General features: G+C 36.3%; 1 protein-coding gene and 1 pseudogene across 2 annotated transcripts; both read right to left on the reverse strand.

Moving 5' to 3' along the window:
- Nucleotides 1–416: 416 nt before the first annotated feature.
- On the reverse strand, nucleotides 417–83,871 carry ANKS6 (ankyrin repeat and sterile alpha motif domain containing 6). 2 transcript variants are annotated; one of them, XM_074196721.1, is made up of 16 exons: nucleotides 83,537–83,871; nucleotides 53,249–53,751; nucleotides 45,610–45,654; nucleotides 44,560–44,764; nucleotides 41,848–41,954; nucleotides 40,650–40,798; nucleotides 36,163–36,361; nucleotides 33,800–33,849; nucleotides 30,404–30,607; nucleotides 28,662–28,815; nucleotides 24,821–24,990; nucleotides 21,550–21,733; nucleotides 20,270–20,337; nucleotides 8,471–8,587; nucleotides 6,147–6,243; nucleotides 417–5,571 (listed from the first exon to the last, which is right to left on the reverse strand). In XM_074196721.1, the coding sequence occupies exons 1-16, from the start codon at nucleotides 83,866–83,868 to the stop codon at nucleotides 5,522–5,524; spliced, it is 2,634 nt and encodes an 877-aa protein (XP_074052822.1). In that variant the 5' UTR covers nucleotides 83,869–83,871; the 3' UTR covers nucleotides 417–5,521. The 2 variants fall into 2 exon arrangements, with proteins under 2 accessions (XP_074052822.1, XP_074052821.1); XM_074196720.1 differs by lacking the exon at nucleotides 83,537–83,871 and adding an exon at nucleotides 67,150–67,587 and having other exon boundaries at nucleotides 418–5,571.
- LOC141495421 (ubiquitin-conjugating enzyme E2 D3 pseudogene) lies at nucleotides 11,326–13,868 on the reverse strand (annotated as a pseudogene).
- Nucleotides 83,872–103,026: the final 19,155 nt, after the last annotated feature.

Below are 103,026 nucleotides of genomic sequence, written 5' to 3' on the forward strand. Positions count from 1 at the left end.
AGAAGCTGCTTCGGTCCTTCCTTTTCCTCGCGAGACCGGATCCAGATTACAGTCTGAGGGGCTGGGCAACCACGTGGGTCTCCCAGGCCCGGCCCCGCCCCGCCCTTCCTCGGGCTCCGGCCTCGGCACCCGGGGAGGCACGGGCCTACCTGGGGCACCAAAGCACAGGTTCTCCTTGAGCGCCCGCAGGCCTTGGCGCCCTTTGGCAGGCGGCCACGCTTGGGGACCGGGCTCAGGTGGAGCGGCGGCGGCAGGGCCAGGGCCCGATTCGTCCCACCCGCTCACTTGTGGCTCCTGTGAATGGAACTTCCGGGAGGAGCCTTGCTGGCCCCCGGGACTGGCACAGACTGCCCTCGCCCTCCCGTGTGTGGAGCTTGGCGGGACCAGGCCTCCACCCTCCTTCCCTTTCTTTTCTCACTTCTCTACCAGTTTTCCCCACAGAGCCATAGTTGCTAAATCCCACACAAATTGGAGACCCAGTGATGGAGGGATAGTAGGGTAGTTCTGTCCCCTCCAGGGTCCTGCCCGAATGAGGGTGAGGATGCTGGCTATGGGTGACAATTTGTGTGGGACGAATGCCGCTTAAATGAATTTCAGAGATCTCTCAAGGTATGAAGAGAAAACCATTCATTTCTCAAACGCATCTCAACGACAGAGATTGAGGCAAGAGCAAAAGGCCCCAGAATCACATTTATCCTAACTCGACCCCCCACCCCACTGACCCATCCTCATCAATGAGCAATGTGGTCTTCACAATCTAGACTAGCAATTTAAGGGAAAGAGTTTATCCCTTCAGCCCCAGGAATTGAATGGACATCCCGACTTTAACAGATAAAGTGGGGTCAGTTGACTCTTTGTCAGGGGAAGAGGGGCACATAGTTAACTTTTCCAATTTTTAATATTCTACTGAAGAAATCTCAGACTTTATCCCCCTCACTTTTAATGCTTTCCCCTATTGGCATATAAAGTAGAGGGTATATAGATTTGTTTATTTGCAAGGGTATCCCTGGTGCTCAATATTTCAAATATGATGAACCCTTAAATGATTTCTTTCTCTTGCCTAAATCCTACAAAGTAAATAGAGACATTGTGAAGGACCCTCAAATTCCATCAATGTGCTTCTACTAGACTCTTCAGTATCAGATTCACCTAGAAGTCTCCTTTTTTCCTCAAGGGTTAGTCTATAATGGAGAGAGATTTTCCTTTCCCCAGAGATTTCATGGCTATTTCATAAAATATTAGTCTGGAAACAATTTTAAATCATCTAGTTAGTTACCCTCTACCACCCTTTATAGATGATGAGACAGAGGTGCACCTGCTTGCTTATGGAAGAGGTGGAAAGAGGAGAGGATAGGTAGTTTTGTAGGGTAGAATTGTATGATTTTCTAGTTATTCAGGTTGTTGAATGTTGTAGAGCTAGGGTCATCTTGCTCTGGGATTTAGCAACTATGGCTCTGGATGTGTGGTCCCCTTTGGTCGGACTTGCAGTCACCTCTACCCTTTTGTTTCCTGCTGACAATAATTTAACAATGACAACTTGTACTTTGCTCATGTTCAGCCTAATCTCACTTCCTCATTCCTGTGATTTCTAGGTTAAACAGTTTAGACAATATGTGAAGTCAGCAAATAGAACAGTCCCTGCGCTGCCAAAAGAATTTCTCCTCAACTGATTTAGAGAAGTTGTAGCTCAAAATCCTTCTAGAGTCTTGGAAAAGCAGGGCACAATTCCAGGATTGGATTTTCTTTACTGTGACTATGGCTTCCTCATAGCCTGGAGATGGGTGCTCAGATGACATTAAATGTCATAATTTGTAGCCAATATATCTTCTTTGAACCAAGTCAGTTTAGCAAACATTTATTAAATACTCATTATGTTCAATTCACAGGACTGAAAGCTGTGGACACATAGATGAAAAAAATTGACAGTCCTTGCTCTTAAACTTATTTGGAAATGTGGAATATGACATGTAAAAATGTAACATTTGTAGAGATAAACAGAAAACAAGAGTGATATGGGTATGTTAGCCAAGTGGCCTTTCACATAAATAATTCAAGGAGATGTCTAAATGCAGTTTGCCATTCATTCTGGATTCCAACAAGAAGGAAACAAGTATGAAGTCTATTCTTTCTATCAACTATCAAAGTTTGAAGAGATCTCAGGAGTGTTGTAGTTCGTGAAAAGGAGTCCCACCTCCCTTATCCCTAACAAGTGGTCACAGCTATCTTCTACCTGAAGCCCTCCAAAAAATTTTGGGAATTTGCTGCTTCCCAAAGCAGCTCGTATTATTTATGTTCTTTCTTGGATTGAGCTAAATTCTTTCTTTCAGCAACCTCCTAGTTTTACATTATGAGTGCTCAGAACAAACTAAATCCCTTTCCCATATGACACCATTTCAGGTACAAGTAATACTTTCTCCATTTTATAGATGAAGAAATAGAGGTTCTAAGGAATGAAGTGGCTTGTTCAATATCATAATAAGAGGCAGAGGAGAGATGCTAAATCATATTTTCTGACTCAAAATTTAGTATTTGTTACATCATTGTGAGTCATGTAAAAGTTTGCCTTTAATCCTATATTTCTTGATTTAAAAAAAATTGGTTTATCAGCCTCTAATTGGAGCTTGTAAGTCTAAAAGTTAAACTCTGGCTTTTTATCTCCAGAGATTCTGTCTCTTTGAAGTTCGACTTCTTTCCCTATTTGCTTAAGCAAGTTTGGCCTTCACAGTTATGTAAAACAATAAGAGATAAAGAAAGCAGGAAATTGGTCTGTTTATCTCAGAATAGGAGACAAAGTCCTGCTACTAATTGGATCCTTGTTAATTATGATTTAGAACAGTTCTTATGGATGAGTTAGAGAATCATAAAACAAATAAATGATATTTTTTATTACAATATGTAATCTTACTGCCAAAACTTTTATGACTCTTTGTGTGACTTCTATAAAGATTTTTCCATATATGTTTTCCATCTTTAAGTTAGAGGCAAAATCTAAGAGAATAAAAGCTTCATGTATAAATTATAATTTTCTTTTGCTTTATTTTCCATATAAGAATTAAAGTTTACAGTACCTTCCCACTTATGTATGCAAGTCAAATATCTAATATTTAAGTTTAGGGAGGAAAACATTCTGTAATTTGAGCAACCCAGTCAAAGATTACTCAAGGGTATCTCAGAATACTTTGGAATGAGTGTGGAAGGAGAAAAGGAAGAGAAAGGATATCCTCTATTTTTTCTCTTATGTTCTGCTGCCATGAGAAAACTCAATATGTGAACTTTTGATTTTCTCTTTCTACATTATTTTTTAGAAATCTTATCCATTGCCATATGACTTTATTAAAAAAAATCATCTCTACTCTGACACTTAAATCTAATTTCAGTACTGAATGCTCACTGGATTCCTGCCTTGAATTTCCAACTGTCTATAGGTCCATTCCACTTGGAAACCTTGTCATCTCCAACTTATATATCCAGAACTGAAGTTTACTTTGTATGAACTTTACTATTTACAATTTACCCGGATGTTTAGAAAACTACACATTACTACTGATAACTGAACTCACTTAGACTGAACACATTTACTATGTGTTTTGGACACAGCAAGCAGTTAATAAAATGCTTTTTTTCATTCATTCCCCACTACCATTTTTCTGTGCCATTACCATTTCCTCAGCATTCAGGCTTGAAATCTTTGAATCATCTTTGATGAAAAACTCTTCTAAATTCTTTAAATTATTCAATAATCTTAATTCCTCTTAAAAAAAATAAACAATCCTCACTCTCCAGGAGCTTGGGGTAGAAATGGATAGATTGGTAGATAATTAAGACCTTAATGATCTCTCCAATTCTCTGAATTCTAGAGGCAATTTTCAAGTTAGTCATTTACACACATGGGCTGTGTGACCCCAGGTAAGACACTTCACAGCTCAATACTCCTGTCCAGTAGTCAAACTCAAGTAGATAATGATTGTACATTGTGACCTGTAGGTCCCATGTCAACTGAGAAAAATCACATTATTAACATGTTCTACTGTATTTTTATTTATTCTGTTAAATATTTTCCAATTATATTTTAATCTTGTTCTAGCAGCACTTTGAAAACCACATATTAACATTATGATCTATTGTATTTTATTTATTCTGTTAGATATTTCACAATTAGATTTTTGATTTGGTTCCAGTGGCACTTGAGAGTATTTGACACTTTTGCTCTAGACAACTTCCTAAGATTAATTTGCAGAGAAAGAGCTGACAGTGACTAATAGAAAGAGGTTCCTCACCTGGAGTCTCAATACAAATAAAATCATGGGTCCAGCCCCTACCCCAACTTTACATAGTCTTTACTCAATATATATTCTCTTCATACTCTTCACTTCTTTATGTGTTAGCCTTTTTTCCTTCCACATAGCTTGAGGAGAGGTGCTGAAGCAGGGCACAGGGAAATGGTCATATTGGACTTGAAAGTCATGCCCTTTGGGACAGGAAAGACTGATGGATAGACTGCCACCCAAGTGCAATGAGTGCTGTTTTAGTTACTCCTTGTGGGGCTACCCCTGTGGCATATGTATTGGAGAATACCTGGAGCCACTCCCCAAGCACTATCCTTGTCTACCTAACATGGAAATGTATTTAAGAGCAAATTCTTCTGGAGTGGAGCTCTTTTTCCTCTCTTTTCTTCTTTGCGGGATGGCCACTGTCTTTCTTTAAGCTAGAACCATCTGCTCCCCACCTGGAGCTGGAGCAATATGGCCTCAACTCCATGTGGCCAGCTTTATGTTGGGCTAAACTTTTCTTCTCTCCTCTCCTGAGTTCCCTACAATTTCCTTCTGTCTTTTTTTCCTCTTAAGTTCTTTCCTATTTGCTTCCTGGCTTGTAACTAAATTCTTTTCTAGTTCTATGTTGCTCTGTGAACATTTCAGGCTTGTAAAATAAAATAAAATCCTGAGCAATTACACCTCCAGGACTAGTCATGAATTTTTAATTTTCAAAGAACTCTCATCTTTATGGCAATACCACCAATTTTCCCTTCATCAGAACCATCTTCCACAGTTTCTGGCAAATACTAAGTGCTTGATAAATGATTATTTACTTCAAATTACATATGGTTTCTCAGTGTAACTGTATGTCTACTGATCCTTTGTTCAAACCTTTAAGCCTATTGGTAGTTAATAATGGGTGCTTAATTTTGTTATGAATGACCCAGTATTCTTCTGAAGTTATTTTAATTTATGAAAATCACTTTCTCCCATTACTTGCTTTCTTCTTTTTTGGCTTTATCTTTGGGAGATATTCTTTTGGTCTCAGAAAGAAACAAAGGCTCTTCTTGAAGTTTCTTCTTTCTATCCATGCAGCAAGGAAAAGGGAGAATTCTTTTTAAATAGTTGGTTTAGCTGTTGCTGTTCCCTTTTGGCTGAATGTATGGAATTTTAGCAGCATTAGAAGCAGAGTTTGGCTACCTTTGGAAAAATAGTGATCTGTATAATGACAACCAATTTCCCAAGCTTTAGGGACATCAATGCTGATGCTACCTCTTGTTTGAAGCTGGTTCTTCTTGTCTTATCCAACATGTGGTAGCTACAGATGGGAGAGAGAGAAAAAGAAGGACATTTTAAAATTCATAAAAATATGACATTACAGAGATATTATCTAAAATAAGGTAGCTGGTTTGTTTCTTGAGTTTTTAATATGTATATATATATATGCATATATATTTTTAAATACATATATATATGCATATATATTTTTAAATACATATATATATATGCATATATATAAATAATTAAATGTTTATATAGGTGCTGTTTTTGCTGTTGCTACTGGTTTGTTTCTTGAGTATACATACACACACACACATATACATATACATATACATATATATATATATGTATATTTATATGAAATCAATGTGCTATTGTTGCCACTGGTTTAGGTAGGTGCTATTGGTGCTGCTGGTTTGTTTCTTGAGTTCAATAACTGCCCCTCCATGATTATTCTAATTTCACAGATGGGAAAACTAAGGCACATATTAGTTAAGTTCACACAGCTGGTAATTATCTGAGAACAAATTCAAACCTGGGTTTTCCTATCTACTGGATCAGCTAGCCACCAACAAATCCTGTCTAATTTAGGAATCACATAAGTATACTTACACTGACAGTTCCCAGGAGATCTAGTATTGCTGGCACTGCTCTCAAAAGAAGAGTGGAAGCTATGAATGGTTTCCTGTAATATTTGCCTCTCACGTCCCTGCAAAGGAAATTAAAAAAAAACACTCAGAATATTAAACTCATACTGGAAAGTCCAAAGGTGTCTTGGGAGAATAGGTTAATAAAGATCAAGAGTATCTGATTTAATAAAAACATAATGAAACAGAGTCTTGTTAGAGAGCTTATGCTTCTGTGCCCAGGATTCTTATCCATACCCATGGATGGATATCACATAAGTAAGCAGTTCTTTTTACTACCACCCAAATACCCTCCTGCTCACTTCCTCCACCCTACCCCATTCCTTTATATTTTCTTTGTTGAGCTTTTTTTTTTACATTCAAATCTCTCCCCTAAAATAATCACCAACCAGTTCACCTTTCTTTCACTTTAAAATGTGAAAGCAATGAGGTAGGAATTTCCCTAAGCACTGTTCCAAGTAATTTTCCAAAGTTCTGTTATGGCCTAATCATCCCTAGAAGGGTTAATGATTAAAAAAAAAATTTTTTTTATGGATTTCTTTTTATATCTTCTCTATTTTTTGCAGTTTCTTTCCCATTCCTCTCTTATTAGTAGGCGTCCCTTATAATGAATAATTTTTTTTAAAGAAAATGAAGAGAAAATATTCAACAAAGCCAATAAACCTATCAAAAATGACATAAATAACATACTCCATTTTTTAGATCCTACCCTTTTGAAAGGGGATGGGGTAGATAGCTGGGAGGCTGGGTTATTTTTTATGGTAGTTTTTATAATTATATATATGTATATAAATATATATTATAATAAAGGGCCACCAGTGGATTCGGCCCTTTGTAAGGGTAGGGGATAGGGAGGATGGGGAAGGAAGATGTCTTTGGATTGTTCTTTATAATTTCAAAACACCCAGTTTCAGTTGTTTTGTTGTTGTTTCCATATAAATTGTCATAGTCATTGTCATTGTGCATATTGTTTTCCTGGCTCTGTTTATATTTTGTTTTATCAGTTCATTCTAAGTCCAAACTTCTTTGTATTTATTATGTTCATTGCTTCTTACAGCACAGTAATATTCTCTGACATTCATGAACTCCAATTTATTTAGCAGATATGTAATCTTACAGGCATCTCCTTTCTCACTTCAAAAAGTGCAGCTACAAATATTTTGGTCTTCATGGAAACTTTCTTTTTGCCAATGACCTCAGAGTATATACTGAGTAGTGAAATTAATAGGTATGAACATTTTAGATACTTTATTTGCATAATTCCAAACTGTTTTCCAAAAATGGTTGTGCCAATTCACAACTCCACAAACAGCACTTTAATGTGTCTCTCTTTTCCCTGACAGAGATTATTCTCATCCTGTTTTCATCTTTGCCAATTTTTGAAAGTTTTTTAAATTTGCTTACCTCTTATTATTTATGTTTTGGATAATTTTCTCATATGATTGTTAACAGTCTGTGATTCTTTTTTTTGGAAAATTGTTTGTGCATATTCCTCGGTTATTTTGGAGAAGATAATAATATCTGCTTCCGAGCACCCAATACTGATTATAAGGAATGCCTGAATGATGTGGAAAACTTGAGAAGACAAGACAAAGTCATGACTGCCAACTTCCCACAGACAGAAATATTTAATTAAAAAATTATTGTCTTCTATTTGCAGAACCTTTTTCTAGATTTGAGATGGACTGATATGGGAGAAAGAACAGAGAGAAAACCAAAGAAGAGAGGGCCTGACAGTAGCTTGGAAACTCCTGAATTAGAGGAGCAGAAAGAAGTTATACAAAATGATAAGGATAAAGAAGGACCAGTTAGAAAAGTTGGAAGAGAACTAGAAGAATTTTCTATCTCTAAAGACAAGAGAGAAGTAGGATACAGTAGGAAATGGAGGCCAATAGTGTCAAAACACTGCAGCATGGTCAAGAATGACAACTTTTTAAAAATTAGATAAATGATAACATCAGTGTAATTTCAAGAGTGTGGAAGGTGGGTTGTAAGCTCAATTAAAAGAGGCTGAGAAGATTATAGGTAGTGAAGAAGTGGAGTCATTGGGTGAAATCAACTTTTTCAAGACGTTTACCAGTGAAGGATAGGAGGAAAAAGGACAGAAGGATCAAGGGAAGACCTTTTTCAAACTAGGAAGAACTGAAGAAGTTTGGAGGCAGTTGGGAAGGTGTCTGTGGAGAGCTTGAAGCTCACATTGGCTTGTCTCAATTTTACTGTAGTAAGTAAGAGATTATTTGGTTGCATTAAATATTTCCATTTTTGGAGAGAAAAAATTGTGAACAATACCTTGCCAGCATTCAGTTCAGAAATAGCTGCCAAAATCTGCTGCCGGGAACCATCTGTCTTAATACCCAACTCTTTTAAATCACCATCAGTAAGTGTAAGGAACGCTTCCATGTCCACCTACAGAAAGATGAAGTGAGAGATAAGTTATTGAGTCTATTATGAAAGAAACACTCTGGGATTTTTTCATTCAGTTATACACCAGTAAGATTATCAGCAAAGAAGACTTATGATTGCCAGTACCTCATTTCTTTGGACCTTAAAAAACTGAGTAGCAAGAAGGAATAAAGGTTGAAACTATTTCAAACCTGCATTTTTCCCTTGACCTTGTTGCCAAAATATTCTCTTATGCCTCCCCAACTAAATTTTTTCATTGTTGAAATGGCATGGTGACTTTGAATTTAATGAGCTAATAATAACTGTGTATTACATTTTTGAAGACTAATTCAATTTCACAATTTACCTGGTATTGTATAATCAGCAAAAGCCATGAAATTATCAAATGAGATAATATGTATAAAGTGCTTTGGAAATCTTAAAGTACTAGGGGCGGCTAGATAGCACAGTGGATAGAGTCAGGAATACCTGAGTTCAAATCCAGCCTCAGACACTTAATAATTACCTAACTTTGTAGCCTTGGGCAAGCCACTTAACCCCATTTGCCTTGCAAAAAAAAAAAAAAGAAATCTTAAAGTGCTATAGGATGTTAGTCATTATTAAATACATTTTTCCTCATCTCCTTTGGCTCCTGAGATCAGTTCAAATGAATTATTTTTTAAAATTCAAAATTTCTGATTTAGATTTTTAGTGTTCTTATTAAAGTCCTGGAAAATATTTTAAAATTTTTACTGTTTTAAAAGTTTGATATGACATTGTATAAATATTAACAATCCTAAACTATGGTCTCTGAGAGATAAAGTCCCATGAGGGTAGGTAAGATGCCTTTTTTCCTATTTTTTTTTTGTTCCTTACAAGGTCACTAATCAAAATTGTTAACATCCTTGACCTTTCTGTTACATTTAACTCTATTCACTAACCCTTACCAACTCCTGACTCTTGTCTGCTATAATAGCCTCCAATTGACCTTTCTGCCTTGAATGTTTCCCTTCCTCAATTTATCTTTCACATAGCTCTAAAATGAATTTCTTATATGTAAATCTGACCATGTCACTGAATCAAATATAAATTCTTCTGTTGGGCATTTAAAGCCCTTCACAACTTGGTGGCCTATTTGCTATTCATGACACAACATCCCATTCATGTTTCTATGATTCTGCACAGATTTCCCAGCAGTTGGAGTGTGCTCCATCTTCATCATCTCCTCTTAGAATCTCTATTTTCTTTCAAATTCAGCTTACACACCATTCCTATATGATGCCTTTTCCTTATTCCCTTACTTGTTTATGCTTCTCCTTCAATTATTCATATTTATTTTGTGGATATAACATGTATATATCTATGTTTATATGCTGGTTCCCAGACAGAACATAAGCTTCTTGAGGACAGGTACTATTTCAGTTTTTTCTTTGTATTCTCAGTGCCTCAGACAAGTTCTGGTATATTGTAGTTACTTCATAAATATATGTTAATTAGTGATTGAGCATCTCTTTTATTCTTGGTACTCTACTCCCATTTAGTTTCTCTAGGTCTTTCTTAGTTCTCTTGCCACTTTTTCCATCATCTTTACTTGTTCATTTCTTCTCCCAACTAAGTATGGTTGCCCTCTTCCCTTTTCTATACTTTCTCCCTTGACATTCTCATGGTTTAAAAAAATCATTTTTTCCTCTACATATGATTCTCAGATCTCTATCTTAAGTTCCAACCTCTCCTCTGTGTATCAAATATCAGTTCCATATAATAAGACTTAGTATCTAAAAAGCTCTTTTAATAAGTTAATCTCATTTAATCCTGACAACCACCCCGGTGGTATTATTATCCCCATTTCACAGATGAGGAAACTTAGGTTGAAAGGTTAGGTAATTTTTCTAAGACTACACAGCTAAAGATTCAAATTTAGGACTTCTTGACTCCAAGTCCAGCTCATTACCTCCTACCTGACCCCATTTTTCAGCTCATCATTTTCAGTCCTCTATTTTTTTTTTTTTTGGTTTATGCAACTTTATTGAAGAAAAATAAATCAATTACTAGCAGAGCTATTAGTTGATCACTCATCCATTGCCAACTTGCATCATTTATTCAGTGCTATATTAAACAGTGGATTGGAAGATAAATTAACTAATAGCTCCAAGCCTCCTAACAAAAATTTAAATGAAAATTACAAGACCCTCTTTTGGAATACAAGGGGTGTTTGACTTCCAATTTCCATTCTCTGTAGAACAAGAACAGGTCATTCCTTTATTGACATGCATAAAATACATCACATTTTCTGTTCTGCTGATGCTATAAATTCAGTACCAATTCTCCAACCATATCAGTTATGAGCATAAAGTATATCATGAAACCTCAAATCTCTAACAATGGAAGGCTTAAATAAGATGGATGCTGCTACAGTAATGCTGCTTCCTTTGATATGACAATTGAGCATCCATCTCCCTCCCCCTCAGATGGTATCTTCAAGCATCTGTTAGAGAAGTGAGGAATAGTTTTAGTCTCATAACCAAGTTAGAGTGATTGGCCACATAATACACATGCTCCATTTTTTAAAAAAATTCTGAATCTTGGGCAATTGTTCTCTTGTAACTACTTTACAGTTTCTAAAAGCAGTTATTGTCCAAAGCTGGAAGAACTTAAGTCTTCTCAGACGAGCATGTGCATGAATGGAGGGAGGTAAACAAAAAATAAAATTAAAAAAGATGAGGTCTGATAGGGGAGCAGCCAGATAAGAAAATCAAAAAAGGAACAGTAATTTAAAGTTTATTCCAGCTATAATGCAGGTTATTCTGACTTTAAGGTAGCATCACATGGCATACTTCTGAGTCCATTCTCGAGATATTCTGTTGTACTTGTCTCTGTCTGTTTTATAGATCCATGCAATCTCTGGCACTAAGTGGTCATCTGGGTTTGTATCACATAGCAGTGAACAAATGGATAAAAGAACTTTAGAAATAGTTAAAGCAGGAGACCACTTTGATCTTAGAATATCGAGACAAATGCTGCCATTACTGTTAATGTTTGGATGATAAATTCTTGTTGTAAATGCAACCTTAGGTAGTTTGAAGGGGTAGTCTGTAGGGAAATGAATTGTCAAAAAGAATATATCGCCTTGATATGGGCTGTCATTAGGTCCCATAATTGTGGCTTGCCAATGAAACATATCATCCCCATCAGTCCTCTATTTTTAATTTCCACATTTTCAACTATGTGCTAGACATTTTCACATGGATATCCTAAGATACCTCAAATCCAATATGTCCCAAGTCAGACTTATTATCTTCCAGCTTTCATATCTTCCCACTTCCTTATCTTTGTTGGTAGCACCACTAATTCTACAAGTGGCTGAAAATTTTGGAGTTACTTTTGACTATTCCTAGTTTTTTTAAAATTAATTAGCAATTCTTGTTAATTCTGCCTTTGCAACACTGCCTTCCTTTTTTTATTTCCAATGTAACAACTCTAATAATACTAATAATAATACTGTTTACCCAGACTGGTATAAGAATTCCTAATTATTTCCCAACACGATTGTCTCTTCCCTTTCTAATTCAGTCTTACAAAGCAGTGGCCAAGTAATCTTCCTATCTTACAGATCTGATCATATTTCTCTAGTCAAAAATCTTCATGGGCTCCTTTTCACCTATAGGATAATATTTATTTGCTTGACATTGAAAGCCTTCTGAAATGTGATTCCAATTTGCCTCCCTAGTACATACTACTCCCTTCACCCACTCTCCGTATTCCAGGATACATGAGCCATTTAACAATATTAATTTGCCTAAGTTTGTGCATTTGCCCAGGACATCTCCTCATCCCTGGACTGAATTCCCTTCACATGACTACCTATTAAAATCTCTTCCTTTAGCTCCAAAATCAATCTGCCATTCCTCTCAAAGTCTTTTCAGGTTTTTCCCAATGTTGTCATTACTGAGAGGAAATTTCTTGTGCTTTTTTTTTAAATTCTATGTGTGAGTCTTAGAGATGGTAATCCCAGGTATCCAAGGATTGTATTTTCAGAGGGTCCTTCCTGTTTTCTGGTACTGTGTGCATAACCCTGGCCAATGTGAAAGCTCTCTCCTTTCATCTTTAGCAAAGAGCAGTAATGAGAAATATTTCAAGCTGGTGTTCTTAAGGATTTGATAATATCTCTTTGGTCTTGATTTCCATTATGTTAGTGGAAATAGGAAAATACTGTGTCTTTAATGGATGCTGTGAATTGTTTATTGGTCTGAAACATTGAAAAAAAATTCATTAGACAATGTTTACATACCTCACCTGAAGAACCTTTGAAAGTGTAAATAAAAATAAAAATTATATTAAGTTGCTTTAAAACAATATGTATAGCTATAAAGTTGGAGTTGGAATGATTTATATTTGAATATGTACAAAGTCTCTTAAATATTACAATTTTGTGGATTTTTGTGATTCTGTATTTTGCTTTCCTGTTAGGCCACATAAGAAATTGTGTTCTTGCTACTGGTAAAGAGGCCCTCACTGAAATCCAAATTTGAAGGATTTCTTTTTTTTCCCCGTTGTTTGATTTGGGGGGAAGGGTGGTATGGATGATTGGATCTGTGGGAAGAGCTTATTCATCACTGTCATCTATCCTATGAGTTTTCTAAAGGCGCTTATTTTATAGAAGTTTATTAAACATCTCTTTGATATAAAAAAAATCTCTTCCTTTAAAAGTTAGTTGAGATGTCATTTCCTAATCTACCTAGTTAGGAATGAGCCTTCCTTCTCTTACTTGCATTTTTTACATTCTAACTTGTATTACAATTATATATATGACTTATACTTCTGTCCAACTTTAATCTCCTAGAGGGCAGGAAGCTGTCGTATTTTCAACTCTTCCATTTCTAATATCTAGCATAGTAGGCATTTCATTAATGTTTGTTGAACTAGATTGATTTGACTTATGCCTCAGACTTCACACATATCAAGTGCTCAATAAATATTTGTTGAAAACAATACAATATCATACAATCCAACATTTATTAAGTTCCTAGAATGGGCTAATACTTGGCCCTCAGTATAGAGACAAAAGGGGGAAATCTGTGATCACAAATATCTACTGAACTGGAGTTTCAATCCAATGAGATGATTAAGAAAATTTGTCACATCAATTATGGTGGTGGCTAGAATCATGAAAATGATACTCCCATTGCAGCAACCACTTTAGACTTATGAAAGTTAATTAAAATTCTTTTAATTCAGTTATAAATGTGACAACCTTAATTGTTTTCATGTCTCATGATATTATATATAAATTCTGTTACTTGATAGTACTTACCATAATTTCCCCAAAGAAGACAAGAGAGATGAAGACTGTAGAAAGACAGAAGATGAACTTAAACAACAGAAACAATAAAAGAAAGAAGGGCTATGTAGATCAGAGATGTGTATTTTTCTCTAGTTATCAAAATACAACATGACTTTTACACTTTGGAAAATATGTTTTTTTGTTTTGTCTTATTTTGTTTTTTAGCATGAATATTCTTTCCAGAGACAAAGATCATGCCTCCCCTACAATGTCCTATCATCTCCTGTGACTTTCAGTCATATTCTCCCTAGTTTCCTCCATAGAGCAGCTACCAATGGTTACTATAAATAAGTGGATATGAGCACATTATAATCTTTTCATTTCATCAATTAAATGAGAGGTCACATCCATTCCTACTGAAATGACAGGAAAAAAAAATCAGTGGTTACTTAATGCCAGTAAGAATGGTACAAGCCATTTCCCTGAAAGATGACTAAAAATTGGATTAGAAAGCTCCCTCTTAGGGGCAGCTAGGTGGTGTAGTGGATAAAGCACCAGCCCTGGAGTCAGGAGTACCTGGGTTCAAATCTTGTCTCAGACACTTAATAATTACCTAGCTGTGTAGCCTTGGGCAAGCCACTTAACCCCATTTGCCTTGCAAAAAACCAAAAAACCTAAAAAAAACAAAGCTCCCTCTTTCCATCCCTCACCACAGGCTTGATGAAAGAATTAGAGAAGCAAAAACTAGAACTAAAGTGAAAAGCTTTTTCTATTTAAAGTGATTCCTAATATTTGAGTGATTCCTAACATTCCTAATATTATCCTTATATGCTGACATTTATTTGACTTGAATATGTTCTAAGTTGTTTCTCTATGAAAAACATGTATAAATTAACTGAAATCCTCTGCACAACTCTTTATTGATAATGAACTGATTTAGAATAGATGGATACCCTTTTTAAGTTCAGGAGGTTCTATGGCTATCTTGACCACAGAGGATAAGATAATAAAGCACTAGAAGAAAAATACATTGACCAAGCATATGTCCTGTTTATGATGACAATTTCTTTCTTCTTACCTATACAGTGTTTACTATGCTAACATTTGGATTTGTTATGCTATCATACTTTCATATATACACATATGCATATACACATATCTATATATATACTATACATATAAATATAAATGTGTATGTTTGGATTTGTTCTCTAAACTTGTTTAGGTATAGCAAGTAGAGATGGTGAAAGTAGATAAGAGTACCTGACTTGGAGTCAGGAAGATTGATCTTCCTGAGTTCAAATCTGACCTCAAATACTTATTAGATGTGTGAGCCTGGATAAGTCACCTAATCCTATTTGCTTCAGTTTTCTTATCTGTAAAATAAGATGGAGAAGGAAATGACAAACCTCTCCAATATCCATGCCAAGAAAGCCTCAAATGGGGTCACAAAGATTTGGACACGATTGAAGATGACCAAATAACAAATAATCATATAAAAATAATACTACTATATTGTCTCATTAGATTAGTTTAATCTAACATTCAGAAAGTTCTAAGAAATATTCCTTATTACTACAGTCTACACTAGATTATGGTTATAGAATCTACATTCTAAGTTGTACATTTTATAATCCATTTTCATTCAAGTATACAAGCTTATAAAAAGAAATTTTAAATCCTGCTATAAAACTAATATAGTTTAAGCTTTATCTTCCATATTTTCTATATCAATAATTAAATAATAATTGATAAAATTAAGATCATGAAGCATCTTGTAACTCATCAAAAGAATACAGATTTAAGGTGAGGAGTTTGGTCATATAGTCTAATCCCCTTATTTAACAGTTGAGGAAACTGTAGGAAATTATTGATTTGACCCCTTAGCTCCACATGTATAAATGGCAAAACTGTGATTTGAACCCAGATCCTCTGGTTCATAATTCAGCATTCTTCCCATTGTGCCATATTTCCTTTACAAAAAATCTGAAATTATGTTTGTTATAATTTCAGTGTAACATAGATTTTTTTTTATCATATCCTAATAAGTTCAACTCTGCTTATTGGTTGCCTCTTGCTCCAGACCTACAATACTCTCTTGTTCCTCTATCTTAGTTGACCTACTTGGACTTGACTTTTGTCTGCCTCGACCTCCTCTATCTGCTAGTTCCTCCTATTTGCCTGTATTCCCAGTTCTGACTCTGGCGTGGCATAAAGGAGGCATTATTTTCTAGAAGGCAAAGGAGAGAATGATGACCAAGAGAAAAATTATTATAAAATTCTGAAAATGATGTAAAAAGTTATTCAAGTATTTTATTATGCAACCTGCCCCAGGACCTGTCATTATTTAAAAACTCCTTCCTCACCAATAGTTTTCAATTTAGTTTTTCTGGACATACTTTAATAAGAATGTGTGTCTAATTTCATGAGAGTCAGAGAAAAATAAGATCCACTTTATACAAGCAAGCTAACATTTCCAGACTCTGGACATTTTCACTGGCTGTTCCCCATGTCTGGAACCCTCTCATTCCTAGTCTTTACCTGGTTTTCCTGGCTTCCTTCCAGTCTCAACTAAAGTCCACCTTGCTACAAGAAGCCTTCCTAGTCCTCTTTAATCACAGTGCTTTCTCTGTGAGATTATCTCCAATTTTTCCAATCTACATTTTGCTTGCTCATAGTCTACAGGTTGTTTACCTTATTAGATTGGGAATATCTTGAGAGGAGGGGTTGTTTTGCTTTTCTTGGTCTCCTCAACACTTAGCAAAGTGCCTAATAAACAATAAACATATAATAAATGCTTGTTGGCTCAACTTAAGAGCCAACTTTCCTGGTATATAATGTATTTCAATAAATGAAGTAAACCTAATATATTTGACTTCTAATAATTCATATAATATCCTCAAAGAAGATCAATTTATTCACTAGCATTTCCTAACAAGAGATCCAGTTCCATCTTCTTAAAATTTGTCTTAATTTAGATATCAGACCAAATGTTCTCTACCATCCCTTTATGTTAAATATTCTACAATTTTATAAGTATACTTTTAGTGTTGCCAGTTACATTTCTTTTGGTCTTTAACTTTGTTAACTATCAACCCTGAAAGAGCCAAAATTTGACTTTATAATTTTTTTGAACTAGACTGCTTAGAGATATGTTCCTCATAGTAGGAAAACAAAGTACTGTGTACAAGGTGCTGTACTTGGTGCTGATGAGGATACTTTTAGTATCCTAAAGAAGGAGAATCCTGACTCTCAAAAAGCTTATTTTCTAATTTGGAAGATCAGAATTGGATACCTCCCTACCCATACTGTCCATGTGAGAAGATAACCCAACCAGGATGTGAAGGTTAAGTACACAGAACTAGGAGGAGGGAAAGATATGATCATAAATGATATAAAAATATCTCATCCAGCAATGAAAATATAAGGTGCTTGGGAAAATATTGGATAAGAAAGAGGAGCACTTTTTTTTTAAACAATAATTAAGAGAAAGAGGGCCATGGGATTTTTCTGAGACTTTTTTTTAAAGAAAGACAACATAGTTTTAAAAAATAATTTTTGTCCTGATCTTTTGGTGGGAAAAAAGATTACCTAATATCATTATCTGGCAGGGTTTTTTGATTTTTAGTCAATAAAATCCAGAATACAATCTTTAAAAATTTCTAAAATTCTCGCATTGTGGAGACTATTGAAAGTCTCCCAACTGTCTTCCCTACTACCATTCTGTTTGTCTCTCTTCCTCCTTTAACACATCTGGCCTAAGATTGCCCAGATTAATTTTCTTCAAATACCATTTTTATCCGTGGATTCTAGTTTAGTTCTGTCACTAAATAGTTATCAGATATGGAGTATAGCCTTTACCCTCTCAGACTCTCAGGCTTCTGTCCTATAAAACTAAAGCATTTGATGGATTATTTCTCAGGTTTCCATCAGTTCTAAAATTCTGATTCTGTGATCATATTAGTGACTTAAAACCCACCAGGAAGATGATCAATTTGGTCGTAATGGACCATATTTTGGCTCCCAGTGAACCTCATCTCCTATTTCTCCAAATGAACCCTTTGACAGAGTCAAGTTGAAACATTCACTCTGTCCCCTTAGTATACTCTGAGGACATTCCTGCCTAGTTTCTTTGCTTATGGCAATCATAACTCCTAGATTGCCCTCAACTTCTCTATTTATTTACCTGAATCCTATATATTTTTTTAAGATCAAGCTTAACTTCTATCACCTTCATCACTCAAGACTACAATGATCTCTCTCTCCTTTTAATTAATAGCACTAATAATTGTACCAATCATTTCATCCCTCTCATGAACTGTGTATCACCTTAATACCTGCCTACCACAATGCCTGCCCATAGTAAAAGTTCATTAAATGTGCTGATATTTAATTGTTTGATACCACGTCTGCAGGACTATGAAGAAAACCCAGAGACAAGATGACAGTAAGGCAGCAAAAGAAAGGATTTGAAGGTTATATGAAAACAAGAGAGGGAGGGAAAAGGATTGGTTAAAAGTTTTTACACAAAGGTGTATTCTTAATTATCTTTCAAATGCAAAATAATAAGATGGAAAGCTTTTTATATAGTGATAGAGAATGTTTAATGTTTAATTAACTATACTCTCATAAACAAGGGGAAAATTAGTGTAAAGATATATATATATATTATATATATATAATTCTCAAATAAGATATGTATTTCCTTATTCTAAAATCACAAATCCTGGGAATGAATTTTTATTTATTTATTATTTTCTATATTATACAATATATTGTGCTAGGGCCTGAGGAAGCTATAAAGATACTTAGACATAGCTTCTGTTCTCATGGTATTTAAAATTTATAATATACCCCAGTGTTCACATGAAGTACTCCAGGAATGGAGAGAGAACCCAATGAGAGACTTCAGATTTGCATCTCTCTTCTGTCTCATCTTTACTCAGTTTCTCCCTTTGGTGTGATCTGTGACTGGGCTCCAGAGCAACACAACCTATGCAATCATAGGACTACGTAGCTACTCAGAGGAAACATAAATGTACACCACTGGTGCTTCCAGTTGCCTATTCCAGTAATAATAATAATACAGAAATATCCAAACTTGAGGCCACTGCCCTGTGATGCTGTGTTACTCTTAAGGCCTCCCCTAGTCTCTATTGCAATTCCATTTCCTGCACACTCCATCTCTGAAAGCCACTGTTGATTAGGGAATATGGGGAATATACTGTTGTTATTTTCCTGCTCTTTCCCTGCTAAAATTGTCTGTGGTTAAAAACTTCTGGGGTCATATTGGACCCTCTGCCAGGTTCGTGCTCCCACTGCCCAACATAGGAAACACTTGCTACTTTATGTTAACTCAATCTGGTAGGAGATACAACATATATATGAATGCATTATAATTGTCCAATGGCTATAATACACAACAAGATGAGCATAAGAGAAATGTAAAATAGCATGTTAGCAATGAAAAACTTATTAAACATTCATGTTAATTAATATTCACTTGACCCACAGAGACACCATAGAGCTGAGTTAAAAATTCATTTCAGGTCTTAAATTATTCTTTTCTTCTGTAAAACTTCAAACTTAAGATTAGAAATGTTCTAGGTAAAAACTTTAGATGAAGTATTTATTTTGAATTGATCAGGATAAAAATGTATATAGCAATACCCTCATAGTAATTTCTATGGATATGAAGCTTTGGAGAATGAAAGTAGAACACAAGAAATTGACCAATGCTCAAAGAATAGTGCTTCTATATCTCTCTATCTTACCAAACTATTCATCTTTTATATTAATTTTCTTTGATTGAGGTTATTGTGAGAGTTTAGAGTATCTTAGAAGTTGAAAAGGAGAAAACTATTTCTGTCTTCCCATCCTTTGGCAGGGAGGGAGGAAAACAGTTGTTAAAAGACACAAAAATAAATTCAAGAATTAGGAAATAACAAATTAGAAATCCTGACTTTACCATTTGTTTCCTATGAAATATCACAAAAGTCAGTTAATGGCAATGTGCCTATGTAAATCTTAATTAAAAAGAGAAGTTTTTCAATTATCTCATTGGTATTCCAAAAAGATGGAAGTATAGAGAACATCTTAAGTATTCAAATATAGTGATTCAAATTCTGTCATGTGTATCTTATGTAATCCATGTGATTCCTAAGCAAGGGATCCACTTCTTCCAAGAAATAGCTATTATAACAAAATTAAAATATAACAACGGAAAAACAATTCCCTTCGTTTTCTTCCTAATTGAATGATATGTTATAATAAATTTTAATTATCTCCATATAATGCGTGTTATTCATCTTTCCTTCTTTTTCTGTCCTTTTTGCCGACAATATTATTTTACAATATATTAATAGATAATATTCTTAGATGTGTTGTAATGAAAATAAAAAAAATAACATGGATAAAGTCCTTACCTCTTGCTCCTCAAAAATAGGCTGATATTTCTCGAGTGACAATTTTTTAAGGATTCCAGTCAGCTCATCTTAAAGAGGGAAAGATTCAAAATAATATCAATTTCAAATTTTGTAAAAGATATCACACTGTATTTGTACACAAATCTAGTAGCACTATGCTCTAACTTTAACTCTGACCTGTTATTTTAAAGATACCAACTCTAAGAGCAAAAAATTCTAAGAGTTTTCAATACTAAGATAACTTGTTTTTCTTCTAAGAGTATGTTTTAATTATTATGCCTTGCTTATTGTTTGCTGTGAGATAAAGAAAACATTGGAGACATTTTGGCCTCAGCATGAACAAACTGAATTCAGAGACATTACTGAAAGAATTCATATGAAAAGGCTGGACCAAAGTAAAAAAAAAAGATAAAAGGCTATATCTTAAGTGAAATTACAGAATAAATGACCATGTTTGAAGATGGATTTTATAGTTAATCCAGGGGCAGGAAAAGAAAATTGGTAAACATATTATAGGAATACTTGACTCAAGTATTGTCCTTGACCTTGTCCTCAAGGATGTTACTTAGCATTAAAAAGTACAGGAGAAAAGAAAGATTAAAAGATTAGCCCCTAAAGCAGGAGTTTAACCTTTCTTGTGTCATGGACTCCCTGGTCTGATGAAGCCTATGGACCTCTTCCTAGAATAATATTTTATAATGTATATAATACATAGGATTACAAATTGAATTTTAATTCAATTGAAATAGTTATTGACATATTGACTGATGATGATTGATTGATGATGTTTGTCCTTTGTTCTTGAAGAAGACCATGACATCAGGGAGGAGATGCTATGACATACAGGTGACTTGGACTTGAGTGAAGGGTTGCTGAACCTCACTTTTTCCTCCAGAACCATCTTGGTCCAGTGGCTAATATGGAATCAGGATGACATATTGACATATTAAAAAAAAAGATCAAGGCTCCCAGGTTAAGAACCCCTGCTCTAAAGGCAGGGTGAAAGAAAAAGAGAGTAAAAGGAAATGATCCTTGTGTGAGAATTATAATTCAGGGATGTTTTTCAGTTACTGTTAAAAAATTACATCATTGGGGTAAAACACAGAAGCATGTGAACATTCCTTGTAAATATAATGGAGCTCCCACTGATCCTGGACCCTGGACTCATGGAATATACATTTTTAAAAATTCCTAATTTCTTTAACATGATTACACTTAGGTACCTCATACATAAATTTCCCCCTTTCCTGTGTACTCTGATATATTCACCAATCACTTACCATCATCCGTAATAGTTCCACTGCTAGAGCCACCACTCCCCTTAGACTGCCTATGAGAAGAGGAAGAGGAAAGGGAAGACTCTGCATTGTGCCCTTTTGGGGATGGGGATGGGGTAAGTGTTGGTGAGGTGCTTTTGGAGGTAGTTGAAGTTCCAGATAGAGGTCTTTTGCTTGTCTCCATTTTCTGATGGAAAAAATAAAAGTTAAAAATACAATTGGACAAAAACAAAAGGTAAAAAAAAGAAATGAGAATTTATTGAAACACAGGTATGAAAAGGGATCTATCCACCAGGTATTGAACCTGACAATGCATTTTCTAACCAAGGCTATGAGAAGTACTATAGAATGCAAAATTAAGTGTCATAGGGGCCGCTAGGTGGCACAGTGGATAGAGAACTGGCCCTGGAGTCAGGAGTACCTGAGTTCAAATCCGACCTCAGCACTTAATAATTACCTAGCTGTGTGACCTTGGGCAAGCCACTTAACCCCATTGCCTTGCAAAAAAAAAAACCCAAAACCTAAAAAAAAAATTAAGTCATAACTACTTAATAAAACTAGAGGTAGAAAAAAGACCCACTGGGACACAGAGTCAATTTGGTATAGTAGAAAGAGCTCTGGATTTTTAAGTAAGAAGCCTTGGGTTCTACTCTGACTTTGCCTCTTGTGCCATGTGACTTTGGGCAAGTTTATTTATTTTATATAATTTTTATTTTATTATTTTATTTTGTTATTTTTTATAATTTCTTATTGTTATAGTTTAATTTTCTTCTTTGTGTTAAATAAGTGATAAAGGAACAATGATGCAAGTTCTATCTGAATTCCTCTAAACTTTCCATCTACATATTTTCTGTGTATCTTATATGTTCCTTTTTCATAAAAGTTTTGCAACCCCAACACTAGAATGTGAGCTTCTTGAAGACAGGCATTATTTTTGTTTTTTTTTTCTCTGAATTTCCAGCACTGAGAAACCCACCTGGTACAGTTAGCATTTAATTTAGCATTTAAGAACTGCTTGTTGCTTGATTGATGATCTAGTCAAATACCACTTCCTGTTTTCTAATATTAAGCTCATGCTAGTTTTTAACCATTTCAAAAAATAGGAAGACTTTTATAAGTCTTTTTGTTTAAGTTGATTATAAAGAAAATGTAAAAGTTTTTCAAATTTTAAGCTAGTGACTTTAAGAACTTCATTTTCCCCTCATTTTCTCTTCCCTTGCTTCTAAGATACTGCATCTTTTGACCTTTGGAACTCACTTGTATGCATTTATTCTGCTCTTTTTTATTACATTTTTTAAAAACATGGGCCATTTACCCCCCATTAAACTCTACATCAAAAAACAGAAACTGTCTTATTTATTGTTATCATGTAGCACCTAGGACCATGATTAATGTACTAAACAACAAGCACTCCCACATTTTTGAACTGAAATAAAATTAAATTGGAAATGAAATCATTCATTCACTTTATATTTTAAGGGGAAAAAAGTGTGCCTAAACCCAACTATGGAACCATTTAAAAACTATTATTTTGTGTGTTCACCATTATTATAAAATCACTTTCTCTCCAAATGCCTTGGAAGATAGGATTAATTTTCAGTATAAGCATTTATGTGTACTCCAGAAATCAGTAAATATTATAAATCAGGGTTTGATTTATGTTTTTTTGTTTTATTTTTTAGTATGGAGAAAATGTTAATGATGTAGAGACCCAGTTGTTAAACATTTAAGGTTCAACTGCCACCACTGATTTCTCCATTCCAGGTTGCTTAGGAAAACTGCAATAAGTTACAAAATTAATCTGATTTAATTTACAAGTCACTTCACCTGGACACTGACAGTGGCTTGGCCATCCCTCTCTAGAGGACCACTTACCTTCCTCTTCCTCCCACAGAGACAGTTTCAGACTTACATCTCACCCTACCCTATCCCCCACCCTCCCTGGCTTATTTCACTATAACTATTAAAGCCATTTCTCAAGAACTCCCCCAATTACCCTTCACTCTTCAAAAATTTCTCAGCATTTCTCCTCCAATTACCCTTCACTCTTCAAAAATTCCTCCTTATCTCAGCCTCACTCCTCAGTTATACACATAGGTTCTATCTTAGCCAAAGCATATATTACAAATAGTATTAGCCCCATCTTATAGAGGAGGAAACCGAAGGGACTTGCCCAGAGTCACACAGTTGCTGAGGATCAGAGCTATAATTGGAACCCAGTCTTCCTGATTCCAAGTCTCTTACAGCATCCACTAAACCAAACTTGTGTAACTGTTTTCAGAACAGGATCTACATGGGAAGAAGTTGTATCCTCTGGGGGATGTCTGTCCCTTTATACCTAAAGAAACATACAAAGAAAATCCATTTGTCCAGATATTTAGAATTTGAAGAGCACTTTTGTAGCTTGCTCAGTGTCCCAAAGTAAATGGCAGAGCTGGATCAAAAACTCAAGTCTCCTGCCTCCTACTCCATGGGTCTTTCCACTACAGTTCCTTCTCAACAGACTAAGAGAGACTGTCTTTATATAAAGTATTTCCATTTAAAATCCCAGGTAAGAGCCCATGTACTGATAGTTCATCTCTCTGACATGTTTTTAAAAATAAGAATTTTCAACCAGAGCCACCTCCCTTTTTTTCTTAAGTCTAACAAGGTTCCAATATTGTTTTTGATCAGGGATATCAGTTATTATATATTAAGAAAATGGTTCATTTTAAGAATTTTCTCAAATTTGTATTTGGGTGAGTTTTGGTTTTCTTTTAAGCAGGGTATACCTGTGAAAAGATTATCCTATATAAATAACAGAATATAATATCTAATGGTATATTAATATGCAACAGCCTTCATTATGACTTTAGAGCAGAAATAACAGGGCAAAGGTGGGGGAAACTTCCAGGGGCTGAAGTGATAGGAGCAAGTTACTATAATTCAAAGGCTTGTCAGCTTCCTAATCAATCAAGAGTGACAGCATCTATATAAAAAGCAGAGGTGTAAACAGCATGCGTTCATTGATGTTCCATTCCAACTTGAACATGCATGTGCTGGGCCTGATTCTACACGGAGCCAAGGGGAGTGGGTGGCCCTTGGGCTGAGCACACAGATGTGATTTCAGACAATGACCTCACCCAAGGTTTTCACTAACTAAAGGGATTCACTCAGAGTTCAGAGGAATGCCTTGTTTATGTTGAGATTTCTACTCCCCCTGATTCAACATAAATTCAGGTCCTAGGTTAGTATTGGTGAAATTAAGAAGGGGCAGGCATAAGGTAACAAACACCTTTCCACTATGAATGTTGCCCGAAATTGGAGAACTCTGGACATCAGGTAAGGTGGACCCAGGAGCTGTACAGACTGGACTATATTGCTGGCTGGATTTTTGTTCAGATAATCCTGCGGCTTTTTTCCTTTGTGCTGCAATTTGGGACAAAACACTATCTATGCTGCCACCTAAGGAATTATAAAGAAATATATAAAATGGGTACATGTCAGTGGCAATAGCATGTAACTTAATCTCTCCAACCTAATTCAGATTTTATATGATTATTATGGTACAAGGGAAGCAATAAAAATTATTACAAGGAAAGGGGTCCCACCAAATTGAAATGTGCTTTCTCCAGTTATGAATAGTACAATCTTCTGGTAAGCAAGTTGGAATTGTATGATAAGGTAGCTAAAATTTTCATACCCTTTGACCCAGAGATTCTACAAGGTTTATATCAAAGAAGGTCACAGATCATATACAAAAAAATATTGATAGCAGCACTTTCTGTGATAGCTAATACTTAGAAATACAATTCAAACACCCTTCAATAGTCATGTTCTTCCATTGGGATATGATTAAATCAACTATGGCAGGTCATGGAATATTACTGTGCTGTAAGAGACAATGAACATGATGGATACAGAGAAAGATGGAAGGATTATATGGAATGATGCAAAAGGAAGTAGGCTGAGCCAGGAAAACAACATATATATATATATATAGTAATTATACAATGTAGATGAAAAGAACAATCACCACAAAACAATTAAAACATAATGTTGCAAAATTTATAAAATAGAAGTTTGACTTCAAAGGAGAGATATGAAAAACTGAATCCACCTACTCCTTTGCAGAAATGGAGGGTTTCTAGGAAATCATGACTGGCAGAACTTCAGAAAAACCTATAGAGGCTTGCATGATGTAATGCTGGGTGAAATGAGCAGAATCAGAATAACGTTGTATACATTAACATCAACACTGAGTGATGATCAACTATGATGAACTCACTCCATCTGAGCAGTAGAATAATCAAAGACAATTCTAAAGGATTTGTGATGAAAAATATTATCCACATTCAGAGAAGGAACTATAGAGTCTCAACGCAGACCAAAGCTTACTATTTTCAATTTTTAAAATTTATTGTATGTTTTTCCCCATCATGCTTTTTTTGTTCCTTTTTTCTTATTCTTTTACAACATGATTAATATGGAAATATGTTTAACATAGTTTTTTCATGTATAATGTTGCTCTCTGTCGGGGGAGGGAGAAGGGAATGGAGGGAGAGAGAGAAATGTGAAACTGAAAACCTTACACAAATTGTTGACAACTATCTTTGCATGTCATTAGAAAAAATTAATTTAAAAAGGAGTAGAAGATTCATGGGGATAGAATATTGCATGTAAAGTCAAATTTTCTTTGATATATTGATTGATTTCGCTGAGTGTTCCCCCCCCCTTCATCTTTTTCTTTAAAAAAATCCTTTATTTTAAGGGACAGTTATCTGGGAAAGGGGAGGAAATGGGCTACAAAGTAAAAGCTAGATGATATAAAACTAAAAGATATAAACAAGAGAGAGAGAGAAAGAGAGAGAGAGAGAGAGAGAGAGAGAGAGAGAGAGAGAGAGAGAGATACTTCTTTCCTTAAATGACCTGCCCATCAAAACTAGGGCTTTCTGCTCTAGAATAGCAAACCACAAGCAGAATGGTATTTGGAATATTTTGAAAAAAGATTTCTTCTGCCCATCCAAAAGATAGCACCAGCTTACTAGTTATATTTGTCAAACGCTAGCATTCAATTATGAAATAATTAATATCTAACAAATGAGAATCATTTCAAAGGATTTCATTTTACATAGCATTTTGGTACCAATTCTGCCCTAAAACTCAGATGGAATTCCATAAAAGGAATCAAATGAATGCTGAGGAAGCAAATATGAGTCTTGACAAAAGCAAACCACCAACCACATTGGAAAACAGGTAGCAGAAAGACCCAGATCATATAATTACCTACAATCTTGAATGTCTCAAAGCTGTCTCATTTTTTGAGACATTAGCAAAGACTGGGGGGGAAAAAGAGACCCCAGACCTCCTTTTTTAAAATTTTAGCTTTAAAAGAGAATTTTAAATATAATTCTGCTAAGTGAAGTCCAAATGTTTTACTTTCAATATTAAAAAAAAGGAGAAAGGTAGAGTATATACTAGATAGAGGATCAACTTTGGAGTGATAAAATCTTGGATTTAAGTCCTGGCTTGATAAATCCTGTGCAATCATAGACACAGACTGTGTCTACATAGATGAGTTATTTAATATATTAATCCAAACATTATCTACCACATACAAAAGATTATAGATTATTTCAAAGTCTTTAGGGAATACAGAGGAAATAATCAAGGCAAGAGTTATGATGTAACTGGCATAGCTGTCAACAGAACTTCTAATGTTTGCAGCTAAAAAGATTCATCCAACTAGTAAGAAGTGTTTGTTTCTTCTGGAGAGAAAAATAGCAAATTGGAATGGGTCCAGAGAAAAAGCAATGAGAATAGTAAATGAATTCCAAACAACAAACCATGTCATATGAAAATTAATTGAAGAACCCTTGGATATTCAGCTTGGACAAGAGAATACTAAGGGGAAGAGAAGCAAGACATGGATGTTCTTTACAAATCTCTGAAGATCTGGTGAAGGATAAAACTTTTATTTCAAAGGGTAGAGCTAGGAATAATAAGTAGAAGTTATAGGAAGGTAAATATTGCCTTAGTATCAAGAGTATTTAAAACATTTAAATGGAGTAAATTTTCTTAAGTAATAGTGCATTCATGTTGTAACATATCTATAGCAGTTCTTTTGGTAGTGGCAAAGAATTGGAAATTGAGGGGAGGTCCATCAATTGGAGAATGACTGAATAAATGATGGTACATGTATGCTATGGAGTACTATTATACTACAAGAAATCATGAGTAGTCAGACTTTAGAGAAGCATGGAAAGAATTATGTGAACCGATGCTAAGTGAAGTGAGCAGAACCAAGAGATCATTGTACACATTAACAACATTGTGATATTTTCAACTATGATGGACACAAATCTTCTCCACAGTTCAGTAATCAAGGACAACCCTGAGAGATCTGCTATGGACAATGTCATCCACATCCAAAGGGAAAAACCAAGGAGTCTGAATATATACTATGTTCACTTTTTAAAAACTTCTTTTATGTTTTTTCTTTCTCATGATTTTTTTTCTTTCCCTTAGTTCTTTTCACAACACAATTAGTATGGAAAAGTGTTAAACAGGATTGCATATGTACAACTTTTACCAGACTGTTCACGACCATGGGGAGGGGGGAGGGAAGGGAGGGTGGTAGAAAAATGTGGAACTCATAAATTTGCAAATGTATGAATGTTGAAAAACTACCTTGCATATAACTGGAAAAATAAAATAAAATTTCAATTAAAAATGTAGTAGTGTGTTCCCTAGTACTGGAAATGTTCAAGTAAAAGCTGGATAACAATTTGTTAGAGCTATTGTAGAATAGAGAAGTAATCTCTGCATCAGATAAGAGATTAGACTATTCTTTTTCTCTTAAGATTCTACATTTCTCACTGCATACATTTTCAGACCCCACTGATGTGTCAGTCAGTTTTGTTGAACTGTTCTTTTTTCCCTTTTTTAAAAACATTTTGAGTGAAAAAGAGGATGGCTCTTTGGATAGGGAAGCAAGGAGGGATACACCTGAAAATGAATGTAATAAAAAACAAACATGACAAATAAAAAAATCTAAAGATTCTATTTCCATAAAGTTTGAATTTCCATATTTTCCTTTTTCATTTCTTATATAAATTTGAAAACAAAATACATACCTGATCTGTTATGTAGTTCTCCCCCATGTCTGTTAATTCCACCTATGCCACTGGATCCACCAGAAGAATGGGGTGATTGGTTAAAATTTCCTGAATTTGTAGGAGAAGTAGGACTTCTTGTAACAGTTGGAAACTTAACAGGTCTTACAGATGTCTGAAAGAATAATATGTGCAGTTAAGTATATTTACACTTAGTATATTCTCTCTTTCCCCTACCCCATTATTCAAACAGAGATATAAAACTTTTAAATAAGGAAGGAAACCACATTTATTGGAATTATCACAATTGTCTTTCTGTAAATGCTAATCATGAGTGGCGAGCTACAAGATGATCAAGTGTCCAATGAATGATGCTTCTTGTTTGCCTCTATTCACATGAAAAAAACAACTTCATTAACTCCTCACTTTACTTCTCTGAGAATTGGTTAGACATCTTTGAATTTGTAGGCACCTTCCTTACATTCTGTGATTATAGAATAGGAATGATCTATAAAAGACCTAGGGGACATTCATATTTTTATTTCATGAGTTCCCATGACCAACATAGCCAGGCTATTTATGATGAGTCTTTTTATACTTAACTAAACTGACCTTCAAAGAATGGTCCTAATCCATTTCTGGGACCATATTAGAAGCCTTCCTAGCTTGGAACAACTGTGAGGGCTTGTACTCTGCAAGCACAACCTTCAAAAACCAGGGTAACCTCAACATCACCTGGAGGCATCAGAAGTCGGACTGTGTGAAGAACTGTATGAGAGATGTTCCAAAAAGTAAAGAGAGTATTATTTTGAGGATATGAGTGATGAATGCCAAGAAAAAGTCATGGTTCAACTCTATGACCTTGGTTACTGTCCCTAAAGAGGAAAGGAACCTAATCAGAGTGTACTGGAATGAGACAGTCCAAATAACAGCAATTCAATTCAATCCAATAAAAGTTTTAGTAGAGCTCTCATCTAAGCAAGACAACAAGCATAAAAAATGCTTTTGAATCACATCAAATTGAAGTGAACTGAAAGATACCAGGGATACAAGGACAAATGAAAGGATACTTATTCTAAAGGAACTTATATTCCACTGAATATCAATGTACAATAAAGACAATGAAACAATTCAAGCACTGAAGGAGGTCATACACAAAGGGAAGATGTCTTAATCCCTCCATGTTGTCCTCTACTAATTTTATACATATAAATTCCATTGATTTGGTAATGCTTAATATGTTTGCCATCACTTTTAGGACAATCCACAAAAACGAATCAAGCCCTGATTTTTGAAGCATTTGTTGTTTTCCAAGATGTAATTGCCCACAATAAAATTTTAACAAGAGGCTCTCACCAGTCAATGTGAGGTGTCTCCAAATCTAGAAAGACTGAAGAACTCAGATCAATGGAATATTCAACTATGATTCCATAGGAATAATGATTTAGACTGCTGCCCAATTCCTAGACTAGATATGCAGAGTGAGACACACTTGTGGACAATATGGGAATGACTGCATATTTGTTGCATTGGTCTTTGTTTTTCACAGGTTGAGGGGTGAGTGTTTGAGAGAGAGGGCAGATGTATGTTAATTTAAAAAAACTAAATTTAATAAAAAAAATTAAATCAAGTGACATGGCCTGTGGTCACATAGCCATTGAGCAGTGGAGTTATGACTCAAATCCAGGCTTTTGTCTCAAATTTGAATGCTTTTTCCTATGATATCACACTGTAAGATTTGGCTGTAGAACTCCATTACTTACAATGTCAGAATTTCCACTGCCAACAGGATGGTATTTGACAGATCTCTGTGGCAATGTGGTCTTCAGTTGTTCTGTCTGACCATCTCTATTTATCCGAGTCCGATCTGAGTTCCATAGTTCAAAATTTGAAGGTGGTAAGAAAGGAGGAATCACAGCTTTCAGCTTGTCATTCGGGAGTCTAGTAAAGGGAGCACCATTTCTTAACTGAAACAAAAAGAAACAAAACCCTGATTTTAGAAAAGCTACTGACAGTTTCTTTGATTCTAGAGTGAAAAGATATGGATGTGAAGAGACAATGAGAAGGGAAGCTAGGCTGGAGAATATCAAATACTATAAAAGTACTTTATACAGCAATCTCCTTTTGCCTTTATTGCAATTTACCTTTTGAAAGCATTCTGTATGTAACTAATATAGTTTACTTAGAGAATCCAAGAGTCAGTGGAAAAAAACTAACTTAATTTAATTTAAATAACTTAAACAATTAAACAGCATTAAAGTAGAAAGATATAAAATAAATATAACATTCCAAAATGTATGGACACGTGTGTTTCCCCCATTAGATTAGAAAGGCAGCATGTTACAGAGGATACAGTCCTAGACTAGAAGTCAAGAAGACCTGAGTTATTTTGGAAATGTTTTGTATGATTGTCCATAAATAATCTACATCAAATTGTCTGCCTTCTTAAGGAGGGAAGGGAAAGGAGAAAGTAAAAGAATTTGGAACTCAACTTTTTTTTTTTAATAATGTTAAAATATATATGTTTACATGTGATTGAGAAAATTAAATTAAAAGTAACTATAAAGACAACCTAAGTTAAATTCCATTTCATTTACTAGCTGTGTATCTCTGGGCAAGTCCCCTACAATCTTATTTTCTCATTTTTAAAATAGGGGGTTTGACTCTTATGATCTCCACGAGCTCTAACTAATAAATCTATGATACTGAGACTATGATTCTAAGTAATTTGAGGGCCTGACCATGTTGTTTTGTACCCCTTGGCACCTAGTATAGTATCTTGGCACTTAATTTTAATATAATAACAGCAATATTGTTTTAAGGATGTCTTTGATAGAATAAGTTATTTTGACTATTATAAATACCAAAATTAACTATAAAGGATATATAAAGAAAGGTGCTATGCGCATCCAAAGAAAGAATTAATAAACATTAGTAAGTATGGAAAAATTTTACGTATGTATACCTATTTAAATCTATTGGTAACCATCAGAGAAGTGAGATAGGGCAGGAAAAGAAAGAAATTTATATGATAATTTTGTTGTATATTTGAAAGGAATAGCAAGTTGTGTATAGTGGATTTGTTTTATGTGAAACCATTTTGTTAATTGTACTATATTTTGGAAATGCTTGTTTTATTCCATAAATTAAAAATAAGATAGTGTTTTTAAAAAACAGAATTATCATAGAATTGAATACTTAGGTTGTGTTGACACTAAGCCCAAAGGGAAGTTGAAACTCTGTGTAGTATACTATGGCCAGAACACTTCAAAGCATCATTCATATCCAGTGCTTCCCCTGTCCCTCTAGGGCAAACTTGTCATCCTCTCCCTGTCTCTCAACTGGTACAAATTCTCTCCCCAATTTCTACTTATAGGCATCCTTCCCTTCCTTCAAAGCCCAGGCAGGTGATACCTACTCTACATAGCCTCAATGCCTACCATGGTATCTCTCCAGTCAGATATGATCCCTCTCTCCCTGAGTCTCTCAGGTCACTTTGTTTATCCTTTCCCATTGAATTATCATAGGAAATTAAGAGTTGTGTTAGAAACTGAGTTGTCATTCATGTCAACTATAGCAAAATGAGTTGACACTAAAATGTAGACTCTTTACTACTGCACTACTAATGATCTTTATTTTATTATTTTCACAAGGTAATGGGTGAAGTGACTTTCCCAAGCTCACACAGCTAAGCAAATATTAAGAATCTGAGTCCGGATTTGTATTCAGGTCCTCCTAACTCAAGGTCCAGTGCTCTATCCCCTATGCCACTTAGCTGTCCGCTATTGCCTTTTTAACAGTTTACTGCCAAATTTTGGCTGAAATAATTTTTTGCATTTAAACCTGCTCATAATAATGTATTTGTGCACAAATCTCATCATCCCTATAAGACTGGATTCTCCTTAAGGGATAATGATTTTTTCATCCAGTATTCTCAATGCCTGGCCATACATCTTATATACTGTTTTTGCATAAGAATTGGATCTGTGATTTCATTTATATAGGGAATTTTGGGGTGAGGAAAGTCCCTCCTTTACTGCAGGCTGATGCTTTCTCTGCTACTCATTTATCACTTAGAGTTGATTTGTCCAGGACCAAATATATCAAAAATGGAACTTGACTCCAAGTCTTTTTGATTTATGATGCCAACTCTAGTCACCTGCCTTTTATATATAATAGGTGCTTAATAAATGTTGAATTTATTGAGCTGAAAATTAAAATAGTATCCTAACCTTTACTGAAGTCAAATCTACAAATAATCCACAAAACCAAGTAACTTAGAAAATATAAAAATAACCCACCATTTGGGGGTGGAGGAGTTAGAAATCAGTTAGATTCAAAGTAGTAATATAATTTATCTTTTTAAAGATAGCATTTATCTCTTTCATTACATTTCTATTACATTCATTTTAAATTGAGGAAATTGGGGTCAATAAATGTTACAAGCAATAGCTAAAATAATGGAAAGATAAAGTGAGAAAAGTGCTTACTGTATCTATTTTACACTAAGCAAAGTGCTAAAAATACAAAGAAAAGCAAAGAGAAAGACAACCCCCTTTCTCAAGGAGTTTACATTCTAATGGAATGTAAAACACAAAAGGGGAGAGATGCATAGAGGGTGGGAGAGGGTGATAAAAAAGGGGATTGTGAGAAGATAAAGGTTTTCTCTGTGAGGGTATTGTCTTCTAGTCCAAAGAGTCAGATGCCTGGCTGGAAGGAAATGAAGATTGGCCAGCTGGGACTCCTCACAAAGTGGAGACCCCAGGAGGAACTCACCCATAGGAAAAGGGAGCTGGCATGGCAGAGGGAGATTCAAGAGTGAGAAGTTCACTTAGGCAGATGGATGTTTCAGGATAAGAAAGCTGAGGGAGGAATAAAGGACAAAGAGAAAAGAGAAAAAGAGAGATGGGAAAGAAATAGATTGCAAAATGAGTCCTACAAGTGACTTCCCAGGCCATGTGGTAGGAATAAAAGTTTTGAAGCTAAAGGTAAACTGGGAGAAATGACAAGCAGGACAGACTTAGCCACACTAGTTTACCTGCTACTGGGGTCTGCTGCTGACTACCACTGAGAACCTTTTAAGCATCAACCCTTTCTGGTGCTACTTTCCACAACGGAGAAAATTAATGTGAAATACACAATAATTTTAAAATACTTACCATCGTGGTCAATAAAGTGTCTTCTTTTTCTATTCTTGTATTGGTAGGACCTAAAAAGCAAAATAGATACATTCAGAAATTTGATAATCTGTATTTCCCAAGTCATTGATATGAATAAAAATATAAGCTCTGTTTTTTTAATTCTGAAAATATTTGCTCTTAGATTTTAGCTCTTTAATAATATTCAATTTCTTAACTGAAGAAATGCAATTAAAAATTTTAATACATGCTTTTGAAATTTCCATAAGTAAGAAAATGTGGAACTCAAAAACTTGCAAAAGGATGAAGGAAAGGAAACTATTTTTGCATGTAATTGGAAAAAAATAAAAAAAGAATTTAAAAAATGCAATTTCCATAAGCAAACTAGAAACTATAAAATTACATATATAGTGACAGAGTCACCAAGGAACATAGAATCTCAGGGTTAGAAAAAGGGGGCCGAGAGCCCTAGAGTCTTTTGTAAAGCAGTTCTGACATGTGATCATCCAACCTTTGTTTGAACACTTAGAATCCTAAGATTTGGAGCCAGAGGGGATCCCAGAGATGATCAAGTATGAATACCTTCCTCCTCCACATCCCCCACCTAATAGAAGAAGAAACTGATTCTCAGAGAGATTAAGCAACCTGGTAGCAGAAGTAATGGGGGCTGACTCTAAACCTCATCCTAGTCTCTCTAACTACAAATCAAATTAGATCACAGTCACTTCCTAATTGAAACAACCCTTGATCAACTCTTATAGATATTCCTCTCCTGAGCACTTTTCCAAGTTTCCTCTTCCATGCACTGAGGATTCAGGAAACTTGTCCTGAGACTTGATAGCATGAGGCACTCTCTTCACCAATATAGATCCTACCCAGCAATGATTTAATAAATAAGCTAAGTAGTTGACTGAAACATAGAAGTTAAGAGACTTTCCCAGATTCACTTGGCTAGAAGGCAGATTTTTCTGATTGACTCAAAGTCCAAATTTCTCTATCCTATACAATACTTAACAGGTACCAAATTAAAAAAAAACAAACATTTTTTTTTCCTTAATCTTCAGAGCAAGAATGAAAAATATTATAAATATAAAAGAAACTACCTCCCCTCATGAAATGATAAGGGAAAAAAGAACAAATATTTAAATCTCCAGGAAATGGAGCAGGAAAATATTTGTATTTTCTAGGAAAAAACTCATAATTTTACTTTCAATTTTCAATAACTAAGAGATTGAAGAAAGTCCCAGAAACTATAACAAAGTGGATTTTTCCTACATATTAATAAGAAAGTGATAAAATATAATGTCTCTAAATTTCTACTGGCAGATATATTTATTGCTGACATGAAAAGAAGTAGAATAAATATCTTTTTCCCTTAAAAAAAGTGTTTTATGAAAGCCTTGTAAACAATAGCGAGAGATGTAGACTGACATAGCATTTAGGTAGGTTTGAACTTGATTGACTAAATCATGTTATCTGATGGATAATTGTAAATCAGGAGATATATTTCTAGTGGGAGATCCCATGGCTCCATTTTCAGTCTCATTCTATTCAGTATTTTTGTCTAATACATCACTGAAGACATTGATGATTCATTCATCAAGTGTGTATGATATATGTACATCAAGTGTAGATGAAAAAAAAAGTTGGGAGTGATACTTAATACACTAAAAAACAGAATTTTATCCTCAAAGGTTATGATGGATTAGTGTAATGGGTTAAAAGTAAGTCAGATTTCAACAGTAAAAATGTAAAGTATTATCATTGGTTTCTAAAAACCAGCCCCACAAGATGAGAAGAAGTACAAGATCAGAAAATCATGGCTATTAAATCCATAGGAACACCTAGGGGTTTTCACAGAATCACAAAAACTACAAATTGGAAGAGACCTCGAGAATTCATTTAGTCTAACCTATACTTGATCAAAACCTTTCTACGATATTCTGCCTGGAGATTTAAGAATGGGAATCCTGAGACATTGATATCCCAAGTCTTTGGGCAGCTCTAATTTTTGGAAGTTCCCCTGTTTTAAGCCCAAATCTGTCTCTGGAAGCTACTGTTCATAGTTCTGTCCTTTATGATCAACAACAGGTTTGATCATTCCTCTTCAAATACTTGAAAAATAGCTATCTTAGTTCCCTCCAAATCTTCTCTCTGACCCACTTCCTTAAGAAATAGTTCTCTGCTTTGAATAACAGGAATAAGACTTACACTTATTTTTTAAAATTTCCTCTGAATTTGAGTAATGACAGTCACACAGTCTTAGTAATAATTGATTTCAGAACAGTGTGTGTGTGTGTGTGTGTGTGTGTGTGTGTGTGTGTGTGTGTGTGTGTGTGTGTATGGAGAGAGAACAACCTATTCAAATTTTATTTTAACTTTACCAGCCTCCTTGCTTTGGGTAGCAATGTCAGAAATTCCAGAATTTCTTGTCTCATCTTGGGGAGTTGCTTTCATTGTAGAATCCAGGGATGGCTCAGATTCATCAGTGAAAGGCATAGGGTGATTACTGGAAAGTCCCCGATGTAATGTTTGGGTCAACTTGAGCTTTCGAAATCTGTTGGACATTCTATTCCACCACGACTGAGGAAGAGACATCCAATAAAAGTTTGGTTAGGCTACAATCACATTAGCTATATATTCACATGTTTCCTTTGAGCTATTACTTCATTAGAGATAGTAATGTTAAAGATTTGAAATAATACACTTTACATATATTTTTCAATTGATCTTTGCAACAATTCTCTGAGGTAGGCAAAAATGCAAAAATGGAGGGCCAGAAGAATTACCAGACATTCATGATGTAGAATAAAAAAACAGTGAAAACAGGTTTGAATCCCTACTCCACTACATAGTGCCTAGGGAGATGAGCCACATAATGTCTCTGAATCTTATTGTGGTTGTTTAGTCATTTTCAATTGTGTCCCACTCTTTGAAGTATGTTTGGAGTTTTCTTGGCAAAGATACTGAAGTGATTTACTTCTCCAGATTTCCTTCTCCAGATCATTTTACAGATGAGGAAACTGAGGCAAACAGGGTTAAGTGATTTACTCAGGGTCACAGAGATTTGAACTCAGGAACATGACTATTCCTGACTCCAAGCCTAGCACTCTATCCACTGCCATCTAGCTGAACCTCAGTTTCTTCAATGCTTAAAATGAGAGGTTGGTTTAGATGAATTCTAGGGTGTCTAAGATCTCATATTTTCAGTATCACATAGAGACAGAAAGAGCCAGGACTAGAACTAGAATATTTTGTTTTCTTTAAAAAAATCTAAAGAAATGTCGCTCACCTATCTTACATAAACAACAAGCATTTATTAGATGCTTACAGATGTATACAGAATAGTAGGTTAAGGGTTGAATGAAATATAAAGATTAAAAAGTAGTCCCTAACCTCAAGGAGACTACATTTTAGTAGAGATGTAATATATTGAATCTTGATCTGCTACCCAGTATAAGCACAATAATGACAGTAATGAACTGGTGTTCACAATAGTGAATATGGACAATTCAAACTGTAAAATTCCTGCCTTCCTTCAATGATTCACTAAATGAATTAGTTAAGTCTTTTTTGACTACTAAACACAATTTTATTAGCAGTAATTTTTTTAGGTTTTTGCAAGGCAATGGGGTTAAATGACTTGCGCAAGGGCACACAGCTAGGTAATTATTAAGTGTCTGAGGCCAGATTTGAACTTAGGTACTCCTGACTCCAGGGCTGGTGCTCTATCCACTGTCTCACCTAACCCACCTCTAAACACAATTTTAAAATCAAAATCATGGGAGAAAAAAATCCCCTATAGGTAGCAAACATTTTGGAAGATGAAGGTAGTTTGCTTCCACTTAATGAGGTTATGTCCTAGGAGTTTTTCTAGAACAACAGATGGTAAGAGTCATACCTCCTATAATAGTTGGCAAGGACCAGTTTAATCCATTTTTAGAGTCCTAATTTTTGGTTCCCTTTTCCATCTAACAACATAAATGTCTCTTCTCCAAACTCAGCAATCTCTCTTCCTTCTGCAAGTCTTAATATGGACTGTGTCTTCTATCTGGAATATATTCTGCCCAAACCAGCAGACAAATGAAAACTTTATTTTCATATAAAGGATCATTCTGGTGCCACCTTCTACATGATGCCTTCTCTTATTCCCTTATCTATTAGTGAAAGGTCATTTTTTTTATTTCTGTGATAAATGGCCCACAATCAGCATTTCAACTTAATATTACCTATTTATTCCCCCCCCCCCCATTTTTCCTCTCACCATTGTCAAGATGCCCCCCCACTCAGATAACCTATTTGCTCGTCTATATATGTTATAACTTCCCAGGACAATGAAGGCTCCTGTTTTGTTTTTGTATTTCCAGTCCTTTAGCACAATGTCTGACATATAGAAGCTATTTGTTATGTGTTCATTAAATTAATTAAATAGTCTTAATTTTTAAAGCAAAGAAAAATTAGAAAAACAAAAGAAATTATTCATGCCTAATTAGAATATGTGCCTAGGAATGAAAAACTATAACTTTAGGCAAAACTTGTCAGTTTGCAAAAGTTTTCTATCAAGACATGTCATAACGATATGCTCATATTTATTAGATGTTTATTGAAAGCAAGTTTGGACTACCAAATTGGAGTGTGGGCTTTAAATAATCTGTTATAGTATGTAAGAAGTCTCTAGAATCGAAATTCATTTATTAATTTAGTTTCTTTTTTCTGACAAACATCTCTCAGGACATTTGGCTAAATTTTAAGACTACCTTTCAATTTTTAGTCTTGATTTCTTTTTCCTAAATGTCCAATAGTCAGTGTTTCTTCAATTTGATATCTAGCTAGGGCTTTCATTCTCTTCCCTAGTTTTCCTCCTAAAAATAATCACTGTCCCCAGTCCTTTCCTCTTAGAACAATCTTAGGTACTGCTCCTTTTGACCCATTTACACTTTGTTTCATGATTCTTTTTTTGGTCCCTGTAAAGAATAGCACAAATTATTCAGAATTCTCAGGGATATAGAACAGACATAGAGATAGTGTGGTGTTAATATAAAGAACTGGTCTCAAAGTCATGATAACTTACATTCTGGGCAGGTCCCTTAATCTCTCAGTACCCCAAGAAGAGATCTAAAACTAAAAATTACAAGGCAGTTGCCATCTACATTGGCGAAAGGTCTTCCTCAACAAGGGTCAACACCAAAAAATAGAACAGACCTCAATTTGGAAGAAAAAAATCCTTCCTAAACTATGATGGTCCAGATCAGCTAAAAAATATTAAAAGAATTAACTCCTGCTTTTGTGTATGTGAATTATCCACATGTAACTTTTCTGTATTACAAGTCAGCTTCCCTCAAATACCTTGCATGTTCATGGGAAGTTTTGCTAATTGAATATTTTCCTAATGACTGGAGGTACATTTTCAAGTGTCAAAACTTTTTTTTTTAATTTAATCTTTTTTGATGAGAATATTTTGGAAATATATCCCTACAGTCTTGGACTTAGAATAAAAAATCTGGGTTCAGCTCTCAGTTTGCACTTCCTTTGTTCAAAGTCACTTAAACTCTGGAGACCTTAGTTTCTTCATTTGTCATGTGGAATAATCTCTAAGTTTCTCTCTAGCTCTAAATCTATGGTCCTTTGACTTGATTTTAAGTCCTGGTTTAGGCACTAATCATCTGTGCAACCTATAGCAATTTCTTTAACTCTCAGAGTCTCAGTTGCCCCAGTTGGGGTAAAAAATTGTACTACTTGGGGTATCTGGTTGGTGCAGTGGATAGAGCACCAGCCCTGGAGTCAGGAGGATCTGAGTTCAAATCCAGCCTCAGATACTTAATGATTACCTAGCTGTGTGACCTTGGGCAAATCACTTAATCCCATTGCCTTGCAAAAAAATATATAAATATCTGACCTCATTGATTTATTGCAAGGAAAGCACTTTTTACATCATGAAGCACTATGGAAATGTGATGCTATTGTTATTTTGTTATGGGAGAAGTGACTCCCTATCACCTCCAGGACCAAATATAGAATCTTCAGCTTTTAAAGCCTTCATCATTTAGACCCTTTCTACCTTTCCAAGCTGTGGACACATGATTACTTTCCATATCTAGTGACCATCTTGCTATTCTTCAAACAGGACACTCCACTAGGCAGTTTTCCTGATTGCTGCCAAGTCCTAGGATGTTCCCTCTTCTTGGCTTTGCCTCCTATATTTCCTGGCTTCTTTCAAAAATACCACCTTCTACAAGAAGCTTTTCTGGACCCCCTTCATACTAGTGCCTTCCATCTGAATATGTCGTGGTCTATTATATATATCCTGTACATACAAAGTTATTTGTATTTGTATATATTCCTCCAATATTAGACTGGGAGCAGATTGAGGGCAGTTGTTTTTACCTTTCTTTGTATCCCCCATATCTCATGTGCCTGACTCACATAGTAGGTGCTTCACAAATACTTGGTGATGGACTAACCTCTAATTAAGTGAAATTTTATTGAATATAGCTCACATTTCTGCAGGGGACCCTCCACAGATGACTATATAAGTGCTGATTCTCTAATGACCACAGCTTATTACTTGGCTATAATCTATAGAAATGGGGAAAAGGCAAAAGCAGGTCATCAGACTGGGTGGTATGTTGCTTTCAGTTCCTCTAAAAAGATGCAACTGCCTGCTATGGGAAAAAAGTTGCGATTTAAAAGGATTCTTAATGCAAGAAAACAAGCCTAGAGCAACAGTCTACTGGTCACACACATGACTCCTTTCTCTTTTGTTGGGCAATGCATATTTACATCCTGAATAATCGATTTACAGCTAATCACAGCTCCACCATCCATCTATAGGAGGCATATTCCTCACTAATAAGAACGGAAAAAGGCAAACCTTCAATCCACCTCTGTCATCTGGCAACACTGGGACACTCAAGGATTGTCTAATCCTTGAATGCGGCAAAGATGACTGGCTGATTGTCTTATTTTTGTCTTTATTTACTTGCATGCAGACCGATGCCAACAGCCGTACAAGTTCTGTATCTATAAATGCAAAAGAAGACATTTTACCTCTAAACATTATCATTAGTCCAAGACTTATTAGTATGTCCTAGTAAAGGTAGGATTTGAAACTAGGTCCTCTGATTTCTGACCAAGTTCTTTGTACTATATCATACAACTTCTATATCCTAGAAGCTTGTGTTTGTTGAGTTAGGTGCTTGCCCAGGGTCACACAGCTAATAAATCAGAGACAGGATTTGAAGCAGATCTTCCTGACTCCTAGCCAAGAACTCATTTCAGTACAATAGGATGTCACTTGATCAATTAGGTGATTGAAATTAACTTTGAAAATCTTTCCAATTAGCAAAAACATCATTAAAATGTAGTTGCAAATAAAAATGCTTAATTTTTTTATTTTTAATTAAATATTTAGGCATATCTAAAATCTACCATCATCACTCCATACTTGGATTATTGCAATAACCTGATGGTGGGTCAGCCTGGCTCAAATCTCTACCTGCTCCAAACCATCCTCCCTTTTTCCTAAAGCACACATCTGATGTCAATCCCCAACCCCTTACATCCCCAGACCCCTGCTCAGTAAATACCAGTGCCTCCCTATGCTTCCAGGATCAACTATAAAATGCTCTGCTTTGTCATTCAAAGCTCTTTATAACTGGCCCTCCTGCTTTTCCAGTTTTCTTACCCCCACCCCAACACATACTCTTAAATATTCAGTACTAGATTCTCTTCATATGCTCCCCATTCTTGGAATGCACTGCCTCTTCTACTTCCTGGCTTCCTTTGAGTCCCAACTAAAATCCTATTTTCTATAGGAAGCCTACCCCAATCCCTTTCAATCCCAATCCTCGCTTCTGTTTATTTCCTATTTATCCTATTTAGAGCATGTTTTGTAAATAGTTGTTTGAATGCTGTCTGTTCCTTGTCTTTCACCTCTTTTTGCCCCCAATGTTTAGCACAGAGTTGGCATTTAATAAATATTTACTGATTGACTATATCAAAGAAATTAATTTATAATAATTAAACAATGCTGTATTTAATTAAAGGACAACATTTATAAAATAACATACCAGGATCATTCAGGAGCATGACTAGATCAAAAGCTGTATATCCATTTTTTGCCCGAAGAGTAACATCAGTTCCTTGATTTAACAAATATTTAACAACTTCTTTATTCCTATTTAAAACCAGAACAAAACAAAAGTCACATTTGCTAAAAGTAAAAAATAAAGTGATCCTTTCCTGCATCATGAGAGATATAGTAGCAGTCTACTGGAATTCAACACATGGAATGTTTGGAAAGAGCATTCTATATATTATTACTAATTAGCGCAATTAAATAGAAATTTCCAAAGTATCATTTTAGTAAGAGACTTCATCATTTCTATCCAGAACACAGGGGATTTCATATAGTAGGTATTTAATAAATGATTGCTGAGTAAGTGAAACCTTATCACCCTTAAATGGAAGATTTCATATATTATTTAAATCTAATTATACATGGTGCCCCTTTGGTTTGTTCCAATATTCTAATAGATCTATGACCTGATTGCAATGAATATTCTAACAATGCAAAATAGCAATCCACTAATGCCTGACCCACCAACGAAACTCCTTTTATAGTCTGCCACATGAAGGGTCCCCCCATTTGCCTTCCTTTAGTAGTCTTAACTCTTGTGGAGGCACCAGAGGAACAAAAAAATGATCAATTATCCCTCCCACCCAGTAACTAACCAGGTCCTCTTTTTCCTAGTCATACATTCCTCTGATAATAGCCTTGAATGTGCATACTAAAGATAGAAGGGGCCAAGACATTTCCCAATGAATGACAATAGTCAGATCTTTTGACTTTTGTGAGAGATTTCAGGATACCATATGGCCTAGGAATTTCCTCCAGTTCTAAGATATGTTTATGCAGAGATAAGAGCCTTATTGGTCTCCTAGTCTTACATCTCATCCTAATCCAGTCCATCCTCCAGCTATAAAATTGATCTTCCTAAAGCTGATGTGTCACTCACCTCCCCTATTCAATGAATTCCAATTAATTAACCCTGTTACCTCCAGGATCAAATTGACAAGTTGGCTTTTAAAGCCTCTCAGAACCTGGTCCCCTCCTACCTTTTCCAAATTCTTATTTTACAACTTACTCCACAATTTACTTCCAACTTACTTTACAGCTCCATCCCCCTTTTCTTCAGTATATACTCTGTGATCCTCTTTCCTCTTCCACACAGATACCCTAATTCCTGACTGAGAGCATTTGAAGATAAGGACTTCCTTATCTCTGTTTCCTGGTTTCCTTCAAGTGCCAGATAAAATTCTGCTTTTTTTAGGAATACATTCCTGATCCCCCTTAATTCTAGTGCCTGCCCTCTGAGATTTTCCTCTAATATATCCTATCTCTAGTTTGTTTTTCATTGTTTGAATAATGTCTCCTCCAACTCTATTAGATTGTGAGCATCTTTAAGAAAGGATAAGGATTTTTTGTCTTTCTTAGTTTTCTTTATCTCTCTTTAACTCATTGTCTTTCAAATAGTAGACCATTAATATATGCTGTTGAATTGACTATTTGAATGTACCAACTAATCTGTTTCTGGGTGATGGTGAATTACTACCAAAATTGTTCATCTGGCACTTAATTAAAAGTCCCTTAAGATAAAGAATGTTACTACTTCAAATGTGAAAAGACCAATTAAATCACTCACTTATGAACAATTGCCTTATAATACATTTTCTACCAAAAAAAAAATCTTATTCAATAATTGTTTGTGGATATGTAAAAAGTCTGTAATATCTATAAAAAGATAAAAATCTATAGAACAAGTAAGATGTTAAAAATGCTCCATGAAAGAAGGTTTGATAATATAGTGAAAGGCTGTGGGTCATAGAGAATAGAGGTCAGGAAGATCTGGTTCAAGATATATTTCTTTTTTTCTTTTTTTTTTTTTGGATTTTTCAAGGCAATGGGGTTAAGTGGCTTGCCCAAGGCCACACGGCTAGGTAATTATCAAGTGTCTGAGGTGGGATTTGAACTCAGGTACTCCTGATTCCAAGGCCAGTGCTCTATCCACTGAGCCACCTAGCTGTCCCTCAAGATATATTTCTAACTGGGTGATTCTGTAAAAGTCACTTAGGATCCTAAGGTCCCAGGTAGTTCTCTTAGTTGAAAATCTGATGCTCAATTCTCTCTCTCTCTCTCTCTCTCTCTCTCTCTCTCTCTCTCTCTCTCTCACACACACACACACACACACACACACACACACTCACTTTTTCCCAAGATATATGTTTATAATATTTCTTTTTCAGAGGGGAGGGGGGTTTGCAAGGCAATGGGGTTTAAGTGACTCGCCCATGGTCTCACAGCTAGGTAATTATTAACTGTTTGAGGCTGGATTTGAACTCAGGTCTGCTTGACTATGGGACCTGTGCTCTATCCACAAGCACCACTGTTAATAAGATTTCTAACTAGAAAGGGAACTCAGAAATGAGTTATTCAAGTCTTTCATTCTATACATCAAGAAAGTGAGACCTGATGAGATTAAAATAACTCTCCCAAGATCATTATGGAGAATAACAGATTTAGAACTTGAACTCAAGCCCTCTGATTCTGACTCAAGTACTTTCTTAGCCTATAGAATGTTGGCTTCCAATCATGAATACCCTGACATCCCTGAAGAAGATGCCCAAACCTAGGTATCTCTGGTTCAATATGAGGAGCAACTTTTATAGCATTTAACTCTTAAAAAAAGAAAGAGCTGTGATTTCTCACAAAAGAAGTTTACCCATGGTAGGTGGCCTGCATTAGCGCAGTCCATCCATGAACATTATCCTGCTTGTCAACATCCGCATTTCTGTCAACAAGCAGCTGCACAAGAGACAACTGCCCAGTGACAGCGGCTAGCATCAGAGGTGAAGCTCCATCCCCATTAGTGATATTTACTTGGTTGGGATCTTCATCTACAATCTCTTTAACAAGCTGAAAGTTTCCTGAAAATAGAATAATTTTGCATATGAAAGTTAGATATCTGTTAAATTAATAATTTCCAAAACTATAAACATATTTTATATACAGAGTAATAATAATAATAATAATAATAATACCTACTTCCTAGGCTTGCTTTGAAGATAGAGACATTTGTAAACTGCTTTGCAAACCTTAAAGTACTATGTAAATGCTAGTTATTATAATTATTGTAATTTATATTATATATAGAGGAATCCAGGTGGCACAGTGGATGCATGCTCTGGATCTGAGCTCCAATCTAGGCTTAGAAACTTTCTAGTTATGTGACCCTTGGACAAGTCACTTAACCTCTGACTGCTTCACTTTACTTATCTGAGAAGTGCAAATTAGAATAGCACCTATCTCCTAGAGTCATTGGAGGATAAAAGAAATAATTAAAAAATACTTCCTAAAGAAAAAAAAATACTTTCTAACATAATATGCTAGCTATTATTGTTAGCTCTTCTTGTACTACACAAATATAAGCAATTTTCTATTTTTCCATACTTCTTATCTGGATAATCTGCTCATTCATCTATAGTTCTAAAAAATGAAAAGGCCACTATATATTTTTTGCAAAATTAACCTGCTTTTTTTGGTCTGTTGCCCACATTTTTAAAAAGCAATAGTTACTTTAGTCTTCATTTGCTTTACTTTTGCATGAATATGCCACCTTGTGGTAAAAAAAGGGAGCTGAAGTTCTGAACCCAAGCTAATAAATTATAACAAATTATACCTAACAAATATACATCGATTTATCCATGTATTCATACTTTCATACATATGTTTATATAGACATACAATTAAAAGTCTTTATCAAAAGACTTACCCATTTTCAAAGCGTGGAAAATATCAGGTCGTCTTTTCTCTTCATCTGAACAAACAAAACATTTAGACTAAAAAAGTTAAAATCAGAATAATTTAATATAATGGAGAATTCAGAATAGCACCACACAATTTTAAATATAATCTGTTTCTAAAAAAAAGCAACCTTTTCCTTGGTCATATCTAAAGTCTAATTAGTGATTTTATCTGGGGATTAAATTCCCTATTAAAGAAGGTAATTTCAGTGTTTCAGGAGAGTCCTTTTTCTCTAATTAGTAACTAAAGGAGATTTTCTGTTCAGCAGATTCATGTTTTGGGGATGCATGGAGTTCTCCCTAAGAATTTTAAGGTTTTTCTCTCCCAAGGGGAATAGGGAAGGGGTGGCTTAGGCCTGAGGGGGATTTTGATATATTTGGGGGGGATAGAATTCAGTGAATCATACTCATGATTCTGTCTGAAATCTTAAAGGGTCCAGGGCCACCAAGGAGGAAAGCCATTCCTTGGGCTTTTTTCAGTCATATTTTTCCTATTTAAATGATTAGTGTAGCAAGTTATCATGGAAAATCTGAATGTGTGGCTTCTTTAAATGTAGAAGGATCAGTCTTAATCTACTTAGACCCTAGAGAGGATCAAACTTACGGCAGGAGAGTATGAGGGGATAGATATGGGTTTAAAATAAAGATTTTCCTATCTCTACAAAAGTAGAAAAGGATTCCTTGGTGGGTAATGAGTTCCTGGCCAATGATAGTCTTCATAGAGAAACTAGATATATTATAGGTAGAATTCATGCTTTAGGTTGGATGACTTTCTCTATGATTCTGATCCTCTATTAGTCTGTTCCTAGGTGGTATTGTAGATTATAGAATACAAATGATGGCATTGTAGATTATAGAATCTCACAGAAGTTCATATTTGGAAGAGCCCATCTAGACCAACTCAGACAGAAACTCTGCAACATTCCCCTAAAGTAGTTGTCCAACCTTTAGTCCCTTAGGGAGAAAGAACCCATTCCTCATCTCAGCAGTCCATTCCATTCAATTTAGACCAACATTTTTTTTTAAATAGTTTTCCTTACTAAAGCCTCTCCACAATCTCTGTAGGCTCAAATTTAATCCCTCTTGCAGAATGATTCTCAAAATTTTTGGTCTCAGAACCCATTTTCATTCTTATAAACTGAGGATCACAGAGTTACCACAGTTTGGTGCTGTTATTGTTACAGTTCATTCATTTCGGTTGTGTCTGACTTTGTGATCATCTGAAGTTTTTCTGGCAAAGATACTGGAGTGATTTGCCATCTTCTTCAGATATTGATATTACCACCTTAGAAATTAAAATGGAAATTAAAAAATTATTTAAAAATAATAAGCTTATTGTTTAAGAAAAATATCTATATTTTCAAAAATTAAAAAATTAACAAGAAAAATGACATTTTACATATTGTAAAATTTTAAGTGTCTGACAATAGAAGATAGCTAGATTTTCATGATTCTACATTCAAATTGTTGAATAATTTTGAAGTATATGAAGAAAATATATTTTCATACCTAAAGAACTGAGAAAGGGAGGAGTGTTTTAATAGGTCAGTAACAGCTTATTATTTAAGTAGTTCTGATGTGAAGACTAATCTGAAAATGTCTCTGAGTCCATGGACCACATTTTGGGAACCTTTGCTGTAATACATCACAGCCTTTCAAATATTTGAAGACTGCTTAAGACTCTCCTGTCTCCCACCCCTCCAGAGATTTTTCTCTTCTCTGAGTTAAACATCCCTAATTACTTTAGCTTGTTCTCCTCTCCTCCCCTCCCCTCCCCTCCCCTCCCCTCCCCTCCCTCCCCTCCCCTCCCCTCCCCTCCCCTCCTCCCCTCCCCTCCCCTCCCCTCCTCCCTCCCCTCTCCCTCCTCTCCTCTCCTCTCCTCTCCTCTCCTCTCCTCTCCTCTCCTCTCCTCTCCTCTCCTCTCCTCTCCTCTCCTCTCATTTCCAAGGAGGAAACTCTTTTTACTAGTACAGCTTACTAATTACTCTGTAACTGATAGTCTTAGAGAACTATCTGGGTCACTTAAAGGTTGCCAGGGTCATATAATCAATATATGTCAGAATTTGGACCTGACCCCAAATCTTCCAGGCTTCAAAGCTGGCTTTTCATAACATGCTGCCTCTCCCTTCAATTAATTCATTTTATGCTATGACCAGGAAATTCTTCTCTATCTTGGTCATTTTCTTTGTTCACTTTCCTTCTTAGTATCTAGTACTCAGAACTGAGTAAGTACTCCAGATGAAATTTGACCAAAACAGTCAATAGGACCATCATTTCTTTTCACATAGGTCAAAAGTATATTATAAACTGTACAAAATTATATTACTCCATGGATCGGCCATATTGCACTGTCATAACAAGTTTATACTTTTTTTTTTAGTTTTTTTTGCAAGGCAATGGAGTTTAGTGGCTTGCCCAAGGCCACATAGCTAGGTAATTAAGTGTCTAAGGACACATTTGAACTCAGGTATTCCTGACTCCAGGACCGGTGCTCTTAACAATTGTGCCACCTAGACACCCCTGTACTTTATTTAAAAAAAACCCAAAACTTTAGATGAGTTGCTATCTTGCCATACTCTTTCCAACTTATACTTGCAAAGTTTTTTTTTTGAACCCAAGTATAAGGTTATTATGCTTTTGCTCTGTCATCCTTTAACTTTATCCTATCCACTTACCTTTGATCCTCTTCTTTTCCCAAATAGAGTTGCTATTGTTATTTTTTAAGCCTAAAATGCCCTATTTTCTTTAGTTTTCAATAACCTCACTTCATCTGGAGGTTTAACATTCCTTATGATCTTTTCTTGACTCTGCTTTCATATTCATTCTTTTCTATGTCTATTTTAGAAAATATAAAGTTTAATTTTTAATTAAATAAATTTAATTAAAACTTCATTTTGAATGTCTTTCTAAAATCTAAATTAGCTGATAAATTTCCTGGATATAGACAACTCCCATTTCCTTAATAGCAAGATTCACTTTTGCTTGTGTCTTTAGAGTTTTATTCTTGACAGCTTTCCTTCCCTGGAGGGCTTACTTCTATTGGATTTTTAGCTTAATTTGAACCCTCCTAACTACTTTCTGTAGTGGACACAGGACAAAAAAATATTATATTAGCTATTTTGCCAAAAAGATCATAAAATGAAGGGTAGAACCAGTGTTCAGTGTGGATAGGACAGAGATAAACGACCATGTTAAGATTCTCTTATTTTATCAATATGAAGCCTCAATCTGCCAAAAGAATTATATTTGGACTGAAATGGAAAAAAAAAAGAAAAATGATGAATGGGTTGTTGAAATCCAAAACCAAGAAAAAGAGTAAATAAGCACCTAGTTGCCCCTGATGAGTTCAAGTCAGCAAACCCAGAGAAACTGAATTCAAGGACTCTAAAATTTCTGGAGTTACTCATTCTCTTTAACAATTAAAAAGAATTTTACTAATGAACAATTGTAAAGAGTCAACTTCAAAGTTAAAAGGACATTCTACAATCATCAGGTGGTCAGGAAACTCTAGAGAAAGTCCAGACAGGTTAGGAGATCTCAGCAGCCCTTCACAGCAAATAATCAGTAGGTGTTATTTCTCACAAATGGTAAAAAAGCTCATCATTTTTTGGTATAATCCTTCATCCCCCCAAGTCTCTCTCATTCTTCCTGCTGTAGAAAAATACATTACATTTCTTAAAGGGCCAGTCTCATTTATTTGCTGCTAGCTAGGACCATCTAGTATTATGTGAAATTTTGGGGGACTACCCCCCAAAAAAGGGAAAGAAAATTTGAAGGGTTGAAAGAAAAAGGGTAAAGTAAGAAGAATTTCTACCTTCTGTTAGCTTCAAAAGCATACAGGTATAGCAGCTCAAATTTATATATGTGTTAATCAATCTTTTTTAAAAGACTGATAACATTCTCCTGCAAATTCAAGTGGAACAGAGCCCCTTTCCCAACCTTTTAGTGGTTAATTTCCAGATGGTTTAATTTCCTTTTCTGAAACTAAATGGCTTAAAAATCTCTAACCAGGCCAGGCTCCAGATTCCAGACTCCCAACTTGAACTCCAAGATAGAATACCCATTTAATTATTTTATCCCTCAAGGTTGTAGGGATAACCCTGAAGCTGAGCCACTTGCAGTGATAAAGGACAGAGTAGAAAAATGGGGAAAATGCCACAGAACTAAAAGACAGAAATCTTTAGGCTGATGAATTTGGTTTTAATTCCCAGCAAAATTCTAAACCATATAATTAAAAGGGTGGTTAGTGAACATCTAGATAAGGAAGTGGTGATCACAAAGACATAGCAGGACTTCACCAAAACCAGTCCTGCCAGACTAACCTCATTTTCTTCTTTGGCAAGCTAATTAGATGGGCAGATCAGTGAAATTCTATAAATATTATTTACCTAGATTTTAGTAGAGAATTTGGTAGTCTCTCATGTTATAGAAAAGATGGAGACATGTAAGACAGCAAAAGTACAGCAAAGCAGATTTGGTACTATTTTATTTTTATTCAGCAATTCAATAAACATTTATTAAATGCCTACTATGTACATTTGGAGAAGTCATTAATAGTCCCATGTTGATCTGGAAGGAAGACAGTGAAATTCCACAAAAATGGCTTGGTCTTGGTCATGTGCTGTTTAGCATATTTTTGTGAATGAATTGAATAAGGAAAAGATGACATGCATCTCAAATTTGCAGACTGTACTAGAAAAAACAGTTAAAATAATGCCTGCTGGAGTCAGAATATAAAAAAATCTTGGTAGGATGCAGCACTGATCACACAACTGAGAAAAATATGTGAAAGTCTATTATATGGGGGCAGCTAGATGTGACAGTGAATAGATCACCAGCCCTGGAGTCAGGAGAACCTGAGTTCAAATATGAGCTCACACACTTACTTAACCTAGCTGTGTGACCTTGGGCAAGTCACTTAACCCCATTGCCTTGCCAAAAAAAAAGTCTATTATATGGTACAAAAAGACTTCAAGCAAGATGTGAAGTTTGAAGTGGGTTACAAAGGATAGACAGAATTTGGATAGGCAGAGAGAGAAGATTGTTCTGGGTCAGACTATTGTTTTTGTTCAACCAGACTATGGAAAATCTTCAATGCTGCTAAGAGGAATCATTAAAATAGTCTATTTCCTAAAGAATATTGTATACTGTGACAATATTGTCTTAAGGATAAATTTGAGCAAACAAGTCATTTTATCTATTATAAATACGAAATACAAAGGACCTATAAAAGATGCTATCTGCAACCAGAAGAACTAATAAATAGATGTGTAGTTTGGTTTTACAGGGGTGTGTGTGTATGTCTTTTTCTGTGTGTGTGTGTGTGTGTGTGTGTGTGTGTGTGTGTGTGTGTGTATCTCTAAGGGTAGCCATCTCTAGGACAGGAGGGCAGGGAGAGGGAAGCACAAGGGTAAAAAGAGTTGTATGATAACTTTATTACATATTTAAAAGAAAAAGCAAACTATACATAATAGATTTGTAGTTTCATGTGCATTTTTTAAATTCTACTTTGTTGTTAAATTCTATTTTCTTTTTTCCTTTTTTTTTCTTTTTAGTTTTTTTTGGCAAGGCAAATGGGGTTAAGTGGCTTGCCCAAGGCCACACAGCTACATAATTAAGTGTCTGAGACTGGATTTGAACCCAGGTACTCCTGACTCCAAGGCCAGTGTTTCATCCACTGCACCACCTAGCCGCCCCTAAATTCTATTTTCTTAAGCTCAGAATAAAAAAAATATATTTCCCAATTAAACTTCTAAAAATAAACTTTCCATCCTTTTAATATGATATTAGCAGCAATCATTTCTCTCATATTCTTAATAGCCTCACCACAGACTACTTCAATTTATGACTGTAGATTGATTCCATGCTCCAGCATGGAATATCTTCAGGATATCTTCAATTTTCTCAATGAACATTAAAAATTTTGAAAAATCAAATTTTAATTTACTTAAATATAAAAACAAATATATCATGGAGTACTTTTAGGAAAAGTGAGGTATTAGAGGAAGCACAGGCTATAGTGGATATATATATATATATATATGTATATACATACACATATATGTGTTGATGAGTTGCTATTATTATAAAAGAAGATCTGAAAAGTCAGGAAATTATCATGAAGAGAAAAAGAAGAAAAGAAAGGTAGAGAGAAAATTTCCTCCTTTTTTAAAAAACAGTATTCATGTAGAAATCATGGAAATAACCACAATTTTTTTTTCATTCTTTTGTAAAGAAGGAAAATGCAAGTATCCTGAGTGCTCAGGGTTAGTGGGCACAGGAAAGACGAATCTTTCAAGATTAGTCCTCAATAAGAACTTTTCATTAAGACTGTTTTGTGTATCAAGATTGATTAGTGGATTGGTCAAATAGGGCAGTAAAGATTCAGAGTGAATTAAGATCTACGTAAACTGGAAGAAAATCACAGTAGACTGAAGATAAAGAATAGTTAAAGGTTAATCCTAGGTATTTGCATTTCTTGAACTCCTAAATTATATATATATATATATATATATATATATATATATATATATATATATATATCAGATTTTAACTATATCAGCAAATAATTGTTTTGAGGTTTTAATAAAGAGTATTAGTCATAATTTATGGCAAACAGAATTAGTTCAAATATACAACTATAAAACAGGTACCACCATCTATTGTGTGGAAAACTTACTTGAAGTACAAGTATTGTATCTAGAAACTAGTAAATTAAGTAAATTAAATTAAATTAAACTAAACTAAATATTAGCCTTACAGAGAAAAATCTAGAAAATCAGATCTGTAATTAGCTGGGCTGGGTGGGGGGCTGCTGAATGGGGCTTCTTCCTATAATGGCATGCTTCCTCTCCATAGCAACTACCATCTTAGTCCTATGCTGACCTAGACTCTCTGTATGGTGCAGTAGTTGCCCCCTCAGTCTACCATTGCCATGGTATCTCCTTCTTGGAGTCCACTTTTCCCCTAATTCCCTTGGGGGCAAAGACCAAGCTCTCAAAGGGATTGGCTCCTCCTTCTCTCAGAACAACTGCACTCATATTTGGGTTGTTTCATGCCCTCTCTTCCTACCCACCCATAATTGTAGTTGTCTTTGGTCAATTTTTGTTGTTCAGTCATCTCAGTCTTGTCTTGACTCTTTGTCACTCCATTTGGAATTTTCTTGCCAAAGATTCAGGAGTGATTTTCCATTTCTTTCTTTGACTCATTTTACACAGGAGGAAACTGAGATAAATGGAGTTAAGTGACTTGCCCAAGGTCACATAGCTAGTAAATTGAAGGATTCCAACTCATGATAATGAGTCTTACAATGCTCTATTCACTATGCCACCTAGTAAAATATCTCCTAGCTACTGCTATGACTCAAACTCTGACTGCTCATCATCTTGACATCTTCAAGCCTCATCCTGTGATTCTTTCACTACCATGCTATCAACAATCAGACTCCACGCACTGCCCTTAAACAAAAAATAAATGGCAACAAATAAATAAATTAACAAACAAACAAACAAATAAATAAATAAATAGAGATAGATAGATAAATAAAATGGTATTTTTTTTAGCTTTGCAATGAAAAACAAACAAAAAAGATTTGGGGTCTAACCTTACCTGTTTTGGGTCTAACAGTGGTAACTGAATCCAAATAGTCTATCATTTCTTTATGTTTAAAATCAAGTGCAATTTCAAAAGAGGTTTTCTCCAGCACATTGACATGGTCAGGGTTAGCTCCCTTGTCCACCAGCTGTTGAGCCACGCTCACTCTCCCATTCAGGGCTGCCAACATCAGTGGACTCCAGCCCATCGTCTTAACGCTGTAATTGGCATCAGCTCCCCACTCCACTAAGAGGTGGACCACTGCCTCATGTCCATGCTGGGCAGCTATCATCAGGGCAGTGATGTCTGGCAGGTCCCCTTTGTTGCCATCCTCAAGCACACTGTGATTAAAATGGTCATAATTGTCAACGAAGGCTCCTGTTTCCAGTAAGAGCTTAACAGCACTGAGATGACCACCTCTGGATGCCATCGCGAGCACACTTGCCCCCAGTCTGTTCTGCGCATTGATATCTGCCCCGTTTTCCAACAGTATGTGAAGTACATTGATATGTCCAAATCTGTAAGGAGAATAGGGAAACAATTAGAGAATGAACAACTAAATACACTATAATAAGTGTTGAGGAAACAGGCCATTAGTCAAATTATATATTTATGCAATTGTATTGATCTATGTACATCTCTCTCTCTCTCTCTCTCTCTCTCTCTCTTTCCATATATATATATATATATATATATATATATATATATATACACACACATTTTATATATATATATATATATATATACATATATAAAATAAACACATGTAGTGTTGATAACTATAACATTTTGAAACAGACATGTTTTGATTTTATTGGTATAAAAGACAACTGGTTAAAATACTTCCCCTACCAATGGAGATGTCAAATGGTTGGTGATTTTTTGTCTTAGAAGATTGATTGGGGTATTGGACATTAAGTGACCTAACCACTACACATAAGAAATGGGACTTGAGTCTTGACTTTCCTGACTATGGAGCCAATGCTTTATGCAATATATATGAAAGGCTGTGCAGTACAATAAATAGAACCCTAGTCTCAGAGTCCATTAGACTTCAAGTCTCACCTCGATATATGTTGACTATGTGGCAATACCAGCATACTTTAATGTCTATATGTATACAATAGTATAAGAATAATATCTATATTACTCATAGCAAAAGACTCTAATACATTGGGACTCTCCCTTCCCACCACTCTGGAAATGGATGGCAAAGACTAGCATTGATGACTAAGTTAATCCCTAAACATATTAACCACACAGTGGTATTTCATGATCATATAAGTATCTATGAATACAAACATACATGATTCCTTCCATCCCTTTTCATTATTTTCCTAGGCAAACTTCCACTTTCTCCAAAACATTTTCCAGATTAACTCTTCCTGGATTTTAATTTTCCATTAATTCCAACAACCTCTACCTTTTATATATTTATATGTAGATAAATTAAATACATTGGTTGCAGAGTACTAGTGGGCCATGTTACAAAGGAAGGAGAAATAAAGTGGTAGCTATCTGAATGGACTTAAAATGTGAAAGGGAACACAGGAAAAACACAGGTAAAGTAGATGCACACAATTTATAGGTTGTAAATTTTATTATGGCAGAACAGTTGTTGAGCTATATCGCTGTTAAAAATTCCCAGATCAATGAAATCACAGGTCCATATCAAAAATAAAGAAATAACTAAAAATAAAAAATTACAAAGAACAAATATATTGAATGATATTGGGAAGAACTAAGAGTCTCCATAATGAATCTGGCTCCTAGTAGAAGCCCATACTGAAAATGGATCAAAGATCTCAACCCTCAAACTCCTATTTTTTTGACTAGAATACTCAGAAAATAGACCTTGCCCACTGTGTCTGCTGATTCAAGCCATATTAATCCAATCATATTTCAGTTTGCACAGTTTTTCCACACACATCCTTTGTGTAAAGGCACAAAGGACCTCAAATGTAAAACACGATAAAATCAAAGAAAATTCAAGATCTATCACACCATCTAATTAGCCGGAAGTATATAACTGGAAAGACTGATGGAAGCAGGTTGTACTTCTCCTACCCAGACCCAATTTTCACTGGGCCTGCCATATTTAAGAGAAATATTAACAAACTAGAATGAGTAGAGAACAGAGTAACCTGAATGATAACAGGTGTTGAAACAGAACCTGTGCAAATTGGTTGAAAGAAGAAAATTAAAGAAATGATAGATATAAAATGATGATGATGATGATGATAGTGCTTTAAGGTTTAGAAAACATTTTACAAATATTATCTCATTTTTTTTTCTTCTGTCCTGGGAGGTTATATACTATTATTACTCCCATTACAGTTGAGGAAAATGAGTCAGACAGAGATTAAGTGACTTGCCCCAGAGTCCTACTTTAAACACTCAGTGAAATATCTTGAAAAGGTCACTAACCTGTGAAAAACAGATTAATTCTAACAGTTCTAACAAGATTAATAGCACCTATCCCACAGGGTTATTATAAGACTCAAAGAAGAAAAATGTATATAAAGACCTTTGCAAATCTTCAAAGCATTATGCAAATGATACTGCTAGGTGTTAAAACAGGTAGAACTGGGATTTTCCTCCTGCCTCCGAAACCAGCCTTCTGACTTTGAGGTCCCAGCTTATTCCACCACCCTACTTTCTGACCTCAACCCATCCCTGACCCCAGGCTGTTGTAGATATCTACTAAACTCTTTCTCTTCCACCAGGACATAGATTGCCAAAGTTTGAGGTTAAATTCATTGAATTTAGTGAGTCTTATAATAGTTTGTGTTTCTCCCTCATAGTGACTGGGTCCTGTGGTGACTGGCTTTCTGTTTTTCTAAACATAGGGGACATTTCCATTGACTGGCTGGAGGGGGAGGGTGGGGAGGATAGGGTGGTTGGGGTGGGGAGGGGGAGGCTTTTTGTATGAAGAATAACAAATGTTAGGGTGGGGAAAGTTGATTCCTAATCCATGGCTCTCACCTATACTCTGTTCTTATTTCCCTCGGAACTTTATCTGTTTAAAAGTTCAAGATGTTCTAGGATCTGCTTTCTTTGCTCTTGATAGTGGTCAGGTTGTAAGACTCACTTGTTGCTGACCTTTCCCTCATAGCCAAAAGCCCTGGTTTCACCTTGCCTCTCCCTCTACCCAAAATGAATGATAGATTAAATGTTCATGAAATATTGGCTAATATGCAAAAGGGCAGTCAGTGCACAACAGCAAAAGACTCTAGTACTGTGGGATACTCCCCTCCTACCACTCTAGAAATAGGTGGCAAAGGAAGACTGTCATTGACGACTAAGTTAAATCCTTAACATGTTACCCACATTCGTGATATTTCATGACCACTTACTTGCCTTAAACTCTTCTGACCAAAAGTGAAATGACTATCTTTAGTTTCTATAGCCCAGTGCTACTGGTTTCTTGAGCATTCATAAACACAACAACAACAAAAGGCATTTTTAAGGGTTTTTTTTTTTTTGCAAGGCAAATGGGGTTAAGTGGCTTGCCCAAGGCCACATAGCTAGGTAATTATTATGTGTCCAAGGCTGGATTTGAACTCAGGTACTCCTGACTCCAGGGCCAGTGCACTATCCACTGTGCCACCTAGCCGCCCAAAAGAAGGAATTTTTTTAAAAACTTACTAAACTGTCACAGGGCCTTTCCAACCTTAAAGTTGTCTGGAAATCTCAGTTTGAGTTGGTTAACTCCAGGCAAACACTGTGATGTTTGAAATTTGTCTTTGGTATCCTCTACTTCTCCAACTTCTCACACTACCTCCTGCTCCTGAACCCTGCAGTGAACTTTGAGGAAAAAATGAGTTCTAGTTTTGGCTCTAACAGTACCTAACTGTGTGACTTGAAAGGAGTCATTTGATTACCCCGTGCCTCAGTTTCCCTAATCCTTGAAATTAAAGAGCTAGACAATATCTAATATCCCATACAACTCTAAAATTATATGAACCCAAGTGTTCTTTCTCCCTAGCCCTCCCTGCTCAGTCCTGAATCTTACATTTTGCCTGACAAATGGTCAGCCAGTCTTTGAGATCTTATGGTCTGGTGAACTCACCAGTATGACCATAGCCCCTGAGATGCAGTTAGGCCAAGACTAATAAACCCATAAACTTAAACAGATAATATCCTTGAGATATTGTGATCTGGTGAAGCAACTGGTATGACCATAGCCCCTGAGATGCAATCATACCAAGACTAATAAATCCATAGACTTATGAAGTTAATATCCTTAAGAAATTGTAATCTAGTGAGCTGAGTAGTATGACCATATCCCCTAAGATGCAGTTATGCCAAGAGAGAAAATCACTTGCCTCTTGCTGTATGGCATAGCTAGAATTGTTTCCTACATTTCTGCCTCATTCCTCATTCTTTAATATGTAATTTAGAAAATACCCTCATTTCACTAGCCCCAGGTATACCACTTCTCTTCCCCTACTGATCACAAGGAAGTCTCCTATTGGGGCCATGAAGGATCTTTGTCTAAAACTTTAAAAAAAAAAATCTGAGCTCCACCATTCTGGACCTTAATTTGGAACTATGACCAAAGTTTATACCATTTGATCCAGTCATAGCACTACTAAGGAGGTATCCCAAAGAGATAATCTTTTTTCAATGGAAAAAGAACAGAAAAAAAATTTATAGCAACTCTCTCTCTCTTTTTTTTTTTAAGTTTTCGCAAGGCAAATGGGGTTAAATGGCGCTTGTCCAAGGCTATAGCAACTCTTTTTAAAGTAGCTAAAAACTGGAAATTTTTGGGAAACCCATCAATTGCGGAATGACTGAACAAGTTGTGGTATATGATTGTGATGGAATACTACTGGACTTTAAGAAATGATGACCTCAATGATAGCTGCACAAAATAATTGCGTGAAATGAGCAGAACCAAGAGAACATTGTATACAGCAATAGCAATATTGTTTTAAGAATGACTGAGCAAATAAGTTATTTTGTCTATTATAAATATGCAAATTAACTTTAAAGGGCATAAAAATATGCTATTCTACCTCAGAGAAAGAATTGATAAACAGAAGTATGTATAGAAAAATTTTACATATATATGAACATATATATGTACCCATTTCTAGAATGGGGAGAGAGAGGGAAGGAAGGGAAAAATAATTTACATGATAATTTTGTTGAATATTTGAAAGGAATAGCAAATTGTGCATAACAAATTTGCAGTTTCATGTGCAATCATCTCTTTTTATTGAATTATGTTATGGAAATACTTGTTTTGCTCCAGAAATTAAAAATAAAATAAATTCATCATTATTATTATTATTATTAGTCTAAAAGAAAAAAGAAAAACCTGGAAAGACTTACTTGAACTAATACAAAATAAAGTAAGCAAAACCAGGAGAACATTGTACAACAGTAGCAGCAATATTGTACAATGAAGAATTATAATTGACTTAGTTATTCTCAGTAATACAATGATTCAAGACAATCTCATGAGGAAAAAATGCTGTCTGACTTCAGAAAAAGAACTGATGATGTCTGAATATAGTTTGAAGTATACTACATTTTACTTTCTTTTCTTCCTTCTTCCTTTCTTTCTATTTTTTCCACATCAATATGGAAATGTACATGCTTATACATGTCTAATTGACATATTGCTATCTAAGGGAATGGGCAGGGGAGAGAGGGGCAGATAGAATTTAGAAATCAAAATTTAACAAGGAATGTTAAAAAATAGTTCTTACATGTAAATGGAGAAAAATTTATCTTTATCTCTATTTCTATCTCTATCCCTATCCACATCCACATCCATATCCATATCTATATCTATATATTTTAAGACTCAAAGGGCTTCCACTCTTTGACCATTGTGAAAGCCACTGCACATCTGGAAGCTGTGGACAATGAGGGTCACACACTGAGATAGTTCCCTCTTAGTATCTGTTCTTATTTACCCTCATGAGTAGTGATTAAGTTTTATCTGCTATTCTTATGTGACTCTGCTACTCTTAATCTGTACTCCCTTGTACTAAAGATATTATCTTTAAGTGGGAGGTTTGTTGAGGGAGAACAAAAGAAGTAAAGTAGGTAGAATACCTGGGATTATAGGATTTTGAACCTATGACATCCAGTCCAAGTCTTTGACAGATGAGAAAACTGTGAACTAAAGAAAATAAGTAAAAATAAAAATAACTAGCAACTATAGGGCATTGAGGTTTGCAAAATACTTTGCATAAGCTAACTCATTGGATCCTCAAATGCCTCTATGAGGTGAGTGCCATGATTATCTTTATTTTATAGATGAGGAAACTGAAGTTAAGAAAAGTCCATTAACTTGCCCAGGATCAATGTCTATCTGATACAAGATTCCAATTTAGAGCTTCGTGATTCTAAGTCCTGCACTCTGAACACTAAGGTTTTTTTTTTGTTTTTTTTTTCAGGTTTTTGCAAGGCAAATGGGGTTAAGTGGCTTGCCCAAGGCCACACAGCTAGGTAATTATTAAGTGTCTGAGACCAGATTTGAACCCAGGTACTCCTGACTCCAAGGCCGGTGCTTTATCCACTATGGCACCTAGCCACCCCTGAACACTAAGTTTCAAGAGAAACACAGTTAGGTTTGATGTAAGGAAAAGCTTCCTAAGGAGTAGAGTTAAATAATCATCAAATGGACGCCTTAAGAGACAACGAATTCCTGTTAAATTGAAAAAAAAAAAGATTTAAAAAAGCCCAATAACAACTTATCTGGAATGTCATAAATGGTGTCCTTGTTTAGGTGCAGCAAGTTGGACTAGAGGTAGTGTGGTAGCATCTGGATTCAAATCCTATACACAATACTTCGAATTTGTGTGACCATGCCAGACCTGGACCTAGGTTTCCATTTCATCTCTCAATGTTAATATCTGCACTATTTCACTAGGCTGCTGTGAAATTCAGTGATAACATATATCAAGGACTTTTCCTAAGGCACTAAAGTATCTGATAGCATCATCATGATGAAGATGATTTTGATTATGATTATCATAATTATTATCTCATCTAGAAAAATTCACATTTCAGAAGAAAGGTGGACTAGATTTATACCTTATGACAGGCAGTCTCCACTTGTTGCCATAGTGTTCTCAGAAAACAGCATTCAAACTGAAACAATAGAATAGTATTTTCCAGTTCATACTAGTCATCATAAAAACTGCAGCTCCCTTTTTATATCACTAGATGGCACTCTTCCTTCAGTAAGATGCCATCCTATGTTTACAACTGCCTGGGAAACTGGACCAAAGAGATAGATCAAAGTAATCAATTGCAAAATTCTAATGAAGGATCAGTGAACAGAATTCTCTAAAAGTCAACTTTTACTAAGCTGAGTTGAGAGGAGAGGAGAGGAGAAGGATGAAAGGGGAAAGGAGAAGAGATACAGGAATATATATGTATGTATGTATTTATTTATTTATACATGAATGAGAAATCATATCTATTCCATCTATATTAGGTATGTTTATGGTTTATATTGCCATTTAAATGAGATGAATTCCTGCAGTCACTCAAAAGCAACAATAAAGGACGGCTAGGCGGTACAGTGGATAGAGCATTGGTCTTGCAGTCAAATCTGAGTTCAAATCTAGCCTCAGACCTCTGACTTAACCCCAACTCCCTCTCCCTCCCCCCCCCCCCAAATGCACAATATAGTCCTTGGCTAATGGGTAGAAAAACACTAATCTAGAACAAACCCTTCACTTTCCTCTTAAATCTTTTTCTTTCCTTTCTTCTGCTACCTTTCATTACCCTACTTGAGGCAGTTATTATCCCTCACTCAGACTACAATAATAGCAGGTCTTCCAACCTCCAGTTTGGTTTTAAGAGTCAAACACTGAAAAATCTATTTGATCCTAAAGTTGACAGGGAGGTAGTCATAATGCCATATGATTAAAAAAATCCTAGGAATGAAAATTTTATGTTCTGTGTTTTGTTAAATGGAAATAACTTTCTGTAGATATAATTTATAAATATAGTATTTGATTAGAAAATGTGGTTGCTGATTTCATCAGATTCTAATTTATCCTATCCAGCTCCGATGGCTACTTTGATGGTTCCCCCTTGCATATCAAATAGCTCGATTCTTGGGCATTCAATATTCCTTTAAACAATTAGACACCAGTTTACCTCTCTAGGTTTATCTCACATTTCTCCTATTCACATAGAATATATTCCCACTTCCTTCTATTACTCAAATGAATGGTGGTCTTTCCTACCTCATAGTCTTTTCCCATAACTAAAAATTCTTTCTATCTCATAAGCTCTGGCTCTTGAAATCTTTTCCATTCTTTTAAGGCCCAGCTGGGATATGCCACTTCCTACATGAAGCATTCCTGATCCTTTGCCAAGCCAGAAATTTCTTTCTACTTCCCTAATACTTTGTTTATATCACTCCTGTCCACATTACATGTTAATTTGTTATTTAATTTAATAATGTTATTTACTTACTTCTATTATTTATCCCACTAGACTTGACCACCTCTACAATCATATACCAATACAAAATAACTTATAACCATAATAATAATATTAACTAGCAGTTATAAAATGTCTAAAGGTTTGCAAAGTATTTTAGGTATATCATCTCCTTTTCTCTGAGACTATCAATGAGATGATCTCTACCATTCTCTTGTTCTGTGACTGAATTCAAATATTTTCATCCAAATGAGAACATTCAGACTGAAGACATCTCAAGCAAGCAATCGCTCAATAAACATTTATTAAATACCTACTATGTCCCAGGCCCTGGGATTAGAAAGGTAAAAATGAGAACATCTTTACCTTCAAAAACTAACTCATCACTTCCCAACCCAACAACTGGATCTAAGAGAATGCGTTGTCAGAGTTGTCAGACAGATTGCATTATATTTAAATTCTACTACTACTACTACTAATAATAATAATAATAAGAAGAAGAAGAAGAAGAAGAAGAAGCACAACAAATAGATTTGCTGAGTCCTCAGAAATTGGGATGCTGCTGCTTGGAGAGGATACCATTTCTCCCCCCCACACACATGTCCTTTGCATCCAGTGATAGAGAAGAGGAGATACACAGATAGAGTAAAAGGTATAGTAAAATGAATAGGAGGAGGGTAGCTCTTGCAATTGGAAACATCAGAGAAAAGATTTCAGGGAGAAATAAGTCCTTTAGTTGAGAATGGAAGGAAATGAAGGCTTCCAAGATGGGGAGGTGGGATAGGAAGGTATCTTAAGATGGGTGATACCCTGAAGGATTAGACAGAAGAGAAGGAGTAACATGAATGAGGAACAGTAAAGATGTTCAGTATGGCTAATAAATAAAAGTTTAGGAAGGGAAGTAAATGAGTAATTAGGTTTGAATAAGTTGGAGCCAGGTTGTAATGAACTTGAAGAGACAAACTAAGAAGTTTATATCCGGGGGCCATATCACCTCATGATCAAATGGTCCAAGGAATACAAGGCTTGTATAACCTGGTTTATTAAACTGGAAGAATTTTATAAGGATACAACACAGTTATAAACACAATTTTCTGTGATTAGAAAGTGTGGAAGTCCAGTACTAGGCCAACTGAACCCTATTAGGCAGAAAGGGAAAGTGTAGCTGTCTACTCTACCTCCCCAGTCTAGGAGGCCACTCTGCTATTGCTCAACCACTCAGCCTTGTCTCCTGACCACCTCTGCTCATATCCTATCCCAGACTGACCTGTTACTGTTTGCTATTCTCACTTTTGCTTCTGTCCCTGTCTGATTCACTATCACAGTTCCTAAGTTCGGATTGGCCCACCTGTTTTTTTTTTTGACAAACTAATCTGCTTCATCCCTTGGACATCATATGAAAAAGATACTTCATTTGGAGTCCTAGATTTTGGGTTCAAAAAATCAAATTAGATTTAGAGTGGGTCCTTTAGATGACCTTGGAGGTTGTCTAGTACAACCCCTTCATTTTATAGTTGAGGAAACCAAGACCCAGGTTGAGGAAGCAACTTGTCCAGGGGTCAAAGAGGTAGTAAATGGTAAAACTGGGATTCAAAACAAATTCAAATTAAATAGCTAAAACTAGTCTTATCACTGCAAAAAATTGCCAGCAGTTTCCATGTAATATTTGAATAAGTCTTGTCTGGAACTCAAGTTTTCTTTTACTATCAAATGGGGGCAGGGGAGACAAACTAGATGATCCACAAGGGTCCTTCCAGCTCTAAATTTATAATAAAGTTTACTTTCTGGTTGAGAATTTGCTTTGCATAATAAAATCATCTCTACCAGGAATCTTCCCTAAGCCACTGAGCCTAATTGCAAGGTTCCCTTGCATTGCAAGACTTTTTTCTACTTGTCAATTTTCATCCTCAAACCTAAGTGTTTACACCACCTGCTAGCTAAACATCTGGTGCAATTAAATTAGTTGAGAACGGAGTCTGTGAAGGACTTTCTTGGGGAAGTAAATGTAGAGGATAAAAAAAAACTCAGCTCTCAAAAATGGATTTCATAACATGGATGAGTTGTGTGACTCAGTTCTGATCAATCAATATCCTCATCTGTTAAATGGGTAAAATAATACTTGGGCTACAAATCTCAACACCACTGTAAAAAAAAAGGTGAAAAGTTGCTCTAGGAGGATGTGAGGGCAGGAATTCCCAGAAGCTCTTCCCAAAAAACTCCAAAAGCCATAAAACTGTGACTCTAACCATATTCTAAAGAGATTCACAGAAAGACTGAATAAAACAACTCTCCAGCCCAAGACAATGTGCTGTGGGAAGGATCTATTCTACCAGACCGGGGTTGGAAACAGTTGCAGTATGAACCAGGGAGGCACATCCTGAAGCAAACCAGTTCCAGCCTTCCAGCAACAGCCACTAGTGGGGTGCCTGATCTTGGAGGGTCAGTGGGAGAACTCTATCACACCAGAGTAAGCATGGATCCCAGGCCAGCGCAGACCTCAGGGCAGCCCCACCCTGGGAACCTATCACCTGGCAGCTGCTTCCAGAGTACTCAGTCCCTAAATGGTAAGGGAATTGGGGTAGCAGAGGTCTTTCTGCTATCCCTGGAGCAGGACTCTACTGCTTTGCTCTTACTCAGATCCAGGTCCCAGTCTGGGCCCCCATACTACCATGGAGGAACAGGGACCCTTCTCACAGCTCCAGGGCAGAGGAGAGGGCTTGTGTTCATCCACAGACCAGAGCATAGGCCAGAAGAGCAGTAAAAGCCTCTCATAAACCATTGGAAGAATTAAGGTCCTGGGGTGAGTATCCCCAAACCCCCCCCAAAGCTTGGAACTACATTAAAATCAGTCATAGGCTAAGAAAATGAACAAAGAACAGAAAAAATAGAATATGACCATAGAAAATTACTTTGATCCTATGAAGGATCAAAATATACACTGAGAGGATAATAAAGTCAAAGCTTCTGCACCCAAAGCCTCCAAGAAAAAATAGGAACTGGTCTCAGGCAATGGAAGAGCTCAAAAAAGACTGAAAATCAAGGGAAATAGAGGAAAATTTGGGAAGAAAAATGAGAGCAATGCAGGTAAATCATGCAAACCAAGTCAACAGCTTGGTGAAGGAGATACAAAAATACTGAAGAAAATAACATGTTAAAAACCGGATTAGGTAAAATTAAAAAGTCTTCCACAAGACCCATGAAGAGAAGAATGCCTTAAAAAAGCAGAAATGGTCAGTTGGAAAAGGAGATACAAAAGCTCTCTGAAGAAAATAGTTCCTTCAAATGTAGAATGGAGTTAAAAGAAGCTGATGATTTTGTGAGAATTCAAGAAACAATAAAACAAAACCAAAAGTTTAAAAACCTAGAAGAAAATACGAAATATCTCACTGGAAAAACAACTGACCTAGAAAACAGATTTACAAGAGATAATTTAGAAAATTATTGAGCTACCTGAAAGTCATGACAAGAAAAGAGTCTAGACTTCATTTTTCAAGAAATAATCCAAGGGGCAGCTAGGTGGCACAGTAGATAGTGCACTGGCCCTGGAGTTAGGAGGACCTGAATTCAAATGTGATCTCAGTCACTTAACAATTTCCCTAGCTGTGTGACCTTGGGCAAGTCACTTAAACCTATTGCCTTAAATAAATAAAATTTAATTTTTTAAAAAAAGAAATAATCCAGTAAAATTTCCCTGAGATCCAAGAAGCAGAAGATAAAATAGAAATTGGGGGAACCCACAATCATCTCCTGAAAGAGATGCCCCCCCCAAAAAAACTTCCCAGGAATATTAGACATTTTAGCCAAATTCCAGAACTCCCATGTCAAAATAAAAATACTACAAACAGCCAGAAAGAAACAATTCAAAAATTGTGGAGTTACAGTCAAGATAACACAAGATGTAGTAGCGTCTACATTAAGGGCTCTTAGGGCTTGGAATATGATATTCCAGAAGGCAAATCAACTATATAGCAAAACTGAACATCATCTTTCAGGGGAAAAGATGAACATTCAATGAAACAGAGGACTCTCAGACTTTCCTGTTGAAATAACCAGAGCTGAATAGAAAGTTTGATCATCAGGTAGGGGACTGAGGTGAAACACAGGGAGGGTGAACGGGAAGGGCAAATTCTGAGGGATTTAATGATATTGAACTGCTTATATTCTTGCATGGGAAGATGATACTGATAACTCATATGAACCTTCTCAGAGAGATAGAATGGGTTAAGATCATTCACATAAAAGAGTCAAGAAAAATCTTTTACAACATAGTGGAAGGGGAGAAGGGTAAGGGGGAATGAGTGAGTCTTCATCCTCATCAGAAATGGCTCAAAGAGGAAATAACATACACAGTCAAAAGTGTATAGAACTTTATCTTACCCTAGAGAAAAATGAGAGGAAAGGAATGGGAGAAAGGGGACAAGGGGAGGGGAAGTGGAGTGTAGGTGATAGAAGAGAGGGATGATTGTGAGAAAGAGTAGTCATATACAACACACTTCTAAGGAGGGACAGGGTAAAAGGAGTGAGAGAATAGAATAAATGGGAGTAGTAAGGAATGGATGGAAGGAAATAAGCTAGCAATAGCAATTGTGGGAAAAAAATACTGAAACAACTTCTCTGATGGACTTATAATAAAGTATGTGATTCATCCCAGAGACAGAATTGATGGCATCTTAACACAGACTGAAGTACATTTTTTTCTCATTTCATTTCTCTTGAGGTTTCTCTATCTTTTGAGGGGGGAGAGGGGTTTATGTTTACTTTTTTTTTTTAGGTTTTTGCCAGGCAAATGGGTTTAAATGGCTTGCCCAAGACCACACAGCTAGGTAATTAAGTGTCTGAGGCTGGATTTGAACTCAGTTACTCCTGACTCCAGGGCCGGTGCTCTATCCACTTTGCCACCTAGCCATACCTATGTTTGCTTTAGCAACAAGATTATGGTAGTAATTTTAAAATAAATAAATAAACAAATAATTAATTAAATAAATAAATCATTAAAACTTTTTTTAAAAGTTGCTCTATTAAAAAGCTAGAATCACAGTTGCAGACATTTAACCAAATTTCATTTTATAGAGGAGAAATAAAAGATTAGGTGAATTGAATAAGACCCTCCCTTGCCCCCCTCCCAAGTAAAAGGGAGAGAGGGAGGAAGGGAAGGAGGGAGGGAGGAGGAAGGAGGGAAGAAGGGGAGGAAGGAAGAAAGGAAGGAATAATGGGAAGGAAGGAAGGAAGGAAGGAAGGAAGGAAGGAAGGAAGGAAGGAAGGAAGGAAGGAAGGGAGGGAGGGAGGGAGGGAGGGAGAAAGGGAGAACATATGCACCAGGCACTGTGTTAAGCACCTTTAAAATATTTCATTTGATCTTCACAATGACCCTGAGAGGTAGGTGCTCTGAGGTAGGTCCCTATTTTACAGATGAGGAAATGGAGGTTGACAGAGGTAAGGTGATGGCTCAAGTTCACACAGCTAGTAAGTGTCCGAGACTAGTGGAACTCACTCACTTCATCCAGTGCCTCCAAGGCAGAGCCAGGATCTGGCCTGAAGTTGTCTGCTTCTAAATTCCGTACCCCCTCCACCCCCAGTTCCTTCATATGAGAGTCTGAATATTAAAATGGAAACGCCCTGAAACGACGTAATAGTTCCTCAGGGGCTGGCCTGTCCAATCTCTCATTCCCAGTTCTGTTGCTGAAATGCCAGAAATGTTTCTGGAACTGTTCCCATAATGATTAACTTGTGTTCAGTCCTTGGGCCCAGAAAGGAGGTGCTCCATTGGCTTTGCTCAGGCTGGCTTTGCTTGGGCATTCTGGGACAATACACTCCTTATGCAGCCTTCTTTGTTGTCTTATCAGGTCAGGGAGAGTTAAGTGAAAAGATTATCCCTACCTCTATGTGAATCTGATCCCAGCAAGCTTTGTACTTTATTTTGCTTTGTAACTTTTCCTCTCCTTAATTACCTATTAAATAAAATTTTGTTGTTAACCCTATTATATTTCTCACTAGGATTAAAGAAAGGGTTTTTTACCTTTGCCTATAGCAGGGATGCTTAATCTGAGTTCCTTGAATTGACTTTTCTCAAGTTTATTTCAATATAATTGATTATATTATTTTATTACAAATATTGTAATACCAAAAATACTATGTAGTTTTTTTAATTATTAAAGATATTATTTGAGGTTTACAATTCCCTCCAATCTTACTTCCCCCCCCCCCCAAGGAAAGCAATCTGTCAGTCTTTACTTTGTTTCCATGTTGTACATTGATCCAAATTAAGTGTGATGAGAGAGAAATCATATCCTTAAGGAAGAGACAAGAAGTCTATGAGGTAACAAGATCAGACAATAAGATATCTGGTCCCCCTCCCCCAAATTAAAGGGAATAGTCCTTGAACTTTGTTCAAACTCCATGGCTCTTTATCTGGATACAGAAGGCACTCTCCTTTGCAGACAGCCCAAAATTGTTCCCGATTGTTGCACTGATGGAATGAGCAAGTCCTTCAAGGTTGATCATCACTGCCATGTTGCTGTTAGGGTGTACAGTATTTTTCTGGTTCTGTTCATCTCACTCAGCATCAGTTCATGCAAATCTCTCCAGGCTTCCCTGAAATCCTGTCCCTCCTGGTTCCTGGTTTCTAATAGAACAATAGTGTTCCATGACATGCATATACCACAGTTTGCTAAGCCATTCCCCAATTGAAGGATATTTACTTGATTTCCAATTCTTTGCCACCACAAACAGGGCTGCTATAAATATTTTTGTACAAGTGATGTTTTTACCCTTTTTCATCATCTCTTCAGGGTATAGACCCAGTAGTGGTATTGCTGGATCAAAGGGTATACACATTTTTGTTGCCCTTTGGGTGTAGTTCCAAATAGCTCTCCAGAAAGGTTGGATGAGTTCTATGTGGGTTTTTTAATGCATTTAAAAACACCTTTGACTTCACTGGATTGCCAAAGGAGTCTCTGATTTTCTGTCTGTCTATCTCTGTCTCTATGTGTATACACATGTATGCAAAATTCGTATATTCTTATATATATATATATATGAATATATTTATATATAAATGTATTCAAATACAAAGGATTATAAATGTAACTAATTTATTGATATATACTCCCTTTTCCTTCTTGAGAGAGACAGAGATATGTCTTATCTATATCTGTCTATCTGTCTCTTTCTGGAAAGGGAAGAGGGTGGGGGGGAAGGAGAGAGAAAGAGAGTCAGAGAGAGAGAGAGAGAGAGAGAGAAAGAGAGAGAGAGACAGACAGACAGACAGACAGACATTCTTCTCTAGAACCTAGATATACTCCCAAATGATGGGTAATTTTTAGTCCAAAGAGGAACCATTTTAAATACACATCCAGAGGGTAGAAGTCTCCACTTGGTAGCATTTTTACCTTGTGTTAATACACACTTCTTGAATTAACCAAATTGCAATTTTATAAAAGAAATATAGTTAGAATTTTAAATTTTTGTAAGTAAAAAGAGGAAGCTTAGGACCTTTGGAACTTTAGGCAAATCACATAAGTTCCCTGGACCTCAGTTTCCCCAGCTGTAAAATGAGAAGATTGGCCAATTGTTGAAGTCCCTCAGAGGTCTAAATCTATCTTCTTAAACTGAATAAAATAAGCCTTTTGATCATCACCTTTCTTAATATATTGGCACTTGACTACTCAAATGTCATCTCTAAAACAATTATATTTTCCCCAACTAGGCAGCCTGCAACCCATCAGGGCCCATCCCACTCTGAGTTATTCTTCTAATAGTAAACATAGAAGCATAAAACTCTGCTCTTTATTCTGGAAATAGGTTTCTGCCCTTAGTCCACCCTTAATTAGCCCCATGATACACAGCCTCAGTAAAAGGATACCCTTGCAGATTAGACAACTCCCTTAGAGGGTAAAAAACAGAAAGAATGAACATACCTCTCAACAAATGAAGCATAGCATGATCTAAGGAGCCTTATCTATATCAGCAGAGAAACAAGAATGAAGTTAGGTTAGGAAATAATTTACTCAAATCATTTGGAAATAAGTGGTCTAATCAATTATGGCAAAGGAAAGGAAAAAGGGTTTGGGAGGTTTGTTCTGCTGTTTTCATGGTGCTGCTGAACTCTTCCATTCCTTAAATTTGGGTCCCCTCCTCTCTCTTTCAGCCAAGGATAGGAAAAAGTTGCAGGTAAAAAACAAGAGTGAAAGTTAATAAACTTTGCACAGGGTTTCAGCCTTTAATCTGCATTTTCTTCTTCTGCCATTTACCTTAGGTCTCCTCCAAAGCAAACCAGTGTCAACACTAACCTTGTCTCTAGGTTCCATTAGTTTCATTAACCCTTCATAGTTTTTACTTTCTTTAGTCTGGACCAGAGAATCAAGGTTCTAGAACTGGCAGGGACTTCAGAAGCATTCTAGGGCAAGCTTTTTTTACAGATGAGGAAACTGAGGACTAAAAAAGGTTAAATAATTAGTCCAAGATCAGAAAGCTAATGTCAAAGGCAGAGCACAAGTTTCTTTTATGGGATCCTTTAGTAAATCGTTATAACCCCCCAAATCAGACTTTAGCAAAAGTAGATTGTAGTGTAACTAGGGGGCACAATTAGTACAAATCTAGCCTAAGATACTTAGTAACTGCAAGACTCAGCTGTGTGCCACAGTAGCAAGTCACTCAATCTCATTTTTCTCAACTGTAAAATGGAGATAACAATAGTGCCTTCCTCCCATGGTTATTGTGAAGACCACATGTGATAAAAATTGTAAAGTGCCCTGGCAGAGAGTAAAGGATCTGATCTAGGATGGGTCTGAAGCTAGAAAGGCTCAGTTGCATATCAGTCAACAAACACCAAGACAGTTCAGAGAAAATGAGAACATAAAAGCTGTAGGGACTGGAGCTCTGAGTTGTATTAGCCATGTGTGTGTTCCCTGTCTTAAAAGTCCACCAGACTTTTAAATCTGTGCCCACTCCCTCCTGAGTGTATTGGAGAGGAGGGTACACTCCTGGTTAACGTCAATGCTTTGTAACTCCTGTTCTTACTAGACAATTGAGCAAACCCAGTCTCCTGGATGATTTTTTTCTTTTTAGTTTTTGCAAAGCAAATGGGGTTAAGTGACTTGCCCAAGGCCACACAGCTAGCTAATTATTAAGTGTCTGAGGCTGGATTTGAACTCAGGCACTCCTGACTCCAGGGCCGGTGCTCTATCCACTGTGCCACCTAGCTGCCCCCTGGCTGATTTTTAAGAAGCAGCACAGGAATGGGGGAATCTCAAGATATTATTAAGAGGATGTTGACCTTAATGATTATTCTCTAGAGCCCTGGATAGAGTAGAGTGTGAGTTGAGGGAGTGAGCACAGAGATTGTGTTACATTGTAATTTCATTATTTTTTTCATTTTTATTTCATTTTTAAAATAAGAGCTAGTATGTACATAAAGCTTTAAAGTTTGCAAAGTGCTTTACAAATAACTCATTTATCCTCACAAAAATTCTGGGATGTAGCTGTTACTATTATATTATATCACATTATATTATGCTTCTTATATTTGTTATATTATTATATATTCTATATTGTATCACTGTATTGTTATTATATATACAAATATGTATATATACATATATATGTATGTATATATATATCTTGACCAATTTAAATCCTAGTCTATTTCCACAATAAATAGTCAATGCTAATAAATCACTTTACAGATGAGGATGAGAGGGATTAAATGATTTGCCCAGGGTCACACATCTACTAAGGGTAAGGCTATATTTGAACTCAGATCTTCCTGGCTCCAGGTCCAATGGTCTATGTATTGTGCCAATTAGCTATTTAAGTGAACTAGAGCAGTTCTGTGCTCATCGTTTCCATAACCAGGCCTGGTGGCACAACCTACCAACTTGGGACAGGTTATGATCAAAGTCCATCTGTTGTCTATCATCCTTGCTATGTGATCTACTTAAGAGGTTTCTCATGAAAAACTTCTTCCAGTAAATAGGCACTGTCCCCACCCCTTCTGCTAAGCTCTTTATCTGTAATAAGAGTAGACCAGAAAAAATTTGCCATTATTTTTTTCTGCCCTGGGTGACCAACCACAAGTTTTTGCTTATCACTTTCTACTATAGACCAACAGGATATATATATTTGGACCACACTGAAGACAAACATTTCTACCTTGTTTTCCACAAGTAGTTAAAATATGTTAGGTTAGATGAAACAATTGTAAAAAAAATTAAATGCTAACTAGTAGAGTACCAAGTTCAAGAATAGTTCAGCTAAGAGAGATCAGTATGGGACAGAATTATAAAGTCTCAAAGAATGAGTAAGAATGAAATAAATGGGAGGAGAAAGGGTCTTTTAGCAGACCAATAAAAGAGAGTCAGCACAAATAAAGACACTGGAAAGCCTTTATATGCTTAGAAAATATTAAAAATAGCTCTTATTGCCTGCAGGAGAGCTTACATTTGAGAAAATGATGGGAAATATTGTTGAATAGTTTAAGGCAAGGTCAGACCATAAGAAGCCTCCCAGGTCAGAGAGGTTTGTACTTTATGCATTAAGCAATGATGAAAGTCAGGTACTGGATATTAATCAGGTATCATTGTGCAGGATGGTTTAAGAGAGAAAAATTGGAGACACCGAGATCACTGAGAAGTTGTAAAGGTATTAAAATGGTAGCAGAAGAAATGAAAGGGGAGAAGGGGAGAATTCATATGGCTCTTTGAAAAAATTTTTATAAAGGTGTCAGACTGAGATCAAGAATTTTCCGGGGGTTGGAGCCAAGATGGCGACAAGAAGGGATCAAGTCTTAGGCGCTCTCTGATAAAACGTGAAACTAAAGACTCTAAACTTTCGAGAGACAGAACCCACAAAGGGACCCAGAGAGGCAGTTCTCCTACTCAAGGTAACCTGGAAAAGAGCAGAAAGGCTCTGCTCCCCGGGGTTGGAGGGGCAGCCTGCCAGACCGAAATAACTTCAGCCTCCTGGAGGCAGCCCCAGGGAGCTGGGAGCCACGGCTCACAGCAGCGGGGGAGTCTCCTGAGCTGCACTCCGGGGAGCACCGGGCACAAAGTGGGGGAACAGCGGGGGACCTCTGCCAGAGCGAGCAAGTGGAACCCAGCCCTCAGGGCACACAGCTAGCAGCTTGGTCTTTTCCCAGCCCTGATCCAGGAAACAGAAGCAGGCAGAGCTGGTAAGCAGGAGCCTCCAGAGCATGAGCCCATTGAGCTGAGGGAGGGGAGTGAAGAGAGACTGCACAACTCTGTCCTCTACCCCTGGAACAGGACTCTGGGGCTCTGACCACATTCAGATCCTGATAGCAGTCTAGCCCCGTCCCCCACAGAATAGCAGCCCCCCCCCCACCTCAGCCCTGTGGCAGAGCACTTATGGTCATTCACAGACCAGGAGAGAGGACAGAGCCTCACACACTGAGACCCTTGTGGGAGTGTCCCAAAATCTCAGGAAGCACCCCAAAACTAGGCTCAGGCTGGGAAAATGAGCAAGCAGAGAAATAAGAGGAAGACCATTGAGAAATATTTTGCTCATGAGCCCAAGAAGGATCAAAATACTCAGTCTGAAGATGAGGAAGCACAAGCTCCTGCATCTAAAGACTCCAAGAAAAACAGAAATTTGGCTCAGGCTATGGCAGAGCTCAAAAAAGACTTTGAAAATCAAATGAAGGAGTTGGAAGAAAAACTGGGAAAAGAAAGGAGAGAGATGCAAGAAAAACATGAAAATGAAGTCAGCAGCTTAGTCAAGGAAATCCAAAAAAATGCTGAAGAAAATAGCATGCTAAAAACCAGCTTAGGTCAAATGGATAAAACAGTTCCAAAAGTTATTGAGGAGAAGAATGCTTAAAAAAGCAAGATTGGCCAGATGGAAAAAGAGATAAGAAAACTGAGGAGAACAAATCCTTCAGACAAAGAATAGAATTCAGGGAGATTGATGAATTTACCAGAAATCAGGAATCAATACTTCAAAACCAAAAAAATGAAAAATTAGAAGAAAATGTGAAATATCTCATTGAAAAAACAACTGATATGGAAAACAGACTTAGGAAAGATAATTTAGAAATTATTGGAATACCTGAAAGTCATGATCAGGAAAAGAGCCCTGACATCATTTTCAAAGAATTACTATAGGAAAATTGCCCTGATATTCTAGAAGCAGAGGGCAAAATAGAAATGGAGAGAATCCACCGATCCCCCAGAGAAAGAGATCCCAAAAAACCAACCCCTAGGAATATTATAGCCAAGTTCCAGAACTCCCAAGTCAAAGAGAAAATATTACAAGCAGCCAGAAGGACACAGTTCAAATATCATGGAGCTGTAGTCAGGATCACACAGGACCTAGCAGTAACTACATTGGAAGCTCATAGGGCTTGGAATACAATATACCGGAAGGCAAAAGAGCTTAGAATGCAGCCAAGAATGAACTACCCAGCAAGGCTGAATGTCCTCTTCCAGGGAAAAAGATGGACTTTCAATGAACCAGGGGAATTTCAAATGCTCCTTTTGGAATGGCCAGAGCTGAACAGAAGGTTTGATCTTCAGATACAGAACTCAGGTGAACCATAGAGATTGGAGGAGAGGGGGGAAATATGAGGGACTTAATGAGGCTGAACTGCATGTATTCCTGCATAGAAAAATGACACTGATAATACTCATATGAACCTTCTCAGTTAATAGAGCAGGTAGAAGGAGCTTTTATAGTTGAAGCACAGGAGAAAGCTGAATTTGAAGATAAAATATGGTGTAAAAATGGAGTCAATAGAAAAAAAGGGAAATGGAATGGGAGAAAGAAATAGGAGAGGGGGAATAGGCCAAGATATTTCATATAATAAATTTTTTTTATTATTACAATGAGCTATTGCAATGATATGAAAGGGGGGAGGCAAGGGGGAATGAGGGAACCTTTGCTCTCATCAGAGTTGGCTAGGAGAGGAAACAGCATATATACTCAATGGGGTATAGGCATCTGGAGTAAGAAGGAGGGGAGCAGGGGGAAGGGGTGGGGATGTGAATGAAGGAGGAGAGGATGGACCATGGGGGGAGAGTGGTCAGATATAACACATTTTCTTTTTTACTTCTTGCAAGGGGCTGGGATTGAAAGGCCTGTCCAGGACCATAGGGCCAGGTGGATTCTGGGCCTAAGGGGTGGTATGGGGGCTCAGGGCTTCTTGGCCCCAGGACCAGGGATCTGTCTTCTGTGCCACTCAGCTACCCTACAGCAGAGTCAGAGTGAAAGGAGAGAGAAAATATAGCACATGGTAGTGGAGAAATAAGAAAGGAGGGAGTTGCAATCAGCAATGGCAATGTTGGAAAAATATGGAAGTAACTTTTGTGATGGACTTACCATAAAGAATGTGATCCACCCATGACATGTTGGTGTTGGAACAAAGACTGAAGCACATTTATTTTTATTATTATTTGGGGGAGGGTGCAGGGAAATGGGGCTGGGTAGCCTGCCTGGGGTCACATAGCAGGGTGATCTTTGGGTGTCTGAGGCCAGATTTGGACCCGGGTGCTCCTGACTCAAGGGCCAATGCTCTGTCTGCCACCCAGCCACCCCTACTATTATTATTATTTTATTTTATTTTGGGTCTTTTTTTTTTCTTCTTTTGGGTTTTTGCAGGGCAGTGGGGATCAGGTGGCTTGCATGTCACATGGCTGGGTGATTGTTGGGTCTTTGGGGCTGGATGTGGGCTCAGATGCTCGTGGCTCCAGGGCTGGTGCTTTGTCCATTGCGCCACCTGGCCATACCTACAATTATTACTATTATTCTTTTTTTAATTTTAATTTTTTTCTCTCCTCTTTACTTTATCGCCCAAGCAAGTCTATATTCATGGGGGGAGGGGTATTTTGTTTACTCTTAAACAAGAATATTTTATTAATGTAAAAAAAATCATTTGTACAAAATGAGAATTAAAAAATAAAATTAAAAAAAGGTGTCAGACTAAATTAAAAAAATGAAGGAAAGAATCAAATTTGGTTTTGAATGATTTAACCTGGTATCTGATAAATAGACTTCAGACTAAAAGCCTGAAGTCAAGAAACATTAGATTCAAATCCAGACTCAGATACTTAGTAGCTATGTGACCCTGGACAAATCACTTATCCCTATTCACCTCTGTTTTTTTTTTATCTGTAAAATGAGCTGAAGAAGGAAATGGCAAACCACTCTAGTATCTGGAAGATTCCTTAGAGGTCATCATGTTGAACCACTTCATTTCCATTAATCAACAAACATTTATTAAGTGCCTACTAAGTACCAGACTCTAGTTAAGGATACAGAAAGAAGCAAAAGACACTCCTTAACCTCAAGATCACAGATAAGGAAACTGAGGCCTAGAGGGTTTAAGTCATTTGTTCAAGGTCACATGAGGAAGTTAATAGCAGATTTAAATTCAGTTACCTGGACTTCAACCTCATTGTTTTTTCCATAAGTCAATCATTTTTTAATGAAATATGACTCTGATTTTATTTGGGTTTTCTTGGTTTGCCATTTCCTTCTCCAGCTCACTCCACAGATGAGGAAACTGAGGCAAACATTTAGTATCTGAGGTTGGGTTAGAATTCTTTTTTGTTGTTTTTTGTTTTTGTTTTTGTTTATGTTTTTGCAAGGCAAATGGAGTTAAGTGGCTTGCCTAAGGCCACACAGCTAGATAATTATAAAGTGTCTGAGACCAGATTTGAACCCAGGTACTCCAGACTCCAAGACTGGTGCTTTATCCACTACGCCACCTAGCTGCCCCGGTTAGAATTCTTAAAGATGAGTCTTTCTAACTTTCTATTTCTATTCATTGTGTCACCTAGTTGCCCACTATACTCAATCCTAGGAGACCAAAAGGACAGCTAGAAATGCCAAATCTATTAAAAAAGTGAATGATCAGAAAGACAAGAAGATGGAAAATCAAGTACAATGTCATGTGCCATGAGGACACAAAGATTTAAGAGTAGGTTAGAGTTGTTCAGAAGAAAGAGTTTATCATAAAAAAAATTTAATCATTTGTAGCTCACAATGCTTTCCCCAAGTTTACTTTCAGCAACTAGGGGGTGAATGCTGACCATATCCCCTCTGACCTCCTTCAAGTCAATAGCCTGAGAGGTGGTGCCATCAACAGAAACCCAGTAGTTAGAAAATTAGTGTGTTTTTTTGGGAAGGTAAGATTGTTGGGAGCCTGGAGTAGAGAAAGGGATGAATTCACTTTTTGAGCTGTTGAGTTTTATAGTGAGACAGATAGAAAGCCTGTAAGCATTCAAAATTATAGAATGAAAGGGCAGGTTAAAAAAAAATCAGAGGGGCAGCTAGGTGTTACAGTGGATAAAGCACTGGCCCTGGAGTCAGGAGTACCTTGATCCAAATTCAGTCTCAGACACTTAATAATTACCTAGCTATGTGGCCTTCAGCAAGCCACTTAACCCTATTTGCCTTGCAAAAACCTAAAAATAAAATCAGAACCAAGGATGTTTGTGGGATACATACAGACATGACAATTGAGGCTGGCTACTGTACATTCCCAAGGGTATAATCTACCTGTGAAAGAAAGAAATATTTTAAGAACATTTCAAGAAGATGTAAAGCAACTAGGCCTAGTATCTGCTGTTAACATGGAGAATTTCCATAGTGATCATGACTGATTTAGGTCCAAGTCTATTTCCACAATACATAGATAGTCAATACTCAAGAGAGCTCCCTAGAAACCTTCACTTTTCTTGGACACTCATAGATATTATTTACTTCTGGTGATTGAGACTCAAAGATCAAAATCCACAGACAGCAGCTACATAACCCACACAAAAGGCAAAAAAGAGAGAAGATTCAAGTACTATTATGAATACAAAAGTACAACTTGGTCTTTCTTAGACTTGACCCCACTAGCTTATTCCTGAAAAGCAGCCCAGTGATGCTCCAAATCATTCTGTCACAGTAAAATAATGGGGTTACCCTAACAACCTCTAGTGGCAGTAAGATTCTGCAATCATCTTTTGTGTAGTTACTAAAAATCACTGCCTCTGGGCTCTATTTGCAAGCAGCTAACCCCAAGCTATTGGCTAGCATTTCCCTTTGCACCAGCATGACTACTTCCTGTGCTAATAGTTCCAACACTGATAGATGAGTAAGTTTATTTACTCCGGCCTTCATGTGGCCATGCATACCTTACCTACCTTCTTGACCACAGAAACCATGGCAGTGGCTGTATTCACTAAGGACTGAACAAAAGTCGGGGGTGGGGGTGGGGGAGCAAAACATTTATGAAGCTATCTTTAAGGACCACTTTGACCTTTGCTTATGAAAAGGGACTAATTGGAGAAAGTGACTAGTCTTCCAAGGACCTATGAATGGCTCTTCTCCTAGTTGGACAGTAAGATATTTGCTCTAAACCAGAGGTTCACAATCTTTTGAGTCTTCATTCCCAATGGCTTTCAATAATCTTTCTTTTTGGAGTGATACTGACAGTCCTATGGATTCATTGGAATAGAGTACCTAGATAAAAAAATTCCTTCTACCAATACAAGTTGGCATCTCAATTCTTTCAGGGCTGCCTAGAGCAGTAATGTCAAACAGAAATAGGGGATTAATTCACACATTAGAATCCCTCCAGGTTGCATATTGATTTAGTTTTAATCTGATTAGGAGTGGGGTACTGTTAAAGGACATGTTCTAGCCTAGATCTCTGAGAAGTTGTGACTTCTTTTGCCCAGAATTACAGTATATCTAATTGGGGACATGAACACAGGGCTTCCTGAAGGCCAGTTCTTTATTCACTTCATTGGGCTGTCTCTCCAAACATTTCCTATAATATTATGAATTATGTCACCTCCCTTACAAAACTTTCAGCTGCCTAATTATGGAACCTACACTTCAACTAAATTACAGAGAAGTTGTAATCTATGTTGATAGAGTTACATACTAATGAAATTGCAGATCCTTGACCACAGACAAAGACATTTGTATAGAATAGATCCTTATAAAGATATTATCTCTGACAGCCTAAGGTGGATTCTTCACTTCTGTGAATCAGTTCCAGCATTTGATCTATAATATATCTTTAAAAAATAAGAGTTTGGGATCCTCGGCCAATTGCGTAATTTTAATAGCTCCATTGTTTTTCTGGTTATATAAGAATAAGGATCTCATTAGGTGATTCATTCAAAGATCCTTTCTCCTGCTAACACCAGAGTCAGGCAGAATAGGGGAGATAGATGTGTAGAAACAAACAAGAATGATGAACTGTGTCTTAGAGAAAGGGTTGATCCTGTATTAGAACAAGGTTTGAAGAATTAAAGAAATTTGGCACTACTCCTAGACTTTCCCATCTCCATACTTTGTTCATTAAGTTCTTGATGCCTGAAAGTCCTTTCCTATCACACAATTGACTTATCCTTGAAGATCAAAAGGTCTTAAAACTAAGTTTAAAAAAAAGCTCAAAACTAAGTCAAATTTATAAGAATAAAAGACATTCCCTAATTAATAAGCAGTCAAAGGATCTGAACAGTCAGTTTTTAGAAGAAGAAATTAGTTATCTATGGTCATATGAAAAAAATGCTCAAAATGTTTTGGTTTTTTTTTTTGCCAGGCAATGGGATTAAGTGGCTTGCCCAAGGCCACACAGCTTGGTAATTATTAAGTGTCTGAGACCGGATTTGAACTCAGGTACTCCTGACTCCAGGGCCAGTGCTCTATCCACTTCGCCACCTAGCCACCCCTCAAAATCCTTCTTGATTAGAGAAATCAAATTAAAACAACTCTGAGATATCACCCCATACCTAACAGACTGGCTAAAAAGCAAAATAGGAAAATTATCATTGTTGGAGGGGATATGGGAAAACTGGGACACTAACGCACTCTTGGTGAAATTGTGAACTGACCCAACCATTTTGGAGAGCAATTTGGAACTATGCCTAAAAGGTAATAAAACTGCATAAAATATCCCAAAGAGATAAAAAATGGGAAAAGATCAACATTATAAAAATATTCATAGCAGCTTTTTTGTAGTGGAAAAGAATTGGAAAATGAGGGGATGTCCATCATTTAAGGAATGGTGGAACAAGCTTTGATATATGAATGTGAAGAGTACTGTTGTTATGCAAGAAGTAGGAGGACTTCAGAAAAGCCTGGAAAGACTTACATGAATTTATATTGAGTGAAGTGAGCAGATCCAGGAGAACATTATACACATTAATAGTAACATTGTATGATGATGAAGTATGATGACTTAGCTCCTTTCAGCAGTTCAGTAATCAAGGCCAATTCTAAAAGATTTATGATGGAAAACGTCATCCACATACAGAGAAAGAACTATGTAATCTGAATGTAGATTCAACACACACACTATTTTCACTTTTTAAAACTTGTTTCATGTTTTTTTCTCATGTCCCCCCCCCAAGTTCTGATTCTTCTTTCACAACATGACTAATATGGAAATGTTAAATATAATTGTTTATGTATAACTTATATCAGATTGATTGGCATCATGAGGAGAGGAGATGGAAGTGAATTTGAAAAATGTGGAACTCAAAAGCTTACAAAACGATGATTTTGAAAATTCTCTTTGCATATAATTTAAAAATAAAATAAAATAACATTCAAAAATCATCCAGCTCAAACACCAACCAATTCATGAAGTTTCCCCTGATTCTTGCAACTGGAAAGATCTCTCTATCATCTGATTTCAAAACACCTTATACTCTCCTTAAGTATATATCCTAATTTATTTCATATTTATCCACATAAGTGTCTCATTATTCTTATTAGATTTTATTGTCTGTAAAGACAATACAACAAATAGTAGATATAGACAAATATCATCAGAGACAGAAAAAAAGTTTGTTGATAAGTGAAAGACTTCTAATTGTGTAGTACAATTGATGATGTACAGGTTAGTATACTTCTGTAACCCTTTCGACTAAGGTTAAGAGAAATAAATTGGCTCTCCTTAAGTAAAAGTTTCTGTTATGACCACAAGTCTAAGAAGCACCTAAAAATGTGCCAGACTATATAAACCTAGATTTTTATAGCTAGAATAGCATAAGCAGATAGAAACAGCACACTTGAAAAAAGATCAAACGTTTTTCTACAATAGGCTCCTGCTGGTAGTGGGAAACAGAGACAAATTCCAGGTAAACTGAGTATCTTTGACATCACACACACACACACACACACACACACACACACACACACAAACACACACCACGGATCATATAGATCTAGAAGGGAATTTACAAATCAGAGATGCAGAGCCCAACTCTTTCATCTTATAGGTGAGGAAACTGAGGCACAGAGAGATTAAATGACTTGTCTAGGGTCCCAAACCTATTACATGTCTGAGTCAGTATTTGAACACAAGTCTTCATGACTACAAAGTCCATTTGCTAACTGCCCACCTACAGATAAAAAGTATAATGGGATACTTTTCCAAGTTACTATTGAAACTAGAAATCTGGCTACTACATTCAATAGCCCAAACACTGCTTCAATGTTAGACACAAGTTATGAGGAATTGGAGATTCACCAGAAATAGTGCCATTTAGCCCATTTTTTTAGGGTTTTTTGCAAGGCAATGGGGTTAAGTGGCTTTCCCAAGGCAGTATCTGAGGCCAGATTTGAACTCCAGGGCTGGTGCTCTATCCACCACCCTAGTCCATTTTTCAAATTTTGGCATTTTCTTTATAGTCTAAGACAGTTGGCCTATTATAGAGTAAAGAATATTGGAGAACCTTAACTCTAATTCTCAGTCTGCTAATAAAAAGCTATAGTAGTTTCCAAGTAGTCTTTGGAAAAAAAAAAAAGGCTGAGTTTCCCTATTTCTTCCAGGTTGGAAATGGCTATTCACAGTCCTGATTCCACAATTGATTGAGGAAAAGAGCTCTGATCTGCTTCATTTCTAACATGGACAGATTTGCTCCTCTTCAGGTAACTGGGTAGCCCCCATTCCTGAGCTTGATGTGGACCCTCAGCTTAATTTACTGTTAAGTATAAAACTCCCAAGTTCAAGAGATCCATCTGTCTCAGTCTCCTTAGATGCTGAGATTAAAAGTGTGTGCCAATCAGATTTCAAGGGCATCCCTATTGCAGAATCTATTGGTAAAAGTTATTAGGCACCTACAGTTGTGAATACTTATGGTGATGATGTTTGTTCTTCATTCTGAAAGATAGTATCATGACAAGCACATGAATTGGATTTAAGTGAGAGGATGCTGTGTGTGCTAAGTCACCAGCCTTACTTTCTCCTCCAGAGACATCTGGGTCCAGTGGCCAGATATGAATCAGGAGAACTGGAGATGGACCTGGATGCAAGGAAATCAGGATTAAGTGACTTGCCCAAGGTCACACAGCTAATAAGTGTCAAATGTCTGAGAACTGATTTGAACTCTGGTCCTCCTGACTCCAAGGCCAGTAATTTATCTACTGTATCACCTACTGGCTTATAAGTGAGGAGCTCAGACTATCTTGAAGTGTGCATTTCCTAGATCTCTGGTTCTGAATTGCCTCATAAAGAAAATAAGCTCAAATTCCGCTAGCTTGCTCCTCAAGAAGAGGCATAGGAGTCTATCACCTGGCCCATCCTGGAAGCCTTTCCAAACAGGTAGACCCTACCAGTCAATGAATTCTGCCAATGAACCTAACCTTTGAAAATCTGCCAGGCTTCTCCCTGTTCTCCAGGGATGTATCAGAAAGGTCTTTAGTGAAGGATCCAAGGCTCATAGAGAGATGAATGGGGTGGATCATTTAGTCCAATCCCTTTATTTTGCAAAGGAGGAGAGTCAAGCCTGAAGAAATGAATTCCCTTAAAGATCAAATAGGTTACCCAGGAGCAGAGTCTAGACTCAAATCTCAATCTTTTGACTATAAATCTTGCACTCCTTCCATTGAACCATATGGCTAATTATCTTGTCCTAATAGCCTCCTTATAATGGAATTTAGAATAGAGGTCAGGTCATTCTGAACTCCATGCTAGAACAAGTCAGTCTCTCTAGGATTCAATTTATTCAAAGGAAATGCTGTGGAAATGGAATGTATTCCATATGGGGAAATCAAAATACCTGAGTTAAAACTTCACCTTTGCTGCTTCTTGGAAATTCAATTCAACTAGCATTTAAAAGCCTCCTATGTATTTATACTGTGAATATCTGTAATCTATATCTATATCCATATCTATATCTCCATATCTATATCTCCATAGTCTAGAGCTAGCCTAGTCTAGAGCTGCAAGGAACCTCATATAAAACAGATGAGATAACTGAGGCTCAAGACAGGATAAGTGACTTGTCTAAGATCACAGGAATAATATTTCAACTATTTCCAGATCCAGCATCCTGAGGATACGGGCCAAAAATAAAAGTCTTTGCCTAAATGACCTCAATGTCCTACTGGCAAATCACTGCATCTCTGTGCCTCAATTTCCTCATCTGTAAGATTAAGAGCATTAGACTAGATTCCTTTTAAGGGCTTTTCCAGCATAAAGTTATGTGTGTCCCTATGAACCCAGTGAGAGTTTTTTCTGATCTATATTTTCTGTGTTGAGTGAAGACGCCCCCGAATAGCGCTGAAGCAAACAGGAAAGAAATGAAATGTCTTCCTCTAGAGCTCCCCACCCGGGCCGGCACCGGACAGACGGTGTCCAGGACAGTCATGACCTCCTGAAACCAACTCGGCTATTGTGGAACCCCTAGAAAAACACCGTGACTAATCGTGCAAGCCGGAGCGATCGAGCCCGACGGACACACGGAGGGAGTCCGCTACCGACACACAAGCCCCATCCGGACCCGCGCAAACAAGACACCAAAGTCCCCACGGACGCTCACGCAGACCCGCACGGGCCCCCTCGGCCGCGGACCCCGGCCCCGGCCCCGGCCCCGGCCCCGGCCCCGGCCCCGGCCCCGGCCCCGGCCCCGGCAGGCTCACCTGGCCGCCTGCATCAGCGGGCTCCAGCCGTAGTGGTTGCGGCTGTTGACCGAGGCGCCCTTCCGCAGCAGGAACCTCACCAGCGGCTCGTGGCCGCCGGCCGCGGCGAACTGCAGCGCCGTGTTGCCGGCCTCGTCCGTGCAGTCCACCGGCACCGGCCCCAGCAGCGCCGCCGCCGGCCCCGCGCCCCCGTCCTCGTCCGGGGCGCCACGTTCGGCCGGCTCCACCGCCGCCGGCCCGGGTTCCAGCAGCCGCCTGGCCGTCTCCGCGTCTCCCTGATCGCAGGCGCGCAGCAGCAGCTGGGAGGCCGCGGGGATCCCGCCCTCGTCCATCGGGCCCAGCGGCCTCGGGCCGGCCCGGAGCAGCGCCGCTCCCGCGCCCCAGCTCCGCCCGCCGCGGCCCCGCCCCCGGATCCCGGCCCCGGCGCGCCCTTCCTCCTCCTCCTCCTCCTCCTCCTCCAGCGGCTGCTGCTCTCTTTACTGGGGCGGTCTCCCGGCCTCCCAGCAAGTTTCTACCAGACTTCGGGCGTCCGTTCGCCGCCTCCTCAGTTCTTTCCACTCTCCGGCCGACCTGCGGCGGGGTTGGCAGGGCTGAGAGAGAGGAGGAGAGGAGGGAGGGGAGGGGAGAGGAGAGGAGGGGGAGAGAGAGAGAGAGAGAGAGAGACAGACAGACAGACAGACAGACAGACAGAGAGATGGAGAGATGGAGAGACGGAGAGAGAAAAGAAAAGAGAAAAGAGGGAAAGAAGAAAGAGAAAAAAGAAAGAAGAGAGAAATAAAGAAAAGAGGAAAAAAGAGAGAAAGATAAAGAAAGAAGAAAGAAAAGAAAAAAGGGAAAGAAAGAGATAGAGAAAGAAAGAAAAAAGGGAGAAAGAAAGAAAAGAGAAAGAAGAAAGAAAAAGGGAAAGAGAGAAAGAAAAAGAGAAAGAAAAGACAAAAAGAGAGAAAGGTAAAGAAAGAAGAAAGAAAGAAGAAAGGGAAAGAGAGAAAATAGAGAAAGAAAAAGAGAAAGAAAAGAGAAAAGAGATAAAGATAGAGAGAAAGAAAAAAGGGAAAGAAAGATGATAAAAAGAAAGAGAGATCTGTCAAATTATATATAGTCAAGGGGGGAAAAATTTCACATAGGCTACTTAAAAATAGATGGAAAGAAAGTTATTCTGATATACCGTGGTCGATGTAGTCATTCTGATGTCTCTGAATCTATTTCCATTTGTAAAATGAACTTTATTGCTATCTTATTATTACATGCATTATCTACCAAATCAGTTTTTTGTAAAAAGTGCCCAGTATACTTTCTTTTTTATCTTTTTTATTTTTTTAGGTTTTTGTAAGGCAAATGGGGTTAAGTGGCTTGCCCAAGGCCACACAGCTAGGTAATTATTAAGTGTCTGAGGCCGGATTTGAACTCAGGTACTCCTGACTCCAGGGCTGGTGCTCTATCCACTGCACTATCTAGCTGCTCGCCAGTATACTTTTTTTGTAAAGAAAAGTGCCCAGTATACGTTAGAGTTGTAATCTTTCTATATAGTAGTTGTAGTGGTAGTAGTAGTTAGTAGTAGTGGTAGTAGTAGTAGTAGTTGTAGTAGTAGTGGTGGTGGTGGTGGTGGTGGTGGTAGTAGTAGTAGTAGTAGTAATAGTAGTAGTAGAGGCAGTTAAATGGTGCAATGGTTAGTATTGAACTTGAGTTCAAATCCTACCTCAGACACTAAGTAGCTGTGTAACCCACGGCAAATCACTTAATCCCTCTCAGTCTCAGTTTTCTTAACTTAGAATGGAGATAATATAGCACCTTATTTTCCTAGGTAGTTGTGATAATCAATGAAATAATTTGTGTAAAGTACTTTGTAAACACTGAAGCAATATGTTATTATTGTTATTATTACAAATAGGAACATAGAAAAAAGTGATATCCAACTACTTCTACAGGTCTTAAGTTGAGCAATAACTCAAATTTGTTGAGTTTGTTTGAATAACAAAATCATCTATTGTTTTCCTGAGCAGCAAACATTCCTTTGGCTTTTTTTTTCCCTCCTAAATTACTTTTCAGGTTTCAAGTGACACAGAAATAGGTTTTGTTTAAAAGTGGCAAATGCAATTTTCCACCTTAAAACACCCTGCCTATGTAGAATGGTTTGAACAGATCTAGCACTTAGTTCAGGATCTAATGTTTTAATTGGTGCTTTAATGCATGCTTCTTGATTTTTTTCCTTCTTGATTTTTTTTTCTTCTTGTTTTTTTTTTTAACAGGCATGTAGCAATAAACTTTAAGTCACCCTGTACAAAGATGGGAACTGAATGCTTCCAGGCAGAAAAAGGGCACTTAATTGGTGGGCTAAGAAGGGGCAGGTTGTTTGATACAAAAAGAGATTCTTTATGCATGACTATAAAAAAACTTTTTAATGAAACATCTGCACTTAAAATAATTTTTAATTCAAATAATCATATTCTATAGCTTATATTTTTGAGGCAGCTATGAGAGAAAGTGGTTTGTATGTTGGATTTGAAATTAGGAAGACTCCACGTCAAGTCCTGTTTTAGATGTGGTCCTGAGGAAGTAGTTTAAACTTCTCAGCCTTACAGTTATCTGTAAAATGGGAATAATACAAGCACTTACAAGAGTTACTGTGGGGATTAAGTAAAATAACATGAAAGGCATGTTGTAAACATTAAAGTTTATATAAATTGATATTATTATATAAATTGTTATTGTTCATCTCTCACTCTCAAAGAGGACCAATGACATCAGGAGGATGATATCTTGACTTACAAGTGATTTTTACTTAAGTTAGACAGCGTTGTACAAAGTAGTTCAGCCCCACTCTCTCATCCAGAGACCTCCAGTGGGAAGACATAGGTCAGGATGAATGGTGATGGTCCAGGTCTGTATAAATGCTAGTATATAAAAAAGTATAACAAAGGCTTAAATAAATGTAGGCATTCACATAAGACTCTTTTCATTGGTGGAATGATTTCTTCATGATCCCTATGTGTAGGATGGGCAGAGTAAGTGAAAACTTGGGAGAGGGGGTTCTTTTGGTTTATGGCTTTAAGAGAGGACACATAAAGTTCCAGGTTTTCTTCAGGGAGAGATGCCTGCAGATAGAGAAAGACTTGAGAAGAAACAGACATTTAGAGACCCAGAATCTGGGTGAGATCTTGGATTCCCTCTCTCTCTCTGTTGAACTGGAAAATTTCCATTTTATTGGGACAGTTAATTCACCCTGTATTTTGCCTGGTGTTTAGTCTAATCCGTTTAACTTTTCTGATTTGCTTCTCTTGTTTTGGATAAATGGAAGTATTTATTATTTACTGTTATGATGGTCTTGTCTAAATGGAATTTTGTGAGAAAGAAGTCAAACATTCTGTGAATTATGGGCACAGAGAAATACCATAATTGGAAACAATTTTGTAATCTTTTTTGCTGCCCTGTTAAAATGTTCAAATCCTGTAATCAAGTCTCTCTCTCTCTCTCTCTCTCTCTCTCTCTCTCTCTCTCTCTCTCTCTCTCTCTTTCTCTGTGTGTGTGTGTGTGCATGTATGTATATATGGAACTGTTCCTTGTAACTTTCTCTGCACTGTTAAAATGTTTGCTCTTGACCTTTTACTTTGACTTTGACCATGCTTTCACCAGTCAAGCAAGTGATCTAAATTATGCACTCATAACAGGTGGGTGGTTTATTTTACAGTCACACCTTCTACAAAGCACTCATCCACTTGGACTAGAAACAATCTCTCCAATTCAAGACTTTCAGTCACTCCCAAACCCTCCAATACAGGACTAGACCATTCCCAAAATGCCACCCCTCCCATGGATTCTCTCTCTCTCTCTCTCTCTCTCTCTCTCTCTCTCTCTCTCTCTCTCTCTCTCTCTCCAGCAACTGACCTGCCTGGTTAAACTGCCACTCTCCTTTATCTTTATCTTTTTGTGAGCTCATTGTTTTTGTTTTTAAATAGTTAAGTGTATTTCAGTGTACTAAGGGTATTATCCTGAAATATAATTGGTTCCATATATAATCCTATATACTTATTTAATTCATTTAATAACATTTGAAAAGGGGTCTGTAAGCTTCATTAGAGGAGACAATCTCTCTCTCTCTCTCTCTCTCTCTCTCTCTCTCTCTCTCTCTCACACACACACACACACACACACACACACACACTGTGACCAGATCCTAGACAGAAAAGTTGTAGGAGGGATGAAGGTTACTGTTACCGTGAGTTTTAATTGTCCACCCTATGAACTCAGTCCAAAGAGTGAGACTAGAGAACCTTCCAACTTTTCCCTACCTCAATCATAACACATCTTAGAATAGTCTCACATCCCAAGCTTCTGTGTTTAAATCCAGTAACCCCACAAAAATCAAGCCTCCTTGCCTTGTTTGTGAAGAAACAATGAAGTATCTTCTCCAGGAAGGTACCTCGTGAATTTGTATCTGTCTACTGGATATACTAGCTATAGAGATAGAAAAGCAAAGTAGAATCTACAATATATACCTTAATTTATCTTCATTACTTTGATATATTTTATGTTTCCTTTTCTGCATAAAAACTAATACTTTCCCTTGAGTTCTCATTCTGTGATAGGAGCAACTACTTCATGCAATCTAGACTAGTTTTCCCAAAGGTAATGAAATCATCTTTTGCCTACTTGATCCAAAAAAGGCAGACTTGAGACACTGACCCAGTGTCCTGGTCACTTAAATACAATGATTCACTTTTCTGATCAGTTTCTGAGTTACCATGGCAAATGTAGAGATAAGGGACATGAATAACCCTTCTATGCTATAGTGTTGGTTAAAGTTCCTTTTGTTAAATGTTAGATCTCTCCAAGTTGTCTCCTTTCAATCCTAATCTTGAACCAATATTGTATTGCATAGAGGCAGATTTATCCTAGAATTCACACCATACCTGCTGTTACACTTCGGGAAAGGCAAGAATCACAGTGGGACAATAATTATAAAAGATAACAAGCAGTGGCCACTTTCGACCCTGTCCTTCCAATTGCATTGCTGAAAAGTAAAGTCGAGAGCTCTTAGACTGAGGTCTTCTGAAAACTGCATTTCAGCATAATTAGCTTCTTTTTGTTTGGGGTAGGCTTAACACCAACATACTGTTAGCTCAAGTTTGATTTGAGGTTGAAATGAGGCACCAGTGCAAGTCAATGAAATGTTAAGAGAGGTTTGCTTAGTTTTAACGTGGCAAAAACATAAAAGGTTCCTTAAAAGAAGGTACTTAGCTTCTAAAGCTATGTTCTCCCCAAACCTTCGCTCTCAGCCCCCACTGCTCCTCCATAAAGAAATAAATCTGATTATAGGATAGGGCATGCTTATTTGCATGGTCTTCAGACATCCACCAAATTGAATGGACCCTGACTCCATGTGGGTTGTTCTTTTAGTTTCTTTAATGATCAAGGGGTTTTGTCAAAGCAGGCAGAGGTACCAATCAGGTGCAAGGACTGTTTAGTTGCTTTTAGGGAAAACAATATGTCCTATTTTGAGGAAATTGAGGGGGGGGGATTTATTCCTTTTAAACCCATGTATTTGATTTTATGCATTTAAAAGTATTATTCAGGGAAAGGATCTAGATTTTCTCAGTCCATGACCCCCCCAAAAATAATATAGTTTTTGAACATATACCTTATATTTCTCCTTTTTCTCTGTGGTACAAATCTCTCCATTGCTTCCTAAGGCAGGATCTCAGATTTGGGGAACAGAAAAGGAGCTAGGATTTTTTTGTTTGATAAGAGAAAAGAGAGAAGCTCTGCTTTTATGTGAGCATTTGTGTGAGGTTAGGAGGATTTGGATGCAGGTACTGAGCTTGTCAATTTGCAAAGGGTTGACATCTACTAATAAAAGTTGATCATACCTTAGTCCATAGAAATATCTAAGAGTATATTCTGACTTTACCTTGTCTGCCATATCTAGTACCAGACTCAAGATATCAAGATACAGAATTATATGTGAGGAGTTTTGAGGGGTTTTTTGTAGTTGTTTTTTAGATTTTTCAAGGCAATGGAGTTAAGTGGCTTGCCCAAGGCCACACAGCTAGGTAATTATTAAGTGTCTGAGGTGGGATTGGAACCCAGGAACTCCTGACTCCAAGGCCAGTGCTCTATCCACTGCGCCACCTAGCCACCCCTGAGGGTTTTTTTAAAAGAGTCTTTATACAGTTTTGGTTTTTCTTCTGCCACATTTGGGGCCTCTGATCCATTCTAGGCTGGATGATGGTATGATCCAGTTTCCTGCTGTGGGATTAGTTATATTGTCTCCCCTCCACTCTTCCAAAGTGTTTTGTCATTGTGTGCTGTTCTGGTCTTGGTGAAAAAGTTTATAGCTGTTCTTCTTAGTGTTTCTTTGCCATTATTCCTTCTGGTACATTTTTAGATTTTTATTGTGAGTGTTTATGGGGCGTTTTATAGGGCATCTCTTCATTCTTATATACCATCATATTGCCACATTTCTGATTCTACTTAGACTTGCTTGGTAAATTATTCTTAATTAAAAGTTTTTAGCTTATATTTGAAATACCATATTCCAAGATTTTCTTTATAGTAATTGTTGTCAGGTCTTGTGTGATGATTTCTTAGCATATGAATTTTCTTTTCCTTTGGACCAATAAAAATCTTTTTTCCTTGACCTAGAGGCTATCCATTTTGTTTAAAAATATTACTGAGAGCTTTCATTTGGAGATTTCTTTTAGGATGTGACAATGGATTCTTTCTATTTCCACTTTGCCATTTAGTTTAATAGAATTGGGTATTTTAAACATATTGAAATATAATGTGCACTATTTATTCATTTATTTTACCAACTGCATGCAAATATAGTTTCCAACATTCATTTTTGTGAGGTTTTGAGTTCCTCATTTTCTCCCTTCCCCCTGCCTTTGACAGTGAGTAATCTAATATATTTATATAAGTATAACTAATATGTATAAACCTATTTCCATAATAATCATGTTGTGAAAGAAGAAACAGAACAAAAGGGAAAGAAAAACACAAGAGGGAAAAAACATAAAACAAATTGTAAAAATTGAAAATAGTATGCTTTGGTCTGTATTCAGACTCCCATAGTAACTTCTCTGGATGTGGATGGTATCTTCCATTACAAGTCCTTTAGAATTGTCTTTGGTCATTATACTGCTAGAAGAACAAGTCCATCATAATTGGTCATCAAAAATCTTGCTATTAATGTGTACAATACAATTTTTGCAAGTCTTTTCAGGCTTTTCTGAAGAAAACTGCTCATGATTTCTTAAATAACAATAATACTATATCATGTTCAAATACCACAATTTGTGCAGTCATTCCCCAATTGTTTGGCATCCCCTTAATCCAATTCTTTGCCAATACAAAGGAGCTACTATAAATATTTTTTACATGTGGTTTTTTTTCCTTTTCTTAAGATTTCTTTGGGATATAGAACTAGTAGTGGTATTGCCAAATCAAAGGGTATCCATAGTTCAATTATCCTTTGGGCATAGTTTCAAATTATTCTTTAGAATTGTTGATTCAGTTTACAACTCAACCAGCAATGCTTTAGTGTCTCAATTTTCCCACTTCCCTTCCAACATTGATCATTTCTCTTTTTTTGTCTTTTGGGGAAATCTGATAAATGTGAGGTAGTATCTTAACTCTGATGATTCTTAAACTATTTTTTCTTCACCAATTTTTCAAATCAGTTGTTTTTCTTGTAACAAATACTTGGCACTTTCTTTTTTCAACCATTTTAAAATTCATTCTTATATCTCTTTTTACTTCAGAGAGTTTTTGAACTCTATGTAATCAATTTTAATTTTCAAGAAATCCATTCCTTCAGTAAGACTTTTCATCTTCTCTTCTAGGTTATTTTTTTCTTCATTCATTTCCTCCAGAGCTCTTTTATTTCATTGATGATTATATTTTTTAAATCTGTTGCTTCATGTCTTCAATGGTTTTTCTTTTTGTAATCTTTGTACCCATGCCAAATTTTTCTCTAGACCTCTGGTATAATTGTGGGGTTCCTCTCTTCTTTGAGTGTCTCTTGACTCATTTTCTTTATTCATATACTTCTTTTGTTTCCTCACATCTCTAGCCTCACTTCCTGATTTGGAACTTTGTGCCAGGGCCAGGGTCCTTCCACACTCTTCAGTAAGGTGATGTGAAAGCAAATTAAAAGAAATCCATTCCTCTTTAGTTTTTCTAAAAGTATTAAGAAAAGTATTTTCTCCAAAAGTCCATTTCTACATTTTTTCCCTTTTAAAAAGTTGGCATTTTCTAAGGGCAATATTTGCTTTTGCATTCAAGCTTAAGATATTGAACACAGGGAGGAAATCCTTTTAAATGCTTGAGATGAGTGACCCAGGAATAAATAAAATGGTGACTTTATTACTCAATTCTTCTGAAAATGTTAACCCCAAACTATATTTTAACCTAGCTTTTCCTTGTTCAAGATTCTTATGTTACCCCAAATTGTCTTACAGTAGAGATTCATGTTGGAGGAAATGAGAAAACTATGCCAGTTTAGAATTTTTCTCTCTTAGCAAGATATGAGATTAATGTTAAATTAAACAAAATTAATTCTCACAGAGAACTATAAAATGACAGCATTGTTATTTTTTTCTTTGACAGTGGTCAGTTACTTATTTTTCTTGACCTTAATTTATTGGGCTCTTGCCACTTATTTCCACTTTTCTTGTTATATGTGTTCTCACAATATTTTCAGGTTTCAGGTCTTCCTTGATTATCTGAGGTCAGGGTGGCTTTTAGGCTTCTGAAGGGTCTCAGGTCAGCAGGCTATAGACTTCCAGTTCCCTTTGGAGCATCTTGCTTAGGATTACTTGCCCCTGGACATTCATTCAGTGTGAGGTAGTGGTGAGATTCAAATAAATTAATAACCAATTCTCTGCCCTAATGATCTCTTTAAGTATACAAAAAACACCAAAAGGTAGTTTAACATTTCATGCATTTAATACTCAAATAAAAATAATAAAATAAGTATACAAAACTAGATTATGTTATGTCACTCACAGTAAGTAAATGTATCCTTATGGACTGAAAGTAGCCAGTCAATGTTGGGACATATGCAGAACCAAAACTCATTCTACCTATTCTAACTTTTTTCCTATTTTCATGGCTTCTGAAATGGGTGATAGATAACTCTTGAAATCTATATTTCTATTGATTCATTGTGACCCTACTTACTATTGGTTTCACTGTTCAGGGAGAGTGAGTATAAACTCATTATAGCTTGAGGTAATTTTGGGTGTAACAAAAGTAGAAACAGTTTCTCTTTATGTTATATGTTTTGTTAACCATAATTTCCTTAGTTTAAAAATGAAATAATAAAAAGTTAGTTTTATCCATGAAGTTTTATTCTCTAGGATATTATTGAACCCATGAATGAATAATATTATTAAATATATCAACCAAGAGCTTAATAATGAAACAATATTAATAGAAATCTCATAAGGGAACATAAAATTTTGGTGGCTAACCTATCAGGTAACACATTGGTCTGTAAAGGTGTCATTGAATACTTTATGATTCTCTAACCCATTCATAAGGTCTGTTCTATGTCAGAATTGAAAAAGATCTATTTAGCAACAGGATTACTGTCTTCTGACTTGAGATTTTATGTTGGTATCAGATATAATATAGACATATAAAACATTGGAATTTCTTTCTTTCCAAAATGTTATGACATTTACTTATGAGTGTAAGAATTTATTCAGTCTCTTATAGAGATAACCAGAAAAATTTCCTTCCTTCTCAGGATAGTCTCCACTCTATTTACACAATTGTGAAAATGCAAACCTGCAGATGCAATTAAGGGGTACTAGACTGTTTCATAGACAGAGCCTGCCTTCCGATTTATAACTGGAGAGACACAATCCTTGTGGAGGGCAAAGGCTAACATACAGACTTACTAAACCTCAAATAGAGACTGATCAAAAAATTTTTGATCAGAAATATAGAATTAAAGAGTTTCAGGCTTAGACAGTTTGTTTACTGAAGGAACAAAAATGAGGGGGATTAAAATGTATTTCATCAAAGGTGTAATGAGTTTTTAAGAAATGAATAAATAAATATTACAAGAATAGTTCTTTCAATTTTTTTCCACCTTTGCATGAAATAAACATTACTATGGATGCTTAGAAAATGCTGTTGCACAAATGAATATTAAAAAAGAGTAAGGAATTTAAATTTGTGATTTCCACGTTGGGTAGCTGCCCAGGTGCCCACCTAAGAGAGAATCCTAATTACAAGTGCCATTTTAGCATCCTGTTCGCTGAACTCAACATAAAATTAGTTATCAGTTCTGCCAACCAATGAGAACTGGCTGAATCCCATCATTCATATTAGGGTTTTTGATCCCCTTTCTAGGGCTTTCAATGTCCTAACATTTAGACTTCCTAAGTGTTATTAGCTAATAACTTCCTGTTCTAAGGAACCTAATGAAACTAGATTCAGGTGGAGTGTATAAGGTCAGATTACTAGCAGACTTCTTGTTTCTTTACCTCAGCTTGAAATAGTTTATATGGCAGGATCTTTTCCCTAGTTTCCATGAGTTCCTGATTGTCTTTTTGTGCAAACCTGGGCTGTATCTTCATTTGATCAGGTGCCAAATCCCCTCCTTGCTCCCTTTTAAAATCTGTTTGAATATATTTAGGAAACTTAGGCTCCTACAGTGACCTTTACTGTCATTTTAAACAGGAAGTTTGATATGTGAGTCCTTGAAGCACTCCAGAACTCTCCCTACTCAAATTTGTTACAGTTTTTTGTATAGTCCTATCCTTTGTAGGCATCTAATTTGCATTCTACATTTTCACATATACACATTATATCCCCTATATTCATAAGTTTCTTGAGAGAAGAAAGTGACATTTTCATCTTTGTATTCCTAGTATCTAATATAGTGACCTGCACAATTATAAAAGTTTGGGAAATTAAAAAAAGAATCTATTGTATCTTGATTAGAATATTAGTTCCTAAATGGGAAAATTTAATTTCACTTTAATAAGACCTGATCAGAGATCGTATTAAGTAACAACAGATCTGTAATAATGAAGGCAGAAGGTAGCAATGGAATCTGAGAAAATTGGAAAGTGTTTTTGCTGACATTCTATATAACAACAACCATAATTCAAATATCACTTTGAAATTTGCAACATGTTTGATGTTAATTTTCTTATTTGGACTGTATAATATCCTATAATATAGTTATTGCAAATATTTTGTCCACATTTTAAAGATGAAGAAATGAAAGTTCAGATAGATTATTAGTAGTAATATTAACAATAGTATGATATTAGTAATGATGGTGATGATAACAATAATAATGATACCTAGCATTTATACAACACTTTACATTTTCAAATCACTTAACAAATATGTTACTTTATCCTCACAACAACACTAGGAGAGAGGTACTATTATTATCCCCATGATACAGATGAAGAAATTGAGGCAGACAAAAATTATGTGACATGTTCAGGGACAAATTTGAATTTTTGAATTCAAAATTTGATTTCAGGTCTTCTTGACTCCAGATCTACCACAATCTACTGTACCTACTAGCTGCCTCTAAATGACTTGCCCCTAGTCAAACAACTATGCTGAGGCAGAATTTGAATGATCTTTCTAATTACAAAATCTCACATTTTATTTATTGTACCTAACCTTTTCCCTCCATCATTGTCCAAGAGAGAACAATAAGTCTTAATCATTGCTATTATACCCTTTAAATTTTTTGTGTGAAGAATAAATCTGTGTAAATTTATAGCTACTTTCTGCCAGGCTTAACTTATTTTAAGGTATGTTAGGTTTCAGTGGGTAAATAGAGAAAACAAATGAGTGAGGCAACAGAGGCATTAGTTGAGACAGGTAGCTCTTCCTCTACATAATCACAAACAAAAAGAGACACTGAGCTATAGCAAAGCAAATATAGATTCAAAAAGTCTCAGTCTCAGGTTAGGGGAGAAACAATAATATAGTTGGAGGTAGGTCTCTCATGAGGATGAGGAAACAATAAATGAAGATGATACTGAACATTAATTCTATTGACCCACAAAAAAGACCTGGTAGTATGGAAGTGGTGACAATCTTGGGGAAAAAATAACATATCCCCTTTGAATTTGTGATAGTCATAGAAGAGAATATGGAGAATACACAGTAAAGCTATTGCTATTAAAGTTGAATAGAATGGTTTGAAAAATGTTCATGAAGCTTTAGAAATGACCCCATAGGTGGTTGGCTACAAAGCAAGATGACTCAAGAGGGATTAGAGGCTCAAAAAAAAAAGAATCATCAGTGCTCTACAGAAACCAGTCTTTCTTAATGCCCAAACTCAATGACTCTTGATCTCTCTGCATCATTTAACATGGACTGCCCCTTCCTTCTTGATACTTTCTAATTCCCTTGGCTTTTGCTGAATAACACAACTTCTCATTTTTCCCCTGACCATTACTATATTTCTATTTCATTCTCTTGTTCACCCTCTAAATTCGACTGCTCCCTTCTGTAATGTTCTCTATTTACATTCTTTTCCTTCTGATCTCATAACTTTACATAGTTTTACCCTTAAGCAAAATTTCAAAATCTACTGTTTGTCTTCAGTCCTTAGTTCTCTTTCAGGTTTTAGACAATTCTGTCTCTTGGACATTTCCTATACAAATGATCTAACTACCCCTCAAGCTCAACATATCCCAAACTGAACTTCTCATATTTCCCCCCTGACTTTTTCCACACTTCCCTATTCAAATATAAGTCATTCAATTCAGGGACCAAGTTCAGTCTATTCTATATCCATAATATTTCTTGACCTTATCTTCCTTTTCCTTTTGACACTGTTTTCAGTACTAAGCACAAGTGCTGGGGATTCATTGATTACTACCACTCTGTTTCAGGTATTTATTACCTTTTGCCTAGAGAATTGCAATAGCCTCCCAATTGGTTTTTTTGCTTCTAGTAATAAATCTAGTAATAAATCCTCTCCAATCAATTTTGCATACCATTTTCAAATTAATCATTCTAGTGTTCAATTATGACCACATCATTGCCATACTCAAAAACTTACAATGATTCCCCATTTCTTAGAGAATAAAATTCAAACTGCTTGGATAATTGATTGCAATAAGGAAAGAATGAGGTAGGGAAATTGGTCAATTGGTTATTGCAAATGGTCTACACCAGGTGGTGTAGAAGACAGAAGGGAGCTTATAAGAGTTGTTATGAAGGCAGAAATTTCAGGAGTCATAAGCTGATTGGACATGAGAAATCAGAGCAAGTGAAGAATCAATGATGAGACCTACATCACAAGCCTGTGTGACTAAGAGAATGATGGTACTATTCCTAATAGCAATAGGGAGGTTAGGAAGGGCAGAAAGATTTGAGGGAAAGACAATGAGTTGTTTTGGAATACTGAATTTGAGATTCCTAAGGGACATCCAGTTTGAGAAGTCCAATAAACATTGGAGATTCAAAACTGTAAGTCAAGAGACTGTTTTGGGATGGACAAATGATTTGAGATTAATCATCATATAAATGACAACTGAATCCATCTAATGAAATTAATGAAATCACCAACTGAAATAATATAGGGGGAGAAGAATAGAGAGTCCAGGACAAAGTCTAGGATGAAAACCTGCATACTTGGTGAATATGATGTAGAAGAGGGTCCAGAAAAGGAGAAGAAAGAGTGGTCAAACAGGAAGGAGAATCAGAAGACAGAGGGTCATGAAAACTCCAAGAAGAGAATATCAAGGCGAAGAGGTTGATTGATAACATCCAAAGTTGTAGAGATCATGAAGAATGATTCAGGAATCAAAATATTTATCTACCACAGAAGTAATATTTTATATCATTTTCCAGTTGAAATTATTCTCTTTATAGAACTCAAGTCACCAAGAGTTTAGTAAGCATTTATTATGATCAAATAATGTGCTAAATATTGGGATACAAAGGAAGGCAAAGAGTCCTTTTTCTTGAGGAGCTCACATTCTAATGGGGGAAATTACATAAAAATAATTGTCTACACACAAAATATATCCAAAGTAGATAAAAGACAATCCTTGGGGGGAAGGCACTAGCAGTTGGAGTTCAGAAGGAATTGAGAGAGATTTTTTAAAGAAGATAGAATTTTGAGCTGAGTCTTGAATTAAACCAGGGAAGCCAGGAAGGAGAGACAAGGAAAAGAGCACTTCAGAAATGGTAGACAGTCATTCAAAGGCATGGAATTGGGAGATGGAATGCAATACTTTTTTTTTTCTGTCCTTTTCATCATTAATGAAATGAAAAAAGTAAGTACTTTTAAAAGTAACAGCACCTTACAAATATCATACTCACTATCTGTGGGTATACCTCAAGGATTTGTCCTGGTCCCTCATCTATCCTCTCTAATTTGATCTCACTAGTTTAAATGAATTCAATTATTATTTCTATAGCTTCTAAGCTCTGGTCCCACATCACAAAGCTGAATAGAAAATTTTAACAGTTGTCTCAAAATCACTTAAATATAGCTATTTTAAGTGATTTGAGATAACAGCTAAAATGAAAAGAGAGGGAGGAGAGATAGAGACAGAGAGACAGAAAGAGAGAGACAGAGACACACAGTGAGTGAGACAAAGAAATAGACACCCACACACACTCAGAGAGAGAGAATATGAGAATACAACTCCTCTTTAGAGATCGAGTTATGATTTTTAAAAAAACTGTACAGGAGGCCTTAAAACTCAACAAAATACTGGTCAGATTATATACTAGGTGTTGGAAATATAAAGGTCAAAAAGAAACAGCCCCTGACCTTGAGGGGAACAAAACCCTATATTTTTATGAAGCACAAAAGATTTTGAAAAAACAGTAAATCTATGGCTTCACCCCAATGTCACATCTGAAATCTTTTCTAACATTTATAGACACAAGCAATAAGTATATTATGGTCACATTGTATATTAGACATAGCAGAACTGAAAAGAAAATTATTAAGTACTCGTATACATACCTTTGCTTTCAATTATCTACTGAAATACTTCCAATACTTTTGGGACCCCAACTCTGGGTCTCTGAACATATCAATGTAAAACTGAGGAAGTGTCTGTGAAGAGAACAATCTTCTTCATCTCACAAAGCAATGGGATTTTCAATCACTCTTTTAGTCCTTAGTGTTTCAGATACACTCTAGTTGTTTGGGTTTCCATCTGTTGTACATTTTGGAGTGTTCTGGTATGCTCAGCTCATCTTCTTATGGCAGACAGAATTTTGACCAAAGCCCATGTGGACACTTGGAAATTCTTCCCCAGATCACGGACTCTTTGATTTAGAACCCAGAAGGGCCTTCAAGAAGTCTTCCAAGGTATCAGTAAAGGAAAAGGAGAATGCTATCTTTTCATTCTCTTTCTTGATAGCTACTAACTTGTACAGTTCCAAACTTCAAAGGAGATGAAAATAGTAATCATCAAAAGTTGGACACCCAGTGAAGATGTGTGAAAGACAGAGTATAAAATTGCTTTATCATTTGCTTTATTTAAATCCTTAACCCAAATCCAGGGGGGAAAATAATAATTCATTTAGATAAAAAGGCCATGGAATGGGCATAGGTCAGGGGAGAGAATGAGCATAAGTTAAATCTTTTGAGTTCCATTAAAATTTATTCAGTATGTTCTTCCTTAATTAATTCTCCCATCCTCATCTTCTCATTTCTTTTTCTTTACTTTGCAAGCTGATACTGCTCATAATCTGTCATCCTCTGTTTCAATATTTTTCAAATGAGTCATTTTTCTACTAAAGTCATTTGTTTTCAATTCTAGCAGCTTCTTGGCTTGTCCTTTATAAATTCTCTTGACTATAGTCACATATATATGCCAAATAAGTGTTTTAGCTTCTTGGGTCTTAGCCTTTATTGTGCTGTCTCCTTTGCATTAGTTAAATTTTTATTAGAAAAGCAACTAGTGGAGTAGAAAGATTAGTTTTGAAGGCAAAGGAGAAGGACTAAGTCCTGATTGTGTCACTTACTACTTTTGTGTTGTTGGCACAAGTCTATTCACCTTTGAAGCCCTTAGTTTCCTCAAGTATAAAATGAGAAGGATAGGATAATATGCTTTAGAAATTATTTGAGATATTGTTAAGAGGTAGATGTCTCTAAATTCCCTTCCAACTCATGATTCATATGTCATTGTTAACTCTTTAGAGTTGAGAGGTTTAATAATTGTCAATACTTGGAAGTTGAAGGTTGCCACAAATATTTTGGGTTTGAGTTACAGTAATAATAGTAGATGAATTCTCAGTTTTCCTTATACGTTGATATTTATTTTAATCTTGGTTCTATCCAATTAATGAATTGCTCAATCAGCAATCATTAAGTTCTTGTTAGATACCACTATGCTAGAAGCTGATAATACAATTGAAAATAATGAAATAATTCCAATTCCAAGGAGGTTATGTTCCAAAAGGCAAGTATATATGCAAGTATCTAAGTATATTTGCAATTGTACATTTACAAATATATACTTATGAAATAAGCGTGAAGAGAATAAATATAAAATAAATGCAGAGTAATTCAATACAAGGAAATTTGGGAGGCAGGACACCAAATTGTAGAAGTTGGTCTTGATTAAAGGGGATTGATTCTATGAGGTGAATGATTTAGAGGAACATTCTAGGCTTGAAGGGTTACCAAGAGATGGGAGATGGAGTTTTGTGTATGAGTCTAGCAGAAGAAATATCCTAATCCCTCATCCTCGTGTAAGTTGGACTAGATTTTACTTAAAAGATAGTAAGACCTTCTTTGAGACTTTCTTGGTTTAGAGAACTAAAGGCTCAGATTGTTGAGGTCTCTTCCTCATTGTGTAAGTATAGAAACAGTCACAAGGACCTTTGTAGTACTCTGATGCTTGACACAATGGGTAACTCAAGCAAGGCAACAATCAAATTAAAGTGTCCTCAGTGCCTATCCTTGTTCAATATCCTCCTGTTCTGGATAAATAAAACTTTTTGTTAAGTTTTATAAGATTTCTGAGTCTCTCCTTTTGTTTTGTTACTGAATGTAAACTTTCAGGGGACTGATTAGTTGGATCAAATAGTAAAGGATGGGGAACAATATTCATTGAGGATGGAAATATAGTTTGGGATCAGTTTGTGAAAAACTTTAAAAACTAAACAGAGGCATTTCAATTTTATCCTAAGGGCAATACAAAATATTGTTGTTCAGTCATATCTGACTCTTCTTGACCCTATTTTGAGTTTTCTTGGTAAAGATATTGGAGTGATTTGCTATTTCCTTCTCCAGCTCATTTTACAGATGAGGAACTGAGGCAAAGTTACCTGACTTAGCCAGAATCACACAGCTAATAAAGTGTCTGAGAACAAATTTGAACTCAGGAAGATAAGTCTTCCTGACTTCAGGTCTGGAACTTTATCCCTTGTGCCACCTAACTGCCCAATAGTAGTTCATTAATGTTTATTGTTAAATAATATCTATATAATATATACTTATATCTAATATAAAATAAATAATATAAGTTTATTAATAAACTGGAGTATATTGATGAGTAGGGAAGTGATATTGTCAAATCTACATTTAAGGAAAATCACTTTGGGAGCAGTATGGAGAATGGATTTTAGTGGGGGGATACTTGAGATAAGGGAAATCAAAGGATAAATTAAGACCTTAAATTTTGTAATTAAGAGAACATTGGTAGAATTCTGGAAAGATTTGTATGAACTTATGTAGAATGAAGAGAGCATAATCAGAATAGCTCATATAACAACGTGGTTAAAACAATTTTTAAAGCTGTTTGATACATGAACCACTAGAGGAGCCTTGATGAAAAACGTCCTTATAGGGAGGTAATAGGCACACGGTGTGGAACAAAATATGTTTTTTTTTAACATTGCTAATGCAGGAATTTGTTTTGTTTTTTTTATGCATATTTGTTAGAAGGGTTTTTTTTTTCCTTTTTCCAATGAGGAGTTAGGAAGAAGTGGGGGGAAAAGATTTTTTCAACTGATAAAAAGTTTTTAAAAGTTTATTGGTACTTTTGGAGAGAGACATTTTAGTTGAAAGATTAGCTCAAAAATCAGAATGCAAACAATCTAGGTGCATGTGAGGAAAGAGGAAGAGAATGAAGAAAGCTTTTACTATGTTTGACTAAGAAAAGAAGGAGAAATACAAGATGGTAGCTTGAGCGGTTATAGGGTACATTAAAAGGTTTTTGTTTGCTTTTGTATGGGGAAGATGAGCATATTTGAAGGTAGCAAAGAAGGAATCAGTAGGAAGGAAGATAGTAAATATTAGAATGGTGGAGGGGATTGAGATCTGGAGAAAACAGGAGGGCACCTTATCAGATTAAGTTTGGTAAGTGCCTCTTTGACATATTCAGATGAAATGTAAATAATCAGTCATTTCTTGCAGAAAAAAATTGATCAGTTTCATTTTTTTGAGTGATGTGCATTTCAACTCTTCCTTTTTAATTTCTAATTTTGTTTTTTTTCAACTAATAAGCATTTATTTCCCTTTTTTCCATCTCACCTACTCCATGAGGGGGGAAAATTAAAGAAAACAAACTCTGGTCAAAAATATGCATGGTTAAAAGTAAAATGAATTCCCACTTTGGCCATATCTAAAAAAATTTATGTCTCTTTTAGTATCTTGAGTCCAAAACTTCTCTGTCAGGAGATGGGCAGCATGAATCATCATTGATCTTCTGGAACTGGGATTGGTCATTGCATTATTATTTGACTTTCTTCTTGAAAAAATATTTACAACATAGGTGTGAGATCTTGTAGAAGAGTTCAAAAGGGTTTGTCTCTTATTTCTGGATCCCAAACCAAGTTTTCCAATATTTTTTTCCAATCTTTGCCTTTGTTTACTTTTGTACCGCATACCAATATAGAACATTTGTAAAGAGGTGCCCTTGAAGAAAATTTTCAGGCAAAGTAGGAGTACACTGAGTGTGGGAGAGAAGCCACAGATAAGCACAACCTGATGGACCTGTACCAACAAGCTAGAAAAGGTAGGGAATCTGAGGCATACATTAACCTCAAGAGCAGTTTTTGTATCCAGAAGGAAGAAGGTGGTATTAGAAAAAAGACTTGAATTCATGGGAATTTGGATAGTGGCCTGGTCTGAAGACATCACATCTAAGCAGAAAGGGTTACAACAGATGGGGATGAGAAATGATAGCTAGGTCTTTGTCAGAAGGCATGCTCAGAAATTAGTATTATCCCAAATGGCATCTCCTGAAATGGTGAACCAGTTACAACTTTTGAAGCTATCTCTCACATTTTGTTTTCCCCAAACCAATTTTTGGTTCCCTTGTATAGGCTTTCAGGGTAACAAGTTAATAAAAATTGACAAAATTTTATTTATATAACAAGAAGATAGAATTCATTCATATGAGGAGCAGAATGATAAAATGGATAGGGTACTATACTTGGAATCAGGAAAGTCTGAGTTTGAATCCTACCTCAGATACTTAGCTCTGTGACTCTCGCAAGTCTGTTTTCTGTGCCTCAGT

This window comes from Macrotis lagotis, chromosome 8, assembly GCF_037893015.1.
Source record: "Macrotis lagotis isolate mMagLag1 chromosome 8, bilby.v1.9.chrom.fasta, whole genome shotgun sequence".
Lineage (NCBI taxonomy): Eukaryota > Metazoa > Chordata > Mammalia > Peramelemorphia > Peramelidae > Macrotis > Macrotis lagotis.

What these genes read in the sequence shown, in the direction of transcription:
- ANKS6 (XM_074196721.1), bottom strand. Translation starts at nt 83,868, where the DNA reads ATGGACGAGGGCGGGATCCCCGCGGCCTCCCAGCTGCTGCTGCGCGCC. An exon ending in CCGCTGATGCAGGCGGCCAG is followed by an intron (nt 53,752 to 83,536) that starts GTGAGCCTGCCG and finishes TTCTCCTTACAG; the next exon opens with ATTTGGACATATCAATGTAC. An exon ending in TACCCAAAGCAAGGAGGCTG is followed by an intron (nt 33,850 to 36,162) that starts GTAAAGTTAAAA and finishes TTTGCTTTTTAG; the next exon opens with GTCCTACCAATACAAGAATA.